This window comes from Thalassophryne amazonica, chromosome 12 (assembly GCF_902500255.1).
Source record: "Thalassophryne amazonica chromosome 12, fThaAma1.1, whole genome shotgun sequence".
In the NCBI taxonomy this organism is placed as follows: Eukaryota; Metazoa; Chordata; class Actinopteri; order Batrachoidiformes; family Batrachoididae; genus Thalassophryne; species Thalassophryne amazonica.
The window spans coordinates 22,664,260-22,808,438 of NC_047114.1; the positions used below are offsets into that span (position 1 = coordinate 22,664,260).

General features: G+C 40.4%; 3 protein-coding genes, 2 long non-coding RNA genes and 1 other non-coding gene across 6 annotated transcripts; 3 read left to right on the plus strand and 3 right to left on the minus strand.

The window, feature by feature from the left end:
* Positions 1–17,388: 17,388 nt before the first annotated feature.
* LOC117521173 (zinc finger protein OZF-like) lies at positions 17,389–18,572 on the minus strand. The gene has a single exon (XM_034182524.1). It carries the CDS (start codon positions 18,570–18,572, stop codon positions 17,451–17,453), a length of 1,122 nt encoding a protein of 373 aa, XP_034038415.1. The 3' UTR covers positions 17,389–17,450.
* Positions 18,573–45,806: 27,234 nt separating this feature from the next.
* Positions 45,807–46,191, plus strand: LOC117521629. Its single transcript, XR_004564000.1, has 2 exons — positions 45,807–45,973; positions 46,104–46,191. It is a non-coding gene; the product is annotated as an uncharacterized LOC117521629 (long non-coding RNA).
* A 15,112-nt stretch (positions 46,192–61,303) lies between these two features.
* Positions 61,304–73,053, plus strand: LOC117521637. The gene is made up of 3 exons (XR_004564007.1): positions 61,304–61,743; positions 68,126–68,138; positions 73,041–73,053. It is a non-coding gene; the product is annotated as an uncharacterized LOC117521637 (long non-coding RNA).
* LOC117521618 (gastrula zinc finger protein XlCGF57.1-like) lies at positions 62,172–88,221 on the minus strand. Its single transcript, XM_034182955.1, has 3 exons — positions 88,107–88,221; positions 72,493–72,627; positions 62,172–64,722 (listed from the first exon to the last, which is right to left on the minus strand). Exons 2-3 carry the CDS (start codon positions 72,503–72,505, stop codon positions 63,077–63,079), a joined length of 1,659 nt encoding a protein of 552 aa, XP_034038846.1. The 5' UTR covers positions 72,506–72,627; positions 88,107–88,221; the 3' UTR covers positions 62,172–63,076.
* Positions 88,222–102,380: 14,159 nt separating this feature from the next.
* Positions 102,381–119,816, minus strand: LOC117521619 (zinc finger protein 501-like). Its single transcript, XM_034182956.1, has 3 exons — positions 119,749–119,816; positions 109,809–109,913; positions 102,381–103,889 (listed from the first exon to the last, which is right to left on the minus strand). Exons 1-3 carry the CDS (start codon positions 119,759–119,761, stop codon positions 102,550–102,552), a joined length of 1,458 nt encoding a protein of 485 aa, XP_034038847.1. The 5' UTR covers positions 119,762–119,816; the 3' UTR covers positions 102,381–102,549.
* Positions 119,817–130,199: 10,383 nt separating this feature from the next.
* trnay-gua lies at positions 130,200–130,288 on the plus strand. Its single transcript is given in 2 exon segments — positions 130,200–130,236; positions 130,253–130,288. It is a non-coding gene; the product is annotated as a tRNA-Tyr (tRNA).
* The last annotated feature ends 13,891 nt before the right edge of the window (positions 130,289–144,179 follow it).

Genomic DNA, 144,179 nt, shown 5'->3' on the forward strand with positions numbered 1-144,179 from the left:
GACCTCAAAAATGACATGCCAATAACATGGGCATGGAAACAAATAGATGTAATACCAGTGGTGGTTGGGGCGACAGGGCTTATGGAGAAAAATCTTAATGCCTAGAGGCCAGTTATCAGCAGAGGTGGGTAATCCCAGTTTCAGTGAGTAATATTTGTTCCATGCACTCACTAAACTAGCTGAGTGTGCTAGGTTGATGTTTCAGGTGGGTAGATGAGCTAATCTGTGAAATCACCTGTTTTAAATGCACAGGTAGAAACAATACATGGTAGGATTTTCCCTTACTGAAGCTGAGGTTACGGACACCATGTTTTTGTGCATACGCACGCTTTGAGTCCCCAGGTTTGGTGCTCATTACACTCTGTTAAAAAGAAACCCAAGAAAATGGAATAAGAGAGAAACATTTTGGCAATTCTGACTGTGGTAACATATTTGGATAAAAAGGCAGTCTGAGCATTCCAATGAACATTCATACTAGAGAGACCATTTAGTTGTTATGAATGTAATAAATCATACAAAATAAAAACATCTAAACACCTATGAAAATTCATACTGTAAAGAAACTATTCAGCTGCAAGGCTTGCAAATGCGCGTGTTTTGAGGTGACCATTAGTGTAAGAGCTTCATATACAGATGGCTGTCCATTAAATTAATTATTTGTTTCATCATAGCAGCAGAAAGTGGTTGCCAGAAATATGCTGTAATTAGTCATGAAATGCACAAATGGTTTAATTGCACAAGCTCATTAAAACCAATGGTGGGCGCAGTTCCGCTAACTGCTAATTAGCAAAGCTAACTTTTTCTTTAGCGTATTAGCTTTTCAGCTAACATTGAAAGCCATCAGCAGACCAATTAGCTTCCACTAAATTTTGTTCTAACTTTCAGTCCGCTAACATTTTTATGCTGGCATAGGGAGTAAAGGTTAATGGTCAAAAATATTTGTAAACCCTAAATCATACATGTTAGTACCTTTTGTGTGTTTTGCAACAGTCAGACCGCTGTGAGAAGCTCAGCCCTCCACCAGCAGAAGGGGGCAGGCCGGCTGCCGGCTACTGTTGCAAAAAGAAAAAAAAAGAAAGAAGTCATTTACTTTCCACATGCAATGACACAGACGTGTGGCAGGAGACATGAAATGGAACGCACTTTTCACTTATGGTTTCTTTTATGAACAGAACTAATTGTGTAATATACTAATTGTGTACTAATTGTGTACTAATAATTATGAACAGAACCAGACATTTTATCGACATTAAGGCCAACTCTGTTATTTTTCTAAAGTAAAAATATCGCACATATCTTCATGCGCTAAATCTGAAGGTTTGAGCATTAACCCGCACATGCACCAAAAGGCATCAATTCCTCCTTCCTCCCCCTGTCAAAATACATAGAACACTGCCATCTACTGGATGGAAGTGTGAATAGACCAACATATTTGTGAATGTCAAACGCAGTTTTATGCTCAGAATATCTCAGTATTGGGTGATTGAGCAAAGCGATGAATGTGTGTGATCAGTGATCAACAAAGGCTGAATCACACTTCACAAACAGAATTTTCACTTTTGAAAATGCTTTTTGTTATTTTAAATGAAAAAAAGACATATTTACAAATACACATTTGTAAAAAACCAACACATGCTACAGTAACTTGACAAAGGGTGTCAGACATAATTACATAATTTACACGGGGTGTCAGACATTGTCTTTATGCATAGGAAAACATTAGTGAATGATGTGTTACCATCCCATTTCATGTTGTGGGTATTTCAGTCATTCAAAAATGTGTTTTGTTGACATGATGAGAATTTTTTTTCATTCAACAGCAACTTTTGTGAAACATTTACATGTTTTTATTTATTTCAGTTTCATGACAGTATATCATTTTAAAGTGGAATACCACACACAAATTACAATTGGTCTATTTACACTCCCATCCAGTAGATGGCAGTGTTCTGTGCATTTTGACCGGTGGAGGAAGTGATGAGAGGAGACTCAGCCATTTCCCATAATGTCTTTTGGCGCATGTCTGTTAACGCTCAAACCTTCAGAATTAGCGCATTACTTTAAAAGATATGTGCGACAGTTTCACTTTGTAAAAATGGCAGAGTTGCTGTTCATGTCGATAAACTGTCCGGAATTAGTTTTGTTTATAAATGAAACCATGAGTGAAAAGTGATTTGCATTTGCTCTCTGGTGCCACTGTCTGTGTTGCTGTATGTTAAAAGTAAATGACACTTTTGTTTGGCAGCAGCGGGCCGGATGCATGAAGAGAAAAGCTCTGGCTCGTATGTTTTGGGTTTCTCATCGCCTTTGAATTTAGGCAGCAGCTCTTGCAGTGCTTAAACTCAAAACTGGCTTATCAGTAGCTGACAGTGTAATAAGTCAATACTAAAAAATAGCGGTTAGCTGTAACTTTTGCTAATTTTTTTTTGTGGTTTATCGGTTTAGCATTATAAAAGTTATCTTTTCAGTTAGCTGTCCCACCACTGATTAAAACATGGTTTGAGGTTATATAGATATTTACTGTCATTGCATTATTGATATCCATATGTCTTTGTCTTTCTTTTAAAGATGAGTAGAGCACTCAGAGGTTTGGATAATCATGGTTTTTTATAGGTGAATTAATCCTTTAAAAGATGCACAATATGTTTATTCCCTTGATGTTGCATTGAATACAATTTCTATTAATTTTCAAGTTGCCATTTTTGGTGCAGCTGAAAAATAATTTGTTCTTTTGTGTTGAGGAACAAGTTAACCCCTGATTTCCACGCTACTTCTGATCTAGCACTAAACCAACGCTCAAGATGTATTTATTTAAAATGGCATTTAATAAGTAGTGCCGCTGTGACATGTTTGCTTTTTTGTGCCTGATTTTATTGTATCTGTATTTGCTTTTATTCTTATGACTTTTATTTCTTGATTTTACTGGAAAGCACTTTGGTCACCTTTCGGTTGCTCAAAAGGGCTGTATAAATAAGGTGCTGGTTTCCATTTCATGTTCTTTGTGATGACATAAAAAAAAAAACCTGGAGTGGCACGGTGAATGCTGAATGCTCTGTTCCTTGAAGTTCAGACATTTTTTAGATTCCCAAACCAAATAAATAAAATTAAATAATAAATTAATCAGTTGGAGAAGGTAACTTCATGAAGTAGCATGGTTCAAGGATTAACAGAAAGAAGTCATTCAGAGGTAATTTTTATATATTGTATTGTTTATATCTTGAATACTAAACAAATAACCCAAATAAATCAACTTCAAAAATGATTTCATGTTCCTGTGTCTTCTCTAATTAGTTAAATGAGTGCAGTTCAGTCAAAACATAATTTTATTTAAATGAAAATGGCAAGTTAAATTAGGCTAAACAATATAATTTTGTGTACACTGCATGCCTATTAATATGCTACCCATTAATATGAGCGAAGCGCCGCAAAGCTCGCTCTATGGTAGACCAAGGCACAAACCGGAAATGGCAGAAAAAATCTGCCCAGTGGAGAAAAAGCCACAAATCGATGGTAGATGAAGCAAAGATGAAGCCGCAGACCGGAAATGGCATGGTGAGATGCTGAAGAGCTTCGCTCGTTCATGTCCGCGACATATATATTTACGAGCAAAGTGACGCAAAGCTCGCTCATGGTACAGGGAGTCCTAAACAGGAAGTGCCAAATTTTAAGTTCACAGTGAAACAGGAAATGTCAAATGTTGAACACTTCCTGGCATGGGTGGAGCTAGAGTGGAGGCCAGACACACACACACACACCCCCCCCCCCCCCATTTTTTATTATTTTTTTGCCTCTCACACGCCTGGAAAGGCTCCTCGCCATCTAACCATGTGCTTTAGGTCCTTCAGACTTTTTTCAGTAAAATGGTTCTTGGGAGCATGAGCATGACTAAAACCCTTCTGCTTCTCCCCACCTTTTTAAGCATTTTTTTTTTTTTGCTTTTCAGCTGACCACAGCCCTCTTAACCCCCTGCCACTTTAAGCAATTTTTAATGTAGATGTAAATTAATATTCAAAATTGCTTTACAATTTGTAGGAAGAAATTTGAGACACCTATAAAGAGCTTGTGTAGTCATGGGATCTCTGGATAGAGTTGTTGACATTGCAGGAGAGTGATGGTCCAACACTTTAGGGAGCTTGTGCTTTGTTGACCCTCAAAACGTAAACCTACTGCAAATTATACATTATCATGGATCCCCATGGGCACTAGTCGTTATTTATTTTTCGGCACACACCCACCATGCACACTCAGGTGCTGGATGGACACATCCTGTCCAGCCACAGATGAGCTGCATGGACCAGAGTTTACCTCTGTTTATTTTTGAGGTCAGAAGTGGATTCAAGTCTAATCCTCCTGCTCAGCACACACCCCACGTACACAACATTCTGCACGGACAATGTCAGCACTCTGGCCTCATTCTTTTATTTTTATCGAGCATTTCCAAAGGATCACGGTGCCCGTCTGTCCTGTCCTAACACAGCAGAGCCGTGCCATCAAGTGGAACTTAGTTTTATGCATGGCCTGGCTCTGAATGCACAGGGCAGCTGTACAGGCAGGCTTGGATTTTCGAGTTTTATCTTTTTCTGGGGGACAGTGGATTTCACCAATGTGGGAACGTGGATGAGACAATTTATTGTTTCATTATCTTTGAGGATGTCAATGGAACTTGAGAGACACAGCTCAGTGGACATCATTCTGTAAGTTCGTGAGCTCAAGCTTTTCTTCAGGTTTATTTATTACTTATTCTTTATAGTGCTTTTTCTTCCTAAAGTCGGGGGAGTTTTCAGATTCTTTCACATAACTGCAATAGTCCACCACCATCCTATGTGCGCAAACGTGGTCATCTCAGCCGTGGCAGTGCTGCATGAAAATTCATTAAGGTATATCTTATATATTATATTCCAATTCTAAGGTGGAACTATGCCAGTATACAAAGGTATATCTAAATATCTAAAAAGGAAGAGTAAAATAGGAGAATATAAAAGAGTAGAGTAGAGCCACTTAGGTGCCTGGTCTTGAGGGGCCTGCAGACAGCACCAGTGGCATTATGTTTTTGTGTGTGCTGCGTGGCACGTCAGTGGTTCTCACAGTTTGTGTGCAGACTGCTCAAGATTTTTCACCACCACTCCAATTTGCATTCAGCAGACAGTCAGCCACCATGCACACAGGTGTTGAGAGCTCCAAATTCAGTGAGATTCCACGTGAAAGTTGTCTTTTCACCTGTTTTTGTGGCACATTGCATCTGCGCCTCCTCTCTGTCAGCTTTACGGATGGTTGTGAGATTTGTGCATGAACCTGTGACCTAAGGCGATGACTGGATGTTGCTGGCATGGGGGAACTCCTTGTATATTGCTGGAATGACTATGCCAAATGAACAGTTAGTCAGGTGAGGTGTATCCTGAGGAATGAGGGCTACCTGATTACCTGACAGAGTTCTACCATTTTTTTTTTTTGAACCATCAACCCTGTGTGACATCACAGCGATATATATGAGGGGTGATTGAAAAGTTTTGACCCTGACCAAGAAGAAACCACAACTGAATTAATGTAATGCTTTATTTTTCCAGCATAATCCCCATGTACGAGGTCTGTTAGAAAAGTATCGGACCTTTTTATTTTTTTCAAAAACCTGATGGATTTGAATCACGTGTGCTTGCATGAGCAAACCTTGAACCTTCGTGCGCATGCGTAAACGTTTTCACGCCTGTCGATTACATCATTTTCTGGTAAGCAGCCTTTGTGTGAGGAGGGTGTGTGAGACGGAACGACTGGAGCAGCGGCGCATCAAATTTTGCCAGAAACTGGACGACAGCCAGGTGGAAACCATTCGGATGATTCAGACGGCTTTTGGTGAATTTTCAGCCATGTGACTATCCGAGAAATTGTGGAAGAGGTGGGCATGTCACAGCATGTCCTGTGAGACTTCAAAACAAAGGGGCTTTTGTTGCGTCATCAGCAGCAGCATGAATTTCACAGCCACTCTTTTCATGGCCAAATCTTCTGTCTTCTACAGTGGAAATCTTATACACTGGAATGTACCGAAAAAAAAGCTGATGTCCACCTCTTCCGCAATTTCTCGGACAGTCACACGACGGTCCCGTATCACCACAGCGTTCACTTTGGAATGACCTGGTCATTTCAGCATGTTGATGGCCGACCGGAGCGTGGCTCGCTCTCCACCATTGTGCAGACGTCTTTAACCCCTTAATGCCTGAATTTATATAGCTGTATATAAAAAAATGTTCTGTGTTTTTGCCTTTAAGTAGATGGTAAATAATGTTGAGATTATTCATTTCACTTTTGCACAAAAATAAATAGTAATTTTGGTATTTTGGTAATGACTTGTTTATGTTATAATAATAATGGTATGTTGCAAATTTGAGTCAAATATTGTAGCATATATGCGACAATAGGCGTTAAGGGGTTAAACTGGTTGTACCGCTCCTAAATCTGTGTGATGCCCAGAGGATCGTCACCGAAAGCCGTTTGAATTATCCGTATGATTTCCACCTGGCTGTCACCCAGTTTCTGGCAAAATTTGATGCGGCGCTGCTCCAGTCGTTCCGTCTTCATCCTTGGAATGAAAAAACGCCGAGCGCACGACACACACCTCACACAAAGGCTGCCTGCCAGGAAATGACACAATCGACAGGCGTGAAAAAGTTCATGCATGCGCACAAAGGTTCAAGGTTTGCTCGTGCAAGCACACGTGATTCAAATCCATCAGGTTTTTGAAAAAAATAAAAAGGTCCAATGCTTTTCTAATAGACCTCGTACATCCATACACTTTTTCCAGCATTGCTGGAGTGCCTTAATACTGTTCTCATAGAAGATCTCATCCTGGAGCTCAAGGAAGTCATCACGATCAGTATTATATTGAGTTCCAGCAAGATGCCTTTCATGTTTGGAAATGGATGGAAGTCAGAAGGAGCCAAATCAGGGGAATAACGTTGGTGCAGAACAAGGGTGAAGCCACATTTGCGAATACCGATGTGAACTGGAGCATTTGTCGTGGTGAAACAGAACATCTACGGAGCATTCCACACCCCTTCTGTTTCATTTTCATACGCACTTGTCATAACAGGTAACTATTTGAATTGAATTATTTTATTTCGACACACATGGTTGAATAAAAAAGAAATACAATATTTACAAACACAAAACAAAACAACAATACAGCAAAACAGAAAACAAAATACAATAATCCAAAACTGACCAAAATCAAAACCCATGTGACCGAAAGGGGTGGGTAGAAGCATAACTTATCAAGACCCACCCCTTATTCCACAAAATCAATAAATACATTCACTACTAATTAGATTCACACACACACGTATGCAAACACATTATATATACATATATATACATATACACATACATATACACATATATCTATACACAAATACTTGTACAATACATATACCATCACATATGCTTCCCAGTCATGTTACAGGTCATACCCACATACGAGGTCTGTCAATAAAGTATCGTACCCTTTTATTTTTTTCAAAAACTATATGGATTTCATTCATATGTTTTTATGTCAGACAAGCTTGAACCCCCGTGCGCATGCGTGAGTTTTTCCACACCTGTCAGTGACGTCATTCGCCTGTGAGCACGCCTTGTGGAAGGAGTGGTCCCGCCCCCTCGTTGGATTTTCATTGTCTGGAAATGGCAGAATGATTTGGACTTTTTTCCATCAGAATTTTTTCAGAAGCTGTTAGAGACTGGCACCTGGAAACCATTTGAAAAATGTATCTGGCTTTCAGTGAAAATTTTACAGGCTTCACAGAGAATAAGGACTGTTACTACAGCTTTAAGGACAGCTTTAGGACGCTCGACGCGTCGCACTCCAAGCTGCGACGACGAGGCAGAAAACACCAGATCATTTCTAAGCTGATGGCTCTGTGGATACGAGACCGTCGTGTGCACTTTCTCTGGTTATCACAAGAGCTAGACAGCCATTTTCCGGCAGATTCACTTTTAACAAGAGATTTTGTCATGGAAAGCAGCGCGGAAGCTTAGAGCGTAACGGACCAATTAGCTGTTTGAGCGAGACAAAGAACACCTCCGTTTCGGCGTGTCATGGGACAAGTTGGGACATGCCTATCTCAGCTTTCAATGCTTACCAGTCCAGTAAGTATCAGAGAAATTGTGGAGAGATGGGCATGTCGTCCTAATGAATGGTATAAAGTAAGTAACCCTTCCCCTGATAGTGTGTCTTTGGCTTTATACAAGATGGCGATAGATTTGAACATTTGTGATTTAATATAGTTTATATGTACTTTCCAACTTAGTTTGTCAATATAACACCAAGGAATTTATTCTGTTACTACCTCAATTCCGTATTGTTTATAGTCAAATTTTTAAACTTAGGTAATTGTTTATTTCCAAATATAATACATTTAGTTTTCCCAAGGTGGAGTGACAATTTATTAGCATCAAACCAACCTTGAACTTTCCCAATTCGTTCTCCATGTCCAGAAGCTGTTCGACATTATCACCACTGCAAAACACAGTTGTGTCATCAGCAAAAAGGACACACCTCAGTGATCTCGACACCCAGCTTATATCATTAATATACAGTAAAAATAACAATGGACCCAATACTGATCCCCCGATTCCCGGGGTTCAGAATCGATATTGTTAAAGTGAACATACTGAAATCTGCCATGTAAATAACTATTAATCCAATCATATGCAAGACCTCTGATTGCTGCAATTTAGATAATAGTATTCCATGATTAACTGTGGCAAATGCTTTCTTTAAATCAAAGAAAATGCTTACTGTGTATTGTTTATTATCAATTGCAGTCGCTATATTTTCCACCAAATCCATCACAGCAAGTGATGTAGTCCGAGACTTTCCTTTGTTCTTAATTTATAAATTGTTTATACAACAAGTTCTTTTTACATGCATTCTGAAGTCCCTTAGTTATCCATGGTTTGTGACAATATCGATTTCTGTGCCTTTTGTTAACAAGAGGGACAATGTTTGTCATATAACCTGGAGACAGTTGAAATAAAAGCATTACAAGATTCATCAACATCATCAACATACACCTCGTCCCAGTTCTGGCACAATAATTCCTCCCTAAAGTTATCAATGATTACACGTGTTACTGTTCTCCTCAAGGTTTTTAGTTCACTTTGGTGATTACTACTACTATGACCCTGTGATGCAACACAGTAAAGACTGGCAAATGATCACTAATATCACTTACCAAAATTCCTGCTGTGAGATTACCAGATATAACAGATAGAATATTGTCAATAAGGGTTGTACAGTTAACAGTGACTCTGCTTGGATGAGTGATAGTTGGAAATAATCCCAAACAGTATAAGGAATTTATGAAAGAGGTGGTTTGTGGATGATTGTGAGGATTAAAAATCTACATTAAAGTCTCCACAGACAAATAAATACTTATTTCTATTGATTTTGTTATGTTGCCATGACTATTTCTTCAAAAGAATTAATGTTTGCTCCAGGAGCTCTGTATATGCAGCTGACAATGATATTATTAGACTTCACTGTTATGATTTCCACAGTAACGCATTCCGTAATATTGTCCACTGTAAATGACATTGTTAACAAGTTTGCAGTTACGAGGTCTGTGAGAAAAGTATCGGACCTTGGCTGGGGAAAAAAAAAAAAACTGGCTTACCTGGAGCGTTGGAAACCTAATCACCCTCGAAGTAGTCTCCTTGGGACTCCACACACTTCTCCCAGCGGTGTCGCCACTGTTGGAAGCATTCCAAAAAAGCCTCTTTCGGGATGGAGCGCACGCCGCCATCGTTTGCAGCCATGATGTCCTCCCTCGTCTCAAAATGTGTTCCTTTTAATGGTGTTTTGATTTTTGGGAACAGCCACAAGTCGCAAGGGGCCATGTCAGGACAGTATGGAGCCTGTCGAACCACAGGAGTTTGGTTTTGAGACAAAAAAGTCCAAATTAGGTTGGAGGAATGAGCTGGCGCATTGTCGTGGTGGAAGTGCCAATTTCCTGTGGCCGACAACTCCCATCTCTTGCGCCGTACAGCATCACAGAGGCGACGGAGGACATCTCTGTAATACTCCGTTACTGTTTGACCCTGTGGTGCATACTCGTGGTGTACCACACCACGGGAGTCAAAAAAAACAGTCAGCATTGCCTTTACATTGCTGCGCACTTGGCGTGCCTTCTTCGGCCGTGGCGACGTGGAATGCTTCCACTGTGATGACTGGAATTTGGTTTCCGGGTCATACCCGTACACCCAGGACTCATCACCGGTTATAATGGTGTCCATAAAGCTGGGATCAGTGTGAATGGAGTCCAGCATGTCCTGTGAGACTTCAACATGGAGGTGCTTTTGGTCCGCCGTCAGCAACCTCGGCACGAACTTCGCAGCCACTCACTTCGCAGCCACTCACTTCATACCCAAATCTTCTCTAACAATGGAATGTGCCGAAAAAGTACTAATGTCCACTCCGCAATTTCTCAGATGGTCAGTCAATGGTCCCGCATCACCACAGCGTACACTTTGGAAACGATCTCGTGATTTCGGGACATCGATGGTCGGCCGGGGCGCGGCTCGCTCTCCACCGTTACACATCCGTCTTTAAACCGGTTGTACCACTCCTTAATCCGTGTGGTGCTCATGGCTTCATCTCCGAAAGCCGTCTTAATTTTCCGAATGGTTTCCACTTGGCTGTCGCCAAGTTTCTGGCAGAATTTGATGCAATAGCGTCGCTCCAAGTGTTCCGCCATTATCTGCACAAACAGAACTCCGACGAGGGGGGTGGAGCACTCCTCCCATAAGGCGTGCTCACAGGATGAATGACGTAACCGACAGGCGTGAAAAAAAACTCACGCATGTGGCAGGTTCAAGCTTGTCTGATGCAATCACTTGATTCAAATCCATATGATTTTTGAAAAAAATAAAAAGGTACGATAGTTTTCTCACAGACCTCGTATAATCAGACCTTACATACAGTGGTACACCTCCGCCCCTTTTCCTCTGTCTATTAACTAGAAATAATTCATAACCATCCAGATGTACTAAATCTTTGATATCATCCGTTAGCCATGTTTCTGAGATTGCAATAACTGAAAAGCTTCTTTTGGTTGTTGACAACAATCACTTATACTGGACATGTTCCGAAGAAGACTTCTACTATTAAAATGTATAATTGAAAAGGCCCCATTGTTAATTTTATACTCTGAGTTGTTGTTCTGTAAAATAATTACACTGTCGTACTATTTTTTCAGTGAAAAAGGAGTCAGGGTCGATTTCAAGACCAAAGGGGCGGGAAGCATAATTACAGTGAGTGAATGTTTCCAAACCGAGCTCCTGGGCTGAAATAAACTGATCACTGTCAATGGTCATTATGTTATCTATAGATTTTTATCAATAATCACAATCAAACCAAAACCAGTTTATCCTCATTCATATTTATTCAGTTCTTCTATGTCTTTGATAACTAATACCTTAGCTTCCTCAGGTGTACCTTTAAGTTTAATGTATACTTTACAGTTCATAACCCACGTATCTGTTATTTTGTTTCCGTAAATATCTGGCTTTCTTGGCAATATCAGCATTCCTTTTTATTAAATGGTCGTTCAGACAAACATTCGTACCCTTTAGCTTTTTCCCTTGTTTCATTAGTGCAATTTTGTTTTTTCCTGCTTACAAACCTCAGAATCAGAGCAGGCGTGTTGTTGTCCTGTAGCTGGGAGAGGGTGGCAAGCCTCGATGGTGTCCACGTCCAGATGAATGTTTCTGGTCGCTGAGAAAAGCTGCCACTTGTTGCTCTGCGGAGCTCATCTCCAGCTCACCGGTTCTGTCCACAATGTTTGCGGTCACAGCGTGCGCATATGACCGGGGTCAGTATCCCAGTAGACAGCGGCCATGACCTTTCCATCAGATGAGACAGCTTTGGCTTTCTTTGGGAGAACCCACGTTTCCATTGCTTTGACTGGTTAAATGACTGAAATATCTGACTGAAATTTTTTTTCAGGGCCAAATCATAAGCTGTTCATCTACCTTTTTATAGAAACCATTTTGTAATCATGTCCTAGGACTGAAGATAAACCAAGGTGGAGAGCTAAAAAAAAAAAAAAAAACCCCAGCAAATTACTGTTCTGCTGAACAAGGTTATATTTCACTCAACCATCGCTGCTCTTTTCTAATGCAGCATCATGTTATAGAAAAGCTTTAACCTACAATATTTAAATACTTCAGGATAAACACATTTTAAGGGGACAGCTTTTTTTAAAGTGCTTTTACTTCATTCAATGCTAATTCAAATCTATTAGGCTAAATAACAGAAGCTCGCCATTCAGTGACAATCTGAGTTTTTCCAGGACCTGAAATTCTGATGTGTGTAGCTGGGGGGGGGGTCGTCCTGCTTAATGTGTGTTGTACATCTGCATTTTCTTTGGCACATTTTCACCTTTTCTTTGTCTTTAACCAAAATTGATATCACAACATGTATATTTCATAAGATTACTAACCATAAGACCTGTAATCCTTTTATTTTTGGCTTCCCTCATCCTAACTGACAATTTTAAAGCGAGAACCCAAAACAGACCCAGTAATGCCAAGCTTAAACATTAAATAAAAATATTGCTTCACATCCCTCCTTAGTTGTGCAGAAAAGTTAAATTAAGTAAACTTATTTTATATGGTTCATTAATTAAACAGTCTGTCACTACAGCAAAACCTAAGCCCAGAGTAATACTGATTTAAACATTTTAGTTGTTAAAATTATTACTATTATAAGTAGTAGCAGCAGTATGAAAAAGGTCTTCAAGTGTCCTTTTAATCAAGGAGTGTTATGGAGGGCAGGAGGGCACCGGCAACCCCCCCCCAACACCCTCTTTCTGTCTAGATTTCTCCCTGGTTTGCAGTCTGAATGTGGAACGTGCAACCTGATTGAGAGGTAAGAAAGTTTTGAGCACATATTGTCATACCTCAGCAAGAGAGTTTATGGGACCTCTTAAACCCTGGAGTCCCCCTGTTTTGGAACATTTGAACACTCATAAATAACCAATGCTGACACCAACATACACTTATTATACATCAAAATGTCAAGCGAGGTCTCCTCTACAAAAGTATCCACTTCAATCACATATCAACTAACCCCAGCTGAAACACCAAGCAAATAGACATAAATCGGAGTTTGTTTGTTGTTTTTTTTTTTTTGGGGGGGGGGGGGGCCTCATTTACTCCTACCAAGTATTTATTTTGATTTTTTTTCCCCCCCCCTAGGGAGACAGGTCCTAGACAGAGGAGATGGAGGAGGTTTTCTCCCTAGGACCTGTCTTTTAACTGAGCCAAACATTTGCATTTTTGACCTTGTACAAGCTGAGAAATAAATCACAGTGTATGGGTATGTGATTTTGGTGAAATAGGCTCTAGGGCTTAAGGGGTTAATTTGTCACGGGTCTGCAGCTGTGTTTGTAGTTCAATTACAGCAAGGACGCTCACAGAGAGAGCAGTTTTTGAAAGAAAATATGTTTGTAAACTCTGCACTCTGCTACTGTTCTCACCGCACTGAAACATCTACACTCAACCACACAGTAGGTTGACAACACCGCACTCCTCCTGCAAAGTGCAGACAGGACAGAGACACAGAGGAAACAGGACAAAACAGAGACATTCTAAAAATCAATTTTTTAACATTTTGAATGCGGTGCACCTATGCCCAAAGAATGTGGTAAAATTTTAACCTTGCGTCCAACCTTGATTCTGCGTCAGGACAGTGTCAGCGTGAATCCTGCCTTTTGGTAGCCCAATTCATATTGAAGGAGAACTTTATTCCCTGTATGTGTCTACAGGGGGTGGTGTGTGTGTGTGCGTGCATGCAAGGGGCAGATTTCACAGCTCTGGGGAAGAAGTTCTCTTTCAACCTGGTGGTATTTTAGGTTTTGTACTGCTTTCTGGAAGGAATGCTGTACAAACAGTCCATTGTCTGGGCTGTGTGGGATCCGCAGCGATATACCTGGCCCTCTTCTGCACCCGTCCAGCATATGCTGAATCCAGATCTGGGAGGGAACTTCCCACAATCCCTTGCATTGTTCTCACTGCCCAGGTAAAGGCCATTCTGTCCTGTGCAGCTGTCAAACCATACCATCACTCTGACGCAGGGGATACACTATTCTGGCTCTGTAGAAGAGCCTTTGTTGGGCTTTCTTGACCATGCTACCAGTAGTGACACTGACCCTACCCAAATATAAAACTTGTGAAAAACCGGTCAAATAGTGAGAAAAAATGTCAGTGTCCTCTACCTGTAAAAGCCATTCCTGTTTTGGGTGTCATCCAAACCAAAGCAGCTGAAACTGATTAATAACCCCTCTGCTGAAGTTGAATTGACTTGATGCTATACTTGGATTAAAGTGTTCCTTTAATTTTTGTGTGTATATATACATATATATACATATATATATATATACATATATATATACATATATATATATATACATATATATATACATATATATATACATATATACACACACACACACTCCCAAATTTGACATGATAGCAGGTTAAAAAAAAGAAAAAAAGCTGTGACAGAATCATGAAATAAATACCCATGTTTGTGTCTGAGCTGTCTCCACTAAGGATTCTTTATATCACAATGCAAAAATGACAACACTGAATGTCAATAAAAATTTTAGTCAAACAAGCTCAACAACCTACCATTCTAGCGGTTTTTAGCATTTTCCACATTTTATGTTACAGCCTTATTGCAAAATGGATACATTTTTTTCCCCCCTCAATTCTACACCCAATGTGAAGAAGTTTCCTTTTTTTGTTTTTTACATCTTTGCAAATTTATTAAAAATAAAAAACAAAGGAGTCACATGTCATAAGTATTCACAGTCGTTGCAATGAAACTTAAAACTGAGCTCAGGTGCATCTTGTTTCCACTGATCGTCCTTGAGATGTTTCTACAGCTTAATTGAAGTCCACCTGGGGTAAATTCAGTTGATTGGATACATCTTTTCTACATATAAGGTCCCACAGTTGACAGTGCATGTCAGTGCACAAACCAAGCATGAAGTCAAAGGAATTGTCTGTAGATCTGACACAGGGTTGTCTCAAGGCACAAGTCCGGGGAAGGGTACAGAAACATTTCTGCTGCTTTGAAGGTTCCAATGAGCACAGTGGCCTCCATCATCCATAAATGAAGTTTAAATCCACCAGGACTCTTCTGAGAGCTGGCCATCCGTTTAAACGGAGCGATCGAGGGAGAAGGGCCTTTATCAGGGAGGTGACCAAGAACCTGATGGTCATTTTGTCAGAGATCCAGCATTCCTCTGTGGAGAGAGGAAAACCTTCCAGAAGGACAACCATCTCTCCACCAATCAGGCCTGTATGGTAGAGTGGCCAGAGAGAGGCCACTCCTTAGTAAAAGGCACATGGCAGCCCGTCTGGAGTTTGCCAAAAGGTACCTAAAGGACTCTCAGACCATGAGAAACAAAATTCTCTGCTCTGATGAGACAAAGATTAAACTCTTTGGCGTGAATGCCAGGTGCTATTGGGGAAACCAGGCACCATCCCTACAGTGAAGCATGGTGGTGGCAGCATCATGCTGTGGGGATGTTTTTCAGTGACAGGAACTGGAAGACTAGTCAGGATTGAGGGAAAGATGAATGCAGCAATGTCCATGAGTGGCCCAGCCAGAGCCCAGACCTGAATCTGATTGAACATCTCTGGAGAGATCTGAAAATGGCTGTGCACCAACACTCATCCAACCTAATGGAGCTTGGGAGGTGCTGCAAAGTGGAACGGGCAAAACTGCCCAAAGATAGATGCTCCAAGCTTGTGGCGTCATATTTAAGGAGACTTGAGGCTGTAATTGTTGCCAAAGGTGCATCAAAGGTTGTGAATACTTATGTACATGTGATTTCTTGGTTTATTTTTAATAAACTTACAAAAATTTTAAAAACTTTTTCCACATTGTCATTGTGGGGTGTTGTGAATAGAATTTTGAGGGAAAAATGAATCTATTCCATTTTGGAATAAGGTTGCAAACATAAAAAATGTGGATAAAGTGAAGCGCTGCGAATACTTTCCAGATGCACTGTAATCAACTATCAGTTGGCTCCATTTTGAATGAACAAAGTAAAATTTGCACAACTGTATATGTTTAAAGGTACAGCACAATGTTCATTCATGCACACAATATACCGTAAACATACAATATGTACATATGTCTAACTGTGCTTTTGACATGTAGTGCATCAGACAAAGTAAGTTTTTCATAACATAGCCAGCCACCACCTCTGGCTGTGACCATGCAATCCACGTACCATGACAGATCTCCCCATCAAAAATTAAAAATTTTCATCTCTGGCTGCTTACTGGCACAATGGAAAAAAACATGATTTTTCTTTAATGAGAAGGATAACAGACTCTGATTGGTGTATTTCCCTTTTGGGATATTCTGTTGCCCATAGCAGTGCCCACTCTTCTTCCCTCTTCCACTGACTTCTTTCAAACTCACAATTGTAGTTTTGCAGTTGTGGTGGCTTCTTTCTTCTCTGTTGGGAAATAAGCTTCTGTTATCTGCTCTTCAAATGCTGCCTTTTTCCCTCCTGCCCTACTTCTCATGCCTTAAGTAAGCAAAGCAGGAAAAGATCTTTTTCTGCTTTGTGATTTGGGGACCTTCTTAATCCTGGGTGACATTCGGCCAGTACAATTTATCATTGTTAGACTTTCATATTTGCTTTGTGGAGGTTTTAGCTGGGGTTTGTTATCATTGAAACGTCATCGAGATCTCTCCCAGCAAACCCTCTTCACAGTGGGACCGAGGACACTCAAGGCTAGTGCCCAATAGGAAGTCCAACCCACCTATGTGTGTATTTTCATATGTCTGTTCAAATTGCCTTTTTCTCCAAATTCTTTACCACACACACAACAGACAAATGGTTTCTCACCCGTATGAATTCTCATATGCCTGTCTAGATAACATTTTTGACGAAATCTTTTACTACATTCAGAACAGGAAAAAGGTTTGTCGCCTGTATGAATGCTCAGGTGTCTGTTCAGACTTACCTTTTCACCAAATCTTTTACCGCACTCAGAACAGCCAAATGGCTTCTCTCCTGTATGACTTCTCATGTGGCTGGTCAAGTGGGCTTTTTCTCGAAATCTTTTATCACAATCAGAACAGACAAATGGCTTGTCTCCTGTGTGAATTCTCATGTGTTTGTTCAGAGTGTATTTATCTTGAAAGCTATTACCACATTCCCAGCAACCAAACTGTTTCTCCTCTGTATGAATTCTCAAATGTAAATTCAGAATGCGTTTCTCCCTGAATGTTTTCCCACACTCACGGCAGCCAAATGGTTTCTCTCCTGTATGAATTCTCATGTGTGTCTCTAACCTAGCATTTATTCTAAATCGTTTACCACACTGAGAACAGCCAAATGGTTTCTCTCCTGTATGAATGCTCCGGTGTCTCTTCAGACTGACGTTTTCTCGAAATCTTTACCACATTCGGAACACCCAAATGGTTTTTCTCCTGTATGAATTCTCATATGGTTGTTCAAATGGACTTTCTCTAGAAATCTTTTACTACACTCAGAACAAACAAATGGTTTGTCTCCTGTGTGAATTCTCATGTGACGAATTAGAAAGTGTTTATCTTTAAATCCTTTACCACACTGAGAACAGCTAAATGGTTTCTCCCCTGTATGAATTCGCAGGTGTATGGTCAGTTTCTTCTTTTCTCTAAACTTTTTTCCACACACTGAACAACCAAAGGGTTTCTCTCCTGTATGAATTCTCGTGTGTACTTTTAGATTGCTTTTTACTCTAAACTTTTTTCCACACTCAGAACAACCAAATGGTTTCTCTCCTGTATGAATTCGTGTGTGTGTGCTCAGATCACTTTTTGTCCTGAATCTTTTACCACATTCAACACAGCCCAGCAACTTGCCACCTCTGTGGCCATTTTTGGCGGCCAAATAGCCCTTTTGTTGCCACCTTTTATCCCACTCATGAAAACTAACATGTTTCTTAATTCCATGAGTTGTGATGTGTTGCTTTGAAAAATTCATGTGACGCAATGCTGTTCCACATTCAGAGAAATTATCTCTGCTATCGCCAACAAAGGTATCACTGATTTTCAAACAGTTTGAACCTAGACAAAGCAGTCTGATGCGAGTCCCTTCACTGTTATGGTTAGACTCAGTTTCAGAACTGTCTGGGAGGCTGCTCTGGGTGTCTGATTGTAAACAATTATTTGGACTCACGTTACTGAGTGGTTGTGGTCCTACATAGTCCTCTTCTTCAGCTTTTGCTGTCAGTGTTCTGGGTGCAGTTGTTACAGTTTCAACATTTGTGTTACCCCCACTTTGGCTTTGGTGAACCTGTGGTTTCTCTTCAGCATTTTCCGTTTTCACAAGGATAACAGTGAATGGTAACGTTGGAATGTCAGTCTCCTCCACCTTGTGAAGCCGCTCTATCTCCTGACTTGTCAAGAGTTCCTGTTGTTCCTCTTTAACAAGCTTCTTTTCAACAATTGGATGTAAGTCCTGCTGTTCAGGGACCATTTCTTCTTCACTCAACAACAGCTGCTGCATGTCTGTAAATAAGCAATTAAAATCATGAAATTACGAACAATATTCATTACAACATAAATAACAGGTTTTAGTGAGTGGGATCTCATACTCAGTTGTTGTACTGATGGAATTGTATTCTAGTGCTTAATTTATACTTCAGTCTTTAACTGGATCCAGATTAACATTTTCATAGTTCTGATGTTGAGTCCAATTGAATTTAACTCAGCTTGTGAGTATGCAACTGACCAAAGTGACATGAACAATTACAGCTAACTGCAGTCAAATCTGATTGCTGGTTTAACATGTAAATGCTCAAATTCTTGAAGAACACAACCATAACTAGACTATCAACAACTGATCAATAAAACATAATATCTTATTGCAATAATAAATAAATCCAACTTATTTCATTATTTAGTCAGATTACTTATGTTGGACACACTGTCACACCACTATAAAAGAAAACCATGATACTTAATAGCAGTGATTAAACAGTGGCTTTGTTTTTGGAAGATAAAAAGAGGGTTACTGTGAGGTGTGACTAGGCAGTTTTAAGTGACACAAGAGGCATAACGTCTATCTTACCAACATAATCTATAAGCAAGAGTTTGTGGTTTACAGGCAACATAAATTATCCTCTTGAAGTTAATTTTCAAAACAATTGCCATTCTTGTCTTTTTCCTCTAACCACTGCCACCTAAAGTTGTTCTTCACACCGTCATCACAAGACAGGCTGTCCCATTTTCTGATGAATTTAAGTCATCTCGTGTAGCAGAATAACATTTCATACAGAAATATATCTAACACACAGTGACTTGAGAAGTAACTTTAATCTAGTTACTGAATTTAGAAATATTAACATGTCAGATTAACTAATTCCTGAAAAAAAGCAGTCAGATTAGAGTAACTCATTACACGTGCTACCGATATCCCTGATCAAGACACACACCAACTGAAGAAACAAGAAGACTTTTGTGTCAATATGGAAAACAATGCTCCCTCCCGAAGGGGACTTTTTTCAAAAATTACTTGAAAAAACAGTGCATCTTAGTGAATACTGAGATGTAATTACTATTTTGCAGGTATTATATTTTTTTCTGCCCATTCAAATCAGTATTCTTTTATGAAAGACAAATATTAACATACAATATTACATGATGAGTGTGTGCTAAAATTAAAGAAATGTTTCGTCACTGCTCCACTGCCAAAATAAAATATAATTAAAAATTTTTCTATATAAATTTTTTGGATGAAACTTTTTTGCTGTTGGGCAAAAGCACCAAAGGCATAAAGTCCTCCAGGGAGGTCCAGGGGCATGCGCCCCAATGCCCCCCAGAAATACATTTTTAATGGTACCACCATAACCCAATATATACTATAATAAGACATCCAAATTAATATATTTAAATAATTTTATAGTAATAATAATAATCAATGATCAATAAACAACAATCAACATAGTCAGGCTGAGGGACACCACATCAAACACTGATCAGCAGCACCAGAGCACCCCAGGGCGCAGTGGTGGCTCCTCTTACCTTCTTCCTGTATATTTATTATTATATTTATATTTGCAAATACGTTTTTTACTTTCACTTTTGATACTCAAGTGCTTCTTTCCCTCTATGCTGATATACAATGCTGTTGGAACTTCAAATTCCCTGATGGAGTCTTCCCAAGGGATCAAAAAAGTTCTATCTAATCCAACAATGAACAATAATCAATGACTATTCTCTACATCAAAATATGTGATCAAATAGATGTTAACTATGATTTGCACATATTTTCCTTCCTTTTCCTGCCAATGATGCATACTTTCTCTGATTGAATCATTACCATCTTCAGTCAGCATTACTGCAGATGATTCTGTTTCTTTGTGAATTCAAATTAAAAAATAAATTGGCTAAATGGATACTACAACCCCTGGCAATAATTATGGAATCACCGGCCTCAGAGGATGTTCATTCAGTTGTTTAATTTTGTAGAAAAAAAAAAGCAGATCACAGACATGACACAAAACTAAAGTCATTTCAAATGGCAACTTTCTGGCTTATAAGAATCAAGAAAAAAAATATTGTGGCAGTCAGTAACGGTTACTTTTTTAGACCAAGCAGAGGGAAAAAAATATGGGCTCACTCAATTCTGAGGAATAAATTATGGAATCACCCTGTAAATTTTCATCCCAAAACTAACACGCATCAAATCAGATCTGCTCGATAGTCTGCATCAAAAGGAATGATCACACCTTGGAGAGCTGTTGCACCAAGTGGACTGACATGAATCATGGCTCCAACACGAGAGATGTCAATTGAAACAAAGGAGAGGATTATCAAACTCTTAAAAGAGGGTAAAGTCATCACGCAATGTTGCAAAAGATGTTGGTTGTTCACAGTCAGCTGTGTCTAAACCTCTGGACCAAATACAAACAACATGGGAAGGTTGTTAAAGGCAAACATACTGGTAGACCAAGGAAGACATCAAAGCCTCAAGACAGAAAACGTAAAGCAATAGTCTCAAAAATCGAAAATGCACAACAAAACAAATGAGGAACGAATGGGAGGAACTGGAGTCAACGTCTGTGACCGAACTAAGAAACCGGCCTAAAGGAAATGGGATTTACATACAGAAAAGCTAAGCGAAAGCCATCATTAACACCTAAACAGAAAAAACAAGGTTACAATGGGCTAAGGAAAAGCAATCGTGGAATGTGGATGACTGGATGAAAGTCATAATTTAGTGATGACTCTCGAATCTGCATTGGGCAAGGTGATGATGCTGGAACTTTTGTTTGGTGCCGTTCCAATGAGATTTATAAAGATGACTGCCTGAAGAGAGCATGTAAATTTCCACAGTCATTGATGACATGGGGCTGCCATGTCAGGTAAAGGCACTGGGGAGATGGCTGTCATTACATCATCAACTAGAGATGGGTATCGAGAACAGGTTCCTTCGGGTATCGTTAAGAAATTATTCGATCCACCGACATCAATAAGCTTTATGCTTAACGATTCTGTTATCGGTCCTTCAGAGTGGCCGTTGTTTGGCGGTGCTTGTCAGGAAAATGATCATTTTTCTACATGATTACAGACCCTGCAGCGGGTCCTTAATTAACTTTTCTGCAGCATGGCTTTGCTTTGAACCTTGAACCAATCGAAGCAGTGGTTCGCAGACTGAAGCAATGCTTCGGTCGATTGCTTCGTTATTTCTTTCTTTCGCTTAATTTTACCCCGCTAAAACCCTAAAGAGCATGTATGTCTGTCAGTATTATTTACCTTTTCTATGTTAAACTGACCTGTTATGGTTTCTGAAACAGTTGATAGAGTAGTTTATAACTTTAAAACGGGAGCGATGCTACAGCGTTAGCATGTCTATGGCATTTTTACAATGTTAAAAGTTAGCATTTAGCAACTGCAAGCCGTCATGTTGGGTGCATTCTGTTTTTCACTTGTAGTATTCCTCTAAATTTATTTTGCTTATATATTAATAATCTAATGATTATTATATACAGTTTTAGAGAAAGAGACAAAGAACCTGAATAGAAACAACAGAAAATATATAATAGCAACTAACAATGAACATAAATAAATACATACAGAAATAAATGTTTCCTGTGAACACCAAGTGACTCTCACACCTCCATTTCATCCCTGTCTTATTTAAGTTTGATGATAGTTTGTTTCGGTCAAACCATATTTTTGGTTTCTTCATTTCTTCAGTGATTTTCTCCAGAACTATCTGCCAAACTAGAAAACTGCTGCATCCTAGTAAGAGCAGAACACTACTGGAATGAATCTGAATAAGGAAAGTTGTGTATTTTTTTTTCTCACCTAAATGGATGCTGCACTCACTCCAGTTTATCGTCTGGAATAGTCCCAGATTGCATTTCAGAGCTTCTAGAATTGAAACATTTTTGTGCAGGTGGTGTTGGGGGGTAATTTTGGGTTTCAGCTTTTTTTGTTTTTCACTACTTTCATCCCTGAATATGAGTTGTGATTCACTTTTGTGCGGATTAAAGTTACTAACTGGGACTCCTGTCTCGTTGCGAGAAAGAAACGAGAATCTTCCTCCGTTTGTTTCACACAGCTCCAAACGTTGCGCGGCTCTGACAAGTCAAGATACAATGATAGAATCCAGTCTGAATTAATAATTTCAACGCGAAACACAGTTTTGTTTATTTTTATTTATGTCCAGAGATCAAGGATACAGTGACTAATTTCATATTTATTTACTTTAAGACTCAAGGAAATACACAGAAAACAGAAAACCTGTAAAGCCTACTTTTAGTACAAAATTCACGAGGGTATCGATAAGGGAATCGATAGGAATCGGATCGATAAGCAGAATCGATAATGGCATTGATAGATAAATGTTATCAATACCCCATCCCTAATCATCAATAAATGCACAAGTTTACGTTGATATTTTGGACACTTTTCTTATCCCATCAATTGAAAGGATGTTTGGGGATGATGAAATCATTTTTCAAGATGATAATGCATCTTGCCATAGAACAAAAACTGTGAGAACTTTCCTTGCAAAAAAACATAGGGTCAATGTCATGGCCTGCAAATAGTCCGGATCTTAATCCAATTGAAAATCTTTGGGTGGAAGTTGAAGAAAATGGTCCATGACAAGGCTCCAACCCGCAAAGCTGATCTGGCAACAGCAATCAGAGAAAGTTGGAGCCAGATTGATGAAGAGTACTGTTTGTCACTCATTAAGTCCATGCCTCAGAGACTGCAAGCTGTTATAAAAGCCAGAGGTGGTGCAACAAAATACCTAGTGATGTGTTGGAGCGTTCTTTGTTTTTCATGATTCCATAATTTTTTTCCTCAGAATTGAGTGATTCCATATTTTTTTTTTTCCCCTCTGCTTGGTCTAAAAAAAGTAACCGTTACTGACTGCCACAATTTTTTTTCCTGATTTCTATCGTGTTCTTAAAGGCCAGAAAGTTGCCATTTGAAATGACTTTATTTTTGTGTCATGTCTGTGATCTGCTTTTTTTCTACAAAATTAAACAACTGAATGAACATCCTCCGAGGCCGGTGATTCCATAATTTTTGCCAGGGGATGTACATTTAACTTATGAGATTATGTATTTACAGTTTCCAGAGTAGATTTATCATTATTTATCATTTATCTGAGCTTTTAAACCAATTGTGAAATGTTTGATTGATGGGTAAAGCCTGGTTCACATGGCAGGATTTTAAATTATCTGTAGGTTTCCAAAAACCAGAGACCACACGTGGTCATAGATCTAACAGGTTTGGTCGTACAGTGTGTACGACAGTTCAGCCACACTGTGAGGACAACACCACACACGAACAGAGACATCACACACAAACATTCCCAGATTAGACAGAAGACCTTGCAAAATCTCTTGAGATTAAACGTGACTTCAGAGTAAACAAATGAGATACTTTGTGGACCATTTACAACAGAGGGAAAAAAAAAAAAAGTGTTCTTTAAAGGAGTGGTGACAGTGTGACCACCAGACTTTCTGGTAAGTCAGAACAGCTGTTTTGGTTTTATTTTCCACTCCCTGCATCCGTCACCTCGCTTTCTGATTGGCTACACATCACATTCAGCAGGCTGCATGCTCGTTAGTGGTCAGAGGACACCACACACGCTGCGATATCGGGCCAAGACAATCCAACATGTTGAATATCCCCGATTTACAATTAGAGTGCCTCAGACGTCCTTCCGAGCAGATCAGAGCTGCTCGTAACACACCACAGACCACAGGAATATCTGATAAGATTATCTTTAGCATCATCACAATTGTCGGGGCATCCTTATGATTGTCAGAAGGGGAAGATCGGGTCCGATATCAGCCTAATTATCTTGCCGTGTGAACCAGGCATAAGGGCTGGCCTCTTTTTCCTTTGTCCATCAGAGTTCTGGCCCATCAGAATCAGAGCATGCACCATGTTGTGGACCTCTCTGTTTTTCAGGCTGTCTGATCACAGATGTATTTCTTAGATTTTTCCACAGTTATTGTGGATGACAACACTTATAAGCCTGCACAAAGCTGAGCTTCTAGCAGACTGTTTTAACAGGCTCCATTCATGATGAAAAGTGCATGCGCACCAAGTCAACAGTGGCAAGCGGCTGCCATTTTGTACTGTGACTGCATCAAAAGTAACAGTTATCACTTAAAAACGATTCATCATAACACGACATCACACTTATGTAAGCTTTGCAATCAATCTGCGACATGTCCTTTAAAACATAGAAGAATGGAAATAATGCATCTCCGTTCTGCCATTTTCTTTATAAAAGCTCTCCCTGTTCCCTGTCATAGGGACTGCAGCATTGTTTGTTAGCCTCCGATCTGATCGATCCCATGGCAGACAGCATCAATCGAGTCTTTTGGGGCACCGGTCACAGCCTCCATGATGCTCAGCACCGGCGTACCCCTCCCAAGACGGACCGTCGATCACGCACCCCCCGCACATTGGGACATTTTTCTGGCTGCTACTCCTAGGCTACACAGGCTGTGGTCCCCGCCAAGATGAAAAAAAAAATGTAATGCATTTTTTCATGGTTTATGTCGTCTGGATGTAAACAGCAAAAAATAAAGAGTTGAAGTTGTTTATGTGAAATTTCCCTGCAAAAATGGGTCTGTGCTCGGTCAGATTCCCACCAAGTCTCATGCTATCGCATCGCCAGATGATGCCACTCCGTATAGTGGCACTGAAAAAACAGTATGGGAATAATTTATTATAGTACGAAAATAATGAAATCTGAATTTCGATTTTGACGGAAATCCATCATATGACAGAAGACTATCACCCATGCATGCACATTGGAATGCCAATTTCAATAAAACTCTAATTTCATCACAAACGAAAAATATATCAAACAACTCACCTGGTTGTGTCCGTTTTTGTCTTTTTCTTTTTCCAATTTAATAAATGTGTTCTTTGTAATTTAATTTAAGCTGGGCGTATGATCAACTTCTTCAAAAGAAGTGGGCTGATAATTGGCCCTGGGCCCTCTGACAGGCAAATACACTATGTCCAACAATGTCACCTACAATGGTACAAGATTACAAATATATCTTGCCTAGGTACCAAAATGGAAATCATTTTTAGGCTTTCTTGTGTAATACTCCTCTGCAACTTTTGTTTCATATGTTTGTTATGGGCCTGTATGAAATGCCTCACACAACACAGCTAAAAACAAAAACATGCTTGTTGACTGATTAAAATTTCCATGTCATTTGTAGTGAATATGTCCATCTATAAAAGGACAATATCAGGGCTCCTGTATGTTATGTTTTAGAGGCACCTTTACTGTGAAACAGTGTTTTCTATTTAAAAATAACATGGGTATGAAGGATATTGGTGGCTCTGAATAATAATAAAGAAACATGACACCACATTTGCTTTCTATATCTCAACAGACCTGTGGACTTAGTCCATAGTGTCTCCATACAGCTGAGAAAACAGAGAAATTCCATCTCACAGCTTTCTAAAAACTATAAAGCATTCATGGGGTTTGTTCCAAAGCTCATAATATACGGTGAGCCAAAGCATTCAGTCAAAAGGATATTTTTTTGTCTTATTGTGGTCCGATTTTGTGCAGCAAAACCCATCTGATTCAGAGAATGGAAATAACCAGATAATCATCTTAAAAGCCCCGAGAAATGGCCCACTAACCACATCTCTACGTCATACACATAGTCCCCCTTGCCATTTCAATGTTTCACACAAAAATTTCACACTGCAAATGCCTGGATGGAAATGTTTAGTATTATCCTCAAACGTGTATTACGAGGTACCTCTGTTCTGCATTCTTCAGTTCTGATTCTCCAGTTCCAGCCAACGGCCTTGGAATGTTCTCTGGCTCAAACACTCAACTGTTTTCATGGCTTCAATGACGACGACCACCACCTTTCAGGAGAACCACCATTTGGAATCCTTATAAAAAATAAATAAAGAGGAAGGGAAAAACAAAACATTAGGGTCATTTTTTCCCTTTTGTGCACATTTCTCTACATGTTACAAACAAATCACAAAGTCCAAAAGTTATAGTTCACTTGGTGTCAGTGGTGGGCACAGTTCCGCTAACCACTAATTATCGAAGCTAACATTTTTGTTAGCAGATTAGCTCTTCAGATAACTTTGAAAACCATCAGCGGAGCAATTAGCTTTGATACATTTAGTTCCAATAACTTTTAGACACGCCCTAACATATTTGTGCAGGCAGTAGGAATAAAACTTAACAGTTAAACAACAGTTCTGTTAACCTTTTGAAATCATTAGATTTTAGTGCCTGCATGTTACATAATTTTTGTTTACAGGCAGACCGACAGCTATGAGTGGCAGCACTCAATCCTGCTGCCTGCAGAAGGAGAACTGGCTACCAGAGAGGAAGGAAAAGAGGGAGAAATCAAAATGATCTTTTATGAACAAAATCAGACCCATATAGGTCGCCTTTGTATTTTAAATGCCAAAGTAACTAATGGGAATATTTGGACTGTTGGAGTTGTTCCAAAAATAGTTAAATATTGGTCTTGTGTAACTACGGAAATTGGTGCTATACTGAAGATGACAATCTGTAAGGATCCAGGCCAGTTTTCTATTAGGGCTGGCATCTCCCAATAAATTGATGGACAAAAATAAATAAAAAGTTAAGAAAACTTTTATTCTTAGCACGAAAATGTATTTTGTTTAAGTGGATTAAGGAGAAGCCACCAAGAGTAACTGAATGGTATAACAAAATTTTTTGAGTATTACCAATGGAAAGCTTAAGTGCAAAGTTAAGGGGTAATGAGGATAAACATCTGGACTTATGGCGCCTTCTACTGGAATACTTGCCCAGTGATTTAAGTGATGCCTTGCAGAGGGGCACAGGCTTGTTGAGGTGGAGAACCTTAGGCTGGCTCTTCTAATTGAAGAGGTCTGTATGTTTTAGGTAAATTGACTACCATTTTTTATATATATATATATATATATATATATATATATATATATATTATATATATCATATATATATATATATATATAATATATTATATATATATATATATATATATATATATATATATATATATATATCCTGGACCTAATTTTCTAACTCAGACTGCTCAGTGTTTATGGTTCTGATCTGGTTTTTGTTGTTGTTTTGTGGTTCTGTCTTTAATATGTTAAAATCTCAAAACAATAAAATCAAAACAGCTGTTCTGACTTACCAGAAAGTGCGGTGGTCGCGCTGTATCCACTCCTTTAAAGAATGCCCTGTCTTTCTTTTTGCATTGGTTTTTTTTTTCCTCTGTTTTAAATAGTCCACAAGTATCTCTGTTTACTCTGAAGTCACGTTTAATCTCGAGAGATTTTTGCTAGATTGTATGTTCTTGTGTGGTGATTGCTGTCCTTACCGTGTGGCTGAACACCACAACTGTACGACCAAACCTGTTAGAGCTATGATATTTTTTATCTTCATGTGTGTGGTCTCTCAGGTTTTGGAAACCTAAAGATAATTTTTAAAATCCTGTCATGTGAACCCGGCTGAACTGAGGACACTAACTGTGAGTGTCATGATTGGGTATAAATGGAGCATCCCCAAAAGGCTCAGTAGTTCACAAGCAAAGGATGCATAGATTTTCATAACATTGAGAACAATATTGATCCGGATAGTTTCTCTCTATAGGTAGAAATCATCATTGCAATTATTTTACTGAGGAACAATTATTAAGCAATATTCCTTCACAAGCGGGATTCTTCTCCATTATGCATTTTAATAGTAGAAGCCTTTCTAGGAATTTTTCCAAAATCCAGGACTGTTTGAAAATTGCTACTAAATATTTTTCCGTTATGCAGTTACTGAGACGTGGTTAAAGAAGAGTATGTTGATTCTGTCCATCTTGAGGGTTTATGATTTTTTTTTGCAAATAAGCGGGTGGTAGGTAGTGTGGCTCTTTACGTCAGATCCAATCATTATTGTGAAATTGTTCTGAATATGTCATTTTCTAGGATGGTTGTTATGGAATGTTACTGTGTTACTGAGATGTAGAACTCAATTAAAAACAAGCTTTTTTTGGTTGTGGAGACTTCACATAGATTTCCTAAATCCTCATGGCCATATTATTATATTAGGGTGGGCAACGTTAACGCGCTAACGTTGCGTTAATTATTGAGGTCATTATCGCCGTTCCGTCACACAGCTTGCAAACGCTGCGCTAGGCCGAGACAGACGTCCGGTAAGAATTAATAAGTTTCAAAATGAATCGCCGTTTATATAAATTACACCTCTTTCCAAACGTAATACAGACAAGAAACTACAACTCGACTAAACATTTTTTCCTCCCAAAATGAAACGTGCTGTATTTTCTTTTCATATTACATCCTGAAGTGAAGCACAGCAGCTGTAAGAGCTCAGCTCAGATATAGGAAAGACATTCATGCCAATAATGCTGAAAGGAAATGCTTTTGACAAAACTACAGATTTTGTTTATTCCTATTTATGTCCAGAGATCAAGGATTCACCATGTAGAGTTTATTATGTCCAAAGTTTAAGGATCCAGTGATCAATTTCATATTTATTTACTTTAAGACTCAATAAAATTTTCAATTTAATCAGCTTATAAAGTGCCAAATCACAACAACATCTAAATATACTAAAACAAATACATCACAATTGTACACATATCAAATTGTGGTATGTGTACAATTGTGACATATTGTTTTAGTATATTTAGTCATGGACATGAATATTGGTACCTGCTGGACTGTTTCTAATTTTGACTGGTATCGATGGAAAATGTCTTCTGTGAACTGTCTGTATCTCAATATATTAAGAACATATGCAGTCAAATTTTTATTGATTTTATCAATTGAAAAAAAAAATCATATGTAGATTCAGGTAGATTTGTGCAATAAATTTGATCTTGTTTACAGTCAATTTTTGTTAGTGTTTTTTTTAGAACATCATATTTATACAAATAAGTGTTCACTATGGTCCATGAAGTATAATAAATATATTAAAAGAAGTGTGACAGTGTATGTTGCACACGAATAAAAGAATGAGGATTATTGAATGACAAGACACGTATGATTTTTATTTTATCATTGGGCAAAAATGCATCTGTCAGATTTTCACTCTGGATCCAGCCCTGCAGGATGGCGCACTGGAGAAAAGCAAAGTTATCTGTAATCATTGCAATGCAGAATTTGCTTTTCACCGAAGCTATACAAGTCTCAGGTACCACCTCAACGGTTATTGTTTTTTTATTTATTTTTACAGATTCTCAATTTGATATGAAACAGGATAACAAATGACCTGCCAGTGGTTTTATATTTGATTTCATTAGAGTGTTTCAGTTGAAATTTACATTTTCAAATATATGCAACATTCATTTACATTTTAAAATAAAACTGTGCTTTTAAGCGGCTTTTGAATTCATTTTTGGGTTTCACATATACCATGTGATTAATCACAGAAAGTCATTGAGTTAATGCGATTAAGATTTTTTATGTTTGCCCATATATATATATATATGAAAAAATCTGAATTCTTAGATTCTGTGTTCTGTATGGGATTATATCCAGCGATAACACAACCAGGATTACGACGAACACAGACGCTCATTGACAAGATATTAACAAATATTATTGTTGGGAATTTAACGGGTGGATTACTTATTAGTGGCATCAGTGATCACTTGCCGGGTTTGTCGTTACAATTCTTTAGCTGATAAAGTTGATCATATTGACACTCCAAATTTCAAAAGAAAAATAACTGAGGAATCTACGGCCAATCTCAGAATGGATTTATCGCACCAAGATTGCCGTGGCATCTATACTGAAGACATTAACCGATCATATGAATAATTTATCTTCATTATGTCCAAGTTGCATGATAAATATTGTCCACTGATACCAAATGTGGGATACAAATGAATTTACCAACAAACATTGCATCACTAAGGGACTGCTGAATGCATGTAAGAAGAAACATTTTTTGTATAGGCAAGTTTTAAAGGGTAGAACAATTGAGGCTGAGAGTAAATACAAGACATAAAAACAAGTTAACCAATATCATGCGATCTTGCAAATGGCAGTATTACAGTGAGTTGTTGCGAAAAAAAAAAAAAAGAATAGAACAAACATCAAAGGTACTTGGAAGCTCTTAAGAGCGGTTTCACAATGCTGGGCATCAAAACCAATTACCTTCAATTCAAGTTCAGAAACAGACAAAACTCATTTTTCAAAGAAGTTATTGGCCTTATTGTCTTGCCACTGCTCCTAGGAATCTGTCAAGACAAATTCAGGTGGCTGTTGTGTTTAATAGTCCCATAGTGAGCTTTAATTGACCCAAAAACATGATGGTTTTTCCAAAATAACGTAACATCTTTGATATTATGTAAATTCAGCTGGACAGAAATAAGATGTACACCTATTAATCATTAGGAACATAATATTTACAGCATCCTTATTGTTTCTCGTTCCATTGATATATGGCATGTGGTACTTTCAGGGGCAATTGCAGCTGGTCCGTCCTGTTTTTCTTCAATGAAGCATAATGCAAAAATACCAAAATTTACCGTACACACAGGTCACCTTGCATTTAGTGGATAAAAACATGTTAAAACTTGTGGAAGCACCCAAAACACCTACTGGTTGATCAACAGAGTTGACAAAAATAACTTTTCATTACATTTTTGGAATTTGATACTGTAGTCTTTTTATTTTGGGCATATTTTTTCCATCCCACAGTGTCCGTCTATAACGCTACATGTTACTCCTCACTGTGGGGGAAAAAAAAAAAAAAAAATGTTGACATAAGTGTGATGAAGACCTACCCACAAGCATACTCTATAATGACATCCATGAAAAAAATTCAAGTGGCCAAGTCCCCACAACCAATGAACCATTTCCGTCCCACAAAATGTCGTCCGTCCACATGTGATGGACAAACATCTTGTGGGACATTTTTTCCTTTGGTACTGTACATTATTTGTATGGAAAAGGTATCATTTGTATGTATTATTTTGCAGTCAAAGTTTACAACAGATATTTGTGCATTTTTCACAAATTGCATTTACTTTTGCATGACGACAGATCTCTTAAGGCTCACTAATTTTGTTATGATACTGGAGATTATTTTTCTTCATTCATTACCATTTTACATAGATGAAGGTGACTTTTTTTACTCAAATCAGAATTTGTGAAGATTTATTATTCACACATATTTAACTTTGGGATATTGAAGGTTTCAGAGATAGAAATCATAATTTTGGTCACACAGTGTCCATCCGTCCCATGTACAGTCGGGAGCTCAGTCTAATATTATCAGTCATTATAAGTAACCTGTCTTTTAAAGATGAAATTGGTCAAGTACTGATTGCATGTTTATGCTTCATTGATTTTAGGGCCCCTCAGATTAATTACTTGCAATATATCACTTTAGAATGAAGCAGCAATGTAAGTGCAGAAGCACCCAAGTGCAGTTCAATGAGTGCATGCTAAGTGCAATCAGTGTCACAGGGTGCAAGTTGTAAACAGCATGTTTATTTGATCGATGGCTTCAGAATCCTCATTTGGACAGGAAATCTTGAACTGTACTCTATAAAGCTTTCTGAAGGTGTGTCACCATGAGTTTCCTGATTTTCCTTCAATTCACATTCTTTCAAAAGCTGTTTGTCAAATTCGACTTTTGACAAGTAAAAAAAAAAAAAAATGCATGTGTCAAATATTCTAGGGTGTGCTGGGGTTGGTTTTAGGATGATTCCTTTTATACACATCCTGCTATGATTTCCCTTTAAATTCACATCTCACTCTGATAAATCAAGATGGCTATTACATGCTTGGTAGCCACATTGATTTTATTTTCTGCCTTATAAATCTTAAAAATGCCCGGTCCTTTTGTTTTCATTTTCTCAGGGTACTAAAAGTACGTTATGGTGGTAAGGATGTTTCATATAGATTTGTGGCATGCTCCAATAATCAAGATGCCCCCATGGCAGCCATCTTGATTTTGGTTTCCACTAAATAACTCAATATCTTGTCATTTTGTTTTCATTTCAAGGTATGTTTGGATGCTTAATACTGCGTTTTCAACTGCATGGAAATCCTTAAAGCATGGTCCATTCCATGTAAAATCAGGCTTTTGTTTACTTTTAGTAAATTACTCCTATAAAACCTTGCCCTTTAATTTGATGTATTGGCAACTTGGCTAAATAGGATTCATGGTATCGACAGACCACATTAGAAAATGCAAGTGTCTTCAAAAAGTAAACAAAAAAGGAAATTAACTGTGGCACGCTTAATTCAAATGGACAACGGCTTTAATATCGTTTGCATTTCAGTGCTCTATGTATAGAAAACGTATGTAAATCCTTGTTAAATTTTTGATGGTCTATATGTCCCACAGTGTGTGTCCGTCACATGCACATTGTCCCACAGTGTACGTCCATCACAGATATTTCAACACATTCTCTACATAAAACTATACCCCTTACAGCAAAACCTCTTGCATGAGGCTTGGGCACTACAGAAGGCATGTTTCAAACAGTTTTTTCTTCTTCTTCTGGTTTTGTTTTTACAGCAAGTGAAATAATGGACCCGTTTAAAAAAAATTTGAACTTAACACATTGTTTCCCACACTGCTGCATGGGCAACAACTGGCATCAATGAAACTGTGGAGGAAGTTAAATAGTTCCATACTTATTTGGAAATGTCTTTTGATCATCTGTCGCTCTTTCATGCAAAAGAGCGACCAGGATTTTATTCAGAGAATAAAACTTGTTGAAAAAAAACAAAAAAAAACCTACATTCTCAAAACCCTAGTGGTCCATACTTAAAAACAAATACATGTTCCACTTGTTTTGAAGACCCCCCCCCCCCCCCCCAACCCCACTGTTGCTGTTACATATTGATGCCCAGCTTGGTGACACACTCTTAAATGAAAAGTATCAAAAATAAAAAAAGTTGTCAAAGATTATCCAACATATTTTTACTCAAATACTGATACAGTGGTCAAGGAAAAGAAAGCTATAGTACAACCCCTGGCAAAAACATTATCGGCCATCGGAGGATGTTCATATCAGTTGTTTAATTTATGTAGAAAAAAAGCAGATCACAGACATGACACAAAACTAAAGTCATTTCAAATGGCAACTTCTGGCTTTGAGAAATCAGGAAAAAAAATTGTGGCAGTCAGTAACGGTTACATTTTTTAGACCAAGCAGAGGGAAAAAAAAAATAAAAAATATGGAATCACCAATTCTGAGGAAAAAATTATGGAATCATGAAAAAACAAAAGAACACACTCCAACACATCACTAGTATTTTGTTGCACCACCTCTGGCTTTTATAACAGCTTGCAGTCTCTGAGGCATGGACTTAATGAGTGACAAACAGTACTCTTCATCAATCTGGCTCCAACTTTCTCTGATTGCTGTTGCCAGATCAGCTTTGGCAGGTTGGAGAGTTGTCTTGGACCATTTTCTTAAACTTCCAACCAAAGATTTTCAATTGGATTAGATCCGGACTATGTGCAGGCCATGACATTGACCCTATGTGTCTTTTTGCAAGGAATGTTTTCAGTTTTTGCTCTATGGCAAGATGCATTATCATCTTGAAAAATGATTTCATCATCCCCAAACATCCTTTCAATTGATGGGATACGAAAAGTGTCCAAAATGTCAAGGTAAACTTGTGCATTTATTGATGATGTAATGACAGCCATCTCCCCAGTGCCTTTACCTGACATGCAGCCCATATCATCAATGACTGTGGAAATTTACATGTTCTCTTCAGGCAGTCATCTTTATAAATCTCATTGGAACGGCACCAAACAAAAGTTCCAGCATCATCACCTTGCCCAATGCAGATTCGAGATTCATCACTGAATAGTGACTTTCATCCAGTCATCCACAGTCCACGATTGCTTTCCCTTAGCCATAGTAACCTTGTTGTTTTCTGTTTAGGTGTTAATAATGGCTTTCGTTTAGCTTTTCTGTATGTAAATCCCCATTTCCTTTAGGTGGTTTCTTACAGTTCGGTCAGACATTGACTCCAGTTTCCTCCCATTCATTCCTCATTTGTTTTGTTGTGCATTTTCGATTTTTGAGACATATTGCTTTACGTTTTCTGTCTTGACGCTTTGATGTCTTCCTTGGTCTGCCAGTATGTTTGCCTTTAACAACCTTCCCATGGCGTTTGTATTTGGTCCAGAGTTTAGACACAGCTGACTGAACAACCAACATCTTTTGCAACATTGCGTGATGATTCACCCTCTTAAGAGTTTGATAATACTCTCCTTTGTTTCAATTGACATCTCTCATGTTGGAGCCATGATTCATGTCAGTCCACTTGGTGCAACAGCTCTCCAAGGTGTGACCACTACTTTTTAGATGCAGACTAACGAGCAGATCTGATTTGATGCAGGTGTTAGTTTTGGGGATGAAAATTTACAGGGTGATTCCATAATTTTTTCCTCAGAATTGAGTGATTCCATATTTTTTTCCCTCTGCTTGGTCTAAAAAAAAGTAACCGTTACTGACTGCCACAATTTTTTTTTTCCTGATTTCTTATAGTGTTTCTTAAAGCCAGAAAGTTGCCATTTGAAATGACTTTAGTTTTGTGTCATGTCTGTGATCTGCTTTTTTTCTACAAAATTAAACAACTGAATGAACATCCTCCGAGGCCGGTGATTCCATAATTTTTGCCATCATTTTAATGATTATTTTACCAATGTGGGGAAACATTTAGCAAGTTCAACTGTACTCTAATATGAGTTCTTGGATAACAGGACAATGAGGACTAACCTTTCAGATTCAATATTTATTAGAGAAACTGATAATATGAAATAATTGACAAGTACATAAACTAAAGGGGGAAAAAGTCAACCGATTACAATAATGTTGATACGTCTTGGATAAAACATAATTGATTGTGTGCATTAAACCTTTAACTTCTATCTGTAACTTGTCATTGACAGCTGGGAGATTTCACTCCAAAATGAAATAGCTAAGAAGTACCGCTCTTCAAATCTGGGATTAACACATTTCAAACTACAGGCCAATCTCCCTGCTACCCTCAATTCTCATTCTGGACATGATACAGAGGAAATACAGACATTTATGGAATGGTTTGACGCTAACAAATGTCACTTCACTTTGGTAAAACAAAGTGTATCATATCTGGAAATAAGCCCAGAAATTTATGCTGAAATTTCTGAGTGCATGATGTTGAAATTGAACTTGTAAATGAAACCAAAATTTCTTGGGATCTTTACTGATGATAATCTAAGTTGGAAAACACAAAGTATGTTAAATCTAAAATGCCAAAGATCATTGTCATTTTGAATAAAGCACAAGACTTCCTCCCCCAACACTCAGTTAACCCACACAGACCAGCAATCCCCAGCCTTTTCCTCACCCACGCACGGTCACTACACAACAAGATGGACGAGCTGAGACTGCGGATTACATCGAGTCCCTGGAGCACTGTGTGATGATTATATCAGCGACATGGCTGGATTCAAACATGCCGGACGCTGCTATCGAGCTAGCAGGCCACATTGTTTACAGAGCAGACCACAACAGTCACTCCACTAAGAGCAGAGTGAGGGGTCTGTGCATCTATATACACACCAACAGATGGTGCACCGATGCCAGGGTAATGGAGACTCACTGCTCAACAGGCATTGAATACGTACACAATCCTGAGTTGTAGACCTTTTTATCTGCCTCAGGAAATCACATCTGTATTGATAACTGTTGTCTATATACCACCACAAGTTAATGCTAAGGTAGCCTTATGGCCTTTCACACTGAATACGTCAGGCCAATCCGTCAACGTGTCGGGATCCGTCGGGATCCGCATGACGTCAGACGCGTCACTTTGGAAGCATCAAAAAAAAAAAAAAAGGGTGGGGGGGGGCGGAGATTGCCACGTCACACTCTGGCTGTTTCCACAATCTGAAAAAGTTCAGCGATTGCCATCTTGAATTTGGGTCGCCTGAACCACAAAAAAAGCTTTAAAAACAGCAGTAGAACGATTCTCCCATCACCTTTGGGAGAAACTTTTTTCCCAGCTACTTTCGGAGTGATGCCGACCAAGGGAGGACCGGACAGACTTGGTGGGCTATCGATTGAACCGCGACAGCGGCCGACCCGCACAGAGAGCCGGCCGTCAGGCATCATCACTGGGCAGACCGAGGCAGGCAGCCGGGGTGATGGAGCAGACCACTCAGTCCGAAATCTCCCACTTTTTGGATATATGCGAAGTCCAGTTTGCCCAATGGAGTTTAGTTCTGCAGCTTTATCGAGGTGAGAATAATGTAAAAATAAAACGTGACGTTTACTGAACTGCTTTGAAGGTTTAATGATGGGCTAACATTAGCGTAGCCTGTTAGGGAATAATAAACAAAATAGGGAATAAATATAAGTGTAAAGATGACTGAATATATCAGAGCAGTAAATTGATCAATCCGTGTGAACGTGCAGATTGCGGTTATTTCCACCAGCTGCAGCTGAGTCACAACGCGAATTCCGTCTTCCAGAACAGCTCTTTATATAATTAGTATTTTAACTTGTTTGTGCTTTTATACAAGCTTTGTGCCGCTTGCAGTGCGAAGCTCATAGTTCCTCATAGCCAATCCATCCACGCCGAGTGACAACACAAAGTACTTAAAAATAATTGAGGGCCACTTTTTCATATCATCTTCCCACTCTGTTATGACCTGTGGGTGAGCCAGAGTCGATCCCTTTGAGCTTTTAAAAAAGGTTTTTGTTTCTACCCATGTAATATCTTTCATTGTTCTATATTGAAAACACCACTCAGCAGAAGTCCTAAGACAAAACGGAAATGCCTCTGTTGTAAAAGTGGGCGGGGCTGAATAAGGTGAATAGCAAGGGAATTTCTGAACACACTCAGAAGTGTGCGACTTTGAAGATGTTTAACGTGAAACGGTAAGAGGTAGATAGAACTGATTTTACGCAATGTTCGTTTCATTCATTCATTTTCAGCCGCTTATCCAGCTGTGGGCAGAGCTTGACAAACCAATTTGCCCCACTGGTCCACAAGCCCAGTAGAATTTAGAAGTTAGTGGCCCACAGTGTAGGACCACTGGCCCATGGTTTTGCACGTGAGAGTTTATGATATTCCACCTTGAAATCTTGCAAATAAAACTGCCTATAATATAAACCAATCCAGAAAAAAACATGAAATAGTCTATGGACCATGAAGTTAAAAAAATAGAATTTATCAGAGGACATTCTCAAGTGTAAAAAAAAAATAATAAAGTGACTCCCATAAAATTTAGAGGGCAGTTTTTAAGCAACCCTCAGAGTTGGCTAACTCAGTCAGAAATGTAAAATACAGATGTAGGTCCATATCAAAACTAAAAAGTATGCCTTGTCTGGATTGGAGTTACAGATCTAAAAATTGAAAAAAAATGCTTGGCTCCTTTGCTAATGTTGTCACCGTGGGGTTTCCACAAAGGCAAGCTGGTTAGACTTTTAAACTAGCTTCAAAACAGCCAGGGTCTACCAGGACCAAGCATACTTTACTTACTTGTCAGCATACGACGGATAGGCCCTGCAGATTTGGCAGAAAACCTCATTCTTCTCTTGGTCATGACCAAGCCACGGCCATTTCTGTGGCCAGGTCGGGACAAAACCTCATTTCCTCTTGTTTCTTTCATATAGCCTGTCTCTCTCCCTTAACTCATCATCGCTAAGTTTCCTCTTCTGGCGATTTCCTTTAGCGAAACGCTTTCCTGGTTGTTGTCCGGGTTTGGGTGGATGTAGTTTAAACATATTTCAATAAAAATTTCAAAGCGTTCTGTTAGATTTGCGTCTTGTTCGTCTTCGTTTCCTGCAGCTTCCCGCACATTTAAAGATGCTAACGAACATTGCTGAAGATCGGTGACGGAAACGGCTGAACGCACGCTCCACACATCGACGACATGCATTTCAATATGCGCAAGATTCTGCAGGAGCATGGAGTGTGGTTAGGGATGGTTGTTGATAAGATTTTATCTATCTATACCATTATCGATTCCGTTTATCGATCCGATTCCTTATCGATTCCCTTATTGATACCACTTGTGAATTTTCTGTGTCCTAAAAGTAGGTGTTAAAGGTTTTTATGTCAACGGCATTTTATTGAGTCTTAAAGTAAATAAATATGAAATTGATCACTGGATCCTTAAACTCAGGACCTAAATAAACTCTACATGGTGGCTTCTTGATCTCTGAATATAAATAAAACCTGTAGTTTTTGTCAAAAGCATTTGCTTTCAGACATTATTGGCATGAATGTCTTTCCATACCTCTGAGCTGAGCTCTTGCAGCTGGCTGTGTCAGCATCAGTTTAATTCATAAAGAATGCAGGACATCTCATTTGAAGAAAAAGTTTTAGTCGATTGTAGTTTATGTTCTGTATTACAGCATTTGGAAGGAGGTGTCATTTTATTTAAAGCGGCAATTTGTATTGAAGTTATTAATTCCGACTGGACTCTGTCTTGGCAGAGAGCCGCGCAGTGTTTGGAGCTGTGCTAACGGAATGGAGGACGATTCTCGTTTCTTGACTGCCACAAGACACGATCCCACTTTGCGACTTTAATCAGGACAAAAGTGACTCACAGTCACGATTGACATATTTTAATGGCTTTGAGAGGAGTTAAGAAGCTGACTTTCCACTTCTGAAGAGTTACTATTATTGCTGTTGGTGTTGCTATTATTAATATATTAATTTTAAAAAATTACAATTTTTAATACATTTGACTCTTTAATGACAAGCGCTGAGCCATTAATTATTATACAGAAAACAAATGCACACAAACGTGCTAAAATGCCAACAGCTAATGCTAACTTTAACATTGAAAACACCATAGACATGCTAACGCATTAGCATCTGTCCCATTTTTAAGTTATAAAATACATCTACGAGGTCTGTTAGAAAAGTAACGGACCTTTTTAGTTTTTGCAATAACCTTATGGATTTGAATCACGTGTGATTGCATCAGCCAAGCTTGAACCTTCGTGCGCATGCGTGAGTTTTTGTGAGCAGGCTTTGAGTGAGCACTGGTCCTCCCCCCTCGTCGGATTTTCATTGTGAGGGAAATGTCTGAATGGCTGGAGCAGCGGTGCATCAAATTTTTCCAGAAACTGTGAGAGACAGCCAGGTGGACACCATCTGGAAAATTCAGATGGCTTTCGGTGAAGATCTTAACACAGATTAAGGACCATTACAACCGGATTTAAAGACGGCGCACATGGCGGATGGCACGCCGCACTCTGAGCAGCGATCGCCAGGCTGAAACGACCAGATCATTTCCAAACTGAATGCTGTGTTGATCCGGGATGTCGTCTGACTAGCAGAGAAATGGCAAGAGAGGTGCACCTAGCACTTTTTCGGCACATTCCACTGTAAAGGAGATTTTGTCATCGAAACAGGAGCGGAGGAATTCGCCACGGATCCGCTAATGGCGCGGAAAGAAAGCACCTCCGTGTTGGTCTCACAGGACATGCCTGACATGCCCAGCTCTTCGACAATTTCTCGGATACTCACTCGACTGAAAAGCCACCCCAAAGCCGGCTGAATATTCCGAATGGTGGAAGAGCTGGGCATGTCCCGTGAGACTTCCAACACGGAGTGCTTTTGTCCGCGCCATGAGGCGGCTCCGTCCTGACGCACCGAATTCTGCTGCACGTCTTTCATTACAAAAATCTCCTTTAACAGTGGAATGTGCAGGAAAAGTGCTATGTGCACCTCTCTTGCCATTTCTCTGCTAGTCAGATGACGTCCCGGATCAACACAGCATTCAGTTTGGAAATGATCTGGTCTTTCAGCCTGTCGATCGCCGCTCAGAGCACGGCGCGCCATCTGCCATTATGCGCCGTCTTTAATCCAGTTGTAATGGTCCTATATCTGTGTGATCCCCATAAGATCTTCACCGAAAGCCATCTGAATTTTCCGAATCGTTTCCACCTGGCTGTCTCTCACAGTTTCTGAAAAAAGTTTGATTTAGCAAAGCGGCAGTCACTCCGCCATTTTCCTGACAATGAAAATCCGCCGAGGGGGCTGGACCACTCCTCCACAAGGCGTGCTCACAGGCGAATGACGCAACCAACAGGCGTGAAAAAACTCACACATGCGCACGAAGGTTTCAAGCTTGGCTGATGCAAGCGCACGTGATCAAATCCATACGATTATTGCAAAAAATAAAAAGGTCCGTTACTTTTCTAACAGACCTCGTATCAACTGTTTCAGAGACTATAACAGGTCGGTTTAACATAAAAGGGTAAATACGAGGTCTGTTAGAAAGTATCGGACCTTTTTTTTAAAAAAAAAAACAAAAACTGATGGATTTGAATCAATCAATCAATCAATTTTTTTATAGCGCCAATCACAACAAACAGCTGCCCCAAGGCGCTTTATATTGTAAGGCAAGGCCATACAATGATTATGTAAAACCCCAACGGTCAAAACGACCCCCTGTGAGCAAGCACTTGGCTACAGTGGGAAGGAAAAACTCCCTTTTAACAGGAAGAAACCTCCAGCAGAACCAGGCTCAGGGAGGGGGCAGTCTTCTGCTGGGACTGGTTGGGGCTGAGGGAGAGAACCAGGAAAAAGACATGCTGTGGAGGGGAGCAGAGATCGATCACTAATGATTAAATGCAGAGTGGTGCATACAGAGCAAAAAGAGAAAGAAAGAGTGCATCATGGGAACCCCCCAGCAGTCTACGTCTATAGCAGCATAACTAAGGGATGGTTCAGGGTCACCTGATCCAGCCCTAACTATAAGCTTTAGCAAAAAGGAAAGTTTAAGCTTAATCTAAAAGTAGAGAGGTGTCTGTCTCCCTGATCTGAATTGGGAGCTGGTCACGTGCTTCACGTGGTCACGGGAATCAGGTGTGCTTGCATGAGCCAACCTTGAACCTTCATGCGCATGCGTGAATTTTTTCACGCCGGTCGATTACGTCATTTGCTGGCAAGCAGCCTTTATGTGAGGACGTGTGTCGTGCTCTCGGCGGATTTTCATTGCAAGGAAAAAGATGGAACGACTGGAGCAGCGCTGCTGCATCAGATTTTGCCAGAAACTGGCCGACAGCCAGGTGGAAACCATTCGGAAGATTCAGGACGGCTTTCGGGTGGCTTTTCAGTCGTGTGACTATCCGAGAAATTGTGGAAGAGGTGGGCATGTCACAGCATGTCCTGTGAGACTTCAACATGAAGGTGCTTTTGCACCGCCATTAGCAGCTTCAGAACGAATTTCGCCGCCACTCTTTTCATGGCCAAATCTTCTGTCTCAATGGAATGTGCTGAAAAAGTGCTGATGTCCACCTCTTCCGCAATTTCTCGGATAGTCACACGACGGTCCCGCATCACCACAGCGTTCACTTTGGAAATGATCTGGTCATTTCAGCATGTTGATGGCCGACCGGAGCGTGGCTCGCTCTCCACCGTTCTGCGGCCCGTCTTTAAACCAGTTGTACCGCTCCTTGATCTGTGTGATGCCCATAGCATCGTCACCGAAAGCCGTGAAGTTTGATGACATGGAGATGTGAAGAAATTGACTTTGCTGCCGCAAAATATGGTAAAATAAATAGAATTTTGCATATTTTTGTAGTGGCCCCTCATTTGATAAAAGGTAGTGGCCTGAAAGTGGGCCAAATTGGCGCCGGGTCAGCGGGCAAATGGCTATGTCGAGCCCTGGTGGGTCATGGTGGTTGCAGATCAAGTAACTCATCTCACACTTCCCTATCCTCTGTCAAGTTCTGTAACTCTTCCTGGGGGATCCCAAGGCATTTCCAAGCCAGCTGGGGAAATATAATTTCTCCAGCATGTCCTGGGTCTTCCTTGGTCCTCCTCCCAGTTGGACGTGTCTGGAAGACCTCCCTAGGGAGATGCTCAGGTGCACCGAACCACCTCACCTGGCTCCTTTTGATGCAAAAGAAGCAACGGCTCTACTCGGATCCCTCCCGAACAATTGAGCTTCTCACCCTGTTCAGGAGTGCAAGCCCAGATACCCGGCAGAGTAATCTCATTTCCGCTGTTTGTACCTGCGATCATATTATTTTAGTCAAAGCTCGTCACCATAATTGAGATTTGGAGCATAAATCAACTTATAATTTGAGAGGCCTTCCAGCTTGGCTCCTTTTTCACCACAACAGTCTGGTACATTGTAAATTTCAGACACTGCCCCAATCCATCTATAGCTCTCACGCTCCAACTTACCCCAACTCGTGAACAAGGACACTGAGATACTTAAACTGTGGTAAGTTTCCCCTGACCCAGAGGGGACAATCCACTGTTTTCTGACCATGGTCTGAGATTTGGTGGTGCTGATTCTCATTCCTGTCGCTTCACACTTAACCTCAAACCTGGTTAGTGCGCATTGGAGGTCACTGCCCGATGAAGCTAACAGAAGCACATCATCCGCAACAAGCAGAGATACAATTCTGAGATCACCAAGATGGACACCCTCTGGTGCTGGACTGCACCTTGAAATCCAGTCCATGAACATCACAAACAGGATTGATGAAAAGGGGCAGCCCAGGTGGAGTCCAACACCCATTGGAAACAGGTCTGATGTAATGCTGAGAATGTGGACACAGCTCCTACTTTGGTCATATAGAGACTGGATCTCATGTTACAGCAAATCCGGTACCTCAAACATCTGCAGCACTCCCCACAGGATACCCAGAGGGACCCGTGATATGCCTTTTCCAAGTCCACAAAGCACATGTAGACTGGTTGGTCATACTCCCTTACTTCAGATCTGCTGATTGAAAATCAAAACCTCATTCAAAAACTCCATTAATCATGCAGGTACATATTTCCTTTACTCCATCCTTTGAGGACTGTCTCAGGTTCACATTCTGTGTATTGCATAGAATGTGCAATTGCATTTGTATTTTGTTTTGTTTTCTTCTTTTTGATCCATGTTTTGATGGACAGCTAGGGACCGCTGGTTGTTCATGCTAATACGTTTTTGAGGGTGTAACTATGTACTTTCAAAGAAAAAGGTTGGGAGTGGACAAAAGGCTCACATGAATGTACACTTCCATGATCCATACACACAGGACTTATAACTCTGGTGAAATTATGCTTTGTGTTTGATTCTACACACTTTTATATGTGTATGAGTCTCCTGGTCTACAATTCCACAGTATCTATTCCATCCATCTAATAACTCAGTGTTGCTAGAGCCATATCACCACTATTGTCTTTATTATGATGAACGTTGTTACATCCGCCAAGGATGTAATAAAATCATCAGGGTTTGTTTTTTTATTTGTCTGTCTGACTGCACAATTACATCAAAACTACTGTACAGACTTTGATGAAATTTTCACCACAGACACATATTAGCCCATGGAAGACTAAATTAAATTTTGGAGGTGATCCGAATCCGGATTCTGGATTAAGATTTCACTTTATATACCCTTTTAAGGTTTACGTCAAAACTACTTCACAGATTCTGCCAAATTTTCACCACACATTTGTGTTAGGCCTTGGAAGACTTCATTAAATTTTGGAGGTGATCTGGATACAGATTCTGGATCAGGATTTCACTTTGTAGACTTTTAATGATTATGTCAAAACTACTTCACAGATATGACATCACAATGTAAAACCAAGATCAAGAAGACACTATTTTGTTTCAGCTTGGGAATTAAATATCACATTGCAACATCTTCAGTCGGACCACTCCAGTTCAGTATGCAATTATTGCATTGTGTTGTGGAATCCGGATCCAGGTAAAGTCTGGGTCACAATGTGAATCACATATCTGTAATTCTGAGTCCTTGTCAACCCTGTGCGGATGTCGGAAATCTCGGATTGCTGTTGTTCTGAATGTTAATTTGTTTCCTTGCAGTCGTGCTGCAGCAGTTCGTGAAGAAAGACGAAATGCTCTTTGAAAAACAGGAGTTGAATCTGAGTGCTGACCAGAAGGACAATATAGAGGAAAAGGAGAAACTTTTCACAAAGCAGAAGACACAACACCTTCACCAGCTGGAGGAGTCTAAAATCATGAAAGTGCCTTTCACCATTGTCCCTGTAAAGTGCGAAAACAATGAAGAAAAACTACTGCCATCACAGGTTCATCAAAGCTCAGGTTTCAACTGCCTGGAAAACACTGTTACCTTTGTAAGTGATAGCAATTTTAACAGTGCTTTGATACCATTTAATTTCTCAGAATGTGGTAACATAAATTATTCAAAACATCATGCGATCATTCAAGTGAATGAGAAACACTGTCATTGTCCAGAGTGTGATAAAAGGTGGAGACAAAAGGACAATCTGAACACACTCATGAGAGGGAATACAGCAAAGAAAGCATTTGGCTGTTCTGATTGTGGAGGAAAAATGGGTGAAAAAAGCTGTCTGGAAACACCCATGAGATTTCATACAGGAGAAAAGCCATTTGGCTGTTCTGAATGTGATAAAAAAATTTGGGCAAAAAAGTGATCTGAACAGACACATGAATATTCATAGAGGGGAGGCAGATAAACAGTTTGGTTGTGCTGACTGTGATAAAAAATTTAGAGAAAAAAGATGTCTTTACAGACACATGAGACTTCATACAGGAGACAGACAATTTGGATGCTTTGAGTGTGGTAAACATTTTTGGCATAAATGGAATCTGAAAATACACATGAGAATTCATACAGGAGAGAAAGACATATCGAAAGAGGTGCAGTAAAACCTGATATTGTCATTTGGAACAAGCAAGAGAAGACAGCAAAATTATTGATGTGACAGTCCCCAATGACTATGGCCTGAATAGAGCTGAAAGGGAGAAAATTACGAAATACCAAGACCTTAAAATGATCTACGAATAACGTGGTCATTGAAAGAAATTGATATCATACCAGTCGTGGTGGGAGCAACAGGGCTTATGAAGAAGAACCTGAAGAAATATCTTGAGGCAATCCCTGGTCACCCAAGTGCCCATGAGGTGCAGATATCCGCAGTTAAAGGAACAGTTACCATCTTGAAGAGAGCCCTCGGATACAATGCCAATAATGATTAATGATTAGGATGTAACTGTAGACCCCAGGGTTGGGGCCCATTACACTCTGTAAAAAAAGAAATTGAAGAGAAATAAAAAAAAAAAGAGAAAAACCATTTGCTGTTCTGAGTGTGGCAAAAGATTTAGAGAAAAAGTCAGCCTGGGAACACACACGAGAATTCACACAGGAGAAAAACCGTTTAGGTGTTCTGTGTGTGGTAAAGAATTTAGAGAAGAGCGTAGCCTGAAAAAACACATCTGAACTCATACTGTAAAGGAACCATTTGTCTGTTTAGAGTGTGGTAAAACATTTGGAGAAGAAAGCAGTCTGAATAAACATGCAAGATTTCATACAGGGGAAAAACCATTTGCGTGTTCTGACTGTGGTAAAAGATTTGGAGAAAAAAGTAATCTGAGCAGACACATGAGAATTCACACAGGTGAGAAAGATAGGAGAAGGAGAAGATAAAAGAAGCGGATTTACCAGTGAGAAACCATTTGGGTGTTGTGAATGTGGTAAAAGATTTAGAGAAAAGGGTAATCTGAAAACACACATGAGAATTCATACAGGAGAGAAACCATTTGTCTGCTCTGAGTGTGATAAAAGATTTAGAGAAAAAGGCAACTGGAAAACGCATATGAGAATTCATACAGGAGAGACAACAGCCAAAATTAGAGGCGTAACAGTCCCCAATTACTATGGCAGCAACAGAGCTGAGAGGGAAGAAATTGCAAATTACCAAGACCTCAAAAATGACATGCCAATAACATGGGCATGGAAACAAATAGATGTAATACCAGTGGTGGTTGGGGCGACAGGGCTTATGGAGAAAAATCTTAATGCCTAGAGGCCAGTTATCAGCAGAGGTGGGTAATCCCAGTTTCAGTGAGTAATATTTGTTCCATGCACTCACTAAACTAGCTGAGTGTGCTAGGTTGATGTTTCAGGTGGGTAGATGAGCTAATCTGTGAAATCACCTGTTTTAAATGCACAGGTAGAAACAATACATGGTAGGATTTTCCCTTACTGAAGCTGAGGTTACGGACACCATGTTTTTGTGCATACGCACGCTTTGAGTCCCCAGGTTTGGTGCTCATTACACTCTGTTAAAAAGAAACCCAAGAAAATGGAATAAGAGAGAAACATTTTGGCAATTCTGACTGTGGTAACATATTTGGATAAAAAGGCAGTCTGAGCATTCCAATGAACATTCATACTAGAGAGACCATTTAGTTGTTATGAATGTAATAAATCATACAAAATAAAAACATCTAAACACCTATGAAAATTCATACTGTAAAGAAACTATTCAGCTGCAAGGCTTGCAAATGCTCGTGTTTTTGAGGTGACCATTAGTGTAAGAGCTTCATATACAGATGGCTGTCCATTAAATTAATTATTTGTTTCATCATAGCAGCAGAAAGTGGTTGCCAGAAATATGCTGTAATTAGTCATGAAATGCACAAATGGTTTAATTGCACAAGCTCATTAAAACCAATGGTGGGCGCAGTTCCGCTAACTGCTAATTAGCAAAGCTAACTTTTTCTTTAGCGTATTAGCTTTTCAGCTAACATTGAAAGCCATCAGCAGACCAATTAGCTTCCACTAAATTTTGTTCTAACTTTCAGTCCGCTAACATTTTTATGCTGGCATAGGGAGTAAAGGTTAATGGTCAAAAATATTTGTAAACCCTAAATCATACATGTTAGTACCTTTTGTGTGTTTTGCAACAGTCAGACCGCTGTGAGAAGCTCAGCCCTCCACCAGCAGAAGGGGGCAGGCCGGCTGCCGGCTACTGTTGCAAAAAGAAAAAAAAAGAAAGAAGTCATTTACTTTCCACATGCAATGACACAGACGTGTGGCAGGAGACATGAAATGGAACGCACTTTTCACTTATGGTTTCTTTTATGAACAGAACTAATTGTGTAATATACTAATTGTGTACTAATTGTGTACTAATAATTATGAACAGAACCAGACATTTTATCGACATTAAGGCCAACTCTGTTATTTTTCTAAAGTAAAAATATCGCACATATCTTCATGCGCTAAATCTGAAGGTTTGAGCATTAACCCGCACATGCACCAAAAGGCATCAATTCCTCCTTCCTCCCCCTGTCAAAATACATAGAACACTGCCATCTACTGGATGGAAGTGTGAATAGACCAACATATTTGTGAATGTCAAACGCAGTTTTATGCTCAGAATATCTCAGTATTGGGTGATTGAGCAAAGCGATGAATGTGTGTGATCAGTGATCAACAAAGGCTGAATCACACTTCACAAACAGAATTTTCACTTTTGAAAATGCTTTTTGTTATTTTAAATGAAAAAAAGACATATTTACAAATACACATTTGTAAAAAACCAACACATGCTACAGTAACTTGACAAAGGGTGTCAGACATAATTACATAATTTACACGGGGTGTCAGACATTGTCTTTATGCATAGGAAAACATTAGTGAATGATGTGTTACCATCCCATTTCATGTTGTGGGTATTTCAGTCATTCAAAAATGTGTTTTGTTGACATGATGAGAATTTTTTTTCATTCAACAGCAACTTTTGTGAAACATTTACATGTTTTTATTTATTTCAGTTTCATGACAGTATATCATTTTAAAGTGGAATACCACACACAAATTACAATTGGTCTATTTACACTCCCATCCAGTAGATGGCAGTGTTCTGTGCATTTTGACCGGTGGAGGAAGTGATGAGAGGAGACTCAGCCATTTCCCATAATGTCTTTTGGCGCATGTCTGTTAACGCTCAAACCTTCAGAATTAGCGCATTACTTTAAAAGATATGTGCGACAGTTTCACTTTGTAAAAATGGCAGAGTTGCTGTTCATGTCGATAAACTGTCCGGAATTAGTTTTGTTTATAAATGAAACCATGAGTGAAAAGTGATTTGCATTTGCTCTCTGGTGCCACTGTCTGTGTTGCTGTATGTTAAAAGTAAATGACACTTTTGTTTGGCAGCAGCGGGCCGGATGCATGAAGAGAAAAGCTCTGGCTCGTATGTTTTGGGTTTCTCATCGCCTTTGAATTTAGGCAGCAGCTCTTGCAGTGCTTAAACTCAAAACTGGCTTATCAGTAGCTGACAGTGTAATAAGTCAATACTAAAAAATAGCGGTTAGCTGTAACTTTTGCTAATTTTTTTTTTGTGGTTTATCGGTTTAGCATTATAAAAGTTATCTTTTCAGTTAGCTGTCCCACCACTGATTAAAACATGGTTTGAGGTTATATAGATATTTACTGTCATTGCATTATTGATATCCATATGTCTTTGTCTTTCTTTTAAAGATGAGTAGAGCACTCAGAGGTTTGGATAATCATGGTTTTTTATAGGTGAATTAATCCTTTAAAAGATGCACAATATGTTTATTCCCTTGATGTTGCATTGAATACAATTTCTATTAATTTTCAAGTTGCCATTTTTGGTGCAGCTGAAAAATAATTTGTTCTTTTGTGTTGAGGAACAAGTTAACCCCTGATTTCCACGCTACTTCTGATCTAGCACTAAACCAACGCTCAAGATGTATTTATTTAAAATGGCATTTAATAAGTAGTGCCGCTGTGACATGTTTGCTTTTTTGTGCCTGATTTTATTGTATCTGTATTTGCTTTTATTCTTATGACTTTTATTTCTTGATTTTACTGGAAAGCACGTTGGTCACCTTTCGGTTGCTCAAAAGGGCTGTATAAATAAGGTGCTGGTTTCCATTTCATGTTCTTTGTGATGACATAAAAAAAAAAACCTGGAGTGGCACGGTGAATGCTGAATGCTCTGTTCCTTGAAGTTCAGACATTTTTTAGATTCCCAAACCAAATAAATAAAATTAAATAATAAATTAATCAGTTTGGAGAAGGTAACTTCATGAAGTAGCATGGTTCAAGGATTAACAGAAAGAAGTCATTCAGAGGTAATTTTTATATATTGTATTGTTTATATCTTGAATACTAAACAAATAACCCAAATAAATTAACTTCAAAAATGATTTCATGTTCCTGTGTCTTCTCTAATTAGTTAAATGAGTGCAGTTCAGTCAAAACATAATTTTATTTAAATGAAAATGGCAAGTTAAATTAGGCTAAACAATATAATTTTGTGTACACTGCATGCCTATTAATATGCTACCCATTAATATGAGCGAAGCGCCGCAAAGCTCGCTCTATGGTAGACCAAGGCACAAACCGGAAATGGCAGAAAAAATCTGCCCAGTGGAGAAAAAGCCACAAATCGATGGTAGATGAAGCAAAGATGAAGCCGCAGACCGGAAATGGCATGGTGAGATGCTGAAGAGCTTCGCTCGTTCATGTCCGCGACATATATATATTACGAGCAAAGTGACGCAAAGCTCGCTCATGGTACAGGGAGTCCTAAACAGGAAGTGCCAAATTTTAAGTTCACAGTGAAACAGGAAATGTCAAATGTTGAACACTTCCTGGCATGGGTGGAGCTAGAGTGGAGGCCAGACACACACACACACACCCCCCCCCCCCCCATTTTTTATTATTTTTTTGCCTCTCACACGCCTGGAAAGGCTCCTCGCCATCTAACCATGTGCTTTAGGTCCTTCAGACTTTTTTCAGTAAAATGGTTCTTGGGAGCATGAGCATGACTAAAACCCTTCTGCTTCTCCCCACCTTTTTAAGCATTTTTTTTTTTTTGCTTTTCAGCTGACCACAGCCCTCTTAACCCCCTGCCACTTTAAGCAATTTTTAATGTAGATGTAAATTAATATTCAAAATTGCTTTACAATTTGTAGGAAGAAATTTGAGACACCTATAAAGAGCTTGTGTAGTCATGGGATCTCTGGATAGAGTTGTTGACATTGCAGGAGAGTGATGGTCCAACACTTTAGGGAGCTTGTGCTTTGTTGACCCTCAAAACGTAAACCTACTGCAAATTATACATTATCATGGATCCCCATGGGCACTAGTCGTTATTTATTTTTCGGCACACACCCACCATGCACACTCAGGTGCTGGATGGACACATCCTGTCCAGCCACAGATGAGCTGCATGGACCAGAGTTTACCTCTGTTTATTTTTGAGGTCAGAAGTGGATTCAAGTCTAATCCTCCTGCTCAGCACACACCCCACGTACACAACATTCTGCACGGACAATGTCAGCACTCTGGCCTCATTCTTTTATTTTTATCGAGCATTTCCAAAGGATCACGGTGCCCGTCTGTCCTGTCCTAACACAGCAGAGCCGTGCCATCAAGTGGAACTTAGTTTTATGCATGGCCTGGCTCTGAATGCACAGGGCAGCTGTACAGGCAGGCTTGGATTTTCGAGTTTTATCTTTTTCTGGGGGACAGTGGATTTCACCAATGTGGGAACGTGGATGAGACAATTTATTGTTTCATTATCTTTGAGGATGTCAATGGAACTTGAGAGACACAGCTCAGTGGACATCATTCTGTAAGTTCGTGAGCTCAAGCTTTTCTTCAGGTTTATTTATTTACTTATTCTTTATAGTGCTTTTTCTTCCTAAAGTCGGGGGAGTTTTCAGATTCTTTCACATAACTGCAATAGTCCACCACCATCCTATGTGCGCAAACGTGGTCATCTCAGCCGTGGCAGTGCTGCATGAAAATTCATTAAGGTATATCTTATATATTATATTCCAATTCTAAGGTGGAACTATGCCAGTATACAAAGGTATATCTAAATATCTAAAAAGGAAGAGTAAAATAGGAGAATATAAAAGAGTAGAGTAGAGCCACTTAGGTGCCTGGTCTTGAGGGGCCTGCAGACAGCACCAGTGGCATTATGTTTTTGTGTGTGCTGCGTGGCACGTCAGTGGTTCTCACAGTTTGTGTGCAGACTGCTCAAGATTTTTCACCACCACTCCAATTTGCATTCAGCAGACAGTCAGCCACCATGCACACAGGTGTTGAGAGCTCCAAATTCAGTGAGATTCCACGTGAAAGTTGTCTTTTCACCTGTTTTTGTGGCACATTGCATCTGCGCCTCCTCTCTGTCAGCTTTACGGATGGTTGTGAGATTTGTGCATGAACCTGTGACCTAAGGCGATGACTGGATGTTGCTGGCATGGGGGAACTCCTTGTATATTGCTGGAATGACTATGCCAAATGAACAGTTAGTCAGGTGAGGTGTATCCTGAGGAATGAGGGCTACCTGATTACCTGACAGAGTTCTACCATTTTTTTTTTTTTTGAACCATCAACCCTGTGTGACATCACAGCGATATATATGAGGGGTGATTGAAAAGTTTTGACCCTGACCAAGAAGAAACCACAACTGAATTAATGTAATGCTTTATTTTTCCAGCATAATCCCCATGTACGAGGTCTGTTAGAAAAGTATCGGACCTTTTTATTTTTTCAAAAACCTGATGGATTTGAATCACGTGTGCTTGCATGAGCAAACCTTGAACCTTCGTGCGCATGCGTAAACGTTTTCACGCCTGTCGATTACATCATTTTCTGGTAAGCAGCCTTTGTGTGAGGAGGGTGTGTGAGACGGAACGACTGGAGCAGCGGCGCATCAAATTTTGCCAGAAACTGGACGACAGCCAGGTGGAAACCATTCGGATGATTCAGACGGCTTTTGGTGAATTTTCAGCCATGTGACTATCCGAGAAATTGTGGAAGAGGTGGGCATGTCACAGCATGTCCTGTGAGACTTCAAAACAAAGGCGCTTTTGTTGCGTCATCAGCAGCAGCATGAATTTCACAGCCACTCTTTTCATGGCCAAATCTTCTGTCTTCTACAGTGGAAATCTTATACACTGGAATGTACCGAAAAAAAGCTGATGTCCACCTCTTCCGCAATTTCTCGGACAGTCACACGACGGTCCCGTATCACCACAGCGTTCACTTTGGAATGACCTGGTCATTTCAGCATGTTGATGGCCGACCGGAGCGTGGCTCGCTCTCCACCATTGTGCAGACGTCTTTAACCCCTTAATGCCTGAATTTATATAGCTGTATATAAAAAAATGTTCTGTGTTTTTGCCTTTAAGTAGATGGTAAATAATGTTGAGATTATTCATTTCACTTTTGCACAAAAAATAAATAGTAATTTTGGTATTTTGGTAATGACTTTGTTATGTTATAATAATAATGGTATGTTGCAAATTTGAGTCAAATATTGTAGCATATATGCGACAATAGGCGTTAAGGGGTTAAACTGGTTGTACCGCTCCTAAATCTGTGTGATGCCCAGAGGATCGTCACCGAAAGCCGTTTGAATTATCCGTATGATTTCCACCTGGCTGTCACCCAGTTTCTGGCAAAATTTGATGCGGCGCTGCTCCAGTCGTTCCGTCTTCATCCTTGGAATGAAAAAACGCCGAGCGCACGACACACACCTCACACAAAGGCTGCCTGCCAGGAAATGACACAATCGACAGGCGTGAAAAAGTTCATGCATGCGCACAAAGGTTCAAGGTTTGCTCGTGCAAGCACACGTGATTCAAATCCATCAGGTTTTTGAAAAAAATAAAAAGGTCCAATGCTTTTCTAATAGACCTCGTACATCCATACACTTTTTCCAGCATTGCTGGAGTGCCTTAATACTGTTCTCATAGATCTCATCCTGGAGCTCAAGGAAGTCATCACGATCAGTATTATATTGAGTTCCAGCAAGATGCCTTTTCATGTTTGGAAATGGATGGAAGTCAGAAGGAGCCAAATCAGGGGAATAACGTTGGTGCAGAACAAGGGTGAAGCCACATTTGCGAATACCGATGTGAACTGGAGCATTTGTCGTGGTGAAACAGAACATCTACGGAGCATTCCACACCCCTTCTGTTTCATTTTCATACGCACTTGTCATAACAGGTAACTATTTGAATTGAATTATTTTATTTCGACACACATGGTTGAATAAAAAAGAAATACAATATTTACAAACACAAAACAAAACAACAATACAGCAAAACAGAAAACAAAATACAATAATCCAAAACTGACCAAAATCAAAACCCATGTGACCGAAAGGGGTGGGTAGAAGCATAACTTATCAAGACCCACCCCTTATTCCACAAAATCAATAAATACATTCACTACTAATTAGATTCACACACACACGTATGCAAACACATTATATATACATATATATACATATACACATACATATACACATACATATACACATATATCTATACACAAATACTTGTACAATACATATACCATCACATATGCTTCCCAGTCATGTTACAGGTCATACCCACATACGAGGTCTGTCAATAAAGTATCGTACCCTTTTATTTTTTTCAAAAACTATATGGATTTCATTCATATGTTTTTATGTCAGACAAGCTTGAACCCCCGTGCGCATGCGTGAGTTTTTCCACACCTGTCAGTGACGTCATTCGCCTGTGAGCACGCCTTGTGGAAGGAGTGGTCCCGCCCCCTCGTTGGATTTTCATTGTCTGGAAATGGCAGAATGATTTGGACTTTTTTCCATCAGAATTTTTTCAGAAGCTGTTAGAGACTGGCACCTGGAAACCATTTGAAAAATGTATCTGGCTTTCAGTGAAAATTTTACAGGCTTCACAGAGAATAAGGACTGTTACTACAGCTTTAAGGACAGCTTTAAGGACGCTCGACGCGTCGCACTCCAAGCTGCGACGACGAGGCAGAAAACACCAGATCATTTCTAAGCTGATGGCTCTGTGGATACGAGACCGTCGTGTGCACTTTCTCTGGTTATCACAAGAGCTAGACAGCCATTTTCCGGCAGATTTCACTTTTAACAAGAGATTTTGTCATGGAAAGCAGCGCGGAAGCTTAGAGCGTAACGACCAATTAGCTGTTTGAGCGAGACAAAGAACACCTCCGTTTCGGCGTGTCATGGGACAAGTTGGGACATGCCTATCTCAGCTTTCAATGCTTACCAGTCCAGTAAGTATCAGAGAAATTGTGGAGAGATGGGCATGTCGTCCTAATGAATGGTATAAAGTAAGTAACCCTTCCCCTGATAGTGTGTCTTTGGCTTTATACAAGATGGCGATAGATTTGAACATTTGTGATTTAATATAGTTTATATGTACTTTCCAACTTAGTTTGTCAATTATAACACCAAGGAATTTATTCTGTTACTACCTCAATTTCCGTATTGTTTATAGTCAAATTTTTAAACTTAGGTAATTGTTTATTTCCAAATATAATACATTTAGTTTTCCCAAGGTGGAGTGACAATTTATTAGCATCAAACCAACCTTGAACTTTCCCAATTCGTTCTCCATGTCCAGAAGCTGTTCGACATTATCACCACTGCAAAACACAGTTGTGTCATCAGCAAAAAGGACACACCTCAGTGATCTCGACACCCAGCTTATATCATTAATATACAGTAAAAATAACAATGGACCCAATACTGATCCCCCGATTTCCCGGGGTTCAGAATCGATATTGTTAAAGTGAACATACTGAAATCTGCCATGTAAATAACTATTAATCCAATCATATGCAAGACCTCTGATTGCTGCAATTTAGATAATAGTATTCCATGATTAACTGTGGCAAATGCTTTCTTTAAATCAAAGAAAATGCTTACTGTGTATTGTTTATTATCAATTGCAGTCGCTATATTTTCCACCAAATCCATCACAGCAAGTGATGTAGTCCGAGACTTTCCTTTGTTCTTAATTTATAAATTGTTTATACAACAAGTTCTTTTTACATGCATTCTGAAGTCCCTTAGTTATCCATGGTTTGTGACAATATCGATTTCTGTGCCTTTTGTTAACAAGAGGACAATGTTTGTCATATAACCTGGAGACAGTTGAAATAAAAGCATTACAAGATTCATCAACATCATCAACATACACCTCGTCCCAGTTCTGGCACAATAATTCCTCCCTAAAGTTATCAATGATTACACGTGTTACTGTTCTCCTCAAGGTTTTTAGTTCACTTTGGTGATTACTACTACTATGACCCTGTGATGCAAACACAGTAAAGACTGGCAAATGATCACTAATATCACTTACCAAAATTCCTGCTGTGAGATTACCAGATATAACAGATAGAATATTGTCAATAAGGGTTGTACAGTTAACAGTGACTCTGCTTGGATGAGTGATAGTTGGAAATAATCCCAAACAGTATAAGGAATTTATGAAAGAGGTGGTTTGTGGATGATTGTGAGGATTAAAAAATCTACATTAAAGTCTCCACAGACAAATAAATACTTATTTCTATTGATTTTGTTATGTTGCCATGACTATTTCTTCAAAAGAATTAATGTTTGCTCCAGGAGCTCTGTATATGCAGCTGACAATGATATTATTAGACTTCACGGTTATGATTTCCACAGTAACGCATTCCGTAATATTGTCCACTGTAAATGACATTGTTAACAAGTTTGCAGTTACGAGGTCTGTGAGAAAAGTATCGGACCTTTGGCTGGGGAAAAAAAAAAAAACTGGCTTACCTGGAGCGTTGGAAACCTAATCACCCTCGAAGTAGTCTCCTTGGGACTCCACACACTTCTCCCAGCGGTGTCGCCACTGTTGGAAGCATTCCAAAAAAGCCTCTTTCGGGATGGAGCGCACGCCGCCATCGTTGCAGCCATGATGTCCTCCCTCGTCTCAAAATGTGTTCCTTTTAATGGTGTTTTGATTTTTGGGAACAGCCACAAGTCGCAAGGGGCCATGTCAGGACAGTATGGAGCCTGTCGAACCACAGGAGTTTGGTTTTGAGACAAAAAAGTCCAAATTAGGTTGGAGGAATGAGCTGGCGCATTGTCGTGGTGGAAGTGCCAATTTCCTGTGGCCGACAACTCCCATCTCTTGCGCCGTACAGCATCACAGAGGCGACGGAGGACATCTCTGTAATACTCCTTCGTTACTGTTTGACCCTGTGGTGCATACTCGTGGTGTACCACACCACGGGAGTCAAAAAAAACAGTCAGCATTGCCTTTACATTGCTGCGCACTTGGCGTGCCTTCTTCGGCCGTGGCGACGTGGAATGCTTCCACTGTGATGACTGGAATTTGGTTTCCGGGTCATACCCGTACACCCAGGACTCATCACCGGTTATAATGGTGTCCATAAAGCTGGGATCAGTGTGAATGGAGTCCAGCATGTCCTGTGAGACTTCAACATGGAGGTGCTTTTGGTCCGCCGTCAGCAACCTCGGCACGAACTTCGCAGCCACTCACTTCATACCCAAATCTTCTCTAACAATGGAATGTGCCGAAAAAGTACTAATGTCCACTCCGCAATTTCTCAGATGGTCAGTCAATGGTCCCGCATCACCACAGCGTACACTTTGGAAACGATCTCGTGATTTCGGGACATCGATGGTCGGCCGGGGCGCGGCTCGCTCTCCACCGTTACACATCCGTCTTTAAACCGGTTGTACCACTCCTTAATCCGTGTGGTGCTCATGGCTTCATCTCCGAAAGCCGTCTTAATTTTCCGAATGGTTTCCACTTGGCTGTCGCCAAGTTTCTGGCAGAATTTGATGCAATAGCGTCGCTCCAAGTGTTCCGCCATTATCTGCACAAACAGAACTCCGACGAGGGGGGTGGAGCACTCCTCCCATAAGGCGTGCTCACAGGATGAATGATGTAACCGACAGGCGTGAAAAAAAAACTCACGCATGTGCAGGTTCAAGCTTGTCTGATGCAATCACACTTGATTCAAATCCATATGATTTTTGAAAAAAATAAAAAGGTACGATAGTTTTCTCACAGACCTCGTATAATCAGACCTTACATACAGTGGTACACCTCCGCCCCTTTTCCTCTGTCTATTAACTAGAAATAATTCATAACCGTCCAGATGTACTAAATCTTTGATATCATCCGTTAGCCATGTTTCTGAGATTGCAATAACTGAAAAGCTTTTTTTGGTTGTTGACAATCACTTATACTGGACATGTTCCGAAGAAGACTTCTATTAAAATGTATAATTGAAAAGGCCCCATTGTTAATTTTATACTCTGAGTTGTTGTTCTGTAAAATAATTACACTGTCGTACTATTTTTTCAGTGAAAAAGGAGTCAGGGTCGATTTCAAGACCAAAGGGGCGGGAAGCATAATTACAGTGAGTGAATGTTTCCAAACCGAGCTCCTGGGCTGAAATAAACTGATCACTGTCAATGGTCATTATGTTATCTATAGATTTTTATCAATAATCACAATCAAACCAAAACCAGTTTTATCCTCATTCATATTTATTCAGTTCTTCTATGTCTTTGATAACTAATACCTTAGCTTCCTCAGGTGTACCTTTAAGTTTAATGTATACTTTACAGTTCATAACCCACGTATTGTTATTTTGTTTCCGTAAATATCTGGCTTTCTTGGCAATATCAGCATTCCTTTTTATTAAATGGTCGTTCAGACAAACATTCGTACCCTTTAGCTTTTTCCCTTGTTTCATTAGTGCAATTTTGTTTTTCCTGCTTACAAACCTCAGAATCAGAGCAGGCGTGTTGTTGTCTGTAGCTGGGAGAGGGTGGCAAGCCTCGATGGTGTCCACGTCCAGATGAATGTTTCTGGTCGTGAGAAAAGCTGCCACTTGTTGCTCTGCGGAGCTCATCTCCAGCTCACCGGTTCTGTCCACAATGTTTGCGGTCACAGCGTGCGCATGTGACCGGGGTCAGTATCCCAGTAGACAGAGGCCATGACCTTTCCATCAGATGAGACAGCTTTGGCTTTCTTTGGGAGAACCCACGTTTCCATTGCTTTGACTGGTTAAATGACTGAAAAATCTGACTGAAATTTTTTTTCAGGGCCAAATCATAAGCTGTTCATCTACCTTTTTATAGAAACCATTTTGTAATCATGTCCTAGGACTGAAGATAAACCAAGGTGGAGAGCTAAAAAAAAAAAAAAAAAAAAAAAAAAAAAAAAAAAAAAAAAACCCAGCAAATTACTGTTCTGCTGAACAAGGTTATATTTCACTCAACCATCGCTGCTCTTTTCTAATGCAGCATCATGTTATAGAAAAGCTTTAACCTACAATATTTAAATACTTCAGGATAAACACATTTTAAGGGGACAGCTTTTTTAAAGTGCTTTTACTTCATTCAATGCTAATTCAAATCTATTAGGCTAAATAACAGAAGCTCGCCATTCAGTGACAATCTGAGTTTTTCCAGGACCTGAAATTCTGATGTGTGTAGCTGGGGGGGGGGGTCGTCCTGCTTAATGTGTGTTGTACATCTGCATTTTCTTTGGCACATTTTCACCTTTTCTTTGTCTTTAACCAAAATTGATATCACAACATGTATATTTCATAAGATTACTAACCATAAGACCTGTAATCCTTTTATTTTTGGCTTCCCTCATCCTAACTGACAATTTTAAAGCGAGAACCCAAAACAGACCCAGTAATGCCAAGCTTAAACATTAAATAAAAATATTGCTTCACATCCCTCCTTAGTTGTGCAGAAAAGTTAAATTAAGTAAACTTATTTTATATGGTTCATTAATTAAACAGTCTGTCACTACAGCAAAACCTAAGCCCAGAGTAATACTGATTTAAACATTTTAGTTGTTAAAATTATTACTATTATAAGTAGTAGCAGCAGTATGAAAAAGGTCTTCAAGTGTCCTTTTAATCAAGGGGTGTTATGGAGGGCAGGAGGGCACCGGCAACCCCCCCCCCCCCAACACCCTCTTTCTGTCTGGATTTCTCCCTGGTTTGCAGTCTGAATGTGGAACGTGCAACCTGATTGAGAGGTAAGAAAGTTTTATGAGCACATATTGTCATACCTCAGCAAGAGAGTTTATGGGACCTCTTAAACCCTGGAGTCCCCCTGTTTTGGAACATTTGAACACTCAAATAACCAATGCTGATACCAACATACACTTATTATACATCAAAATGCCAAGCGAGGTCTCCTCTACAAAAGTATCCACTTCAATCACATATCAACTAACCACAGCTGAAACGCCAAGCAAATAGACATAAATCGGAGTTTGTTTGTTTTTTTTTTTTCTTGGGGGGGGGGGGGGGCTCATTTACTCCTACCAAGTATTTACTTTGATTTTTTTTCCCCCCCTAGGGAGACAGGTCCTAGACAGAGGAGGTTTTCTCCCTAGGACCTGTCTTAACTGAGCCAAACTTTTGCATTTTTGACCTTGTACAAGCTGAGAAATAAATCACAGTGTATGGGTATGTGATTTTGGTGAAATAGGCTCTAGGGCTTAAGGGGTTAATTTGTCACGGGTCTGCAGCTGTGTTTTTAGTTTAATTACAGCAAGGACACTCACAGAGAGAGCAGTTTTTGAAAGAAAAAATGTTTGTAAACTCTGCACTCTGCTACTGTTCTCACCGCACTGAAACATCTACACTCAACCACACAGTAGGTTGACAACACCGCACTCCTCCTGCAAAGTGCAGACAGGACAGAGACACAGAGGAAACAGGACAAAACAGAGACATTCTAAAAATCAATTTTTTAACATTTTGAATGCGGTGCACCTATGCCCAAGGGATGTGGTAAATTTTTAACCTTGCGTCCAACCTTGATTCTGCGTCAGGACAGTGTCAGCGTGAATCCTGCCTTTTGGTAGCCCAATTCATATTGAAGGAGAACTTTATTCCCTGTATGTGTCTACAGGGGGTGGTGTGTGTGTGTGCGTGCGTGCATGCAAGGGGCAGATTTCACAGCTCTGGGGAAGAAGTTCTCTTTCAACCTGGTGGTATTTTAGGTTTTTGTACTGCTTTCTGGAAGGAATGCTGTACAAACAGTCCATTGTCTGGCTGTGTGGGATCCGCAGCGATATACCTGGCCCTCTTCTGCACCCGTCCAGCATATGCTGAATCCAGATCTGGGAGGGAACTTCCCACAATCCCTTGCATTGTTCTCACTGCCCAGGTAAAGGCCATTCTGTCCTGTGCAGCTGTCAAACCATACCATCACTCTGACGCAGGGGATACACTATTCTGGCTCTGTAGAAGAGCCTTTGTTGGGCTTTCTTGACCATGCTACCAGTAGTGACACTGACCCTACCCAAATATAAAACTTGTGAAAAACCGGTCAAATAGTGAGAAAAAATGCCAGTGTCCTCTACCTGTAAAAGCCATTCCTGTTTTGGGTGTCATCCAAACCAAAGCAGCTGAAACTGATTAATAACCCCTCTGCTGAAGTTGAATTGACTTGATGCTATACTTGGATTAAAGTGTTCCTTTAATTTTTTGTGTGTGTACACACACACACACACACACACACACACACTCCCAAATTTGACATGATAGCAGGTAAAAAAAAAAAGAAAAGAAAAAAAGCTGTGACAGAATCATGAAATAAATACCCATGTTTGTGTCTGAGCTGTCTCCACTAAGGATTCTTTATATCACAATGCAAAAATGACAACACTGAATGTCAATAAAAATTTTAGTCAAACAAGCTCAACAACCTACCATTCTAGCGGTTTTTAGCATTTTCCACATTTTATGTTACAGCCTTATTGCAAAATGGATACATTTTTTTCCCCCCTCAATTCTACACCCAATGTGAAGTTTCCTTTTTTTGTTTTTTTACATTTTTTGCAAATTTATTAAAAATAAAAAACAAAGGAGTCACATGTCATAAGTATTCACAGTCGTTGCAATGAAACTTAAAACTGAGCTCAGGTGCATCCTGTTTCCACTGATCGTCCTTGAGATGTTTCTACAGCTTAATTGAAGTCCACCTGGGGTAAATTCAGTTGATTGGATACATCTTTTCTACATATAAGGTCCCACAGTTGACAGTGCATGTCAGTGCACAAACCAAGCATGAAGTCAAAGGAATTGTCTGTAGATCTGACACAGGGTTGTCTCAAGGCACAAGTCCGGGGAAGGGTACAGAAACATTTCTGCTGCTTTGAAGGTTCCAATGAGCACAGTGGCCTCCATCATCCATAAATGAAGTTTAAATCCACCAGGACTCTTCTGAGAGCTGGCCATCCGTTTAAACGGAGCGATCAAGGGAGAAGGGCCTTTATCAGGGAGGTGACCAAGAACCTGATGGTCATTTTGTCAGAGATCCAGCATTCCTCTGTGGAGAGAGGAAAACCTTCCAGAAGGACAACCATCTCTCCACCAATCAGGCCTGTATGGTAGAGTGGTCAGAGAGAGGCCACTCCTTAGTAAAAGGCACATGGCAGCCCGTCTGGAGTTCACCAAAAGGTACCTAAAGGACTCTCAGACCATGAGAAACAAAATTCTCTGCTCTGATGAGACAAAGATTAAACTCTTTGGCGTGAATGCCAGGTGCTATTGGGGAAACCAGGCACCATCCCTACAGTGAAGCATGGTGGTGGCAGCATCATGCTGTGGGGATGTTTTTCAGTGACAGGAACTGGAAGACTAGTCAGGATTGAGGGAAAGATGAATGCAGCAATGTCCATGAGTGGCCCAGCCAGAGCCCAGACCTGAATCTGATTGAACATCTCTGGAGAGATCTGAAAATGGCTGTGCACCAACACTCATCCAACCTAATGGAGCTTGGGAGGTGCTGCAAAGTGGAACGGGCAAAACTGCCCAAAGACAGATGCTCCAAGCTTGTGGCGTCATATTTAAGGAGACTTGAGGCTGTAATTGTTGCCAAAGGTGCATCAAAGGTTGTGAATACTTAGGTACATGTGATTTCTTGGTTTATTTTTAATAAACTTACAAAAATTTTAAAAACTTTTTTCACATTGTCATTGTGGGGTGTTGTGAATAGAATTTTGAGGGGAAAATGAATCTATTCCATTTTGGAATAAGGTTGCAAACATAAAAAATGTGGATAAAGTGAAGCGCTGCGAATACTTATGATACAGATGCACTGTAATCAACTATCAGTTGGCTCCATTTTGAATGAACAAAGTAAAATTTGCACAACTGTATATGTTTAAAGGTACAGCACGTTCATTCATGCACACAATATACCGTAAACATACAATATGTACATATGTCTAACTGTGCTTTTGACATGTAGTGCATCAGACAAAGTAAGTTTTTCATAACACAGCCAGCCACCACCTCTGGCTGTGACCATGCAATCCACGTACCATGACAGATCTTCCCATCAAAAATTTAAAATTTTCATCTCTGGCTGCTTACTGGCACAATGGAAAAAAAAAAAAAAACATGATTTTTCTTTAATGAGAAGGATAAACAGACTCTTTGATTGGTGTATTTCCCTTTTGGGATATTCTGTTGCCCATAGCAGTGCCCACTCTTCTTCCCTCTTCCACTGACTTCTTTCAAACTCACAATTGTAGTTTTGCAGTTGTGGTGGCTTCTTTCTTCTCTGTTGGGAAATAAGCTTCTGTTATCTGCTCTTCAAATGCTGCCTTTTTCCTCCTGCCCTACTTCTCATGCCTTAAGTAAGCAAAGCAGGAAAAGATCTTTTTCTGCTTTGTGATTTGGGGACCTTCTTAATCCTGGGTGACATTCGGCCAGTACAATTTATCATTGTTAGACTTTCATATTTGCTTTGTGGAGGTTTTAGCTGGGGTTTGTTATCATTGAAACGTCATCGAGATCTCTCCAAGCAAACCCTCTTCACAGTGGGACCGAGGACACTCAAGGCTAGTGCCCAATAGGAAGTCCAACCCACCTATGTGTGTATTTTCATATGTCTGTTCAAATTGCCTTTTTCTCCAAATTCTTTACCACACACACAACAGACAAATGGTTTCTCACCCGTATGAATTCTCATATGCCTGTCTAGATAACATTTTTGACGAAATCTTTTACTACATTCAGAACAGGAAAAAGGTTTGTCGCCTGTATGAATGCTCAGGTGTCTGTTCAGACTTACCTTTTCACCAAATCTTTTACCGCACTCAGAACAGCCAAATGGCTTCTCTCCTGTATGACTTCTCATGTGGCTGGTCAAGTGGGCTTTTTCTCGAAATCTTTTATCACAATCAGAACAGACAAATGGCTTGTCTCCTGTGTGAATTCTCATGTGTTTGTTCAGAGTGTATTTATCTTGAAAGCTATTACCACATTCCCAGCAACCAAACTGTTTCTCCTCTGTATGAATTCTCAAATGTAAATTCAGAATGCGTTTCTCCCTGAATGTTTTCCCACACTCACAGCAGCCAAATGGTTTCTCTCCTGTATGAATTCTCATGTGTGTCTCTAACCTAGCATTTATTCTAAATCGTTTACCACACTGAGAACAGCCAAATGGTTTCTCTCCTGTATGAATGCTCCGGTGTCTCTTCAGACTGACGTTTTCTCGAAATCTTTTACCACATTCGGAACACCCAAATGGTTTTTCTCCTGTATGAATTCTCATATGGTTGTTCAAATGGACTTTCTCTAGAAATCTTTTACTACACTCATAAACAAATGGTTTGTCTCCTGTGTGAATTCTCATGTGACGAATTAGAAAGTGTTTATCTTTAAATCCTTTACCACACTGAGAACAGCTAAATGGTTTCTCCCCTGTATGAATTCTCAGGTGTATGGTCAGTTTCTTCTTTTCTCTAAACTTTTTTCCACACTCAGAACAACCAAATGGTTTCTCTCCTGTATGAATTTGTGTGTGTGCGCTCAGATCACTTTTTGTCCTGAATCTTTTACCACATTCAACACAGCCCAGCAACTTGCCACCTCTGTGGCCATTTTTGGTGGCCAAATAGCCCTTTTGTTGCCACCTTTTATCCCACTCATGAAAACTAACATGTTTCTTAATTCCATGAGTTGTGATGTGTTGCTTTGAAAAATTCATGTGACGCAATGCTGTTCCACATTCAGAGAAATTATCTCTGCTATTGCCAACAAAGGTATCACTGATTTTCAAACAGTTTGAACCTAGACAAAGCACTCTGATGCAAGTCCCTTCACTGTTATGGTTAGACTCAGTTTCAGAACTGTCTGGGAGGCTGCTCTGGGTGTCTGATTGTAAACAATTATTTGGACTCACGTTACTGAGTGGTTGTGGTCCTACATAGTCCTCTTCTTCAGCTTTTGCTGTCAGTGTTCTGGGTGCAGTTGTTACAGTTTCAACATTTGTGTTACCCCCACTTTGGCTTTGGTGAACCTGTGGTTTCTCTTCTTCCGTTTTCACAAGGATAACAGTGAATGGTAACGTTGGAATGTCAGTCTCCTCCACCTTGTGAAGCCGCTCTATCTCCTGACTTGTCAAGAGTTCCTCTTGTTCCTCTTTAACAAGCTTCTTTTCAACAATTGGCTGTAAGTCCTGCTGTTCAGGGAGCATTTCTTCTTCACTCAACAACAGCTGCTGCATGTCTGTAAATAAGCAATTAAAATCATGAAATTATGAACAATATTCATTACAACATAAATAACAGGTTTTTAGTGAGTGGGATCTCATACTCAGTTGTACTGATGGAATTGTATTCTAGTGCTTAATTTATACTTCAGTCTTTAACTGGATCCAGATTAACATTTTCATAGTTCTGATGTTGAGTCCAATTGAATTTAACTCAGCTTGTGAGTATGCAACTGACCAAAGTGACATGAACAATTACAGCTAACTGCAGTCAAATCTGACTGCTGGTTTAACATGTAAATGCTCAAATACTTGAACACCACAACCATAACTAGACTATCAACAACTGATCAATAAAACATATATTATTGCAATAATAAATAAATCCAACTTATTTCATTATTTAGTAAGATTACTTATGTTGGACACACTGTCACACCACTATAAAAGAAAACCATGATACTTAATAGCAGTGATTAAACAGTGGCTTTGTTTTTGGAAGATAAAAAGAGGGTTACTGTGAGGTGTGACTAGGCAGTTTTAAGTGACACAAGAGGCATAACGTCTATCTTACCAACATAATCTATAAGCAAGAGTTTGTGGTTTACAGGCAACATAAATTATCCTCTTGAAGTTAATTTTCAAAAAAATTGCCATTCTTGACTTTTTCCTCTAACCACTGCCACCTAAAGTTGTTCTTCACACCGTCATCACAAGACAGGCTGTCCCATTTTCTGATGAATTTAAGTCATCTTGTGTAGCAGAATAACATTTCATACAGAAATATATCTAACACACAGTGACTTCGAGAAGTAACTTTAATCCAGTTACTGATTTAGAAATATTAACATGTCAGATTAACTCATTCCTGAAAAAAGCAGTCAGATTAGAGTAACTCATTACACGTGCTACCGATATCCCTGATCAAGACACACACCAACTGAAGAAACAAGATGACTTGTGTCAATATGGAAAACAATGCTCCCTCCCAGGGAGGGTCACGCTGGCGAAGGGGACTTTTTTCAAAAATTACTTGAAAAACAGTGCATCTTAGTGAATACTGAGATGTAATTACTATTTTGCAGGGTATTATATTTTTTCTGCCCATTCAAATCAGTATTCTTTTATGAAAGACAAATATTAACATACAATATTACATGATGAGTGTGTGCTAAAATTAAAGAAATGTTTCGTCACTGCTCCACTGCCAAAAATAAAATATAATTAAAAATTTTTCTATATAAATTTTTTGGATGAAACTTTTTTGCTGTTGGGCAAAAGCACCAAAGGCATAAAGTCCTCCAGGGAGGTCCAGGGGCATGCGCCCCAATGCCCCCCAGAAATACATTTTTAATGGTACCACCATAACCCAATATATACTATAATAAGACATCCAAATTAATATATTTAAATAATTTTATATGTAATAATAATAATCAATGATCAATAAACAACAATCAACATAGTCAGGCTGAGGGACACCACATCAAACACTGATCAGCAGCACCAGAGCACCCCAGGGCGCAGTGGTGGCTCCTCTTACCTTCTTCCTGTATATTTATTATTATATATTTATATTTGCAAATACGTTTTTTACTTTCACTTTTGATACTCAAGTGCTTCTTTCCCTCTATGCTGATATACAATGCTGTTGGAACTTCAAATTCCCTGATGGAGTCTTCCCAAGGGATCAAAAAAGTTCTATCTAATCCAACAATGAACAATAATCAATGACTATTCTCTACATCAAAATATGTGATCAAATAGATGTTAACTATGATTTGCACATATTTTCCTTCCTTTTCCTGCCAATGATGCATACTTTCTCTGATTGAATCATTACCATCTTCAGTCAGCATTACTGCAGATGATTCTGTTTCTTTGTGAATTCAAATTAAAAAATAAATTGGCTAAATGGATACTACAACCCCTGGCAATAATTATGGAATCACCGGCCTCAGAGGATGTTCATTCAGTTGTTTAATTTTGTAGAAAAAAAAGCAGATCACAGACATGACACAAAACTAAAGTCATTTCAAATGGCAACTTTCTGGCTTATAAGAAATCAAGAAAAAAAATATTGTGGCAGTCAGTAACGGTTACTTTTTTAGACCAAGCAGAGGGAAAAAAATATGGGCTCACTCAATTCTGAGGAATAAATTATGGAATCACCCTGTAAATTTTCATCCCCAAAACTAACACGCATCAAATCAGATCTGCTCGATAGTCTGCATCAAAAAGGAATGATCACACCTTGGAGAGCTGTTGCACCAAGTGGACTGACATGAATCATGGCTCCAACACGAGAGATGTCAATTGAAACAAAGGAGAGGATTATCAAACTCTTAAAAGAGGGTAAGTCATCACGCAATGTTGCAAAAGATGTTGGTTGTTCACAGTCAGCTGTGTCTAAACTCTGGACCAAATACAAACAACATGGGAAGGTTGTTAAAGGCAAACATACTGGTAGACCAAGGAAGACATCAAAGCCTCAAGACAGAAAACGTAAAGCAATATGTCTCAAAAATCGAAAATGCACAACAAAACAAATGAGGAACGAATGGGAGGAAACTGGAGTCAACGTCTGTGACCGAACTAAGAAACCGCCTAAAGGAAATGGGATTTACATACAGAAAAGCTAAGCGAAAGCCATCATTAACACCTAAACAGAAAAAAACAAGGTTACAATGGGCTAAGGAAAAGCAATCGTGGACTGTGGATGACTGGATGAAAGTCATATTTAGTGATGAATCTCGAATCTGCATTGGGCAAGGTGATGATGCTGGAACTTTTGTTTGGTGCCGTTCCAATGAGATTTATAAAGATGACTGCCTGAAGAGAGCATGTAAATTTCCACAGTCATTGATGACATGGGGCTGCATGTCAGGTAAAGGCACTGGGGAGATGGCTGTCATTACATCATCAATAGAGATGGGTATCGAGAACAGGTTCCTTTCGGGTATCGTTAAGAAATTATTCGATCCACCGACATCAATAAGCTTTATGCTTAACGATTCTGTTATCGGTCCTTCAGAGTGGCCGTTGTTTTGGCGGTGCTTGTCAGGAAAATGATCATTTTTCTACATTGATTACAGACCCTGCAGCGGGTCCTTAATTAACTTTTCTGCAGCATGGCTTTGCTTTGAACCTTGAACCAATCGAAGCAGTGGTTCGCAGACTGAAGCAATGCTTCGGTCGATTGCTTCGTTTATTTCTTTCTTTCGCTTAATTTTCCCCCGCTAAAACCCTAAAGAGCATATGTCTGTCAGTATTATTTACCTTTTCTATGTTAAACTGACCTGTTATGGTTTCTGAAACAGTTGATAGATGTATTTTATAACTTAAAAACGGGAGCGATGCTAACGCGTTAGCATGTCTATGGCATTTTCAATGTTAAAAGTTAGCATTTAGCAACTGCAGCCGTCATGTTTGGGTGCATTTGTTTTCAAATTGTAGTATTCCTTAAATTTATTTTTGCTTATATATTAATAATCTAATGATTATTATATACAGTTTTAGAGAAAGAGACAAAGAACCTGAATAGAAACAACAGAAAATATATAATAGCAACTAACAATGAACATAAATAAATACATACAGAAATAAATGTTTCCTGTGAACACCAAGTGACTCTCACACCTCCATTTCATCCCTGTCTTATTTAAGTTTGATGATAGTTTGTTTCGGTCAAACCATATTTTTGGTTTCTTCATTTCTTCAGTGATTTTCTCCAGAACTATCTGCCAAACTAGAAAACTGCTGCATCCTAGTAAGAGCAGAACACTACTGGAATGAATCTGAATAAGGAAAGTTGTGTATTTTTTTTTTCTCACCTAAATGGATGCTGCACTCACTCCAGTTTATCGTCTGGAATAGTCCCAGATTGCATTTCAGAGCTTCTAGAATTGAAACATTTTTGTGCAGGTGGTGTTGGGGGGTAATTTTGGGTTTCAGCTTTTTTTGTTTTTCACTACTTTCATCCCTGAATATGAGTTGTGATTCACTTTTGTGCGGATTAAAGTTACTAACTGGGACTCCTGTCTCGTTGCGAGAAAGAAACGAGAATCTTCCTCCGTTGTGTTCACACAGCTCCAAACGTTGCGCGGCTCTGACAAGTCAAGATACAATGATAGAATCCAGTCTGAATTAATAATTTCAACGCGAAACACAGTTTTGTTTATTTTTATTTATGTCCAGAGATCAAGGATACAGTGACTAATTTCATATTTATTTACTTTAAGACTCAAGGAAATACACAGAAAACAGAAAACCTGTAAAGCCTACTTTTAGTACAAAATTCACGAGGTATCGATAAGGGAATCGATAAGGAATCGGATCGATAAGCAGAATCGATAATGGCATTGATAGATAAAATGTTATCAATACCCATCCCTAATCATCAATAAATGCACAAGTTTACGTTGATATTTTGGACACTTTTCTTATCCCATCAATTGAAAGGATGTTTGGGGATGATGAAATCATTTTTCAAGATGATAATGCATCTTGCCATAGAACAAAAACTGTGAGAACTTTCCTTGCAAAAAAACATAGGGTCAATGTCATGGCCTGCAAATAGTCCGGATCTTAATCCAATTGAAAATCTTTGGTGGAAGTTGAAGAAAATGGTCCATGACAAGGCTCCAACCCGCAAAGCTGATCTGGCAACAGCAATCAGAGAAAGTTGGAGCCAGATTGATGAAGAGTACTGTTTGTCACTCATTAAGTCCATGCCTCAGAGACTGCAAGCTGTTATAAAAGCCAGAGGTGGTGCAACAAAATACTAGTGATGTGTTGGAGCGTTCTTTTGTTTTTCATGATTCCATAATTTTTTCCTCAGAATTGAGTGATTCCATATTTTTTTTTCCCCTCTGCTTGGTCTAAAAAAGTAACCGTTACTGACTGCCACAATTTTTTTTCCTGATTTCTTATCGTGTTTCTTAAAGCCAGAAAGTTGCCATTTGAAATGACTTTAGTTTTGTGTCATGTCTGTGATCTGCTTTTTTTCTACAAAATTAAACAACTGAATGAACATCCTCCGAGGCCGGTGATTCCATAATTTTTGCCAGGGGATGTACATTTAACTTATGAGATTATGTATTTACAGTTTCCAGAGTAGATTTATCATTATTTATCATTTATCTGAGCTTTTAACCAATTGTGAAATGTTTGATTTGATGGGTAAAGCCTGGTTCACATGGCAGGATTTTAAAATTATCTGTAGGTTTCCAAAAACAGAGACCACACGTGGTCATAGATCTAACAGGTTTGGTCGTACAGTGTGTACGACAGTTCAGCCACACTGTGAGGACAACACCACACACGAACAGACATCACACACAAACATTCCCAGATTAGACAGAAGACCTTGCAAAATCTCTTGAGATTAAACGTGACTTCAGAGTAAACAAATGGAGATACTTTGTGGACCATTTACAACAGAGGGAAAAAAAAAAAGTGTTCTTTAAAGGAGTGGTGACAGTGTGACCACCAGACTTTCTGGTAAGTCAGAACAGCTGTTTTGGTTTTATTTTCCACTCCCTGCATCCGTCACCTCGCTTTCTGATTGGCTACACATCACATTCAGCAGGCTGCATGCTCGTTAGTGGTCAGAGGACACCACACACGCTGCGATATCGGGCCAAGACAATCCAACATGTTGAATATCCCCGATTTACAATTAGAGTGCCTCAGACGTCCTTCCGAGCAGATCAGAGCTGCTCGTAACACACCACAGGAATATCTGATAAGATTATCTTTAGCATCATCACAATTGTCGGGGCATCCTTATGATTGTCAGAAGGGGAAGATCGGGTCCGATATCAGCCTAATTATCTTGCCGTGTGAACCAGGCATAAGGGGCTGGCCTCTTTTTCCTTTGTCCATCAGAGTTCTGCCCATCAGAATCAGAGCATGCACCATGTTGTGGACCTCTCTGTTTTTCAGGCTGTCTGATCACAGATGTATTTCTTAGATTTTTCACAGTTATTGTGATGACAACACTTATAAGCCTGCACAAAGCTGAGCTTCTAGCAGACTGTTTTAACAGGCTCCATTCATGATGAAAGTGCATGCGCACCAAGTCACAGTGGCAAGCGGCTGCCATTTTGTACTGTGACTGCATCAAAAGTAACAGTTATCACTTAAAAACGATTCATCATAACACGACATCACACTTATGTAAGCTTTGCAATCAATCTGCGACATGTCCTTTAAAACATAGAAGAATGGAAATAATGCATCTCCGTTCTGCCATTTTCTTTATAAAAGCCTCCCTGTTCCCTGTCATAGGGACTGCAGCATTGTTAGCCTCCGATCTGATCGATCCCATGGCAGACAGCATCAATCGAGTCTTTTGGGCACCGGCCACAGCCTCCATGATGCTCAGCACCGGCGTACCCCTCCCAAGACGGACCGTCGATCACAGCACCCCGCACATTGGGACATTTTTCTGGCTGCTACTCCTAGGCTACACAGGCTGTGGTCCCCGCCAAGATGAAAAAAAAAAAATGCAGAGATTGTCCTCTGATCATAACTCTTCATGTAATGCATTTTTTCATGGTTTATGTCGTCTGGATGTAAACAGCAAAAAATAAAGAGTTGAAGTTGTTTATGTGAAATTTCCCTGCAAAAATGGGTCTGTGCTCGGTCAGATTCCCACCAAGTCTCATGCTATCGCATCGCCAGATGATGCCACTCCGTATAGTGGCACTGAAAAAACAGTATGGGAATAATTTATTATAGTACGAAAATAATGAAATCTGAATTTCGATTTTGACGGAAATCCATCATATGACAGAAGACTATCACCCATGCATGCACATTGGAATGCCAATTTCAATAAAACGTCTAATTTCATCACAAACGAAAAATATATCAAACAACTCACCTGGTTGTGTCCGTTTTTTGTCTTTTTCCAATTTAATAAATGTGTTCTTTGTAATTTAATTTAAGCTGGGCGTATGATCAACTTTCTTCAAAAAGAAGTGGGCTGATAATTGGCCCTGGGCCCTCTGACAGGCAAATACACTATGTCCAACAATGTCACCTACAATGGTACAAGATTACAAATATATCTTGCCTAGGTACCAAAATGGAAATCATTTTTAGGCTTTCTTGTGTAATACTCCTCTGCAACTTTTGTTTCATATGTTTGTTATGGGCCTGTATGAAATGCCTCACACAACACAGCTAAAAACAAAACATGCTTGTTGACTGATTAAAAATTTCCATGTCATTTGTAGTGAATATGTCCATCTATAAAAGGACAATATCAGGCTCCTGTATGTTATGTTTTAGAGGCACTTTACTGTGAAACAGTGTTTCTATTTAAAAATAACATGGGTATGAAGGATATTGGTGGCTCTGAATAATAATAAAGAAACATGACACCACATTTGCTTTCTATATCTCAACAGACCTGTGGACTTAGTCCATAGTGTCTCCATACAGCTGAGAAAACAGAGAAATTCCATCTCACAGCTTTCTAAAAACTATAAAGCATTCATGGGGTTTGTTCCAAAGCTCATAATATACGGTGAGCCAAAGCATTCAGTCAAAAGGATATTTTTTTGTCTTTATTGTGGTCGATTTTGTGCAGCAAACCATCTGATTTCAGATGGAAATAACAGAATAATCATCTTAAAAGCCCCGAGAATGGCCCACTAACCACATCTACTTCATACACATAGTCCCCCCTTGCCGATTTCAATGTTTCACACAAAAATTTCACACTGCAATGCCTGAATGGAAATGTTAGTATTATCCTCAACGTTATTACGATGTACCTCTGTTCTGCATTCTTCAGTCTGATCTCCAGTTCAGCAACGGCCTTGGAATGTTCTCTGGCTCAAACACTCAACTGTTTTCATGGCTTCAATGACGACGACCACCACCTTTCAGGAGAACCACCATTTGGAATCCTTATAAAAAATAAATAAAGAGGAAGGGAAAAACAAAACATTAGGGTCATTTTTTCCCTTTTGTGCACATTTCTCTACATGTTACAAACAAATCACAAAGTCCAAAAGTTATAGTTCACTTGGTGTCAGTGGTGGGCACAGTTCCGCTAACCACTAATTATCGAAGCTAACATTTTTGTTAGCAGATTAGCTCTTCAGATAACTTTGAAAACCATCAGCGGAGCAATTAGCTTTGATACATTTAGTTCCAATAACTTTTAGACCGCTAACATATTTGTGCAGGCATAGTGAATAAAACTTAACAGTTAAAAACAGTTGTAAACTTTGAAATCATAGATTTTAGTGCCTGCCTGTTACATATTTTGTAGCAGACAGACAGCTATGAGTGGCAGCACTCAATCCTCTGCCAGCAGAGGAGAACTGGCTACCAGAGAGAAAGGAAGAGGGAGAAATAAAATGATCATTTATGAACAAAACAGACCCATATAGGTCGCCTTTGTATTTTAAATGCAAAGTAACTAATGGGACATATTTGGACTGTTGGAGTTGTCCAAAAATAGTTAAATATTGGTCTTGTGTAACTAAGGAAATTGGTGCTATACTGAAGATGACAATCTGTAAGGATCCAGGCCAGTTTCTATTAGGGCTGGCATCTCCCAATAAATTGATGGACAAAAATAAATAAAAAATTTTAAGAAAACTTTTATTCTTAGCACGAAAATGTATTTTGTTTAAGTGGATTAAGGAGAAGCCACCAAGAGTAACTGAATGGTATAACAAAATTTTTTGAGTATTACCAATGGAAAGCTTAAGTGCAAAGTTAAGGGGTAATGAGGATAAACATCTGGACTTATGGCGCCTTCTACTGGAATACTTGCCCAGTGATTTAAGTGATGCCTTGCAGAGGGGCACAGGCTTGTTGAGGTGGAGAACCTTAGGCTGGCTCTTCTAATTGAAGAGGTCTGTATGTTTTAGGTAAATTGCCTACCATTTTATATATATATATATATATATATATATATATATATATATATATATATATATATCCCTGACCTAATTTCTAACTCAGACTGCTCAGTGTTTATGGTTCTGATCTGTTTTTGTTGTTGTTTTGTGGTTCTGTCTTTAATATGTTAAAATCTCAAAACAATAAAATCAAAACAGCTGTTCTGACTTACCAGAAAGTGCGGTGGTCGCGCTGTATCCACTCCTTTAAAGAATGCCCTGTCTTTCTTTTTGCATTGTTTTTTTTTCCTCTGTTTTAAATAGTCCACAAAGTATCTCTGTTTACTCTGAAGTCACGTTTAATCTCGAGAGATTTTGCTAGATTGTATGTTCTTGTGTGGTGTTGCTGTCCTTACCGTGTGGCTGAACACCACAAACTGTACGACCAAACCTGTTAGAGCTATGATATTTTTTATCTTCATGTGTGTGGTCTCTCAGGTTTTGGAAACCTAAAGATAATTTTAAAATCCTGTCATGTGAACCAGGCTGAACTGAGGACACTAACTGTGAGTGTCATGATTGGGTATAAATGGAGCATCCCCAAAAGGCTCAGTAGTTCACAAGCAAAGATGCATAGATTTCATAACATTGAGAACAATATTGATCCGGATAGTTTCTCTCTTATAGGTAGAAATCATCATTGCAATTATTTTACTGAGGAACAATTTAAGCAATATTCCTTCACAAGCGGGGCATTCTCCATTATGCATTTTAATAGTAGAAGCCTTTCTAGGAATTTTTCCAAAATCCAGGACTGTTTGAAAATTGCTAATAAATATTTTTCCGTTATTGCAGTTACTGAGACGTGGTTAAAAGAAGAGTATGTTGATTCTGTCCATCTTGAGGGTTATGATTTTTTTTGCAAATAAGCGGGGTGGTAGTGTGGCTCTTTACGTCAGATCCAATCATTATTGTGAAATTGTTCTGAATATGTCATTTTCCTAGGATGGTGTTATGGAATGTTACTGTGTTACTGAGATGTAGAACTCAATTAAAAACAACAAGCTTTTATTTGGTTGTGGAGACTTCAACATAGATTTCCTAAATCCTCATGGCCATATTATATATATTAGGGCTGGGCAACGTTAACGCGCTAACGTTGCGTTAATTATTGAGGTCATTATCGCCGTTCCGTTCACACAGCTTGAAACGCTGCGCGGCCGAGACAGTCCGGTCAGAATTAATAAGTTCAAAATGAATCGCCGTTTTATATAAAATTACACCTCTTTCCAAACGTAATACAGACAAGAAACTACAATCGACTAAAACATTTTTTCCTCCCAAAATGAAACGTGCTGTATTTTCTTTTCATATTACATCCTGAAGTGAAGCACAGCAGCTGTAAGAGCTCAGCTCAGATATATGGAAAGACATTCATGCCAATAATGCCTGAAAGGAAATGCTTTTGACAAAAACTACAGATTTTGTTTATTCCTATTTATGTCCAGAGATCAAGGATTCACCATGTAGAGTTTATTATGTCCAAAGTTTAAGGATCCAGTGATCAATTTCATATTTATTTACTTTAAGACTCAATAAAATTTTCAATTTAATCAGCTTATAAAGTGCCAAATCACAACAACATCTAAATATACTAAAACAAATACATCACAATTGTACACATATCAAATTGTGGTATGTGTACAATTGTGACATATTTGTTTTAGTATATTTAGTCATGGACATGAATATTGGTACCTGCTGGACTGTTTCTAATTTTGACTGGTATCGATGGAAAATGTCTTCTGTGAACTGTCTGTATCTCAATATATTAAGAACATATGCAGTCAAATTTTTATTGATTTTATCAATTGAAAAAAAAATCATATGTAGATTCAGGTATAATTGAAAGATTTGTGCAATAAATTTGATCTTGTTTACAGTCAATTTTTGTTAGTGTTTTTTTAGAACATCATATTTATACAAATAAGTGTTCACTATGGTCCATGAAGTATAATAAATATATTAAAAGAAGTGTGACAGTGTATGTTGCACACGAATAAAAGAATGAGGATTATTGAATGACAAGACACGTATGATTTTTATTTTATCATTGGGCAAAAATGCATCTGTCAGATTTTCACTCTGGATCCAGCCCTGCAGGATGGCGCACTGGAGAAAAGCAAAGTTATCTGTAATCATTGCAATGCAGAATTTGCTTTTCACCGAAGCTATACAAGTCTCAGGTACCACCTCAACAGTTACTGTTTTTTATTTTTTTATTTTTACAGATTCTCAATTTGATATGAAACAGGATAACAAATGACCTGCCAGTGGTTTTATATTTGATTTCATTAGTGTGTTTCAGTTGAAATTTACATTTTCAAATATATGCAACATTCATTTACATTTTAAAATAAAACTGTGCTTTTAAGCGGGTTTTGAATTCATTTTTGGGTTTCACATATACCATGTGACTAATCACAGAAAGTCATTGAGTTAATACGATTAAGATTTTTTATGTTTGCCCATATATATATGAAAAAATCTGAATTCTTAGATTCTGTGTTCTGTATGGGATTATATCCAGCGATAACACAACCAGGATTACGACGAACACAGACGCTCATTGACAAGATATTAACAAATATTATTGTTGGGAATTTAACGGGTGGATTACTTATTAGTGGCATCAGTGATCACTTGCCGGGTTTGTCGTTACAATTCTTTAGCTGATAAAGTTGATCATATTGACACTCCAAATTTCAAAAGAAAAATAACTGAGGAATCTACGGCCAATCTCAGAATGGATTTATCGCACCAAGATTGCCGTGGCATCTATACTGAAGACATTAACCGATCATATGAATAATTTATCTTCATTATGTCCAAGTTGCATGATAAATATTGTCCACTGATACCAAATGTGGGATACAAATGAATTACCAACAAACATTGCATCACTAAGGGACTGCTGAATGCATGTAAGAAGAAACATTTTTTGTATAGGCAAGTTTTAAAGGGTAGAACAATTGAGGCTGAGAGTAAATACAAGACATAAAAACAAGTTAACCAATATCATGCGATCTTGCAAATGGCAGTATTACAGTGAGTTGTTGCGAAAAAAAAAAAAAGAAATAGAACAAACATCAAAGGTACTTGGAAGCTCTTAAGAGCGTGTTCACAATGCTGGGCATCAAAACCAATTACCTTCAATTCAAGTTTCAGAAACAGACAAAACTCATTTTTCAAAGAAGTTATTGGCCTTATTGTCTTGCCACTGCTCCTAGGAATCTGTCAAGACAAATTCAGGTGGCTGTTGTGTTTAATAGTCCCATAGTGAGCTTTAATTGACCCAAAAACATGATGGTTTTTCCAAAATAACGTAACATCTTTGATATTATGTAAATTCAGCTGGACAGAAATAAGATGTACACCTATTAATCATTAGGAAACATAATATTTACAGCATCCTTATTGTTTCTCGTTTCCATTGATATATGGCATGTGGTACTTTCAGGGAAATTGCAGCTGGTCCGTCCTGTTTTTCTTCAATGAAGCATAATGCAAAAATACCAAAATTTACCGTACACACAGGTCACCTTGCATTTAGTGGATAAAAACATGTTAAAACTTGTGGAAGCACCCAAAACACCTACTGGTTGATCAACAGAGTTGACAAAAATAACTTTTCATTACATTTTTGGAATTTGATACTGTAGTCTTTTTATTTTGGGCATATTTTTTCCATCCCACAGTGTCCGTCTATAACGCTACATGTTACTCCTCACTGTGGGGAAAAAAAAAAAAAAAAAAAAATGCTGACATAAGTGTGATGAAGACCTACCCACAAGCATACTCTATAATGACATCCATGAAAAAAATTCAAGTGGCCAAGTCCCCACAACCAATGAACCATTTCCGTCCCACAAAATGTCCGTCCGTCACATGTGATGGACAAACATCTTGTGGGACATTTTTTCCTTTGGTACTGTACATTATTTGTATGGAAAAGGTATCATTTGTATGTATTATTTTGCAGTCAAAGTTTACAACAGATATTTGTGCATTTTTCACAAATTGCATTTACTTTTGCATGACGACAGATCTCTTAAGGCTCACTAATTTTGTTATGATACTGGAGATTATTTTTCTTCATTCATTACCATTTTACATAGATGAAGGTGACTTTTTTTACTCAAATCAGAATTTGTGAAGATTTATTATTCACACATATTTAACTTTGGGATATTGAAGGTTTCAGAGATAGAAATCATAATTTTGGTCACACAGTGTCCATCCGTCCCATGTACAGTCGGGAGCTCAGTCTAATATTATCAGTCATTATAAGTAACCTGTCTTTTAAAGATGAAATTGGTCAAGTACTGATTGCATGTTTATGCTTCATTGATTTTAGGGCCCCTCAGATTAATTACTTGCAATATATCACTTTAGAATGAAGCAGCAATGTAAGTGCAGAAGCACCAAGTGCAGTTCAATGAGTGCATGCTAAGTGCAATCAGTGTCACAGGGTGCAAGTTGTAAACAGCATGTTTATTTTGATCGATGGCTTCAGAATCCTCATTTGGACAGGAAATCTTGAACTGTACTCTATAAAGCTTTCTGAAGGTGTGTCACCATGAGTTTCCTGATTTTCCTTCAATTCACATTCTTTCAAAAGCTGTTTGTCAAATTCGACTTTTGACAAGTAAAAAAAAAAAAAATGCATGTGTCAAATATTCTAGGGTGTGCTGGGGTTGGTTTTAGGATGATTCCTTTTTATACACATCCTGCTATGATTTCCCTTTAAATTCACATCTCACTCTGATAAATCAAGATGGCTATTACATGCTTGGTAGCCACATTGATTTTATTTTCTGCCTTATAAATCTTAAAAATGCCCGGTCCTTTTGTTTTCATTTTCTCAGGGTACTAAAAGTACGTTATGGTGGTAAGGATGTTTCATATAGATTTGTGGCATGCTCCAATAATCAAGATGCCCCCATGGCAGCCATCTTGATTTTGGTTTCCACTAAATAACTCAATATCTTGTCATTTTGTTTTCATTTCAAGGTATGTTTGGATGCTTAATACTGCGTTTTCAACTGCATGGAAATCCTTAAAGCATGGTCCATTCCATGTAAAATCAGGCTTTTGTTTACTTTTAGTAAATTACTCCTATAAAACCTTGCCCTTTAATTTGATGTATTGGCAACTTGGCTAAATAGGATTCATGGTATCGACAGACCACATTAGAAAATGCAAGTGTCTTCAAAAAGTAAACAAAAAAGGAAATTAACTGTGGCACGCTTAATTCAAATGGACAACGGCTTTAATATCGTTTGCATTTCAGTGCTCTATGTATAGAAAACGTATGTAAATCCTTGTTAAATTTTTGATGGTCTATATGTCCCACAGTGTGTGTCCGTCACATGCACATTGTCCCACAGTGTACGTCCATCACAGATATTTCAACACATTCTCTACATAAAACTATCCCCTTACAGCAAAACCTCTTGCATGAGGCTTGGGCACTACAGAAGGCATGTTTCAAACAGTTTTTTCTTCTTTCTTCTGGTTTTGTTTTTACAGCAAGTGAAATAATGGACCCGTTTAAAAAAATTTGAACTTAACACATTGTTTCCCACACTGCTGCATGGTGCAACAACTGGCATCAATGAAACTGTGGAGGAAGTTAAATAGTTCCATACTTATTTGGAAATGTGTCTTTTGATCATCTGTCGCTCTTTCATGCAAAAGAGCGACCAGGATTTTATTCAGAGAATAAAAATTGTTGAAAAAAAAAAAAAAAAAAAACCTACATTCTCAAAACCCTAGTGGTCCATACTTAAAAACAAATACATGTTCCACTTGTTTTGAAGAACCCCCCCCCCCCCCCCCAACCCCACTGTTGCTGTTACATATTGATGCCCAGCTTGGTGAACACACTCTTAAATGAAATTATCAAAAATAAAAAAAGTTGTCAAAGATTATCCAACATATTTTTACTCAAATACTGATACAGTGGTCAAGGAAAAGAAAGCTATAGTACAACCCCTGGCAAAAATTATCGGCCTCGGAGGATGTTCATTCAGTTGTTTAATTTAGTAGAAAAAAAGCAGATCACAGACATGACACAAAACTAAAGTCATTTCAAATGGCAACTTTCTGGCTTTGAGAAATCAGGGAAAAAAAATTGTGGCAGTCAGTAACGGTTACTTTTTTAGACCAAGCAGAGGGGAAAAAAAAAAAAAAAAAATATATGGAATCACTCAATTCTGAGGAAAAAATTATGGAATCATGAAAAACAAAAGAACACACTCCAACACATCACTAGTATTTTGTTGCACCACCTCTGGCTTTTATAACAGCTTGCAGTCTCTGAGGCATGGACTTAATGAGTGACAAACAGTACTCTTCATCAATCTGGCTCCAACTTTCTCTGATTGCTGTTGCCAGATCGGCTTTGCAGGTTGGAGCCTTGTCTTGGACCATTTTCTTAAACTTCCACCAAAGATTTTCAATTGGATTAAGATCCGGACTATGTGCAGGCCATGACATTGACCCTATGTGTCTTTTTGCAAGGAATGTTTTCAGTTTTTGCTCTATGGCAAGATGCATTATCATCTTGAAAAATGATTTCATCATCCCCAAACATCCTTTCAATTGATGGGATACGAAAAGTGTCCAAAATGTCAAGGTAAACTTGTGCATTTATTGATGATGTAATGACAGCCATCTCCCCAGTGCCTTTACCTGACATGCAGCCCCATATCATCAATGACTGTGGAAATTTACATGTTCTCTTCAGGCAGTCATCTTTATAAATCTCATTGGAACGGCACCAAACAAAAGTTCCAGCATCATCACCTTGCCCAATGCAGATTCGAGATTCATCACTGAATGTGACTTTCATCCAGTCATCCACAGTCCACGATTGCTTTCCCTTAGCCCATAGTAACCTTGTTGTTTTCTGTTTAGGTGTTAATAATGGCTTTCGTTTAGCTTTTCTGTATGTAAATCCCCATTTCCTTTAGGTGGTTTCTTACAGTTCGGTCAGACATTGACTCCAGTTTCCTCCCATTCATTCCTCATTTGTTTTGTTGTGCATTTTCGATTTTTGAGACATATTGCTTTACGTTTTCTGTCTTGACGCTTTGATGTCTTCCTTGGTCTGCCAGTATGTTTGCCTTTAACAACCTTCCCATGGCGTTTGTATTTGGTCCAGAGTTTAGACACAGCTGACTGAACAACCAACATCTTTTGCAACATTGCGTGATGATTCACCCTCTTAAGAGTTTGATAATACTCTCCTTTGTTTCAATTGACATCTCTCATGTTGGAGCCATGATTCATGTCAGTCCACTTGGTGCAACAGCTCTCCAAGGTGTGATCCACTACTTTTAGATGCAGACTAACGAGCAGATCTGATTTGATGCAGGTGTTAGTTTTGGGGATGAAAATTTACAGGGTGATTCCATAATTTTTTCCTCAGAATTGAGTGATTCCATATTTTTTTCCCTCTGCTTGGTCTAAAAAAAGTAACCGTTACTGACTGCCACAATTTTTTTTTCCTGATTTCTTATAGTGTTTCTTAAAGCCAGAAAGTTGCCATTTGAAATGACTTTAGTTTTGTGTCATGTCTGTGATCTGCTTTTTTTCTACAAAATTAAACAACTGAATGAACATCCTCCGAGGCCGGTGATTCCATAATTTTTGCCATCATTTTAATGATTATTTTACCAATGTGGGGAAACATTTAGCAAGTTCAACTGTACCTTCTAATATGAGTTCTTGGGATAACAGGACAATGAGGACTAACCTTTCAGATTCAATATTTATTAGAGAAACTGATAAATATGAAATAATTGACAAGTACATAAACTAAAGGGGAAAAAGTCAACCGATTACAATAATGTTGATACGTCTTTGATAAAACTATAATTGATTGTGTCATTAAACCTTTAACTTCTATCTGTAACTTGTCATTGACAGCTGGGAGATTTCACTCCAAAATGAAAATAGCTAAAGAAGTACCGCTCTTCAAATCTGGCGATTAACACATTTCAAACTATAGGCCAATCTCCCTGCTACCTCAATTCTCGTTCTGGACATGATACAGAGGGAAATACAGACATTTATGGAATGGTTTGACGCTAACAAATTGTCACTTCACTTTGGTAAAACAAAGTGTATCATATCTGGAAATAAGCCCAGAAATTTATGCTGAAATTTCTGAGTGCATGATGTTGAAATTGAACTTGTAAATGAAACCAAATTTCTTGGGATCTTTATTGATGATAATCTAAGTTGGAAAACACAAAGTATGTTAAATCTAAAATGCCAAAGATCATTGTCATTTTGAATAAAGCACAAGACTTCCTCCCCCAACACTCAGTTAACCCACACAGACCAGCAATCCCCAGCCTTTTCCTCACCCACGCACGGTCACTACACAACAAGATGGACGAGCTGAGACTGCAGATTACATCGAGTCCCTGGAGCACTGTGTGATGATTATATCAGCGACATGGCTGGATTCAAACATGCCGGACGCTGCTATCGAGCTAGCAGGCCACATTGTTTACAGAGCAGACCACAACAGTCACTCCACTAAGAGCAGAAGTGAGGGGTCTGTGCATCTATATACACACACAACAGATGGTGCACCGATGCCAGGGTAATGGAGACTCACTGCTCAACAGGCATTGAATACGTACACAATCCTGAGTTGTAGACCTTTTTATCTGCCTCAGGAAATCACATCTGTATTGATAACTGTTGTCTATATACCACCACAAGTTAATGCTAAGGTAGCCTTATGGGCCTTTCACACTGAATACGTCAGGCCAATCCGTCAACGTGTCGGGATCCGTCGGATCCGCATGACGTCAGACGCGTCACTTTGGAAGCATCAAAAAAAAAAAAAAAGGGTGGGGGGGGGCGGAGATTGCCACGTCACACTCTGGCTGTTTCCACAATCTGAAAAAGTTCAGCGATTGCCATCTTGAATTTGGGTCGCCTGAACCACAAAAAAAGCTTTAAAAAACAGCAGTAGAACGATTCTCCCATCACCCTATTGGGAGAAGCTTTTTTCCCCAGCTACTTTTCGGAGTGATGCCGACCAAGGGAGGACCGACGACTTGGTGGGCTATCGATCGAACCGCGACAGCGGGCCGACCCGCACGGAGAAGCCGGCCTTCAGGCATCATCACTGGGCAGACCGAGGCAGGCAGCCGGGGTGATGGAGCAGACCCACTCAGTCCGAAATCTCCCACTTTTTGGATATATGCGAAGTCCCAGTTTGCCCAATGGAGTTTAGTTCTGCAGCTTTATCGAGGTGAGAATAATGTAAAAATAAAACGTGACGTTTACTGAACTGCTTTGAAGGTTTAATGATGGGCTAACATTAGCGTAGCCTGTTAGGGAATAATAAACAAAATAGGGAATAAATATAAGTGTAAAGATGACTGAATATATCAGAGCAGTAAATTGATCAATCCGTGTGAACGTGCAGATTGCGGTTATTTCCACCAGCTGCAGCTGAGTCACAACGCGAATTCCGTCTTCCAGAACAGCTCTTTATATAATCATTTGAATTATCTACCAGTTGCCACATGTACATAATAGCTGGTGTGTGGAAAACGTTCAGCTGGTCGAACAAAGTCAAACTAAACAATAACGTTACAAAAACTAAACAGATTAAAAGACATCAAGAATGACAGCAAAATGAAACAGATGAATTGAGGTTTTCATTGCCCTTCATTCAAATTTTTCAACAGTTTAAAAATCCTGACAAAGTGCCAGCTGCAGGAACGAAGCTGAGCAAAGGTTAAACGATGCCAATGAAAGTCCAGATTTCCTGTTTTGTTAGGGCTTCATTGCCCTTCGTTAAGTGCCTTGTGACTGGGCCATAACCCTAACCCGCCATGATGAAATCTGCGAAATTCCTCAGATCCGCAGAGTTTTCACAGCCCTGATGGGATCCGAGGTATGTTTTCACAACTTTTAATTTAGAAAAATTACAAGAAGCAGTACTCACTGGGACCACAACTGCTACAGAGTCTGCTTACAGAGTCTGTAGAGCTCAAAAACACTTCTTTATATGGCTTAATGAACAGTACTAGCGCTAGTGTACTGGAGGGTCTCTGCATCCCAGTCTGTATTTTCCTGTCTTTTTATTTTCTCCAAAATAGTAAACGTAAATTTGATGAATACAAGAAAATAATAAACAGAATATGCTGTCCGTGAGGTGTTGAAGTAGATTTTAGTGCACTGGACAAACATTATCATTTATGAGTAGCCTAATATATCTTTAATATGATGCGAGCAAGCAAAGTGCATGAGCAAAAAATTTTTTTTCAGTGCCGCAGTCCCTGCAAAAATCAAATCTGACTTTCTATCCCTGCTGTGTGCCCAGTCTGGATTATGTGATATTGTGCCTTATGTCTGCAGAATTTGGAAGCTGGTACATATCGGATCTGTGTAAACTTTCAACACGAAAATAAAATATTTTGTAGCCGATGAAGCATATGCTTTCAGAACTTGACTGATGAAACCATTCTCTCATTGTTCCCAGAATCAGAAATCATTTACAGCTATACATATACACACACACATACGAGGTCTATTAGAAAAGTATCCGACCTTATTATTTTTTTCAAAAACCATATGGATTTGAATCACGTGTGATTACATCAGACATGCTTGAACCCTCGTGGGCATGCGAGAGTTTTTTCACGCCTGTCGGTTACGTCATTCGCCTGTGGGCAGTCTTTGAGTGAGGAGTCGTCCACCCGCTCGTTGATTTTTTTCATTGTTTAGGAATGGCTCAGAGACTGTTGCTTTGTTTGATAAAATTTTTTTCAAAACTGTAAGGCACAACTGAATGGACACCATTCAATAAATTCAGCTGGTTTTCGGTAAAAATTTTAACGGCTGATGAGAGATTTTGGTCTGGTAGTGTCGCTTTAAGGACTGTCCACGGTGCCTGACGGCAATCTGCGCTTCGAGGCGGCAGCGTCTCGCCGTTTCAAGTTGAAAACTTCCACATTTCAGGCTCTGTTGACGCAGTAAGTCGTCAGAGAACAGAGAACTTTCAGAAGAAGTCGGCATGAGGAGTTTATTCGGACATTCCATTGTTAACGGTCATTTTGTAATGAAAGAACGTGCGGGCAGAGTCGCATGTCGGGCTGGACCCGAACGCGGGGGGTCGCGGCAGGAAAAACACCTCCGTTGGAAATCTTAACGGGCAAGTTGAAACATGCCCAAGCTGTTAAACAATTTCTCAGTTACTCACTTGTTGAAAGCCATTAAAAGCCGCCTGAATTCTACAAATGGTTTTCAACACGGAGGTGTTTTTCCTGTCGCGGCGCACACAGATTTGCCGAGTCGTCACGGAAACGACTCGGCGAATTTGCGCGTACGTCTTTCATTAAAAAAATGTCCTTAAACAGTGGAATGTCCGCATAAATTCCTCATGCCGGCCTCTTCTTAATCTTCTCACGATGTCCTGGGTGAATTAAGCCTTAAATTAGGATGTTTTCAGCTCGAAACAGGCCGACGACAGCGCCTGGAAGCGCTGCAGGACGTCCCGCTCCGTGGGAAGTCCTTACACCGACAGAAACACCCCATAATCTCTCATCAGCCGTTAAACTTTTCACAGAAAACCATCTTAATTTCTTGAATAGTGTCCACTCGGATATTCCTCACAGGTCCAGAAAAAATTTTGATAAAGCAACGCGCGCCGTCTCGAGCAGCGTGTGAAACAAAGGAATTCAGCCGAGAGGGCGGGACCACATCTCACTCAAGGCCTGCCCACAGGGAAATGACGTCACCGACGCGTGAAAAAACTCACGCATGCGCACGAGGGTTCAAGCATGATTGGTGTAATCGCATGTCATTCAAATCCATATAGTTAAAAAAAAAAGGGTCGGTTTATTATCTAAGAGACCTCGTACACTGTACATATATATACTAATGGATTGATTTACAGTGTTCAGCTGCACTGCACTGAATGCAGCAGCAGCAGCATCTGAACATCTCAGCGCAGCTGATTTATTTGCAGCTGGAAGAGATCGGACCCGTGTAAACTTTCAACACTAATATTTCGGAATGTGGAGGTGTCAGGTAAGTTTATTATTTTCCTTACATAATTTAAAGTAAATTAATTTTACTGGCTTGATATCCAGGTCAGAATGGTCTTTTAACATATTTTGCAAGCTTTTTGCAAATCGCTGTCCATGAAGACACATTTGCATTATGAAGGCAGCATTGCTACTGCACTCTCTAGTACTCATATCCATCATTATGGTCTTTCTTCAGAGCTCTATCATTTTTAACTCTTCCCACTGACTTTGAATTGAATGTAACCTTAGGAAAGTCGTAGAGAAAGTCTCTTTTGTAAGCAAGAGTTTGTGTAGTGTTAAAAGGTGGCTTTCGAGACTAACAAGTCAAATCTAAATGTCCCTCAAAATTATGCAATAGGATATTTTAACAAACAGTGTTGTAGTATAACCAGCAGGAGACCATTGATATGTGATGTGAATTTGTACCTAAAGCAGTATCTCTATAGAGACCACTGTGTTAATATATTCTCTTATTGCATTTGCAAGTCTTTGGTTCTGTACCTTAAATAAAGTCAGTTTGGAATTTCAGTGCTTAAAGTGTAGGTGATACCAAAAAATGTGCACAAATAATAACTAAAAATGATGAAATGTTATGATATTTAAGAAAAAAAAAATCCTGAACAGCTGTGGCCATATTGTTGCTACATCATCACCGGAATGGCACCTGCTGATTCAAGCCCAAATCAGTTGTAAACATGGCAGAGGTCGAGCTGTTTTCGGATAATGTTTTTTATAGTGTGGAGCGTTTTTTTAATCCAGTCTGAAGGTGATTCTGAAGCAGCTGTGGGGGACAGCATTTATGGTTTGCAGCCTTATTTAGATGACAATAAACTGTAGAGGAAAACCTTCAGTCTGACAACAGTGACGATACTGCCAGAGTTCAGAACACAGAATGGTACTTTTAAAAAAATAAATAAAATAAATAATGCAGACGATTTTGGCACAGGTGGAGGTGATAAACTGCTTTTGTTTGTTTTTTGCCAGCTCTTGGGCTGTAATCAACTGATAAAACAAAAAAAAAGTGTGACAAACTGTGACATTAGAATAAAGTGATGAGGAAATGTGGATTTTTTTGTTTATTTGTTTCTGCTTAGAAGCAATTTCAAATCTGAAAAGTGACACGAGGGACTGAAAATAGCTATTTTTAAAATAAATATTGTTTTCCTTCTTAAATACGTTATTAAAGATTAAAACCATTCACACAAGAAGTAAATATATAGTCTTACCTGCGCATTTCAGTGAGATCATCTTTAAACTTATCCACCTTTACAAAACCACATCTGAAAAATAATTGAATTCCTTCTGTTCTGGTTGAAGAAAACTCCATTTCATTTGACACACTAAACTTTGGTGCCAGGTTCCAGCGTAATCAATTATTGCAGCTGATCAATCCTGTCTGTGTTGTTAACGAGCGGCTTTGCGCTGCAGGAAAAAGACTTTCAGCGCCTCATCTACAAGCTACATATCCCATGATCCAGAAAACAATAAAATAATCTGAAGATCCTCAGTTTTGTTTTCAGTGTGGAGTGGAGCAGCTCGTCAATATAAGTGTTCCACCTGCCATTCTGGCGGTGAAAAGTAACCGTTCTGACAATGAAAACATGGTGCAGCTCTGACCTGAACCACGGGGCTATCAGTAGCCTGTAAAAATCCATAAATTAATGGTACAATTAAATAATGGTTCCGGAGCTGACGCCACTTCCTCCTCCTTGTCCAATGTTGGCACACAGGGAAGTTCCTGTTTTTTTAGTGGCGTGCAGTTCAAAATCCAAATATTTATCTCTTCACAAACTGCAAACTAGGAAAGGATAAATTTCAAACTGTTTAATTTTCGTCGTAAATATTCATGAAAACATGGCATTACGTGTCACCTACACTTTAAACGTGGTTATTTATTATGAGAATTAGGCAATGACTAATGGTACAAATTGACGAAAGATTTTCATACGTCTTCCCAACCCTAATAACAATTAGGTTGTAGCTCTTAATCTACGTTCTTGAGATTAGAAACTTTGTTTTTCTACAACGTTTTTCTCAAGATTTATTGAGCCGTGGCTTCAGAAGGGTACTGACCCTGATTTGGGACACAGGACGTGAGCGGGCCTGTCTCCTGGCTTCCTCGCTTTCTGCGGCGCTTTTCCGATATGGAAAGGCCTAAAAACAATAGGCTACACCAGTACAGAACCATTATAATGCCAATCTCACAAACAACCAAACATTACACATAAACATGCGGTGACAACAGTCTGACTACATGTTTATGTTTATTGTAGGTCCTCTAGCAGCATCAGCATACAATGCTAACGTACTAGCGAACACGACATGACGACATTAACTCACGTCGTAAGTAGCATAAAATAGCAACAGTGATTTGCTTTACTGAAAAACAGCAGTACAAGTACTTACACAATAGTACAGTCACCGTAAAGCATCAAACGCTGCAAATGTGTTAACTTTGCAACTCGGCGATACGAGGCTACAATCATAACAGTTTGCGCATGGACGATCTCCTCCTCCTCCTTCTTCTTCTTCTTCTTCTTCTTGCAATTTATTGGCGGTTGGCATCCAGAATGTTGCATTACCGCCACCAACTGTACAATTGTGAAACTACTGGACGTTCTTCTTCTTCTTCTTCTTCTTCTTCTTCTTCATTGAATTTTATTGACGGTTTGCAAACCAATACGGTGCATTACCGCCTCCAACTGGTTAGGAGTGGAGCATTATATTACTGGATTCTTGTTAGCGTCAATGTAAACGGAGGCTAACAGCTAGCCAAGTTTTGCTAACGTTCTTGTACGGAACAACCTTTGAAATACTGGACTGAACGCAACATGCTGCCAACAATGTTGGTAGAAAAAGCTGTTTCAGTGGCACAAAGTCTCACCTTGAACCTGCATCTCGTCAGTCTTTTCTGAAAACATAAGCTACCTGCTTTTAAAAAAAAAGCTGCCTGTGTGCTCGATTATGGAACGTCCCCGCCCGCGCGGGCGGCGTAGCGACCTTTCAGCGTCGACGTCATAGATGACGTGTGTGTGACGGATTCTGATGGTTTCACCCATAGGCATATGGTTTTACCCACACGGGATATGATAAAAAAAATAATAATTTAAAAAAAGTTTATTTATCAACTATTTATTTCAATGTTTATTATTTTCCAGAAGCAGATGTTTTGGACTTATCAGATAATGGCATAATTCATAAATTATCTTTGTAAACCTGTGTTATTTTATGTTTAACAAAAATCAAAATGTAAATGCTCATGCATGCCAGTGTAGAGCTGTGACGTCACAAAGCCAGATCTTGAATTGAATGAGAAAAAAACACAAAGAGGCAGTAATCAATCAATTTTTTTTATATATATATATATATATATATATTTTTATACTGCTTTGTACCTCAGTCTGCTTTATGATGCTTGTGCACACACACACACACACACACACACACACACACACACACACACACACAATTTCCTGCTTCTGCTGCTGCTGGTGGTGGATAACCATTTCGTCTCTCTGAGAGTACCAACCACATTTTGAAGGCCTCTAAACTTGAAATGGAATCAGATGATATTTACACATCAGGAGTTGAAACAATTTGCGACTACACAGTGTTTGAAGGAGGAGCTCTGATGAAGCTGAGCAGCAGCCACCACGAATCCTTCAGACCGTCTCAGGACATGGTTTGGGTCCCTCAATTGGAGGATAATATGGAGCAAGAGATCCAACAGCTCAGGGCTGAGATATCTGATCTTATGCATCAATTTAAAAGACAGCAGGAGGACATGAAAACCCTGAGGACCACTGTGAAGGATTTTGAGATCATTGAGACACTCTGGGAAGAAAAGGTTGACAAACTCACGGCAGAATGTGCACATAAACAACATCTTCTCAGTGAAAATCAGAAAACGATGGAAATGCTTAAGGATGAAGCAGAAAAATTGGACAGGGACAATTCTGATCTAATGAAGAATATTAAGGAACAAAACACATGTCAGAGGGAGAAGGACAAAGAGATACAAAGGCTGAAAAAGGAGACAGAAGAATTTGAGAGAAACAAATCTGCTCTGATGGACAAAAATCAGGAACAACATGTTTCTCTGAGGGAGAAGGACCAACAGATTGAAACACTGAAGAAGTCTCTGGATCATCGGCAGAATGAACTGCACAATCTTGTAGATGAACTCTTTGACAAAGAAGAAATAATTGACAAACAAAAGCTGGAACTGTCATATCAACACCAACAAATCGAGGAGCTAAATAACAGCAGGGAGGCTCTGAAACAGGAGATACAGAGTCTCCAAGATCAGCTGGAGAGCAGACAGGAGGAGGAGATCTTCAGGAGAGTCCAAAATATTCCAAATGAATTCAAGAATTTGCGTGAATCTGCAGAGCTCCCAGAGACTTCAGAGGATGAGGAATATGACACGAATACGGACTCTGTGGTGGCTGAACAACCATCCCAAAGCTGGTGGCACCGCTCTCCTCGTAGCCTGCAAACACCAAGCCAACACAAAGCCCAGGTTGGAGGACTCTTCGCCATGGGCTTATTTGTCGGTATGGTGATCGCCCGACTCTCCGTAAGAGCTTCATTTACTCTGTAATGTGGAGAGCTGATTACAGAATCACATAAGTTGTTTAAAAAAAATAATAAAATAAATATTCATCAACACGTGCTGCTCTTTATGACGTTTCATTGAAATCCTTAATGCAGCTTCAGAGGAGTTGCTTTTACAATGTCAGCATCATACAGTGTGATGCACAAATTAAACAAAAGTCCAGTTATCTCTTGTTGAAGACGTCTAATCAGTATAATTGGCCTCATGCACGTCTTATGTTGTGCAACTGTATGAACTTTCACTAAAACTCACTGAATGGTTGAGTTGTGCTTATGAGGTCAATATGTGACACATCAATTAAAAACAAAATCACAATAGGATTATTTTCTGACATCATCAAGGATAAATAACCGGACTTTCATTTCATTATTGTTGTTGTATGAAAGACATAATTGTCAATCGTATGTCCAGAGGTTGACTAATTTACTAATTCAGGTATTTTGTTTTATGACCACTAAGGAGCAGCCAGGGTGTGTCACAGTGAGCATGTTCACACATCTCTAGTTGACATAAACTTTACATTATAGATTATACTTGTGTATTTTATTTTATACTCAAGCATATATCTTTAGATTTGATTTTGATCTGGTTGTTATGTGTCGACGCGGGTTGAGGAGCGGACCTGCGTCTGACAGAACCCAGCGCTAAAAATAACCAGAAAGCGGTTCCAAAACAAAACAATTTATTTTTTACCCTCTTTGGTGCATAACAATGTGTACAAACTAAACAGCGTCTTTCTGGTGGAGTGACTGTTGGCACGCTCTCCAGCGCTCGTAAGGATCAAAGCCCAGCGCTCCTGGACCCACTACCACCGCCAAACACCCCCCAGGTGGACACGACAAACTGACTCTCTGTGAAGCAAAGAAGAGGTGAGGTAAGTCAGCAGTTACAACAATATCTTTCAAAAGACACACGCTATCAGCAACACATTCAGGTCTGTATCTTTTTTAACTTTATGCAAATGAGCAGCTTCTCACAACAGGTGGAGGATCAATTATCCGCACGCCACAGCAGTGAGAAGCAAGCTGCACAATTCTCATCACAATTCAAGTATACTGTGTAACAAAACACCAAGTTACTATCAACAATTAGTCAAACACTTAATCACCTTTGATGTGTGCTGACAGCATGTGTCCTCACCCTTCCTTGCTTCACGGGCTCGATGTGTCAAACCCAGGCGCGGTCCTCAGCGTCTCACAAACGAACATCACAAGGTCGAGTTCCCGGCAGTTCTGCTTGAATCACACATGACTTAAATGCAGAACGCCATCCAATTATCTGCTTCAGCTGAAAGTCTTTAAGGTTGCATGTGAGCACCAGTCACAGGTGCTACACATGATGTTGATGAGGGTGAGGACTCTTCAGCCAGCACCTTCTCCACAGACAAATCAGTTTCCATGCCACCTGAAGAGCAAAGAAAAGAAAAGAACACCAAAATATCCAGCCACACCCCCCAACACACAACAGTACCCCCCCATCAACGGGAAGCCTCCCGGCGACCGAACAGACCAGGCCCGAGAACAGCACCTCCCTCCGGGGTCCACGTCAGGAAGCAGACAGCACCACGCTCCCAAGGTCCACCACAGACAGCAGGACAGGCACCGCAGCTGGAAGGCCGGCTGGCATCAACAAAAGCCCCAAAACATTCCCCAGTACAATTCAACACACAGAAAAAAACATAAAACCCCGGGAAGAAAAGAAAAACTCCCAAATGCAAAAACCCAACACAGCCCCAAAAACACAATACAAACGTAAATGCATAAAACAAAAATAACAAACAACCCCCCCCAGAATGACCTGCAGAGCCCAACCCCCCCCCAGAAGGCCTTCATCGCCAGTTCCAGGAGGAACAGCCAGAACCATAATCCCACAAAGGTCCCCAGGTGTACATGGAGCAAACGGCGCCCCCCAGAGGACCGTACCATCAACCCCAGGAGGTACCCTCCCCACAACCCCGGAACCCCAGACCCGGTCACACTTGGCTAGTTGGCCCCAAGCCAATTCCCCCCCAGAGGACCGTCCCATCAACCCTGGAGGTGGAACCCGGAAGGAAACAAAACAAAATCAAAAATCAACCCCGGAGGACTACCAAAAACAACCCCGGGGGGATATAAAACAACCGTAAACCCTGTTACCCTCCCCGGCACCCCGAAAGACCCCGGGTCCCTCCCAGAGCCCCTCGGCGGCTCAACTTTGGCGAACGGCTCAAAACATTAAGCCGGAGAAGGGAACAGGAAAAAAACTAACCCAGCTCCAACCCCAAGGTGTAGCGGAGAACTGGAAATACGTCCGGTGCCCCAACTCGACCATACCCCAGCCTCTTGGGAGGGGTGGAACTACCGAAATGGCGAACGGCAACAGATCGGCCCACCCCTCCGACTGAGGTAAGTCTCCGCTGCACCACACCCCGGCAACACCAATGACGAACGGTACAAAGGCTCACCGAGGCTGGAGTGGAACCGGGCCCTAACCAAACCAAGAAAAACGCCTCTAACCCCCCCCCCCCCCCCCCCCCCCCCCAGGTGCAGAGGTCTTCTGAGAATGCTCAGCGTGACCAACCTGCACCACCCCACAACCCACAAGACAAACGGTCTTGGGGCAAGTGAGGTTGGGGTTAGGGATGTAGAGAAATAAAAAACAAGAAAATAAAACGACCCAACAACCCAAACAGAAAATACCTAAAAACACATAAAAATTAACAATGACGTGAGCCCAGGCGGACTTCTAACCGCCTAACAGTCACTCCACCAGATACGCCTCTGACTTCCCATACAATTATAACCCCTATTTAAAGAAAACAAAACATTTACCCGTGCTAGATTTTTTTTTATTTTTTTTTTTATGTGTGTTATTTTGCCTGTCCCAGAACACTTGGAGATACGTCACCATTATTTCTCTTGACCCTTACATGTCGGGGCAATACAGTAATCTCTGCTCGTCCGAGCTGCATGGGCTCGTCAACAGGAGGAGCCAGAGGTCCCGTCGGAGGAGCTTCAGTGGGGCGAAGAAGAGGCGGCCCAGATCTGTGTCGGGGAAAGCCCCGAGACGAAAAAACCCGCTCCGATGGCCGCCCTCTCTCGCGTCCACGCTCCTTCATCCGATCATCTAGACGAATCACCAACGATATTAGCTCATCTAAATCGTTTGGCTCGTCACGGACTGCCAGCTCGTCTTTTAATGACTCATTTAACCCGTCTACAAACACGCCCCGTAAAGCTGCGGCATTCCAACCTGACTGAGCAGAAAAAATCCGGAAGTCCACGGAATACTCCGCCGCACTCCGCCGCACTCCGCCTCCCCTGCCTGAGATTCAGCAACCGTTGAGCAACGGTATTCGTTTTCACCGGATGGTCAAAAACCAGTCGGAACTCCCGGGAGAAATCCTTAAAGGACCCTAACAACGGCGAGTTGTTACTCCACAACGCTGTGACCCAAGCTAAGGCGTCACCTCGGAGCAAATTTGTCACATATGAAACACGGCTCCCATCAGAAGAGAAGGAAGCCGGTCGCTGAGCAAAAACCAGAGAACATTGCATCAGAAACGAAGCACAGGCTTCGACGTCTCCCGCATAAGGCTCCGGATGACAAATAATCGGTTCGAACACCGAATCTCTGGGTGATGGAGTTATCTGCTCCGGTATCGATGGTGCCACAGCTGGAGCAGCAGGAAGCAGAACGGCTTGCGCTGCAAGCTCCGTAACACGGGCGTCTGTTTGTTTAATTTGGTTTGCGAGATGCTGTAATTGCTCCCATATTTTCTCCAAGTGTTCTTGAACTTTTTCGGCAAAAGGAACCGCTTCTGCCGCTGGGTCCATTATGGAATGGCCGGGAACTACTGTTATGTGTCGACGCGGGTTGAGGAGCGGACCTGCGTCTGACAGAACCCAGCGCTAAAAATAACCAGAAAGCGGTTCCAAAACAAAACAATTTATTTTTTACCCTCTTTGGTGCATAACAATGTGTACAAACTAAACAGCGTCTTTCTGGTGGAGTGACTGTTGGCACGCTCTCCAGCGCTCGTAAGGATCAAAGCCCGGCGCTCCTGGACCCACTACCACCGCCAAACACCCCCCAGGTGGACACGACAAACTGACTCTCTGAAGCAAAGAAGAGGTGAGGTAAGTCAGCAGTTACAACAATCTTTCAAAAGACACACGCTATCAGCAACACATTCAGGTCTGTATCTTTTTTAACTTTATGCAAATGAGCAGCTTCTCACAACAGGTGGAGGATCAATTATCCGCACGCCACAGCAGTGAGAAGCAAGCTGCACAATTCTCATCACAATTCAAGTATACTGTGTAACAAAACACCAAGTTACTATCAACAATTAGTCAAACACTTAATCACCTTTGATGTGTGCTGACAGCATGTGTCCTCACCCTTCCTTGCTTCACGGGCTCGATGTGTCAAACCCAGGCGCGGTCCTCAGCGTCTCACAAACGAACATCACAAGGTCGAGTTCCCGGCAGTTCTGCTTGAATCACACATGACTTAAATGCAGAACGCCATCCAATTATCTGCTTCAGCTGAAAGTCTTTAAGGTTGCATGTGAGCACCAGTCACAGGTGCTACACATGATGTTGATGAGGGTGAGGACTCTTCAGCCAGCACCTTCTCCACAGACAAATCAGTTTCCATGCCACCTGAAGAGCAAAGAAAAGAAAAGAACACCAAAATATCCAGCCACACCCCCCAACACACAACACTGGTAACAGGTCACTTGCGCCTATCTGGTAAGACCAGTGTTAAGGCAGAAATGATTTTAAGTCAAAGTATCTGAGACTGTGGAAATAAAGTCAAGGAAATTAACATTAAATAACAGGCTTTTAAATCGAGGCCTCAAAGACACACAATAGTCAAAAGTCTGAACAGCAGGATTTTGAATATGTGTGTGCAATCACATCATTTCTCATGAGATCTGTTGTACATTCAGAGAAAGGCAGGGGTACAGCAAACAGTCACGTATGCATTTTCCAGTAAAATGAAACTTCGAGTTTCCCATAAAAACTCTCGCTGAATACTGAATGTTATCACAGATTGTTTCTGCTGTACAGGAGATAGGAGGGAAGGTCAGGCAGAAACAGTGTGGTTATTAATGGAGCTGCTTATCTCATTAGGTTACATGGGGCCTTCAGTACAGAGTTCAATGCAAAAGTTTTAGGCAGGCTATGTGTAAGATATTTTAAATTAATGAATTTTGACACTACACCAGTATGATATGCTACTCGAGCCACTTCCTGTAGGGGTCGCAGTTTAACAAGCAAGACAGGAAACAAGCAGGACAGATTACATTAGAGATTAGATTAGATAGAAATTTATTGATCCCTTGGGAAGATTCCGTCAGGGAAATTGAGGTTTCAGCAGCATAGTATAGCAGCACACAGGGGAAGAAGCACACAGAGTATCAAAAGTGAAAGTAAAAAAGAAAAACAGTTTGTAAATAAAATATAAATACCAGACATACTGATCAATACTGGTTTATTGGCTACTACTGTTCTTCTCATTGCCAATCTCTGTCTTCTTGTTACTCCTCCTCCCCCTGAGTGAGGAGTTGTACAGTCTGAGGGCCAAAGGTGTTTTTCAGTCTTTCAGATGTCACATAATGTAATAGCCAGTGGTGTCCAAAGACATTCCAGAAAGGGCCAAGAGGGTGCAGGTTTTCTTGGCAGCCACTGACTCCAGCAGGTGATTTCACTGATGAACTCATCCCATCTGCTAAAAGTAATGTTAATCATTGATGTCAATCATCATGAATGAAATAGATGAGGAAGAGATGGAGGGTGAACTCTGTGATAATGAGCACTGTAACCACTTAAAAGTATAAGGAGCATTGGTAGGTCCATCTACCCAAAAGATCACAAGAACAAACATTCTGTCACGTGCTGAGCACACAAATGTTTACTACAGATGAACAGGCACATAGACCTTTGGATTCCATGTGAAGTGGAAGGTGTCACAGCACAGATAACACATGTCAAGATTATAATTCTGTGTGGGCACGTCAGGTGTGTAGAATGTTGACTTCAAAGCTAATGGAAAAGCTCAATGAAAACACTCAAGTGTGTCAAGCTAAAATTTTAATTGATTTAATTTTATATCGCACCAAATCACAACAAAGGTGCTTCACACAAGCAAGGTCGAACCTTACCAACCCCTAGAGCAAGCACACAGGTGACAGTGGTAAGGAAAAACTCCCTCTGATGATTTGAGGAACAAAGCTCAAGCAGATCAGACTCAAAGGGGTGACCCTCTGCTATTAAAGGCTGTGCAGGCACTGTGCAAAGGGAGGAACACAGCGCTCCCTTCCACTCTGGTGTCACCGACCAAACGGTCCCCCCTAAAAATCGGTGCGCCCTGCCTTCACTGCACATGCGTCATCAGCCGCAGTATATCAGATATCTGAAGCTTTTGCACAACAATCAGTCTGTCTCATCTACCTGTTGTCCACATACGCTTTGGATGCCATCGTGCAGTTGTGGATGAGGTAATCTGGCTGCGTTGTGACACAGCTGACCACGCCTCTTTCCCTACTGACTGTGTCCGATTATGGAAATATTTACCGTGTCGGGCTGGTTCCTGCACATTTTTGCTATGTATGATGGGGCCTTAACAGTTACATGGTTTTTACAAAGCTGAAGAACCAGAAAACAGGAAATTAAAAAATCATGACATAATAACAAAAGAATATGTATTTGATATTTGATGAGAAATCCACCCAAGCGGTTATGTGACATGCAGGGGTCATCCAGCATTGCTCACACCGTCAGTGGGCCTGTTCCCTCGGCAGAGTCCATTCCATACGCAGACTGCATAGAAGTGATTAAAAAGCTGACACGTGCTAACAAGAAAGCAGAATCTTACATAACTGTTTCACTTCCTTGTTCATTCAGCTGTGTCATCCTGTGAAGTTGACTATCATATCTTCGTAGACTTTGTCCTAAGTTTTGGCATAATCTTTGGAGTACTTGATAGGAAAGTGCAGTGGTCAAGTGGTTAGTGCACTTAGTTCCAGAGAAGACAGTTCCTGCTTCAAGATCACCCCTGCCCATTTTCTGTGTAATATGTAGTTGTGTCAGAAAGGGCATCCAGTGTAAAACTTGTGTCAAATCAACATGCAGATGTACATCAGAATATGTCTTACAGCTGAATCTGTTGGGACAAATATACGAGGTCTGTGATGAAAAAAGCGGCCCTTTTTATTTTTTTCAAAAAATAAATGGATTTGATTCATATGTTTTTACGTCAGACATGCTTGAACCATCGTGCACATGCGTGAGTTTTTTCACGTATGTTGGTGACGTCATTCGCCTGTGGGCAGGCCTTGAGTGAGGAGTGCTCCACCCCGCCCGTCGGAATCTCTTTGTCTGAATAGCCGCTGCGGACGGCGCGCGTTGCTTTATCAACATTTTTTCTGGACCTGTGAGGAATATCCGAGTGGACACTATTCGAGAAATTAAGCTGGTTTTTGGTGAAAAGTTTAACGGCTGATGAGAGATTATGGGGTGTTTCTGTCGGTGTAAGGACTTCCCACGGCCGTTAAAATTTTTACCGAAAACCAGCTGAATTTATCGAATGGTGTCCACTCAGTTGTGCCTTACAGTTTTGAAAAAATTTTGATCAAACAAAGTAGCAGTCTCTGAGCCATTCCTAAACAATGAAAAAACGACGAGAGGGTGGGCGACTCCTCACTCAAAGACTGCCCACAGGCGAATGATGTAACCGACAGGCGTGAAAAAACTCTTGCATGCCCACGAGGGTTCATGCATGTCTGATGTAATCACACGTGATTCAAATCCATATGGTTTTTGAAAAAAATAATAAGGTCCGTTACTTTTATCACAGACCTCGTATATATATCCATGAAAGATCTTTCAAGGCATAGTCTTACTAATCTGAAGTTTATTCTCATATTTCATTTTCAGCTGCTTCCATATCCTTTTTTGGGCACAGGATTGCACCTAAATGAAATAATTTAGTTTCATTCTACCTGTTTTCACCTGTAATATCGTGATTACCAGAAAATATTAAATATAAATAATAAACTAAACAAATTCAATGACTTGGGCAGCAATTTTCTCCCACCTTCCTTGCTCTGTTGCAGCTGAAACAGTGTTGTGTAACCTTTTTGTGTGGTTGCCATGGTGAATCCCAATATGGCGTCACCATTAACATTGAGTTTTGTGCACACTCTTAACTCAGAGTGAACCTACTGTGTTGATAAAGCTAACTCCAATCAGTCGTTCTGAAAGCAAAAACTAGAGTTTCTCATCTCATGGTAAAGCAACTGAGTTCAGCGACAAGACTCACATTTCTGAACCTCCTTTCCAAAACAGAATATATATATACACACACACACACACACACACACACACACACACACACACACACACACACACACACACACACACATACATACATATACACACACAATGGATGTTGATCTCTGCATTTAACTCATCCTAATTACAGCTAGACACACTCACCACACTGGTAGCAATGGGCAGCCACAGTCCGGCACCCAGAGTCCAACTGACTTGTAGACACTGACTTGGTCAGGAGCAGGACCTAAATAAATGTTTTAGATTGTGGGAGGAAACCCACACAGACACATGGAGAATGTGCAAACTCCACACAAAAAGAACCAGGCAGGAAATAATCCCATTAGTGCAGCAGATAGAATATTTACAGAGGAATCCTTCAAATGGTGATACAAGCACCAAATTTGGCAAAAGTACACCTTAGATATTCCTCTTTTGGAAAAAACCGACGGGCCACTCGAATTTTCAATAGGTGGCCACGTAGGGGTCAACTGAAGAATTACATAGGGTCAAAATATAAAAATGCTCCAGTCATATTGAAAATTATACCACATTATTTGTCTGATTGTAAAGATTCCAAAAAGGTATAGTTTGGACTTCTATAGAGTTATGGGATAAAAACAACAAGAATGGTGACCGAGTTCAGTTTCAGTTTGTACAGGGGTCAAAAGTTAGAGTTGCTCCAATTTTGTTCAAAGGTGATGCAAATTATTGGTTGAGGTAATAGGGTTTCAAAAAGGAATAGTTTGCACCATGTATCATGCTTAGTTATCATGTTATGGGGTAACATATGTCACATGTCATAGAATTCAATGGACATCAACATTATTTGACCTTTACTTTAGAGACCAAGCATTCAACACTGTCAGTCAAAACTATTCCATTTTTTAATCCAAGTAGCTCAATCAACAATTTGCACCTTTTTTTTACTAAAATTGGAGCAACTTTAACAGCTTAGCTTCTGAGATCTGACAGGATCAGGCTTACACAGAGCAGACCCGGCTGCGGCATAACATCTGTAAATAATCAGTTTTATTGCCAGTTTTCTTCAGACAAGTCAGGGGATGGATACATGAAAATTTCCAAGTCATTGAATGTGTCTTGGAGACTTTAAATTAATTATGAAGAAATACAAACAGCATGGCACGCTATATATCTGTATGGAGCAGACAGTTCTCAAAATCTGACTGTGCTAAGATTGCTGATTTGTTTTCTGAATTACTGATTAATTACTGAACAATGTAAGATAAGACTTCTATTTTTGTTTTTTACATTTTCATTTTATACCTATGTTGAAAAAAATATTCGCTGAATATTTGTGTGTCTTGAACACACACTTGTGATTGTTGACTCTTTATAGAGGTGTACACTTGACTGAGAGCCATTCTAGTTTCCAACACTGATCACACCAGACCATCAAACCTTTAAAACAGAAACATTTATTTCTTCAAACGGTACAAATTATAGGTTTGTGGAACAACACAACACTTGAAGTATCCAGCCTGAATCGTCAAACCTGTTAACTGGTCACTTTGCTGAGACGTTTTTTGTCAAACGTCAGGTTTTGATCAACAGCCAGATTATTCTGTGCCAGTGAACCCACTGAGACAACTGGTTTGTCTTCAGAAATGTCAACACAAACCTTGTTACAGGTCTTACACAAGAACAATGTTTTAGAATGACGGGAGATCTGAGGCCTCATGTTTAAAGCGTGTTTATGCACAAAAACCTGGCGTACGCCCGTCTCCACATCCACATGCAGATGTATCAAAAGTGATGAGTGTGGAAATGTGCGGTGCGTCACACAAAAATCCTGGCTGACGCACGCACATTTATACAGCTATTGTGCCATCTCCAACATGTACAGGTGACGCAGGGAACTGTTAATAGTGTGAAAACAAGACATCGGAGCGATGTGCACATCAGAGACACACTGATGAACATTTAACACACCCACGTGTTTGCAATTATATGGATGGATATAAAAGCATGCACAAAGTGATGCGCAAAAATGGCACTAACAGTGGGGTTAGAGGACCTTGCAAATGGTGCAATCCTACGTGACCATGTATTCAGGGAACACGAGGATTTACTTCCAAATGAGGATAATTTGCTCTGAAACCAATTTCGATTACCAAGGCCACCGTGACTGGAGTTGCGCACAGAACTGCCGTCAGCCCAGAGCGCAATACAATGCGGATCCAGTGGCTGAGTGTGCCCACTCAGGTGCTGACCATGCTGGGCTTCTTGGCATCAGGGGCATTCCAGTGTGAGCGGGCTGATCGGTCAGGAGTCTGCCAGTCAACCTTGCACCGAGCCACAAGCTGTGTGGAATGCAATCATCTGAATAAATTCCCAACATTACAGAGCATTTTGCAGAGTCAGTTTCCCAAATGTAATTGGAGCTATTAACTGCACACATTTTGCTATAAAGGCGTTATCACATGATGAGTTTGTTTCTGTTAATAGAAAACATTTTCATTCCATCAATGTTCAAATCCTATGTGATGGGGGGGGGGGGCTTGTGTTAAAACAGACATTAATCCAGGTCCTTCTGTATCCGTATCTGATGATACATTCAGAAATTTGGTTTATTTTACAGCTGAAAGGTTTTGGGTCTCCAAAAAGCTCAGAGTTTGAAAAACAGCAGACGAGAGAGAGAGAGAGAGAGAGAGAGAGAGAGAGAGAGAGAGAGAGAGAGAGAGAGAGAAGCTCTAGGGGCAGAGTGCCAATGAAAGAAAAGTGAAACTTATTCACAAAGTTTTTTATTTAAAACAGCAGGTCTGACCAATCAATCCAGGTTTAGGTCTTGTTCAAACAAGACAATTACATGTTATATTGTTTAAAAAGAAAAAATAATGCAATCATACTGAAACTGTTGAGAAAAAAAATAACTGTCAGGATGACAGAAAAAATTGCCTGCTTCACTGGATTAAAAACTACTGTCATTTTTGAAGCGTAAATGCTATGTCAATTAAATATTAATGTGTTAACATTTTCAACGTTATTTAAGTTATTAACTTAGACTTTGACAGAAATATGTAACATAACTTTTATCTTACAAATATTACATGAATACAATTTATTATTCTTGCATTCAATGAGTCTAAAACCACTGCCAAGAGTGTTTTAGTGGTATAAAACCATATAGCTTGATAAGCTATGAACGGTGATCACATATCTTACCCGAACTAAAATGGTCTGAAAATAATACATACGCATAATATATACGCAGGCTAAAAATACCATGCGCATATATGTGCGTGTGTGTGTGTGTGCGCGCACGCATATATTCGGCCCCTAACCGTCACGTGACACCCATCCGCTCAGACATCATTACATATTCATGTGTAACTGCCATGATATCTAACAGCAGTGCTCAGAATAGTTCGGAGTTGGATGAGTTTGGAGCAAAATTAACAACTGGACAACATTTTCACCTCTTTACAGTGAGGTAAAACTTTTTGGGGGCAATATTCAGACCTTTCAAACTGTTTTTGGGTGTTTTCTGACTTAACGGTCAAAACCTGTAAATGTTCATGTATTCATCTCAATACATTCATCTCCTGAATTATATAGACAGGTATTATACCAAAGCGTTTCATTACTTATGCAACCCATCATCTTGTCATTTATATTTTTAATTAATTTCTACCAAGTTGTAGAGATTTGCTTTGAGTTTAAGGAAGATCATTTTAGATTTTTTTATTTTTTGTATATTTTGTATCTGAAATGGCATAAATAAATTAAAATGTGTGAAATACCAAGTGTTCCAATACTTTTGGAGGGCACTGTAGATCAAGGTGAGCACTGATGTCAGCAGTATCTGGAAGTCAAAGAGCTACATGGTTTCTTTGCTGCATGAATTCTCAAGTATTGGATAAAATTTTATCTCTTACACACAACGCTGCTAAATGGCTTGAACTTGTGCATGAATTCTCACGTGTTTGTTCAGATCACTTTTACGTCGAAATCTTTTCTCACACTCTAAACAGCCAAATGGTTTCTCCCCTGCATGACTTGTCATGTGCGTATTCAAATTACATTTATATCGATATCTTTTATCACACTCCGAACAGCTAAATGGTTTCTCGCCCGTATGAACTGTCATGTGCTTGTTCAGATTACATTTATGTCTAAATCTTTTACCACACTCACAACAGCCAAATGGCTCAAAACCAGTATGAATTCTCATGTGTGTGGTCAGATCGCCTTTATGTCGACATCTTTTACCACACTCAGAACAGGCAAATGGTTTTTCCTCTGTATGAATTCTTTTGTGTGCGTCCAGAACGCTTTTATATTGAAATCTTTTACTGCACTCAAAACAGGCAAATGGTTTTTCTCCTGTATGAATTCTTTTGTGTGCTTCCAGAACATTTTTATATTGAAATCTTTTACCACACTCAGAACAAGCAAATGGTTTTTCCCCTGTATGAATTCTCTTGTGTGTATTTAGATCACCTTTAAATCTAAATCTTTTACCACACTCAGAACAGGCAAATGGTTTTTCCCCTGTATGAATTCTCGAGTGTGTGTCCCGAACACTTTTATAGAGAAACTGCTTACCACATTCAGAGCAGCCAAACATTTTCTCTTCTCTTTGACTTGTCACGCCTTTGTCCAGATTGGCCTTTTCTGTGCAACTTTTACCACAGTTAGGACAGTTCAAGAGTTTCACACTACCTTGACTTTTCTTGCGATGCTTTGAAAAGATCATGTGATCAAATGCTTCTCCACATTTAGAACAATTAAACTGATTCTTAGCAATATTACAACTGCTCTCACAAACAGTGGCATCACTGTTTGGCATGTGGTTAAATCCTGAACAAAGTTCCCTAAAGTGCTTCCCCTCACAATTATTGTCAGTCTCAATTTTAGAACTATCTGGACTGCAAACAGTAGCATCAGGTTGTAAGCAACTATATGAACTCAAGTCACTGCCTGGCTGTGGTCCATCATAGTTCTCTCCATCAGCTTGTGCAGTTTGTTTTTTGTGTGCAGTTGAGCTGCTGGGTAGAGATTCTGCCTCTGTGTTCTCTTTAGTTTCACTTTGATGATCCTGTAATAACAGCGGTTTTTCTTCATTTTCACTTTTCAAAGGGACAGCAGTGTATGGTAACTTTGTGACATCAGAGTCCTCCAGTTGCTGAAGTTGCCGTCCCTCCTGATTTGTCCCGAGTTCCTCTTGTTCTTCCTTAATGTGTGTAATTAACTTTTCTTCTTTACTCACCAACAGCTGCATCATAGCTGTGAAGAAATAAATTAATAATATGAAGAACAACATTAATCGCAAGAAAAGGTAAAGCAGCAGAATGCTGACTGTGACCAGAGTGTCTATATACTCAGTGGACAAACCCCGTGCGACATCACCCATAGGTTTTCTATAGAGACCCAGAAGAGCCAATATGAAGCCCATATCGGGGCGTCACCATGTTGTCTATGTCACGACGAACCTATATATGGACAGAGATGTGGAGTGTGTGTCACCGTGTGTGATGAAAGAAGCCTGAACAGACCGCTATATTAAAGTCCAAACCAGCTAAACTAAACAGCCTAACCTCAGTTCAGAAGTTTATTAAATCATATTTTTGGGGACTGTTTGGTGGTTCTCATAAGTTATGGGCCACTTATTTCCTTAGTAATCATGCCTTAATAGGACTTAATGGAGCAAGCTACAGATTGCTGCTCAAAGTGCTAACGTGGTTAGCATACAGCATTAAATAAGATAAGGATTTCACTCAGCATGAATATTGCAGCAGGGATGTCTTACCCGAGGTATCACCAACCTGCAGCTCTTTAACCCTTCCGTGGGAGCTCCCTGACTCTGTGACTGAATCTTATTTATTTACTAGCGCATTGCCTGTAGGGATCCACGGGCTCTAGATTGGGTATCGTTTCTAAAATAGGTAGCTGACATTTTTCAAGGATGGTAATAAATTATACAAAGTTTTTATAAAGATTTTAACTGAACGTGCAGGACATTAAAATGAGAAAGTTTTGTGAATTTATTTAATATTTGGCACATTTAAGTTGATGTCATGTTTTACAGCTGGCAAGGGTGAGATATTTCCTTTGTTCAGAGCTTGTGTGCTTACCAGGGACTGAGTAATGACATCAACACCTACTGTTCACGGTTGTTCCCTAATATCCATAATTTCTACAAAAATATTAGTTCTATCAACTGTCCATTTTCGTGGCCTTCATCCTTGACCCAAAATGCATAAGCATATCAAACGGCAAATGCCGGCTCTCCCCAGTTTCTCCGTAATTGCAGTTACACCCACACATGTATACACGGAGGCCACTTTGCTTTTAATATATAGATTTTTTTTTTCCCCAACAGAGTGACACTGTAACATACCTGTAATGCCCTTGCAGCCAACCAATCACACACAAAGGACAGAACTTTGTTTTTCAAATAATACATTCTGCTGAACAAGCTTCAGTGCACGTAAGATAGAGCAAAGAAGAAGAATTTTAGTGTGGAGTGACATATTTAGACTATAAGGCTGCAACTATGTTATTTCAAAGTGACTTACCTATTATTTTGTTATTTATTTTCAAAAAATATGGGGAGTCAAATAAGCCTGCATTGTTTTGTTTGATTTATTACAAAGTATGTCTGCAGTGTATTTTTTCTCCTTTTTAATAAGTTTGCCATTTTAATTTGTTCTAACAACTTAAAAAAATAAACAATAAAATGGAAACACTTTTCTTGAGAGTAGTTCTGTAATTTCAGAAATGCAACATATACAATACTAAATAAGAAAAACTTCAGACATGTAAAATACAAATTAAAATAAAATGCTGCACTAATCCCAGTTTTTACCTGCATTAACAAGGACTACATTTAGTCAAGTCACTCTTTTTCGCTGCAGAGTGGTAGCTTAAAATCCCAACACCTGATTTATGCTTCTACAACCCCTAGCAATAATTATGGAATCACCGGCCTTGGAGGATGTTCATTCAGTTGTTTAATTTTGTAGAAAAAAAGCAGATCACAGACATGACACAAAACTAAAGTCATTTCAAATGGCAACTTTCTGGCTTTAAGAAACACTATAAGAAATCAGGAAAAATAATTGTGGCAGTCAGTAACGGTTACTTTTTTAGACCAAGCAGAGGGAAAAAAAATATGGAATCACTCAATTCTGAGGAATAAATTATGGAATCACCCTGTAAATTTTCATCCCCAAAACTAACACCTGCATCAAATCAGATCTGCTCATTAGTCTGCATCTAAAAAGGAGTGATCACACCTTGGAGAGTTGTTGCACCAAGTGGACTGACATGAATCATGGCTCCAACACGAGAGATGTCAATTGAAACAAAGGAGAGGATTATCAAACTCTTAAAAAAGGGTAAATCATCACGCAATGTTGTAAAAGATGTTGGTTGTTCACAGTCAGCTGTGTCTAAACTCTGGACCAAATACAAACAACATGGGAAGGTTGTTAAAGGCAAACATACTGGAAGACCAAGGAAGACATCAAAGCGTCAAGACAGAAAACTTAAAGCAATATGTCTCAAAAATCGAAAATGCACAACAAAACAAATGAGGAACGAATGGGAGGAAACTGGAGTCAACGTCTGTGACCGAACTGTAAGAAACCGCCGAAAGGAAATGGGATTTACATACAGAAAAGCTAAATGAAAGGCATCACTAACACCTAAACAGAAAAAAAACAAGGTTACAATGAGCTAAGGAAAAGCAATTGTGGACTGTGGATGACTGGAAGAAAGTCATATTCAGTGATGAATCTCGAATCTGCACTGGGCAAGGTGATGATGCTGGAACTTTTGTTTGGTGCCGTTCCAATGAGATTTATAAAGATGACTGCATGAAGAGAACAAGTAAATTTCCACAGTCATTGATGATATGAGGCTGCATGTCAGGTAAAGGCACTGGGGAGATGGCTGTCATTACATCATCAATAAATGCACAAGTTTATGTTGATATTTTGGACACTTTTCTTATCCCATCAATTGAAAGGATGTTTGGGGATGATGAAATCATTTTTGATGATAATGCATCTTGCCATAGAGCAAAAACTTTGAAAACATTCCTTGCAAAAAGACACATAGGGTCAATGTCATGGCCTGCAAATAGTCCGGATCTTAATCCAATTGAAAATCTTTGGTGGAAGTTGAAGAAAATGGTCCATGACAAGGCTCCAACCTGTAAAGCTGATCTGGCAACAGCAATCAGAGAAAGTTGGAGCCAGATTGATGAAGAGTACTGCTTTCATTAAGTCCATGCCTTAGAGACTGCAAGCTGTTATAAAAGCCAGAGGTGGTGCAACAAAATACTAGTGATGTTTTGGAGCGTTCTTTTGTTTTTCATGATTCCATAATTTTTTCCTCAGAATTGAGTGATTCCATATTTTTTTTCCCTCTGCTTGGTCTAAAAAAGTAACCGCTACTGACTGCCACAATTTTTTTTCTTGATTTCTTATAGTGTTTCTTAAAGCCAGAAAGTTGCCATTTGAAATGACTTTAGTTTTGTGTCATGTCTGTGATCTGCTTTTTTTCTACAAAATTAAACAACTGAATGAACATCCTCAGAGGCCGGTGATTCCATAATTTTTGCCAGGGGTTGTACAACTCCATAACTCTGTGGCCATGCAATGATGATGTGTGCGTGGCCCTTACGAAGTTCTCAGTCACATTGGTGGGTGCTGTAATGCAATTTAACACCGGAATAGTAAAGGGCGCGACGTGGAGAACAAGACGGGACTTTCTTTCTGCCTGCAGTCTATGGTTCCTGGTTGTTTTTTTTTTTTTTTGTTTCCCCCCCTTTTCTGGACCAATTTGTCCTTCATGGAGCTCTGCTTCTTTATAAAGTCATATTCGGCTGGTTTTCCACAAGGGGTGCACAATTAATCACATCACAATCATAATCACAAATCTGGATCCAACATCATATAACTAGGGATGGGTATTAATAAGATTTTATCAATAGATACCATTATCGATTCCGCTTATCGAGCCGAGTCCTTATTGATTCCCTTATCGATACTGCTTGTGAATTTTCTGTGTACTAAAAGTAGGTTTTACAAGTTTTCTATGTCAACAACATTTTATTGAGTCGAAGTAAAAAAATATGAAATTGGTCACTGAATCCTTAAACTCTGGACCTAAATAAACACTACATGGTGGATCCTTGATCTCTGAACATAAATAGAAATAAACAAAATCTGTAATTTTTGTCAAAAGCATTTCCTTTCAGACATTATTGGCATGAAAGTCTTTCCATATGTCTGAGCTGAGCTCTTGCAGCTGGCTGTGCTGCACATCGTCAGGATGTAATTCATAAAGAAAATGAAACAAACTCTTACGCATATGACGTTGAATTTAGTTGAGAAATTTAAGGTAACTTTTTCCACATAACATTGTCAATTAAGTGCAAAACAACATTGTAGCTGAAATTAATTAAATCAAATAAAACATTATTACTTAAATCCCAATACTCTTTTGCACTTAATTGACAAAGTTATGCGGAAAAAGTTACCTTAACTTTATCAGTTAAATTCTACATTTTATTTCTTAGAGTGCAGGACGTCTCATTTTGGGAGGAAAAAAACGTTTTAGTCAATAGTAGTTTATTGTCTGTATTACAGCATTTGGAAAGAGGTGTCATTTTATTTAAAGCAGCAATTCGTTTTGAAGTTATTAATTTTGACCAGACTGTCTCGGCAGAAAGCCCGCGAAGCGTTTGGAGCTGTGCCAACGGAACGGAGAACGATTGTCGTTTCTTGACTGCAACAAGACAAGAGTCCCAGTTAGTGACTTTAATCCACACAAAAGTGACTCACAATTGAAATATTTTAATGGCTTTGAGAGGGGTTAAGAAGCGGACCTGCCGCTTCTGAAGAGTTACTATTACTATTATTGGTGGTGGTGTTATTATTATGATTAATATATAAATAAAAATAAATTAAAAGAATACAATTTTTAATACATTTGACTATTACGACAACAAATAACCTAATGGTTATTATTTGTAACCATTATTTATTATACAGACAACAAATGCACACAAACGTGCTGAGATGTGAACAGCTAATGCTAACTTTAACATTGAAAATGCCATAGACATGCTATCGCATCAGCATCGGTCCTGTTTTTAAGTTATAAAATACATCTATCAACTGTTTCAGAAGACCATAACAGGTCGGTTTAACATAAAAAGGTAAATATTACTCACAGACATATGCTGTTTAGAGTTTTAGCGGGGGGAAATTAAGATAAAGCGAAATAAAACAAAGAACCAACAAGCCAGCAGATCAAAGCATTGCTTCATTGGTTCACGCTTCAAAGTGAAATCGCGCTGCAGAAGCGGTTGATTACAGAGCTGCTGCCCTCAAAAACAATGGCTGCTCTGAAGGATCAATAAGGGAATCATTAAGCAAAAAGACTATTGATATTGGTGGATGGAATCATTTCTTAACGATACCCGAAAAGAACCAGTTCTCGATGCCCAACCCTACTCATAACAGCTAAACGTGCTAATGCTGTCAGCATCCGAAACTAAATCACACAGTTATTTTATTCAATGCAAGTACTGCCATACAGATGTCTGTGATGATCCGTAAGGAGAATTAACCACACAACTGGCCGTATTATTATGGAAATTTGTAACAAAATGCTTAAAATAACAGAATCTTTGAGTAATCAGTGCTCTGAGTCTCCACTAGTGACAACACACAAATGGTCACTGAAAGCAGCCATGCCCCTAATTATTAATATGTTTATGGCTTAAACTAAGCATCTTCAACTTTAAAAAAAAAAATCATCCCCATACAGTTGTCAAGGAGAGTGGAACTAGGGGCTGTGGACAGTCAGAGTTCTTTCCTCTCAATCAAGCTTCACACACACTGTGATGAAAAGCGTGAGGAGTTCCACATATACTACTGGTATTTCAATTCCAATTGTGGCCATCAGGGGGATGTTTCTTAGAAAATGTGTATGACGTCAACAAATTATCTGCATATCAAAGTGAAACTCGGCATACAATTAGGGTTCAACATTATGTCACATTCAAATTGACATTGGGTCCAGTTCAGTGCTTTACACATCTATCATTTTTAGTGTACAATGCACCAGAATAAACAAAAGACCACTCCATAGTCACATACAAGTATAATGTTCAAAGAGTTAACTAACCAGGGTTCAGAAGACTGGTTTCCAAAGCTGATCTGAGTGAGCTGAGAACTGTTTTTTCTGGTTTGTTCTCTTCAGACAAAATGTCAGCTTTTGACTCTGGAAAACCTGTAAAGAGAGAGAGGGGGAAAAAACAGCAATAAGAAAATCTCTGGAACACATCTGTAAATCACTGCAAGTAATTTTGAAAATAAAACATTTCTGACTGGAGAGTTTCTGGTCCAAATAGAAGTCTGGTTTTAGGTGAACAGATTTAACTGCACAGAATTAAATCAGTAAAACTGTCTAATCTGATTTACCACTAAGTTTGTCTTTAACAGTAACACTGTTGGTAGGTTCAGTTCTATACTGAGCAAATCATCAAATCAACAGTAAAAATACAACCTCAAATCATGAAAAACTTGGGACGGTATGAAAAATACAAATAAAAATGCAATGATTGTTATATTTACTTTGCCTTCTGCTTTATAGCAGACAGTGTGAACGAGCAATTTATGTTTTGTTTGGTCACCATTGGCTCCCTGTGATTGTAAAGGCAGATGTTATGGTTTTGTTGCAGACATATAAAGTTCAATGCCCCCACATATCTTGCTGAACATATGGGTCCTCATGCACTGTGACCACTGGATGTAGACTTGCGCTGTGTCCCAAGGGTTATAAAGAAGTCAGCAGGCTTCAGAGCATTTTACTGCCATGTTCCTACATTGTAGAACAGCCTGCCTGTTTATTAGAAAGACAACTTCAAGTGAAGTCTGGGGGCATGAGGTGATGCTGCTCTTTGCCACATCCACAACACCAAGGAGCCAACTTGGGTCTGGATGACAGGCACTCAGGCAGACATCCCGATCCATTCCCACATCTCTAAAATAACCATCTATCTGCCACAGCCAGACTAAATGTAAGCGTTCTCTTGACCTTCTCCAGCTACTGGGGCCCTCAACACTCAGGCACCTGCATACTGGATCATGCACAGAGAAATGGGGCACATGGCCAAAATGCCATAGCCTACGCTCCCTCACACTGCAAGTGATACTCATCCTAGTCTCTCTTAATATCTGCTCTTTTGATGCAAAGTTATTCCAGCAGAATCCAAGGATCCTTCAAAGACATCCAGTCATCGGCTTAGGTCACTAGTTAGTGCCCAAATCTCATAATCATTCAGAAAGACAGGCATCACCAGGACCCTACATACTTTGACTTTCATTGGCCTAGAAAGATATCGGCGTCACCAAACACCTCTGTCCAGTGACCTCATGACTCCACAAGCTCTTCCCAGACGTCCCTTGATCTCAAAGGCTGAGGACCCGGAGAGATGTACGTCACTGCAGAGACAAGTGAATGTCTCTAGGAGTTCAACTCTTTCACCATAAACAGATACAATTCTGATGGATGGTCCAAGAAGTCCGGAAAAGCCCAAATCTTAGCCTTGATCCAGGACAATCTCAAACCCAGACACTTTGATTCCTCACTCAGCTTCTCAAGTGCTGCAATCAGAGTATGCATTGATTCCACAAAGATCACAGCATCATTTGTAAAGTCATGGTCAGTAAACCTTTCCTTGCCAACAAAAGCACCTAAGTCACTGGTTTCCACAATTCTTCTCAATACCCAGTCCATGCAAACACTGAACAGCGTAGGCGCCAAAACACACTCCTGAAAAATGGCAGTTTTCACTGGGAAAAACTCAGTCTCTGCCTCCACTCAGAACAGCACTCGCAGTATCAGTGTATGCAGTATACTGGCTATGATGTCCAGTTGCTTCTTGGGAATTCCACAAATTCTCAGGCTGTTCCAGAGAGCGGCCGATAAACTGAATCAAACGCTTTGCAAAAATCAACACAGGGTGCAAACAAGCACTGCCGATACTCACACTTGCATTATAGGAGTACCCACAGGGCTAAAATATCAACAGCTGACTTCTTGAGTGTGAAGCCAGACTGTTCTGGTCATTGAGCAAGTTTCAGCATTTAGCTGAAAGCGAATCCTATTAGGAATGATCCTTGCAAGCACTTTCCCTGGCACAGAGTAGTGTAATACCCCTATAGTTGTTGCAATCCATATCATCACCCTTTCCTTTCCAGATTGGGAAAAGAAGCCCTTTCTTCCAAACTGTAGGGATGATGTCTCTCTTCCAGATAGAATGAAAAACTGTTTGCAATGCCAGAACAGCATCACACAGCCCACCTGGGGCAGCTCAGCTCCAATGCCACAAAGGCAACTTCCATTGAGTGTTTTAAGACTAGTCTGAAATCTCTTATTTTATATCTAATCCTGTTAGTTTTTCCTTGTTTTAATTATTTTGCTGACTGTACATTTGAATTTTTTGGTTTTACTTGTGGATGTCTGGAGTTATGTTCAGCACTTTGTTGACTGTCTTCATTTAAAGTGTTTTATAAATAAATGTATTATTATTAATTATTATTAGCAACCTCATAAGTGCTTTTCAATGGCCAAGGACCCAGAGACATGAATGTCACTCCCCAAATAAGTGAATTTCTCCCCAAGTTAAACACGTCAATCAGAGATCGATCTATCTATCTATCTATCTATCGATCTATCTATCGATAGATCCAATGAAAGGCTCATTAAAAGTCTGCTAATGAGCCTTTGGATTCAGGTGTGTTGGAGCAGGGAGACAACTAAGAGTGTCAGGAATGTGGCTCTTGAGGACCGAACCTGGCCACCCCTGCTCTAATAGAAACCTAAAAACTGGCTTTTAAAAGACATTTCGCAGACATTAGCGTTCAATATGTTCAGTTTAGCCTTTTGAATGGCAGGGGTGACAACCAACCAATAATTACAGCCAACCTAATAATTACTTAAACAACTGCAAATTATAAAGAACACAAAGCTCATATGGGCGAGGGTATTTTAGCATTGCGTTATATTTAACAGTTACATTGGAATACCTAATAGGGCACGAGTGGTGGCTTAAGTGGTTAGTGCGCTAGATTTCAGGGTGAAAGGTTCCCAGTTCAAACCCAACTTCCTGCCACATTTCTCCATGTCATGTGGAGTTGCATTAGGAAAAGCCAATTCAACATGCAGCTCCACCCCTTGGATCTGCTGTGGCGACCCCGAAGGACCTGACTGATTTGATTGGAATTCAACAGAATTGCTGGTGTGTAAGTACTTAAAAATACCAATAATTCAATACTGCTGATATTGTTTGGATTGTTTGTTTGAATTGCTGTTGTGCCCATTACATTTGTTCCCAAACCTGAAAGACCCAATGCTACTGGTGGAGGTAACCACTGCAACCTCCCAGTAACTTTTAAGACCCAACATCTTCTGATGTGATGGTCTCATTTGACTGTCAGCCGTGTGCTACCACATACAGTAAGGCACTGTTCAAAAAGAACAGCTGGTCCATTTTCTATGGGTCAGATATGATCACAATATCACCATTATGTGAATGCAGCCAAAGCATGTCTGATGCATTTTTGCTGTAAATGCCTCAACATTCTCAACTGAAATGTTAAAAAAAAGCACAAATTAAAAAAAAAAAAAAAAAAAAAAAAAAAAAAAAAAACACACAACCTGTGCCAAATGGGACTAACATTTTAGCAAACAGAATGCCAGAATAAACCAGGTTTTCACTTCTATTATAAGATTTGAATGCAGCACCTAATGCCCCCCCTCCACAGCGTGTAAGCCAAACGATCACAAAAACATGCTGAGACAGCTTGCTGTTACAGTTTTTACCAAATGCTTACACCCAAAAAGCGAATGCTCAGACTAAAACTTCAAATCCATCACTTCTTGTAACAATAGCTAAAACACAATGTGACAATACCTTAAACCAGTGGTGTTCAAACTGTGAGGCACGCGCCTCCTGGAAGCGCGAGGGATGGGTATCATGAACTGGTTCATTTTGAGAATCATTAAGAAATGATTTGATCCACCGACATCAATAGCCTTTTTGCTTAACGATTCCCTTATCGGTCCTTCAGAGCTGCCGCTGTTTTTGAAGGTGTTTTATTGGGAAAATTATAATTTCTTGATGTTGATTGCAGACCCTGCAGTGGATCTGTAATGAACCGCATCTGTAACGGCTGTGCTTTGAAGCTTGAAACAATGAAGCAGTGCTCCAATCCACTGCTTCGTTGGTTCATTGCTTCGCTGCTTTTCAGAAGTGACAAGTCCGCTTCTTAACCCCTCTCAAAGCCATTTAACAATGTCAATCGTGAGTCACTTTTGCGCATATTAAAGTCACTAACTGGGACTCTTGTCTTGTTGCAGTCAAGAAACGAGAACAGTCCTCCGTTCCCTTGGCACAGCTCCAAACACTCCGTGGCTCTCTGCTGAGTCATGTTGGAGTTGAATAACTTCAAAGTGAATCGCAGCTTTAAATAAAATGACACCTCAGTATGGCTAGCATACTGATAGTTTTGTTTTACGCTTTTAATTCATTTTATTAGTAAACGGCGAGTGCCGTGGCCTCAACTTTACCTAAATTCTGGGTCTTTTAGTGAAGCTTAGGGCTAGTGGCCGACAATCACCTTAGTATTTCTTCTGTTTTTCTTGTTGATACTGGCAAATTATACGGTATTTCTTGTCTTTCTGGTGCCTGATTCTTTTTTCTCTCTGTTTAAGGTGCAGCTCCATCCAGAGATGGGAGTTGTATTTGTGCCATCCTGTCCTGTGCACTAACAGTATTTCCTGTATATTCCTTTTGTGAACTGTTCTGTAATTTATGTCTGTAGCATGGTCCAAGCAGAGGGTCACCCCGTTGAGTCTGGTCTAAAATAAATTGAAATTGAATTGAAACCTCTTTCCAAACGTTGCAATACAGGCAAGAAACTACAAACGACTAAAATGATTTTTTTTTTCCTCCCAAAATGAGACGTCCTGCGTTCTTTATGAATTAAATTGATGCTGACATGTAGCACAGCCAGCTGCAAGAGCTCAGCTCAGAGGTATGGTGTGAGATTAATGCCAATAATGTCTGAAAGGAAATGCTTTTGACAAAAACTACAGATTTTGTTTATTTCTATTTATGTCCAGAGTTTAAGAATCCAGTGACCAATTTCATACTTATTTACTTTAAGACTCAATAAAATGTTGACATAGAAAACCTGTTAAGCCTACTTTTAGTACACAGAAAATTCACAAGAGGTATCAATAAGGGAATCGATGAGGAATCTGATCGATAAGCGGAATTGATAATGGTATTGATAAATAAAATCTTATCAATACCCATCCCTAATCGTGATTAGTCCGTGGAGTCCAAATCTCTACTGTTGGCCAAAATTATACTGTGTAATGGCTAAATCAGATATACCACAAAGGCCTAACTGTCCCTGTCAAATAAACAAACAAATAAATAAATATATTGGAAACTCCATCCGATTTTGGTGGAACAGGTAAATTCATAACAGAAAAATGAGAGTGACTTAGACACTTTTGATTGAGATATAATGCAAAATGTACACCTTTTCAATATTAAATTCAAAAGTCCTCCATAATCCAGATTAAACTCTGTCAGGCGATAGTGAGTGCCAGTCTACACCTCACTTCCAAATATGACAGTGATTGGGGCACGTTTGATTAAGATAAAATGTAAAACATACATTAAATGGGGTTTTCAATGTTAAATTTAAATGGCCACAAAATCTGTAATCTGGACCAGATCCAGATCAAATATTGTCAGTCAATAAAGGATACCATCCTCCATAACACTAATATATAAAAGAATTTTGATCTTTTTGGACAGAAGTTATGAATTGTTGAAAATTTGTTCAGTGTAAAAGATAGGGATTTCCCAGTTTTCCCTGACTTTGACCTTGCCTATCACGATATGACTCTTCAGCAGAAATTCCATAATTATATATGGAAAATTGTGAGCTCCAGACTGTTCACAAACAAACCGGGGCAAAAGCTTAACCTCCGCCCAACTTAGCTGGTGGAGGAAAAAACTGCATTATTCACTGGTAACTGATGCATCAAACAAAGGTACGTTCAGGTGTTTTCCTACAGTATCGAGATATTTTCACATTGAGGAGCAGCATGCACTGCTAGATTTTTACAGTGACAGTGACGAGACATCGAAAGCTATAACCAATCAGCTGCTGGCAAAACTTGAGACGCCTGGTTTAGATGTGCAAAAATGTCAGCATATGCAGCAAACAATGCCAGCTTTAGCTACGAAAAACAAGTGTTTATCAGAAACTAAAACTAGCTCAAAATGATGTGCTTGCTGCAAACTGTTTAGCACACATTCTGCACAATGCCACAAGATATGTGGTTGGATCTGGACATTGAAAATGTTGTGTTAAAGGTGTATAGTCATTTCAGCATCTTAGCCTGCAGAACAGCACAGCTGAGGAAATTTTGTGGGTTTGTGCAGGTGAATGAGTGCAACTTGTTGTGGCACGTCATCACAAGGTGGTTGTCTCTCCTGTCATCTATTGACTGAATGCTGAAGTACTGGAAGCCCCTGACAAGCTATTTTCAGAGCCTTGGTGAGAAAGAATGCCCCAAGATTTTGTGGAAGTGATTTGCAGAGGATGGCACTGAAGTATCCGAAATGTTCATCCTCTTCCTCGTGGCCCAGTCACATGGCGATTCCTGAACGAAGGGAAAAACTAAAAAAAGTCACAATTCATTGAGAAAAGGTGGACGAAAGAGCTTTATCACCGATCAGCCTGTGAAGCAAGAGCACAAAAGGGACGAAAGAGAAACTTAACAAAACTGAAGCTACCTCAACGCTTTAAACTAAATGCGCCTGGAGCCACAGCTGGAGCAGTGTGTGTCTGCATCTCTGATTTCCAGCACTCGGCCCTGAGACGCAGCTCATATCGCCTGAGTCCCGGAGAAGCTGCAAACAGAAGCTGTGGAGATCTGTGTGCACGTCGGTGGACCCACCTGCTTTGATTCCTGGTCCAGTACAAAAGAGGGATCATCTCCATCATCAGAATCCTCACTGTCTGATGACACGCTGTGTGCTACATCTTGCTCCAATTACAAAAAAACAAGCAAACAAAAAAACAACCCTCTGGTGTGCCGTGGTCACTGCTGTATCACTGTATTATGTTCTAAGCCATATATATTGATTTATAACAGAAAACTGTCAAAAAGGGGAATAAATATACGTGTAAGTGTAAAGATGATTGAATATATCAGAGCAGTAAATTGATCAATCCATGTGAACGCCGCGCATTGACTCACATGTGCGGTTATTTCAACCAGCTGCAGCTGATCCACAATGTGAATTCTGACTTCCAGAACAGCTCTTTATATAATCTTTTGAATTATCTACCTGTTGCCACATGTACAGAAGGGCTGGGTTGTCATTCCTACACTCATATTGTTATATTTAATAAAAAATAAGAAGCAGCTGCTGCTGCATTCAAGTAAATGGAGTACATTCATATAGCACTTTTCCATCTGCGTCAGACGCTCAAAGCGCTTTACAATTATGCCTCACATTCACCCCGATGTCAGGGTGCTGCCACACAAGGCGCTCACTACACACCGGGAAAGGCCTTGCCCAAAGGCCCTTAGTCAGGTGGGGATTTGAACCCATGATCTTCTGGACTCAAGCCCAACACCTTAACCACTAGACCATCACCTCCCCTACCTTCGGACCGTCGGAAATTACACAGCTTTTTTGTTGTTTCAAATTCAGCAGTTGCTTGTGGCAAAATAATTACTTGTATCCACACAAAAGATTATTTCTGGCCTATATAAGGTGCGTGAGCCCATTGAAGCTACCCAGATAAAAGACATCCAGATAAAAACATCCAAGCAAACAGGCTGAGTTTGCCCTGTAATTTCTGATGGTACATGAACGCAGCAGTAGCCTCAGTGCTCACAAACTGGCTTCTGCATGGTGTGAAAACATTCAGCGGGTCGAGCGAAGTCAAACTAAACAATAACGTTACAAAAACTATACATACAAACGATTAAAAAAATGTCAAGAACGACAGCAAAACGAAGCATGGACAAAATGAGGTTTTCGTTGCCCTTCGTTCAAATTTTTCAACAGTTGAAAAATCCTGATGAAGTGCCAGCTGCAAGAACGAAGCTGCGCGAAGGTTAAACAATGCCAACTCAAGTCAACGAAAGTCCAGATTTCTTGTTTCGTTAGGGCTTCGTTGCCCTTCATTAAGTGCCGTGTGACTGGGCCATCAGTCACATTCTGATGGTGTTCTCAGACAGACTGCATCGAAGCACTGGAGGCCTAATCTTTCAGCATAACATCTGTATTTAAAGTGATGACTGAACTGAAAGGGGAACTTGAGAGGAGGCTGAAGGACAAATTTTTTTGGCTTTGCCATGAACAACAAACTTAAACAGCCAAGTCCTGAGCTGGCAAAGAAATGTGATGATTTCATTCTGTTCTATGAAAGAGTAAAAGAATACATGAGTGAAAGGTATGACTTCTCTGAGAACAGCATTCACAGCAAAGTGTCAAAGCTCAGCCTCACAACTGTTGTGTCTTATGAACAGCACAGTGATGCAGTCCAGGCCTGCAAACTGAAGGGCATTGATATGGATGGACTCTGAGGAATATAGCATGGTGGAAACTATTGTCAGCTCTTCAGAAATGGATGGTCGACACAGTGAAGAGTGGTATCTGAAGCTGTTTTCCAAAGCAGATATCCCACTTGTGAACCTGAGGAATGTCATCTTCACCATCCCATGCAGCAACTCACATACAGAACATGTCTTCTTAATGATGACCTCAGCATGGACAAATGAGAGAATTCACCTGGATGTGGACAGCGTCAAGGCAGAGTTGCAAATCTGTGTGAACGTCACATTTGAGTGCACAGGCATGTACCATAAATTCCTTGCACACAAAAAAAAACTCTTGGAAGCAGCCAAGAAAAGCCAAAAATAGACATGCACTTCTTTGGTGAGTACACCAAAGTAATATTATGTTATGGGTTTGATGTTATTTTTCAGTTTTTATCCTGATTTTGTTCAGTTTTGAAAAATGCCCTCCTTTTTGGTGTTATGGGAATGGCCAACCAAAATTATTTGCGGCCACGGTTAGGGCCATACTAAAATACAAAATGGACAAACTGGGGTGAAATGGAGCCTAATAACCACAAAATGGGGTAAAAAGTAACAAAATGGAGCAGACTGACTCAAAATATTAAATATGATTCAATTAATTACTTTTATTTAATTATTTTTCAGCCAAATGGGGACTGATAATAACGAAACATAGGTTAAACAGTGAAATGGAGCAGACCGACTCAAAATATGATTAAATTAAGTAATTTTAAGTTTGTTTTTTAGCTAAATGGGACGAAATGGGGACTGATAACGAAATGGGAATAAAACTTAAGAAAATGGAGCAGACTGACCCATTGATTGAAGTTTCATCTCTCGAACGTCAGATGGCACACCTGCCTCTACTACATGTACTGAGCTTATCTCACAAAAAACAAGCTAAACACTTAACAGTAATTATTTGGAGTCACTCTGGTTCACTCTGCTCCATTTCGTGATTATCAGTCCCCATTTCGCTCCATGACTCCCACGGTTGTGCAAACATCACATCTTCGTTGTCTTCTTGATTGTGTAAAATTATGCTCAGGAATAATTTCAAAGCCTGTAGTGGTTTGTCAGCCTTTGAACACTCCTCGATCTGTTTGTTTACAGCTAATGAAACGCTCGATATTTTTTTAATTGTTTTAAAATCGCCTTAAACAGCACCGAACGTTACTGTATTCTGAACGGACGCTAGTATTTTCACATTTTATTAAATGGATGGAAACACTCTCCACATTCCCACTTAAATTCTGATCAGTTCCACGAGTTTATTGTTAACAGATTGTTAGGGCCCACGTAAATGGAGGCTAACCGCTAACCAAACTCTGTTAACTCTTTTCCACCGAATAATCTTTAAAATATAAAACGTCAACACACAACATGCTGCTAACATTGTTGGTGTTCAAGTATTGTTTCAGTAAGAAAAAAGTCTCACCTTGATCGTACATCTTTTCAACCGTCTCTCTGTCTGTGAACAGAGCAAACAAAAAGCTAACCTGCAGCTTCCTCTTCTTTTCGGTGAAATTACAGTTGACATTCCAGCATACCGTTGTTTTGTCGCCACCAGCTGGATTGGAGTATGAAACAGAAGACTCTTCTTCCCTCCTTCACCCCTTTGATTGGCGGGTGGCAACCATCACCTTAGGTCAAGAACAGAAGATTGGCAGTAAACGTCCTGGATATGAAGCATGAAAAAAATGAGCACATATCACAACACAGGATTATCTCAGAACTGCTATTTTAATTACTGTATTTCTGTTTCTATTTTTACTTTATTGTCACTGTAAAGCACTTTTTGATTTTATTATGAAAGGTTTTATATAAATAAACTTTAGTAACTGACTTACTAATTACAATTATAAAGTATACAAATATTAATTTGCAAAATCATAAAAAATACTGGAAGAGAATAAGAATACTTCAAATATGTGTTCTTACATACAATTCATCTTCACAAAATATAACAGAATTATAATGACTCACCAATCTTAAAGTTCAGCACTTAATTGTTGATAATCCAGCATTTTAAGTATTGAGTTTGTACTGTGCTGTTTGCTTCACCTAAGTCTTTCTGATTAAACAGATTAAATATAGTAATATATTATAATATGACTGATATGTTGTGATCTTCACATAATATTAGATAATTATAAAGATTCTAATGATTTTTCATGATTCATTCACATCACTGACTCACAAACAATTCATATTGTAAGACAATGTCTTAACATTTTGTGTCTGATACGGTGGCTGGGAAGTGCAAAAACACTTAGAATAGAATAGAATAGAATAGAATAGAATAGAATAGAATAGAATAAACTTTATTGTCTGTCCCACAAAGGTCACAGAAATTCTTCTTCAAGAATTCTTCAAGAAGAAGGCTCATAAAAACACATTAAAAAAATACTCACACAAAACTTTAAAAATAAATAATTGATTGACAACACAAATTGACAGCACAAGCATCTATCTGGTCTTATTAAGGGCTACTACAGCTTTCCTGATCACTGAGCGACTGTGTAGTTCAGACAGAGGGGTTTGGGGTGAGCCATTTATTTTGCTTGCATGACTTATTTCTTTGTTTGATAGTGAGGAAATTGTACCAGGATGACATATTGAAAATAAAAAGTGATTCAATGAGGGATTTATAGACCAGAGTTAAAATGTCCTTGCTGATGTGGAAAGTCCTCAGTTTCCTCAGCAGGTAGAGACACTGTTGTGCTTTTTTATAAACAGTGTCACTGTGTGTTAAGAAGGACAGGCCGGTGTCGATCTCTGTTCCAAGGTACTTGAATGACTGAACCTGCATCCACTTAGTGGCTGGAACAGTGAAGATGGCATTTTGTCTCTGCCCCCACAGCACAGCTCCTTGGTCTTAGAAATGTTCAGTTCCAAAGAGTGTTCAGAAAAAGTCTGGACCAAGTTGCTGACTGTGAGCTGGTCGTGGGACAGAGCATCACTGTCGGTCAAGTGTGCCACCAGAGCCATGTCATCAGCATATTTAAAAAGAGTCATTCCTTCACTGCTGCAGGAAATGTTATTGGTATATACAGAGAAGAGAATGGGAGATAAAACACAGCCTTGTAGGAGTCCTGTTTTTAAAACCAGCTTAGTTGACTTAAAACCATTTAAAAACACCAGTTGTGATCTATCTATTAAAAAAACTCTTAATCCATAAAAATCAATGTGGGATGAACCTGAAGGTCAGAGAGACAATGCAAAAGGATATTTGTATTTATGGTATTAAAAGCTGAGGAGAAGTCCATGAATAAAATCCTTGTGTGTGGATGTGCAGAGTCTAGATGTTTGGTGACAGTGTCTAAAAGAGTAAGACTTGCATCTTCCACACCTCATTTTGTTTTATAGGCAAACTGGATTGGGTCTAGTTTGTCTGTCAGCATGTCTGTAAGGTGTTTGCACACGACCCTCTCCATACATTTACACATCACTGATGTTAAGGCTACTGGTCTGTAGTCCCTCTGTTCCTTAGCAGGTGTTTTTTTGGGGGGAATTGGAATTATGAAAGATTCCTTCCATTGCTTAGGAACAGAGCCAGAATCCAGGAGAAGCTGGAACAGCCTGGCAAGAGGCCCACCCAGCTGAGTGGAGCATTCTTTGAGCACCCTGCCTCTGAGCCCGTCAGGACCCACTGCCTTGTGTGAGATGACTCTCTGCAGGAAGGAGGTCACCAGCTGTTCATCAATACTGAGGGTTTGGAGGGGGGAGCTGGGGGTTGGAGGGGTCCAGGTGGTTGGTGTGCTGCTACTGTTGAAGAAGAAGATACTGTTGAACCGTGAGAAGACAGAGAACTGCTCTGCAAAGGAGATGGAGTCTGTGGAATTGACCACTGCAGGTTTGGGGGCTCTACCCATCATGATGTTTAAACCCTGCCACGCTTTTACAAGAAGTCCCAAAACAAATGTACAAATTCACCCTAAAGAGGTTTCAAATCCCACAAAATCTCAGCTGGGTTTCACCGCGAGATGTCAATAACATTGAGAACTGCATTGAGATGCTCAGATAACGATGCAATTTAACCGCTACACATGGACAATGGCATTAACATTGCAAGGTAGAACTCTGTCTATTGTGCCTAAAATGCTCGTGAATATATTATCTAGGTTTTTAGATGTTGTTATGTTGTTTGTTTTATGCAAACATGCAAGAATCTCAAGTGATTTCTCTGTTATTTACAATGGGAATTGCTGTGAGCTGCAATTGCTTCCATTTCATTAATTTTTTTTCATTTATTTCATTTATATAGCACCATGAGGTCATTGAACTGTGATGTGAGTTTGGTTGCTCTAGCTTAAAAGTTAAAAAAAAAAAAAAAATTGAGATTTTATTTAAATTCATTACAATAAAAAATCTTCAAAATTATATACTCGTACATTTTTCAAAGTCTTGTAGTACAACCAAAGGGAGGTCATTGATGTATATGATGTGAGTTTGGTGGCACTACAAGCTATAAATATGACATTATTGAGTTTTTATCAAAGCATTTCCTTTCGCCATGGTAATTTGTTGACGGTCCCTGAGCTCTGGTCTCGCAGCCAGCTGCACGTCAAGATCAATGTACATAATTCACATAGAACAGAGGGTGTTTCATGTTAGTGAGATGCCCCGTGCCTCTCCCTGTAGGAATTTCATTCATCCAGAAAAACCTTAGGGGAAAATTCACACTTTGTGTGCGATCACACTTACAAACCAGGTGATTTTCGACTATGACTCAGGAATTATCAAGCTTATGTTTACTGAGGAATTGGAAGCCATGGAACTGCATAAAGACATTTTCTACGTGGATGTGCAGTATGTAGTTCTGAGCGAAGCATCAATGTGGCACCTGATGCAAGAGGGGCTGACCTCAGGCCAGGCCCATGTCAGTCTGGGAGCTCTGTGCTATGGAAACGCATTGCATGGAAGCTGGATTAAAAAAAATTAGACACCTTATCTCGTAATGATGAGAAAAGATCCGTCATTACAAGATCAGGATCTCAGGGGTCTATTTTTTATCCAGTGAATGCAGTGCGCTTCCATACATAATAGAATATAACAGAGGTGGGACAAAGTCACCATCAAGTCACTTTCAAGTCATGAATCAGCAACTTCCAAGTCAAGTCTCTAGTCATAATGACCACCAACTGTTTGCAAGCTGACTTGAGACTTGACTTGGGACTTGCAGATTGATGACTTGAGAATGACTTGACAATGACTTCATCCCACCTCTGCAATATAATTATAAAGGCTCTGAGGATTTTTCATGATACATTTACATCACACTGACTTACAAACATTTCATATTGCAAGACAATGTCTAAACGTCTCGTGTCTGTCTGAGGCCAAAACAGGACACATGTTTCTTTGAAGACGGGTTTCAAAGAGGCATCAAGCAAAGACAAAGAAGATTCTCAAACAAAACAAATTCCTTCGAACCAGTGACCCAAGGGTTTCAGCTTAGTGGTTTCTATAGTCCTCTGTTCTACCAACTGAGCTATCAAAGGGATGTGTGGCTCCTTGCAGAAAATGGTATGTCCTGGATATGAAGCATGAAAAATCTGCACAAATCACAGACAGGATTATCTCAGTACTGCAGTTATAAAGTATGCAGATAAGAACTTGCAAAATCTTGAAAATTATTGGAAGGATATAAGAATAATTTATGTGATCTCAGTTTTATTCATTTTCATAAAATATAGCATAATTACTTAGAATATAATGACTCAGCAATCTTAAATTTTATTGTTTGTTGATAATCCAGTATTTTATGTTTTGTGTTGTTGACTTTGTCTTAATCCAAGTTTTTGTAGTTAAATAGGTTACATATAATAACATTTTGCAATGTGATACACGGTACAGTGACTGGGAAGTGCAAATCAAAATTACAAAATGCAAAACACTTTTACAAATGGCAGAAGACTCTTACACGTCCAAAAACAAATTTACAAACTGCAGAAAAGTTTTACAAGTCCTGAAACAAATTTACAAATAACAGATCCTTACAGAAGGGTAATCTACCAATGCCAAGATTGAAGAAAGGAGAATGTACCAAATGCTGAATGTGACGGAAGGGGAATGTACCAAATGACAGACATTCCCCTTCCGTCACGTCTGGCATTTGGTACATTCCCCTTCTGTCACATTCCTCTTTTGGAACATTCCCTTTCCATCAGAATCTGTCATTGTTAAAGTGTTCTGCCATTTGTAAAAGTGTTTTTGTACTTCAGCCACCATAGATTTGTGTATGTCTGAGGACAGAAGAGGGCACATGTTTAGAGGACAGGCTTCAAAGAGGAATTCTGTCACGAGAGAATTTGTTGAACAAAACAGGTTCCTTCAAGTTGGATTTGAAACAGCAACCTAAGAATTTCATCTTTGTGATGTCCATAGTCCACCACTCTACCAAAAGAACTTTTAAAAGCACATACCTTCCACCCCTTCTCTCACATCACAAAAGTAACAATGGTATGTCCTAATTACCAGCACAAATCACAACACAGGATTATCTGAGATGTGTGTGTGTGTGTGTGGGGGGGGGGGTACACCTCTTTTCATGGACTAAATGAATCTATTCAGCAACGAGTGACTCGACTAGATACATTTGCCTCAGACCATGATTCAGAAAGGTGTAGCAAGAGTACTCACTTTTTTAGCCACAGACACTTCAAATGTTATTTGTCATCACAGTATCACATTCAAGATTGTACATCCCCTGGCAAAAATTATGGAATCACCGGCCTCGGAGGATGTTCATTCAGTTGTTTAATTTTGTAGGAAAAAAAAGCAGATCACAGACATGACACAAAACTAAAGTCATTTCAAATGGCAACTTTCTGGCTTTAAGAAACACTATAAGAAATCAGGAAAAAAAATTGTGGCAGTCAGTAACGGTTACTTTTTTAGACCAAGCAGAGGGAAAAAAAATATGGAATCACTCAATTCTGAGGAAAAAATTATGGAATCATGAAAAACAAAAGAACGCTCCAACACATCACTAGTATTTTGTTGCACCACCTCTGGCTTTTATAACAGCGTGCAGTCTCTGAGGCATGGACTTAATGAGTGGCAAACAGTACTCTTCATCAATCTGCCTCCAACTTTCTCTGATTGCTGTTGCCAGATCAGCTTTGCAGGTTGGAGCCTTGTCATGGACCATTTTCTTCAACTTCCACCAAGGATTTTCAATTGGATTAAGATCTGGACTATTTGCAGGCCATGACATTGACCCTATGTGTCTTTTTGCAAGGAATGTTTTCACAGTTTTTGCTCTATGGCAAGATGCATTATCATCTTGAAAAATGATTTCATCATCCCCAAACATCCTTTCAATTGATGGGAGAAGAAAAGTGTCCAAAATATCAACGTAAACTTGTGCATTTATTGATGATGTAATGACAGCCATCTCCCCAGTGCCTTTACCTGATTTGCAGCCCCATATCATCAATGACTGTGGAAATTTACATGTTCTCTTCATGCAGTCATCTTTATAAATCTCATTGGAACGGCACCAAACAAAAGTTCCAGCATCATCACCTTGCCCAATGCAGATTCGAGATTCATCACTGAATATGACTTTCATCCAGTCATCCACAGTCCACGATTGCTTTTCCTTAGCCCATTGTAACCTTGTTTTTTTTCTGTTTAGGTGTTAATGATGGCTTTTGTTTAGCTTTTCTGTATGTAAATCCCATTTCCTTTAGGCGGTTTCTTACAGTTCGGTCACAGACGTTGACTCCAGTTTCCTCCCATTCTTTCCTCATTTGTTTTGTTGTGCATTTTCGATTTTTGAGACATATTGCTTTACGTTTTCTGTCTTGATGCTTTGATGTCTTCCTTGGTCTACCAGTATGTTTGCCTTTAACAACCTTCCCATGATGTTTGTATTTGGTCCAGAGTTTAGACACAGCTGACTGTGAACAACCAACATCTTTTGCAACATTGCGTGATGATTTACCCTCTTTTAAGAGTTTGATAATCCTCTCCTTTGTTTCAATTGACATCGCTTGTGTTGGAGCCATGATTCATGTCAGTCCACTTGGTGCAACAGCTCTCCAAGGTGTGATCACTAACGAGCAGATCTGATTTGATGCAGGTGTTATTTTTGGGGATGAAAATTTACAGGGTGATTCCATAATTTATTCCTCAGAATTGAGTGAGTCCATATTTTTTTCCCTCTGCTTGGTCTAAAAAAGTAACCATTACTGACTGCCACAATTTTTTTTCTTGATTTCTTATAGTGTTTCTTAAAGCCAGAAAGTTGCCATTTGAAATGACTTTAGTTTTGTGTCATGTCTGTGATCTGCTTTTTTTTCTACAAAATTAAACAACTGAATGAACATCCTCCGAGGCCGGTGATTCCCTAATTATTGCCAGATGTTGTACAATACTAGTTCACACTCACTAATCTTCAACCATTGCTAAGGGCATCATGCATCCAGGGGGTGCTACAAATGAGGGAAAAAAATAAAGTCAAAACTTTCACTATTCTTATACTAAAACTAATCAATACTATTTATCTTTTATAGTAATATAAAATAAATACAAGCCCATATTGATTTAACTGCATAGCAAAGCCCATTAAATAAAAATAATGATAATCGTTTCCTCCTCGTCGCTCCTCCCAAAAGTGTCTGATGAGCCCATCAGGGTTATTACGTCATTACCTCATTCCAACATAACAACGTCAAAATGGCCCAAACTGTCTGGCACCCAGGGGAGGAAAAAAGAAAAGAGGAGGACAAACAGGACCAAGACAGAGGTACAACAAAAATAATATGATGACATATTTTTTCCGTTGCATTGCATCAGGTAGCTAGCAGTGTTAATGTGCTTCATCCATGGTTTGCTAATTCCTAAGGCATTTCAGGGTAAGGTTCGCCTAAACTAACCTACCTGAAACAAATTGTGTTTTGTTGGAGTGGGAATAGTTGGCAGAGGCTTTGAGCGGAGCTTCTCGCTGTAATTTGGACATGCATTGATCGTTAATGTCAGCGGTTTACATGTTTACATTTCAAAACAGCTCTCATATGGTGATGTCATAGATTAGTTTGCTGCAAGGACAAGAACAGTCAAGCTGTAGCAGGTGATACGAGGGTGAGGAGATGGCTTCTAGTTGCAAGGTTTCTAATTTGTTCTACTTGTTCTAAACTGGGGCAGCACAGTGACTTAGTGGTTAGCACTGTTGCCTCACAGCAAGAAGGTCATGGGTTTGATTCCCACCTGGGGCCTTTCTGGGTGGAATTTGTCTGGGTTCCCTCCGGGTGTTCTGGCTTCCTCCCACAGCCAAAGACTTGCAGGTTAGGTGGATTGGAAACTTTAAATTGTCCGTAGGTGTGAGTGTGTTTGCTTGTCTATATGTGGTCCTGCGACAGACTGGTGTCCTGCCCGGGGTGCACTCTGCCTCACGCCCTGTGATTGCTAGGATAAGCTCTAGCTCAGCTCAGGATAGTTCATGGTAAAATACCTGGCAGTGTTGCTGTGCTATGGCATAAAAAATATAATTGGTTAAAGTGATTAAAGTGGATGTTAATAGGGCCACAGAAATTCATTTCAGTTGTGGTGCTAAAAAACAATTCCTAATTTTGGACACATATACACCTGAGTGTTCCCAAAACGAAGATGAATATATTAACAGGAACAACTTCTCTGCTGCGTGGATGATATTGTCCGGTACACAGTAAGTTAGTCCAACAAGAGCAAAAGTACAACTAACATCTGGCTTAGGCATGGTGGGGTAAACAGGCAGGTGGTCATACACATGAGGAGCCTAGCAGGATGAGAAAACACAAAGCACAGAGCTGGAGAGAAGGCACAAAGCGCATCAATCTGGCGAGGGAACAGAGCAAACTGTGAACCTTAAATACACCCAGGTGATGAGCTGCAAATTAGAAACAAGTGTGTGTGGAAAGTACCAGAACAAGGGAGTGCCCACACAAAGGGGAACGCCAACCACCATGTAACAAGAGAAAGACATGAGAATTATGGACAGAGAAAACCCAAGCAGGAAAAACCCAGCAAGAAAATAAACACACACACAAAAAAACAAATGAACAAAAATGAACAGGACAGACCAGAAAATAAAACAGACAACAAAATCTCAAACCCTGACTTTGGCAATAAAATAGATTCTGATTAACAGATTGGCTTGTCTCATGGCTTTCATTCAAGATAATGAGTCCACCTGGGTCTTGTGGGTGACATGAATGCGATTGAAGCAGCAGGACCTTCGTGGCCGGGACGATGGTGGGGGATCGAACCCACGCGGCTCGCACCAAAAGACCATTCCTCTACCAGGTCAGCCAAAGGGGAACTCCCCGTTAGCCAAGCTAGCGGGAACATCTTTTCAATTGGGACCCGGGACTTTCATCCCGCTACACATCTCCTCACCATTTTTGACTTCGTCCCGAAGTCACAGGTGCATGTTAGCATACTCTGTGACCCACATCCTGTTCGTGATGCCACATTGAAGCAGCAGGACCTTTGTGGCCGGGACGACGGTGGGGGATCGAACCCACGCGGCTCGCACCAAAAGACCGTTCCTCTACCAGGTCAGCCAAAGGGGAACTCCCCGTTAGTCAAGCTAGTGGGAACGTCTTTTTAATTGGGACCCGGGACTTTCATCCTGCTACACAAATATTTCTGATGGCAGCTCTTTATTTGCCAGTGACTGAATGCAGTTCTAGTCTGATCCTCTCAGTAACATGCCCCTGCTTAATAGTAGTTACACCTACATTAGTAATCCAGTCTCATGCTTTGTTTTGTGCCCCCGTCACGAAATGAGTGACATTTCCGTGATGCATTTTTTTTCATTTTTATTTTACAATTTCTAACCCTACCCCTTCTCCTAACTCTAGCTGATGCACATGTGTTGTGCTGCCTTTGTCTACCTCAAGCCCCCTACCTTCCTGTGCTGTCTGGAGCCTGCATTTGGAGCTGATTGGATTCACCTGTCTACACTCATCACCACCTTTTTATATACCTCGCTTCTTCAATCATTCAGATGCTGGAAACTCAGTTTAGCCTGCGGGGTATTCTGGCCAAGTTCTTGGTTTTTGAACTTTTGTCTCCTTCGGTTTTTGCTGGTACTAACTCCTTTCTCCGTGTCCTCAGCTTTCCCTGGTTCCATCAGCGCTCTTGCAGCCACCTGGTTCTGTCTGGATCTGGATTCCCCTCCATTACCATCTAGCTGGTCTCTCTCTCCTCCAGTGCCTGGTGTAACGGAGGCCAGCAGGAGTTGCTGTGTATATGTAGTTAGTAAACCTCACTCCGCAACACCTCAAAAGGATTCCCTGGGCACAAGGCCAGAGCCCTGGGTATTAGCTTTCTGGTTAGAGAGTCTGCCTCCCATGCCACAGATCGTGAGTTTGTGTTCTGAGGGGAGTGAATGGGCAGAGTCAAAATAACACAATGCAGAGTGCAGCCGCTTCACTGGTTCCTTGGCTTTGTACATTTATCGTTCACTGTGTTACTACAATAAATTGTATCGTTTGAACCCAATAAGCTGTCACACTGACCACTGTAGTGTTTTCTTTTCTCTTCTTCCTCTTTTCTTTCTCTTTTTGCTTCCAAAAGGATCATTTCTTTTCATTATGACAGAGTTGAAGCTGCTGTGCTGCAGTGCTCCTGCAGCAATGTGCTCATGTTTGTTTACTTAAGAACACTGCAGTTTCTGTGAGAGGGGAAGTGAGGAGGAGGGGTAGGTCCCGTCAGAGACTGTGAGACGGCCAGTCGCGCTGTCAATGCAAACTGGTCCCTGTCTCACTGCTGCTGTGGTTCTGAATTGATTCAATGTTTGTCTGCCCTCCGGGACCCCCTGCAGACCTGGGGTTCCCCAAGCACTTGCCTGCCCTGCCAACTGGCACCCAGCACCTGTGGGTGAAGGCCCATGTCCCTTCGATAGCTTAGTTGGTAGAGCAGAGGACTGTAGTGGTCACAAAGCTGAAATCCTTAGGTTGCTGGTTCAAATCCGGCTCGAAGGAACACATTTTGTTCAACAACTTCTCTCTTTGCATGATTCCTCTTTCAATACACCCTCTTCTGTCTTCAGACAGACACAAAATGTTTAGACTTTTTATTTACATTTATTAACAACATGCAATACAAACAAAAAAAATCTCACAAATAAACAGCAATCACGATTGATTAAGAAAATATACATCACACATCTCAGCAAAAAATAGAAATACAAAGATAACCGAAAACAACAAATATCCAGGGAAAGGGGAAAAGGGTCAAAATGGCATCATCAGATTCACTGAGATTGTTACAGCAAGGAGAACTGTTTTGAAGCTTTCAATGAATAAAACTGTTTTGAATAAATAAAACACAATACAGGATTATCTATGAACAACAGTTATAAAGTATACAAACACTAAATTGCCAAACTTATTAAAATTACTGGAAGAACATAACAATAATTAAAATATTTATGTGATATTATATCTACTCATCTTCACAAAATATCACAAAATTACCAATATTAGCAATTTAGAATTTTGCTGTTTGTTGATAATCTGGTATTTCGTGCTTCTGACTCTGTCTTGGGCTGCCTGTTTCCTTTTTTAAGTTGTTCTGGTTAAATAGGTTAATAATGCATTGTTATATGAAGCACACAAACTGATATGTAGTCATCTTCACATAATAGAAGAAACGGACTGCATTTATATAGCGCATTTCCATCTGCATGAGACGCTCAAAGCACTTTACAATTATGCCCCATATTCACCCATTCACACAGACAAACTCACACACTGATGTCAGCGTGCTGCCATGCAAGGCACTCACTACACACAGGGAGCAACTCGGTGATTATGGACCTTGCCCAAGGGCCCTTAGTGATTTTCCAGTAAGGATGGGGTTTGAACCGAGGATCCATTGGTCTGAAGCCCAATGCTTAACCACTAGACCATCACCTCCTTCTGAGAATAGAATAGAATAAAACAGTATAAAGGCTCTGATTATTTTTCATCATTTATTTGTGTCACTGACTGATGAGTGATTCATATTCATAGTTTGTGTTTGTCTGAAGACAGAAGAGGGCATGTTTCTTTGAGGATGGGTTTCACAGACGAATCATGCAAAGAGAGAGAAATTGTCAAATAAAACCAGTTGCTTTCAGCCAGATTTGAACCAGCAACCTAATAATATCAGTTTGGTTGACCTCTAAAATGTGCAGTTTTGCTTTATATGGGGGGGGCGGTGTCAGAAAACCAGTCAGTATCTGGTGTGATCACCATTTGCCTCACACAGTGCAACACATCTCCTTCACATAGAGTTGATCAGCAGCTAGACGCCACTGAATGTGAGCATCTGCCCACTCAAGTTGGTTACAATGGCAAACTGCAGTCAGGTGGAGATGCCCATGAGGATGGTGAGCATTCAGATGAGCTTCCCTGAGACGGTTTCCGACAGTTTGCGCAGAAATTCTTTGGTTCTGCAAACCGACTGTTACAGCAGAGGTCTGGGTGGCAGGTCTCAGACAATCTTGGAGGTGAACATGCTGGATGTGGAGGTCCTGGCCTGGTGTTGTTACATGTGGTCTGCAGTTGGATGTACTACCAAATTCTCTGAAATGCCTTTGGAGACAGCTTATGGTAAAGAAATGAACATTCGATTTATGGCCAACAACTCTGGTGGACATTCCTGCTGTCAGCATGCCAACTGCACGCTACCCTCAAAATGTGTGACATCTGTGGCATTGTACTGTGTGAAAAACTGGACATTTTAGAGTGGCCTTTTAGTATGGCCAGCCTAAGGCACACCTGTGCAATAATCATGCTGTCTAATCAGCATCTTGATATGCCACACCTGTGAGGTGGGATGGATTATCTCAGCAAAGAGTGCTCACTAACCCAGATTTAGACCGATTTGTGAACAATATTTGAAAGAAAAAGGTCTTTTGTGTATATAGAAAATGTTTTAAATGTTTGAGTTTCACTTGTGATAAATGGGAGCAAAAACAAGAGTGTTGCATTTATATTTTTGTTCAGTGTACTTCCCTACCAAACTCCATTGCTTACACTGAATGGATGGAGTAGACATATATGTATTTACCACATTTTACATATGTCATGGTATTGATGATCGAAGGCTTTAGAGGCATGAATAAAATGCATAAAAAACTGTGGAATTATACCTGAGATACAACACTGGCTGCACTGGCTAGGTCACGTACGCTGCATGGAGGTTGGCCAAATCCCAAAAGACATCTTCTACGCAGAACTTGTCATAAGACAGAGACGAATTGGCCGCCTGCAACTGCAGTATAATGATGTGTGCAAGAGAGATATCGAGGCGCTGGATATCAACACCAATTCCTGGGAAGACCTCGCAGCTGATTGCTCCATTTGGAGAAGTCAGCTTCACACTTCACAGTCAGCTGCGAACTGGTGAAGAGAAACTGTCAGCGGTGGCAGCAGAGAAGCGTGTCCACAGAAAGGAAACAGCAGCCCACAGAGTAAGAGCACAGATACAACCTATGTGGTCGTGACTGCTACTCTCATATCAGTCTCTGCAGCAACAAGAAGCGCTGCTCAAGACATGCAGTCAACTAATTACTGGATGGATATTTTCACCCATAGACCTATGGAGGCCTACACGTCTAAAATTGCCTTTAAGTCAAAAATACACATATCTGTGCCACGTTTAGGTTTTAACCCAACCTGACTGGCAGAGGTCAAGACAAATGGTGCAGTCCATAATGGCAAAGTACTTAGCTTTTTTTTTGTTTTGTTTTACCTTTCTGACTGTTTTGTCCACTATTTTGCCTCCAACCAATTCAGTTATTTAATTTTGAATTTGGGAACTAAGGTAATGTACCTTTGTCTCTTTCTGCTGAATTCTCCTCACATGTTCAGAACATGTGAGGAGAATGTCACTAATGTCACAATTTGACCCTGTGATGATGAATGAACAGTTCATTCATCATCACAGGGTCAAATTATGACATTAGTTCCAGCCTATGATAAGAAATTTCCATTCTGGGGATCATACAGGATGTTTGTATGTCCTCTTAGTGCCTGGTTTCTTTCCACCAGGTGACATATGATAGCAATCACCCTGTGAATTACGTCTCTCCAGTGCTGCACCTCAAGGTGCAATAAATCTTGATTAATTTGATCAAAGGCTGTTTGAGGTTTTAGCAGCATCTGAAGCCCATGCCAACTTTTCATATTTGTAGGGTGTGTTTTTGAATACTCATGATCTTTTAAATGGCCTGCTAGGTTCTTTGAGCTTCTAAACCCCGTTTTGTAAGTGCATTGTCCTGACTACAAAAAGGTTTACATGCATAGCAAAAGACTGAGCCTGTGGACGTGGAATAAATACACCAAGTGTGCTGTATTTTTACCCCATTTTTTCATATCCATTTGATAGCTCTCCTTTGTGAATCTATGTGGAAATCTGGTGGGGCTAGCTTTTTGAGATGATGCTGTGTCCATGGATGTGCCCTGAGCTACACTTTCAAGGCTACAGTGTTTGTTGTCAATTTAAGATTAGGTATCCTAAGATATTAGTATGCACACCTGAATAGGATGCCTGTGATGGTGTTCTCCACTGATGATCAAGGAAGCTGGAAGTTGGCATGTCTGTTACTGCACGACTGGTCGATACTGACTAGCCACTGATTGTGGATGCACATAGGGTAGTAGCGCTTGTACCAAGGATGGCTGTAGTGCTGCTTGAAGTTCCAGGTATGGAGGTAGTGCTGCTTGAAGTACCAGGGATGGAGGTAATAATGCTGGATGTGGATGCTGACTGAGCTAAAGGCAAACATAGTAAGAACTGAAGATGGTGCATCATGTTACAGGGAATTTTTAAAAGTTAAAACACAGACAGTGTGACAAATATTTACTTACAATTTTCATTAGAAGGATTTGGGGAGGGTGAAGTAGCATCTTTAGTTTTTGGTGGAAGAAACCTTCTTAATGATAATAACAAAGACAAGAAGTTACAATGGATATGATATTTAAAGTATATAAACTGTTGTGAAAGTGTAGTGACACGGACCCACAACAGGGGGCGCAAATGAACGGTCAATAGATGAGCCAAAAAAGTAACAATTTAATGTTGTGAAGGTGCACAACGAATACACAGACAATCTCAGAATCTGATAACAGTCAATCCACAAAGGTGACGTGTGGGCAGGCTCGAGGATAGAAGACGTCTGTCCTGAGAAGAGCCGGAACCACACGATTTCCGCCGCCACCGAACCTGGTGAATACTGGATCCGCCAAGTCCCGAATTCCCAGGTGATCACCGTCCCCGACTGTCGGATCTGGTACTGCTGGCGAAGAGCAAAGACAGTCAAGTGTGGGTGTGTGTACACCCCGTAACAACAACGGTGGGAATACCACCTCCACCTCTAACACACACTCGTGCAGCATCTGTTTAACCACTTATCTGACGGACGTAGGACGAAACAGTCGCGACCCACGCCGGTCCTCTGGTTGACAGCTGCAACACAATAGCTCTTGGAATCAATTAATACAGGCAGAGAAAGTTACCTCCATAGAAGTACGATATCTCGGCGATGAGGTGGAGATGACGTCTGGGTTTTATGGGGTGAGATGATGAAGAATGAGTGACAGCTGTCAGGAAATAATGAGAGACAACTGTCACTCCCGGCTGTGTCCGTGGCGGCAGCGCCCTCTCGTGCCTGAAGCCCGCACTTCAGGCAGGGCGCCCTCTGGTGGTGGGCCAGCAGTACCTCCTCTTCTGGCGGCCCACACAACATAAACAACAACACATGAATGATGCTGTTTTAAATGTGTTTTATCATAGTTTCAAAAGAGTAGAATATTATATGATAAACTGTTTTGTTAGGATTACATTTGCAAATTGCATAATGCAAAACGTTTTTTAGTACTATAAAACTACAACACAGTACCTCGACAAATACAACATATTGTACATACCCTACTACAGCTAAACACATTGAAGATCCATTGCTTTGAGCTAAATAAGACCCCGGTAAGCTGTCACACTCACCACTGTAGTTTTCTTTTCTCTTTTCTTTCTCTTTTTGATTCCAAATGGTTAACTTCTTTTCATTATGATGGAGTTGAAGCTGCTGTGCTGCAGTGCTCCTGCAGCAATGTGCTCATGTTTGTTTACTGAAGAACATGGCACTTTCTGTGAGGGGAGAGGTGGAGGGGTAGGGCCCCGCCAGAGACTGTGAGACAGCCAACTGCGCTGTCAATGCAAACTTGTCCCTGTCTCACTGCTGTTGTGGTTCTGAATTGGCTCAACATTTGTCTACCCTCCTGGGTCCCCTGGGGTGCCCCAATCAATTGCCTGCCCTGCCTACTGGCACTCAGCGCCTGTGGATGAAGGCCCATGTCCCTTCGATAGCTCAGCTGGTAGAGCGGAGAACTGTAGAGGTCACAAAAACTGAAATCCTTAGGTCACTGGTTCAAATATGGCTCGAAGGAACCTTTTTTGTTCAACAACTTCTCTCTCCTTGATTCCTCTTTCAATATGCGTTCTTCTGTCCTCAGACAGACACGAAATGTTAAGACCTTTTTTATATTTATTAACAACATACAAAACAAATAAAAACACACATCTCAAATCTCACAAAAAAAAACAGCAATCACAATTACATGTATAGCAAAAGACTGAGTCTGTGGACATGGAATAAATAAGACAAGTTCACTGTACTTTTCCCCCATTTTTTCATGACCATTTGATAGCTCTCCTTTGTGAATCTCTGTGGAGATTATGTGGAGATCTATGTGGAGATACACTTTTCAAGGCTACAGTGTTGTGAAAGTGTAGTGACACGGACCCACAACAGGGGGCGCAAATGAACGGTCAATAGATGAGCCAAAAAATAACAATTTAATGTTGTGAAGGTGCACAACGAACATACAGACAATCTCAGAATATGATTACAGTCAGTCCACAAAGGTGACGTGTGGGCAGGCTCGAGGATAGAAGACGTCTGTCCTGAGAAGAGCCGGAACCACACAATTTCCGCCGCCACTGAACCTGGTGAATACTGGAGCCGCCAAGTCCCGAATTCCCAGGTGATCACCGTCCCCGACTGTCGGATCTGGTACTGCTGGCAAAGAACAAAGACAGTCAAGTGTGGGTGTGTGTACACCCCGTAACAACAACGGTGGGAATGCCACCTCCACCTCTCACTCAATATTCTGTAGAGTACCGCAGTGATTCCTCAGGGGAAAAGAGTGCCGTCCTGCACTCACTCAGCTTCCACAGAAAGAGGAACCGGTACTCCTGCAAACACTCACAATATACAGATATATTGCAAAACACAAACGGCCGAGTCTATTACCTCCAAAGAAGTACGATATCTCGGCAACGAGGTGGAGATGACGTCTGGTCTTTATGGAGTGAGATGATGTAGAGTAGATGGGTGACAGCTGTCAAGAGATAATGAATGACAGCTGTCACCCCCGGCTGTGTCCGTGGCGGCAGGGCCCTCTCGTGCCTGAAGCCCGCACTTCAGGCAGGGTGCCCACTGGTGGTGGGCCAGCAGTACTTCCTCTTCTGGCGGCCCACACAACAGGACCCCCCCCCCTCAATGGGCGCCTCCTGGCGCCCGACCAGGCTTGTTCGGGTGACGGTGGTAGAAGTCGGCCAGGAGGGCTGGATCCAGGATGAAGCTCCTCTTCACCCAGGAGCATTCTTCGGGTCCATACCCCTCCCAGTCCACCAAGTACTGGAACCCCCGGCCCATCCGACGGACGTCCAGGAGCCGGCGCACCGTCCAAGCCGGCTCCCCGTCGATGATCCGAGCAGGAGGCGGCGCCGGTCCGGGAGCACAGAGGGGTGAGGTGTGGTGAGGTTTGATCCGTGACACGTGAAAAACCGGGTGGATCCGCAGTGAAGCCGGGAGTTGGAGCTTCACTGCGGCAGGACTGAGGACTTTGAGGATCTTGAATGGTCCGATATATCTGTCCATAAGTTTCGGGGAGTCCACCTGGAGAGGGATGTCCTTCGTGGAAAGCCACACCTCCTGCCCGGGCTGGTATGCAGGGGCCGGGGATCGCCGGCGGTCTGCATGGGTCTTCACCCTCGTCCGGGCCTTCAACAAGGCAGAACGGGCGGAGCGCCACACCCGACGGCACTTCCGCAGGTGGGCCTGGACCGAGGGCACACCGACCTCTCCCTCCACCACGGGAAACAACGGGGGCTGATACCCCAGACACACCTCAAATGGGGAGAGGCCGGTGGCAGAGGACACCTGGCTGTTATGCGCATACTCGATCCAGGCCAGATGTTTACTCCAGGCCATCGGGTGTGCAGACGTCACACAGCGCAGAGCTTGCTCCAATTCCTGATTGGCCCGTTCTGCCTGTCCATTGGTCTGCGGATGATACCCGGACGAGAGGTTCACAGTAGCCCCCAGTTCCCGGCAGAAGCTCCTCCAGATGTGTGAGGAGAACTGGGGACCACAATCAGAGACGATGTCGATGGGTATCCCATGCAGACGGACGACGTGGTGGACCAGGAGGTCTGCTGTCTCCTGGGCTGTTGGGAGCTTCGGGAGGGCCACGAAGTGGGCCGCCTTGGAGAATCGGTCCACTATCGTGAAGATGGTGGTGTTGCCCTGGGACGGCGGGAGGCCCGTGACGAAATCCAGGCCGATGTGGGACCAGGGGCGATGAGGCACAGGTAGCGGCTGGAGAAGTCCTTGGGACCTTTTATGGTCTGCCTTGCCCCTGGCACAGGTGGTGCAGGCCTGGATGTACTCCCGGACGTCGGCCTCCATAGACGCCCACCAGAAGCGCTGCCGGACAACTGCCACGGTCCTTCGCACCCCTGGATGACAGGAGAGCTTGGAACCATGACAGAAGTCCAAGACTGCAGCTCTGGCCTCTGGTGGGATGTACAAACGGTTCTTCGGACCTGTTCCTGGGTCCGGGCTCTGTGCCAGGGCCTCCCGGACGATCTTCTCCACGTCCCAGGTGAGGGTGGCCATGATAGTGGACTCAGGCAGGATGGGATCCGGAGGATCTGACAGTGCAGTTTTGACCTCCTCTTCGTGTACCCAGGACAAGGCATCTGACCTCTGGTTCTTGGTCCCGGGGCAATAGGTGATCCGGAAGTCAAAACGCCCGAAGAACAGTGACCAGCGGGCTTGCCTGGGGTTCAGCCGCTTGGCGGTCCTGATATACTCCAGGTTCCGATGGTCAGTGAAAACCGTGAACGGCACAGACGCTCCCTCCAACAGGTGTCTCCACTCCTCAAAAGCCTCTTTCACCGCAAGGAGTTCTCGACTGCCGATGTCATAGTTCCGTTCAGCCGGGGTCAACCTGCGTGAAAAGTAGGCACACGGGTGAAGGACCTTATCGGTCTCTCCGCTCTGGGATAGCACGGCTCCTATCCCTGAGTCAGAGGCGTCCACTTCAACCACGAACTGGCGGCTAGGGTCGGGCTGCACCAAAACTGGCGCAGTAGAGAACCGTCGTTTCAACTCCTTGAACGCAGCTTCGCACCGATCCGACCAGGTGAAGGGGACTTTTGGAGAGGTCAGGGCTGTCAGGGGGCTAACTACCTGACTGTAGCCCTTAATGAACCTCCTACAGAAATTAGCGAAGCCGAGGAACTGTTGCAGCTTCCTACGGCTTGTTGGTTGGGGCCAATCTCTCACCGCCGCAACCTTGGCCGGATCAGGGGCGACGGAGTTAGAGGAGATGATAAACCCCAGGAAGGACAAAGAAGTGCGGTGAAACTCGCACTTCTCGCCCTTCACAAACAGTCGGTTCTCTAACAACCGCTGCAGGACCTGACGTACATGCTGGACATGGGTCTCAGGATCCGGAGAAAAGATGAGAATATCGTCCAGATATACGAAGACGAATCGGTGCAGGAAGTCCCGCAAGACGTCGTTAACCAAGGCTTGGAACGTCGCGGGGGCGTTGGTGAGGCCGAACGGCATGACCAGGTACTCAAAGTGACCTAACGGGGTGTTAAATGCCGTCTTCCATTCGTCTCCCTTCCGGATCCGAACCAGGTGATACGCATTTCTAAGATCCAGCTTAGTAAAGATTTTGGCTCCATGCAGGGGGGTGAACACGGAATCCAACAATGGCAACGGGTATTGGTTGCGAACCGTAATCTCATTCAGCCCCCTGTAATCAATGCATGGACGGAGTCCGCCATCTTTCTTGCCCACAAAAAAGAAACCTGCCCCCATCGGGGAGGTGGAGTTCCGGATCAGCCCGGCAGCTAATGAGTCCCGGATGTAGGTCTCCATTGATTCGCGCTCAGGTCGTGAGAGGTTGTACAGCCTGCTGGACGGGAACTCAGCGCCTGGAACCAAATCAATGGCACAATTGTACGGACGGTGCGGCGGAAGGGTGAGTGCCAGATCCTTGCTGAAGACATCAGCAAGATCGTGGTACTCAACCGGCACTGCCGTCAGATAGGGCGGGACTTTGACGTCCTCCTTAGCCTGTAAACCGGGAGGAACCGAGGATCCTAAACACACCCGATGGCAGGTTTCGCTCCACTGAACCACCACCCCAGATGGCCAGTCAATCCAGGGATTGTGCTTCAACATCCATGGGAAGCCCAAAATCACGCGGGAGGTAGAAGGAGTTACAAAAAACTCAATCTCCTCCCGATGGTTTCCAGACACCACCAGATTTACTGGTTGTGTCTTGTGTGTGATTAAAGAGAGGAGGGTGCCATCTAGTGCCCGCACCTGCAATGGCGAAAGAAGCGCCACCAGAGGGAGCCCTACCTCCCTTGCCCATCTGCTGTCTAGCAAATTCCCTTCTGACCCCGTGTCCACCAGTGCTGGGGCTTGAAGGGTTAAATCCCCGCTCAGAATTGTAACTGGGAGTCGTGTGGCAATCTGTGTGTGTCCCATGTGAATGTTTTGACCCCCCCATAGCCCAGTCTCTGAGGGCGGTTGTTGTTGTGGCCGTTTGGGGCAGTTTTTCTGTGTGTGCTCCTTTGAGCTGCAGAGAAAACACTCCCCGCTTATCAGCCTCCTCATTTTGGCCCTGTGCGTTTCCCTAACAACGTCAGCAGGGGGAGCTGATGCCCCACGGAGCGCTGCAGCTGTGGAGCGTGGGGAGAGCGGCCCCTTTTCGAACCCGGAAGGGAGAGGGACGGCGCGTATCTGGCCACGTCCTTCGCCTCGCTCCCGACGGCGTTCGTCCAACCAATTGTCTAACCGTATAACGAGATCGATAAGCCCATCTAAATCCCGCGGTTCCTCCTTAGCTACCAGATGCTCCTTCAGGACCGATGACAGTCCGTATATGAAGGCGGCGCAGAGCGCAACGTTATTCCAGCCGGACCTCGCAGCCGCGATGCGGAAGTCAACTGCATATTCGGCTGCGCACCGACGCCCCTTTCGCATTGACAGCAGCATTGTTGAAGCGGTCTCTCCTCTGTTAGGGTGATCAAACACTGTTCTGAACTCCCCCACAAACCCAGTGTATGCTGATAACAACCGTGAGTTCTGTTCCCAGAGCGCCATAGCCCAGGTGCGTGCCTTACCCCGAAGCAGAGCAATCACATAAGCTATTTTACTAGCATCTGACGCGTACATGACGGGACGTTGTGCGAAGACGAGCGAACACTGCATGAGAAAGTCCGCGCACGTCTCCACACAACCTCCGTACGGCTCAGGAGGGCTTATGTATGCTTCAGGGGATGGTGGGAGGGGTTGTTGAACCACCACTGGAACGTTCATATCCTGCACAGGGTCGGCAGGAGGAGGAGCTGCAGCAGCGCCCTGAGTGCTCGCCGCCACCTGCGCGGAGAGACCCTCCACCCTGCGGTTCAGGAGGATGTTTTGCTCGGTCATTTGATCCAACCGAGCCGTAAAGGCGGTGAGAATGTGCTGCAGCTCACCAATCACGCGTCCTGCAGACGCCTGCGCTCCCTGCTCTCCCATTGGTCGTTCAACAGCCGGGTGACGCCCCTCGGAGTCCATGACGCTGGCCAAGATATCCTGCTGTGAAAGTGTAGTGACACGGACCCACAACAGGGGGCGCAAATGAACGGTCAATAGATGAGCCAAAAAATAACAATTTAATGTTGTGAAGGTGCACAACGAACATACAGACAATCTCAGAATATGATTACAGTCAATCCACAAAGGTGACGTGTGGGCAGGCTCGAGGATAGAAGACGTCTGTCCTGAGAAGAGCCGGAACCACACGATTTCCGCCGCCACCGAACCTGGTGAATACTGGAGCCGCCAAGTCCCGAATTCCCAGGTGATCACCGTCCCCGACTGTCGGATCTGGTACTGCTGGCGAAGAACAAAGACAGTCAAGTGTGGGTGTGTGTACACCCCGTAACAACAACGGTGGGAATGCCACCTCCACCTCTCACTCAATATTCTGTAGAGTACCGCAGTGATTCCTCAGGGAAAAGAGTGCCGTCCTGCACTCACTCAGCTTCCACAGAAAGAGGAACCGGTACTCCTGCAAACACTCACAATATACAGATATATTGCAACACGCAAACGGCTGAGTCTATTACCTCCAAAGAAGTACGATATCTCGGCAACGAGGTGGAGATGACGTCTGGTCTTTATGGAGTGAGATGATGTAGAGTAGATGGGTGACAGCTGTCAAGAGATAATGAATGACAGCTGTCACCCCCGGCTGTGTCCGTGGCGGCAGCACCCTCTCGTGCCTGAAGCCCGCACTTCAGGCAGGGCGCCCACTGGTGGTGGGCCAGCAGTACTTCCTGTTGTATAATTAACATGCAATACAAACAAAAAAGCACATCTCAAATCTCACAAAAAACAGCAATCACGATTGTGTAACAAAATATACATCACACATCTCAGTAAAAAACATTAATACAAAGATAACCAAATAAACATATATCCGTGGGGAGGGGAAAGGGTCAAAATGGCATCATCATATTGACTGAGATTGTTACAGCAAGGAGAACCATTTTGAAGCTTTCTTATTTTTTTTTTTTTTTTACAAATTTCAAAGAATAAAACCGTTTTGAATGAATAAAACACAACACAGATTTGTCAGAACAAGAATTATAAAGTATACAAACGCTAAATTGCAAAATCATTAAAATTATTGAAAGAGCATGAGAATTATTTTGTTTGGTGTCGTTGATGTTGTCTTGTTCCGCCTGTTTCACCCAACATTTTCTACTTAAAAAAGTTAAATATGATAATATGTTGTAATATGAAGAACACCAACTGATATGTCATAATCTTCACATAATATAATAAAATACAGTGATAAATGCTCTGACGATTTTTCATGATTTATTTCTGTCACTGACTCATGAACAATTCATACTGTCTAAACGTCTAAACAAAATTTAAATGTCTCGTCTGTCTGAGGCTAAATGAGGGAGCATATTTCTTTGAAGACAGGCTTTCAAAGAGAAATCGAGGAAAGACAAAGAAGATTCACAAACAAAATAATTTTCCTACCTAAGGATTTCAGTTTTGTAATCTCTACAATAATCCGCTCTACCAATTGAGGTATTGAAGGGATGTGCTCACTCACCTGGCCCCTCGCATCCGTAGTCCTCCGCTCTACCAGCTGAGCTATCACAGGGATGTGCACCCTCATGTGTCACCTTTTTGGAGTAACAATGGTATGTCCTGAACATGAAGCATAAAAAGTCTGTACAAAACACAACACAGGATTTTCTCAGAACATTTTTTAAAGTATACAAATACAAAACTTTATTTATGTCATCTTTCTTATAATCATCTTCACAAAATATAACAAAATTATAACAGAAATTTAGAATTTTGTTGCTTGTTAAGCTGGTATTTTGTGTTGCTGACTGTCTTGAGCTGGCTGTTTGCAGTTAAACAGGTTAATAATGTATTGTTATATGAAGCACACAAACTGATATGTAGTGATCTTCACATAATATATTACAATGACTGTGATAATTTTTCATCACTCATTTACATCACTGACTCACAAACAGTTCATATTGTAAGACAATGTCTTAATATTTTGTGTCTGTCTGAGGACAAAAAAGGCATATGTTTCTTTGACAACGGGCTTCAAAGAGGAATCATGCAAACAAAGAGAAATTGTTGAACAAAACAGCGTCCTTCACGCAGGATTTGAACCAGTAATCTAACAAGTTCAGCGTTGTAAGCTCTACAGCTCTCCACTCTATCAACTGAGCTATTGAAGTAAAATTACAACAAACACAAATATGAAATTGCAAAATCATATACATTTTTGGAAGAAGAATACTTCAAACATCCATTATTAACTATTGACAAGAATATTAAAATATTAAAAAGACAGGGATGATAAAATACTTCTCCATCCTGCTACACCTGCCTAACTCCATTGCTTTCATTGAATGGAGTAGACATATACGTAGTTACCCTATTTTACATACCAGAAAACCAACTTGTAAAATAATTTCTCATGGTATACACAATCATTTGCTTTAGAGGCATAAATAAAACCCATAAAAATTGTGCAAGTATTCCTGCGATACAGGTTTAAATCTCCTTGAAGGCAAAAATACACCTGTGCCATGTTTAGGTTTTAACCAAACCTGGTTGTCAGAGGTCAAGACAAACTATTCCAGCGTATTCAATATAATTCTCTACAAGACCTTGGATAAAATTCTGGCTAGACCTATAGGCTGGCAATTATTCAGGCTGTTGATTTTGTGAGCTTTGTCTTTGATAATAGGCAGTGGTATAACAAAGTAGAATCTGATAAGATACCATCAACTAAAAAAACAGTAAAATAAATATCAAGGAGGGAACAGAGTTTTTTACTCACAAGTTTGAATTACTCAGCAGATATCTTATCCATACCACATGCCTTAATATCTTTGTCAGATATTTCTTGTGGGGAAACAATCACATCTTCGTTACTATCAATATCACCCACTGTAATGGAGTTACTTTTAACA

Coding starts and splice junctions, on each gene's coding strand:
- LOC117521173 (XM_034182524.1), bottom strand. CDS start 18,572: ATGCAGCAGCTGTTGTTGAGTGAAGAAGAAATGGTCCCTGAACAGCAG.
- LOC117521619 (XM_034182956.1), bottom strand. Junction 103,890..109,808: donor AACCAGTCTTCTGAACCCTG/GTTAGTTAACTC, acceptor ATTTCTTCACAG/CTATGATGCAGCTGTTGGTG.